General features: G+C 47.0%; 4 protein-coding genes across 11 annotated transcripts in view; 2 read left to right on the forward strand and 2 right to left on the reverse strand.

Annotated features, from left to right (window-relative positions):
* Positions 1-742, forward strand: part of LOC136108100 (rho GTPase-activating protein 39-like) — a 54,082-nt gene extending 53,340 nt beyond the window's left edge. The window contains exon 10 of the mRNA XM_065849616.2: positions 1-742. This exon is cut by the window's left edge and continues 1,927 nt beyond it. The gene's annotated coding sequence lies outside the window, so the exon portion shown is untranslated.
* Positions 743-7,623: 6,881 nt separating this feature from the next.
* On the forward strand, positions 7,624-77,751 carry PHF20 (PHD finger protein 20). Of its 5 annotated transcripts, XM_065849520.2 has the most exons (23): positions 7,624-7,744; positions 9,742-9,788; positions 11,140-11,188; positions 14,669-14,723; positions 16,371-16,485; positions 20,912-21,026; positions 26,472-26,643; positions 26,832-26,916; positions 27,650-27,729; positions 31,224-31,611; positions 32,007-32,114; positions 32,725-32,901; positions 34,422-34,595; positions 41,234-41,512; positions 50,668-50,841; positions 54,043-54,141; positions 56,774-56,935; positions 59,244-59,413; positions 64,173-64,272; positions 67,416-67,611; positions 70,663-71,062; positions 73,111-73,294; positions 75,487-77,751. In XM_065849520.2, exons 6-23 carry the CDS (start codon positions 20,944-20,946, stop codon positions 75,627-75,629), a joined length of 3,174 nt encoding a protein of 1,057 aa, XP_065705592.2. In that variant the 5' UTR covers positions 7,624-7,744; positions 9,742-9,788; positions 11,140-11,188; positions 14,669-14,723; positions 16,371-16,485; positions 20,912-20,943; the 3' UTR covers positions 75,630-77,751. The 5 variants fall into 5 exon arrangements, with proteins under 5 accessions (XP_065705592.2, XP_065705591.2, XP_071671808.1 ...); XM_065849519.2 differs by lacking the exon at positions 16,371-16,485; XM_071815707.1 differs by lacking the exons at positions 16,371-16,485; positions 50,668-50,841.
* Positions 77,752-80,633: 2,882 nt separating this feature from the next.
* On the reverse strand, positions 80,634-84,312 carry SLA2 (Src like adaptor 2). Its single transcript, XM_065849927.2, has 8 exons — positions 84,030-84,312; positions 83,397-83,487; positions 83,184-83,283; positions 82,957-83,043; positions 82,576-82,679; positions 81,819-81,968; positions 81,529-81,655; positions 80,634-81,430 (listed from the first exon to the last, which is right to left on the reverse strand). The coding sequence occupies exons 2-8, from the start codon at positions 83,473-83,475 to the stop codon at positions 81,280-81,282; spliced, it is 798 nt and encodes a 265-aa protein (XP_065705999.1). The 5' UTR covers positions 83,476-83,487; positions 84,030-84,312; the 3' UTR covers positions 80,634-81,279.
* A 3,325-nt stretch (positions 84,313-87,637) lies between these two features.
* Positions 87,638-141,796, reverse strand: part of NDRG3 (NDRG family member 3) — a 58,946-nt gene continuing 4,787 nt past the window's right edge. For 2 of the 4 annotated variants that reach the window (XM_065849698.2, XM_065849699.2), the window contains 15 exons: positions 121,755-121,860; positions 118,102-118,137; positions 100,636-100,741; positions 99,824-99,944; positions 99,198-99,260; positions 98,807-98,867; positions 97,164-97,250; positions 96,575-96,631; positions 95,357-95,460; positions 94,889-94,954; positions 93,536-93,587; positions 92,280-92,327; positions 91,610-91,645; positions 91,466-91,517; positions 87,638-89,151 (listed from right to left, as the gene is read on the reverse strand). In XM_065849698.2, coding sequence (XP_065705770.1) covers positions 88,973-89,151; positions 91,466-91,517; positions 91,610-91,645; positions 92,280-92,327; positions 93,536-93,587; positions 94,889-94,954; positions 95,357-95,460; positions 96,575-96,631; positions 97,164-97,250; positions 98,807-98,867; positions 99,198-99,260; positions 99,824-99,944; positions 100,636-100,741; positions 118,102-118,137; positions 121,755-121,811 — 1,125 coding nt within the window. In that variant the 5' untranslated portion in view covers positions 121,812-121,860 and the 3' untranslated portion in view covers positions 87,638-88,972. Of the gene's footprint in view, positions 89,152-91,465; positions 91,518-91,609; positions 91,646-92,279; positions 92,328-93,535; positions 93,588-94,888; positions 94,955-95,356; positions 95,461-96,574; positions 96,632-97,163; positions 97,251-98,806; positions 98,868-99,197; positions 99,261-99,823; positions 99,945-100,635; positions 100,742-118,101; positions 118,138-121,754; positions 121,861-124,895; positions 125,017-141,796 lie in introns of those variants that run through there. The other 2 variants (XM_065849700.2, XM_071815409.1) reach the window with 2 other exon arrangements.

The raw sequence follows: 141,796 nt of genomic DNA on the forward strand, positions 1-141,796 counted from the left end.
GCCAGGTGCAGGGAGTGCCCTGAGCCTGCTGGCTGCCTGGGTCTCGTGATCCAGGCACGTTTGCTCGGGTGGACTCCACAGCGGGAGTTCAGTTGTGCCCAGTTGAACAAAGGTCATGTTTCCTCTCCTTGTACCAGATGCTTCTGTGGTTCAGCGGGCCAGGAGATCCTGCTCCCATGTCAGGATTAGCTTTGCCAAACGTGCCCCCAAAAATGTGCCAGGATCTGTGTCACACGCCCACCCCATCCCGTGTCATCCCATCCCACCTCATCCCACCCCAGTGCTTCAAAGCCATTCAGTGCAGTTTGGCCTCCTGAAGCGCTGAACAACTTGTACTTCAGATGTGGGGCTACTGTCCCAGAAACGTAGAGCTGGGCAGGGGTGACCAGCTCTGCCCTGTTTTCTGAAATTGGAATTGTTGAACAGGCTGGGGGTGCCGTGTCCTGCGTGTGGCTCCTGCCGTCCTCTCCGGGCTGCGTGTCCCTGTGCCGGGCTTCGCCTGCAGCCGGTCACCGCGGAGCTGATCCATGTTATTCCTTGCACTTAGCTGTAGCAGTCAGTCAGACCATAGGCATTTGCTGCTATTACAATTGAATGCTTCTTGCCAGGGCTGTAAAATAGGCTAATAAATTACACTGGATATTATTTTCTTTGCCAACAGATTTGTAAATACAAATCATTAAAGCAGCCTCTCCTCTGTTATAATAATAATAATAATAATAAAAATAATAAATACAATCTCCATGGTTGCTGCTTGTCTTTTTTGTGAATTTCTGAAGCATAATGATGTCTGCCTGGAGTTGCAGATTTCAGCCTGGATGTCACTGTTCATGAATAATGTTTGGGAATCGGCATGACACAAGCACTTGGAAACGAACCCATGTGCTCTAACGCAGCCACTAAGGAACAGTCAATAAAACTTGGAAGAGAACGGGTCAAAACAGATAGAGGACAATAGTTCTTTACAGAGGATCTGCTGGACCCTTTCAGGGTCAAAAAGGGATTAGAGAAGTTTACGGGCAGCAGTTCCCCATGGAGCAGGAACACCCAGCTGAGGTTCCACAGGAAGGTGTCCAGGCGGGTTTGAATGTCTGCAGAGAAGGAGACTCCACAACCTCCCTGGGCAGCCTGGGCCAGGCTCTGCCACCCTCACCATCAAGAAGTTTCTTCTCCTATTTCAGTGGAACCTCCTCTGTTCCAGTTTGCACCCATTGCCCCTTGTCCTGTCACTGGTTGTCACCGAGAAGAGCCTGGCTCCATCGTCCTGACACTCACCCTTTCCATATTGATCCCCATGAATGAGTCCCCCCTCAGCCTCCTCTTCTCCAGCTCCAGAGCCCCAGCTCCCTCAGCCTCTCCTCACACGGGAGATGCACCACTCCATCACCTTCATGGCTCTGGTTAGACAGGCTGTTGGGCTGACCCGCCTGGGATGTTCTTGTGTTCAGACTGGAGGATTCTCTGATCTTCCCTCCACCCTCTCTCCAGGCTGTGCTGGTGCTCCGGCCTGGCGCTGCTCGCACAAGTGCGGTGACGAGTTCCTGCCCTGGGTCTGGCTGGTGCTGCTGCAGCTCAAGGGGCGGCCGCTGTCCTGGCAGCACTGGAAGAGCTGGTGTGCCGCAGGCAAAGCCGCTGAGGGCTGCTCGGTCACTCCAGCAGTTTAAAATCGCCAGCTGGCCAGGGCACTGGGTCTTCACACCCCCCTTGCTGCAGGACGGACGGGCAGGTGGGCTGTGGCCTTTGGAGCAGGGCAAGTGGGAGCAAGAGGAAGAGCAGTAGCATTGTAACTTCAGACAGCTCTTTCCTAGGTGGATGTCTGCAGCCTGATGTCTAAGTGTTCCCCAAGGCTTTGCTGTGAAATGAGCTGATTTTGGCCAAATCAAAAAAGCCCACAAACCAAGAGCTTCAGCTCAGACTCAGAGACTTGGCCTCGCTTCTGCAGTCACCTTGGCCTGATACTTGGATCGCTTAAAAAACCAACAGCCACAGTAGCAGCTGGGCTCATAAGGAGCCTGTGGGTTGTTCTCAGCTGCCACCAGCAGCGCAGTGACACCCTGTGCCAGTGGCCTGGGGTGCAGCTCGCTTGTCTTTGGCTCCCTGGGGAGAGGAGGCACTGGCAGCTTGTCCGAGACGTGCTCGCAGTCATGGAGGGATGATGTGTCCCCAAGGGTCAGCATCCCTGCGGTGCTGGGTGCTCTTGCTGGTGCTGCTGACTGTCTGGGCAGTTCAAGTCTCCTTTTCACAAAGCCTGGTGTGAACCATTTGCTGTCTCTGCGATGGTGTCCTGGGAATTCACAAACAAAACTGGTAAGCGCAATTCTCCCAGCTGCTGATTGCAACCCTGCCTTCAGGTCCGCTGTCCATGCTCCACCCCAGCTCCTGAAGAGCCTGGGCAGATGTTGAGGCATCCCAGGTGGATTTTGGACCTCTCTGTATGTTCAGCCTGAGATGGAGGCAGGTAGGGCTCAGCTTTGGCAACCACCTGATGTTTTACAGGACGTGGTCACCATGAGGCCACCCATCCTGATAGAGAAGCTTCCTCCAGTCTCTCCTCCCCTTGCAAATGTGAGTGGTCTCCCTCCTCCTGGCCCACCAAAGATACTCAAACCAGAAGTGCCCAGAGGTTGTGCCACTTCCCCAGAAATCCAGAGCAGTGGCGGGTCAGTCCCCATGTCGGTTTTTAGCCTAATCCTCACAGCAGGCTTTGCACTAAATCAGCCCTGTGGGAAGACGGAGAGCAGAGGAACTGGCAAGGCTGTGTCAGGAGCCCCGCGGCACCAAGGGAGGCAGAGACGGGAGGGTCCCTGTCCTGACGCTGCCCCAGCGCGGGTTTGATGTGGCTGCTGAAAAGCGCTGGCAGATTTGGCAGAACCGGCTCATGGAGATGGCGCTGAGCTGGAGCTCTGCAGGGCAGGGCTCAGGCTCTGGCACAGCCACAGGCTGCCTGTGGAACAAACAGCAACGATAAGATGGAGAAAGCTGATTTAGCTGCTGAGCGTTGCTGCTTTTAGAGCTCCTGTTGTCCGATAGCCTTCGTCAGTCATGGTGAATGGTGGAGAGGACTGGGTGTGGGTGCAGGCAGCTGGGAACCACCCCAGGTTCCTCCATCCCGCCTGTGCCAGGTCTGGTGCTTCATTTGACCACAAGCAACAGGGGAGACGGGGTTGGTCATGGGGGGATGTGGAGGGCGGGGGATGGAGGAGCAGGGCCCTCTCTTCCGAGCGCGGTGAGCTACTGGGTTGTTTCAGCCGCAGGGTACAACTTCACCTGAAATGACCTGCGCTTGGTGCCTGCTGGGGAAGATGAAGGTGCTGCAAACGTTCCCCAAAGACTGAGCTGGGGTGTCCCTGTGGTGCGCGCTGCCTCCCCACTCTAAGGGCAGGATAAACATTCGGAAGAGCACAGAACAGCCAGATCCTGTAGCCCCAGGGACCGCAGAAGGGGGTAGAGAGCAGGGTTTCCATCATCTGTATCAGACAGCTCCAAAGGAGACGAGAGAAGGCAGCCTCCCCCTGCCCCCAGTGGAACAGTGTGCGGGTGTCCGTGTGCATTGATGCCGAAGTGCCAGTTTGTTTCCACCCCTCCCATGCTGCTCCATGGACGGGGCTGCACCTGCCCTGGCCCAAGGCACAGGCTGTGTGTGGACATCCTTCCCTGCAGACCTGCAGCCGGTTTCAGCCTCTCTGGAGGCTCTGGCCAACAAAGAAAGGATGAGAAACTGTCCCTAGGTGAAACCACCCAGATGCAGCGTGCAGTCGTGAGGAAGGCGTGCGGATCTGCTGAGTCCGTCTCCCACCCTTATGCCGGTCAGACAGACCTGCGGTACCTGCAGCAGCGCAGGGTGGGGAGAGCCGGACACAGGAGGCTCATCCCTAGGCCGCTGCCCGCACGGAGCTGCGGGGGCAGGGACCGCGTCCGGCCGGATCCGGGTCCATGGTCCCCCCGGCGGGCGGGATCCGCGGAGCAGCCGCGCTCGGCGGTGCCGCAGTGACCCCGCCTGGGCGGCCGGGGCTGCGGGACCTTGTGCCAGTGACAGCAGCACAGAGACATCCCCGGCCACCCGGGTGAGCTCAGGGAGCGGGGAGCGGCTCCTGTGGGAGTTGCTCCAGCCCAGGGCCGAGGCTGCTCCGCACAGCTCCATGGAGCCTTTCGGGCAATGCAAGAGCCGTTTCCTGAGCGCGGTGCCGCGGGGGAGCGGGAGGCTGCCCCGGTGCGGTACCCCCACCATGGGCCTGGTGAGCTCTGCTGGGATCACCAGAAGTGAAGCTGGTAAGGGGCTGGAGCACAAGTGTGATGGGGGCGGCTGAGGGAGCTGGGGGGTTCAGCTGGAGCGCAGGAGCTGAGGGGAGACCTTCTGATCTCTGAACTGCCTGAAAGGAGCTTGGAGCCAGGGGGGGTTGGGCTCTGCTCCCCAGGAACAAGCGCCAGGAGCAGAGGAAACGGCCTCAAGTTGCACCAGGGGAGGTTGAGGTTGGATCTGGGAACAATTTCTTCCCCAAAGGGCTGTGGGGCATTGGAACAGGCTGCCCAGGGCAGTGCTGGAGTCACCATCCCTGGAGGGGTTTAAAAGGTATTTAGACAAGGTTCTCAAGGACATGGGTTAGCAGCAGACTTAAGTTATGGCTGGACTTGATGATGCTGAGGGTCTCTTCCAACCAAACTGATTCTATGATTCTGTATGTGGAGGTGGCCACAAGCTCCGGTCTCTGGCAGGCGAGTGCAGCCCAGCAGAGCAGCCGCCTGTGCTCGGGGCACAGCTGCAGTGACAGCCCCGAAGGGACAGAGCTGGAGGACGCCTGGCTGGGAGCTTCCTCCCTCATCCTCAGGAGCGGCACAGGATCGTGGACCTGCACCCTTGGTCACAGCCATTCCTGTGCTGATCTGAACCCTGACCCCAACCCATGGACCGGCCTCCCCCCTTGACCTCCCACCTGCCACATCACCGTGGGACTTGCCTCTCATCTGGTCACTGTCACTGCTCTGCTCCCGTTCCCTGTGATGGGCGGGCAGTGCCTGTCCTGCTGCCAGCTCGGCTCTGTGTCCCCTGTCCCACACAGTGTCCCGCTCCTGCTGGACACGGCCTGTGCTGAGCATAAACAAAGCAGGTGAGACCAGAACCACTTTCCAGAGCGGGCAGACAGACCCCACTTGGGCTGCAAAGCTTAATTTGTCCACAGGTGTTACCTGTTGGTTCCCTCGATGTGTGTGGAAATGCTGGATCCCAAGTGGTCCAGCTGAGCCGAGCAGAAACTCCTGGAGTGAGGTGGGATCTGAGACACGGTGAACAGGCAGGGGCAGCCCTGGGGTTTGTGGTGCTGCTCCCTGCGAAGGGCTCTGTTCTGCAGGCAGAACAGCCAGGTGTGCCTGGCATCCAGGGTGTCCGATAACGTTGACCACGGCCGCCAATATAGGGTGCTGAAGCCGAAGCCCTGGACGGAGCACAAGGAGGAACAGATCTCAACTTGGCACATTCACAGCGCTGCGCTGCCAGCAGCCGGGTGCTCTTGGCAGGAACAGCAGAACCAGGCATTATTTCCCACATCTTGAAACCCGCAGGATCTAGAAAGACCCATTTTTGTGGAGAAGGAAGCGGTTTCTGACACGTGCCTTCTCATGGCAGACGCACTAATATGGTGGTTTTTTTAAATGGTGAAAACTCCTGAATGAAATATAGTGCACTCAAAGAAAAAACCCAACATACAAACACTATGCTAATGTTTTGGTGAAAAAAGAAAATCTATTTCCCTCAAAACTTGGGAGTTATTTTTTTAGCTGCTTTCTATTTTAATTCTTTCTGCATTTTTTTCTCTTGCTTCTAGAAACCTGCAACGTTAAAACCCCATGTGAGATTTCCAGGTTAAAAAACAAATCCAAACCGATAACTACATTTTCTGCCACACTTTTTTCCCGTTGTGGTATTTTTGGCAAGCCGCTCTGCTGCCGCAGGTTCCCAGCACACAGCTCACGGCCTCTGGCAGAGAATCACTCACAATGATGGGGATGGGGATCGCTGCTCTAAACCATCCCTGTGCCCTCCGGTCCTGTGCAGCTCCTGGTGAGTGCGGGAGCAGCCAGACGTGTGGTGACAGCAGCTCCTGCGGCTGCTCGGGAGGGCGAAGACAGGACAGAACAGCAGCTGGATGTGCTGTGCCTGTGTTTGTGCCCTGACCTGCACACACCTTCGCCACAGCAGCGACTCCTCCAACCCCAGAACCGGGCAGGTGATGCTCATGCACTTGTCTGTGGCCTCTGAGCAGAAAATGATGGATTATCCCAGGAAAACTGCCCGAACCACAAGAGTTTCTCCACCCACAGTGACAAACGCTGTCATATTGTACACTAACAACTTCAGCCTGCAAAGATTTTTTATTCTTCTGTGTCAGTGCGGTTTTGGATTTAACAGAATCGCAGAATGTCAGGGGTTGGAAGGGACCTGGAAAGCTCATCCAGTGCAATCCCCCCATGGAGCAGGAACACCCAGCTGAGGTTCCACAGGAAGGTGTCCAGGCGGGTTTGAATGTCTGCAGAGAAGGAGACTCCACAACCTCCCTGGGCAGCCTGGGCCAGGCTCTGACACCCTCACCAGGAAGAAGTTTCTTCTCAAATTCAAGCGGAATCTCCTGTGTTCCAGTTTGTACCCATTGCCCCTTGTCCTGTCACTGGTTGTCACCGAGAAGAGCCTGGCTCCATCCTCCTGACACTCCACCTTTATATGTCTGTAAATATGAATCAGTCACCCCTCAGTCTCCTCTTCTCCAGCTCCAGAGCCCCAGCTCCCTCAGCCTTTCCTCACACGGCAGATGCTCCACTCCCTTCAGCATCTTGGTGGCTGCGCTGGACTCTCTCCAGCAGTTCCCTGTCCTTCTGGAACTGAGGGGCCACAACTGGACACAATATTCCAGGTGTGGTCTCCCTATGGCAGAGCAGAGGGGCAGGAGAACCTCTCTGACCTACTGACCACCCCCTTCTAATCCACCCCAGGCATGAAACTTAAAAAATAAAAGAATGGAAGATGTGTCCCGGTGCAGTTCTGTACCCCAGCAGACCCCGCAGCTCCCGGCGGGGTCGCTGAGCCTCCCGCGGGCACGGGTCCCACCGGGAGCGCTGTGCCCGGGCCGGGAACACAGCAGCGGGGCGCGGGGACGCTGCCGGGGGGCGGGAGGCGGCGCAGGGCCCGGCCAGCCGGTGCGTGACGGACGAATGTCTGGCGGCCTTTTTTCGGTCTGCATTTCAGTTTACACGGACCCCGCCACCCCGGAGCGCCCCACGCTCCTGCACGTTGTCCCGCTCGCGGCAGCCGGACCCTCCGCCCGCAGGACCGACCACCCACGGGCGGCTTTCCCTGCGCGCTGCGGCCCCGCTGCCGTTGGGGCCCGGCGGGAGGGGCGCGGCGTCTGCGGTGCGAGGCGGCGGCGCCCGGCGGGGTCCGTGGGTACCGCGGTGATCCCGCCCGGCCGCAGGGTGGCGCCTCTCGCCCCCGCTCCGCGCCCGGCCCCGCTACCACCTCGCGCCCCCAGCGCTCGCGGTCGCCACAGCCACGCGGGGAGAGCGCGCCCCAGCGGTCGCGAGTGGGCGGGACCGGAGCGCCCCGCCCCTCCGCCGGGTCCACGCCCCCTCCGTGACTGCACCGCAGCGTGGCCGCCATTTTGTGTCGCTGCGCGGTCGGTGGCGCTGGGCTCGGCGCGGAGCGGGGCCGGGGGCGCGTCGGCTCTGTTCTAACCCTTTTTCCCGTACAGATCCCTCGGTAAGAGCGCGGCGGCGCCCGGGCGGGCCGGGCCGCCTGCCCTGCTCCGCGCTGCGGGCCCGTGGGGAGGCGAGGCGGGGAGGCCGGGGGAGGGAGGCCGGGCGCGGCGCGGCTGCCGCGCGTCCCCGCGCACAAAGGGCCGGGTCGGGCGGCGCCTCCCGCGCTGAGGCCCCGGGGCGCCGAGCGGGGCCGCAGCCGCTTCGCCGCGGCCTGGCCCGCTGAGGCCAGGGGGCTCGGACCGGCTCTCGCCCGCTGCCTCCTTCCTTTCCGCCTTCCCTCGCTCCCGCCGCGCCTCCCCCGCGCCCGGCGGCCCGCGGAGCTGCGCGGGCAGGTGAGTCTGTGCGGGCCGAGCGCAGGCGCCGAGGGCCCGGCGGCGGCCGAGTGACCTTGCGGCGGGGCCGGAGCCCGCGTTGTTGCGGGGATCGCGCAGCTCGGGAGCGGCGGGAGTTGCGGTCCCGGCGGCGGCTCCTCGGCCCTTGGGCGCGGGAGGAGGCGGCGCGGGGCTGGTCCCGGCGGGCCCGTCCCGGGAGCTCGGCGGGGCGGCGGCGGCTCCTCCCGGGGGCCGGAGCGAGGAGGGACCGCGCGTGGGGCAGGTCCCTGCCCGCAGGGTGTGCCCGGCCCGTGTCCGTGGGCGGCACCGTCAGCCAGACGCCTCTGGCTGTTCTGTGCCCGGTGAAGTCTGGAGCACATCTCCGTCCTGCTGCATTTTATCGCTTCAGAATGTCTTTGAGGAACCCGAAAGCTGTTTCATGTCATAGCTGTTTAATAGATTTAATTGGGAGGCACCATGTTCTTGCGCCTGACAGGCCTGGATTCAGATATGGCTTATTGCCCCTGAAATGGATCATTGTGCCGGTTGGCTTGGCATGGATGTGCAAACTGTAGCTCTAGCAGGGCTAGGTTGATCAAGGTAGGTTGTCAGTACAGTTTTGGGAAACAGTTATATCTCTTCTACTTAGTGAAAATCATAATGGTGCCAGAGATGTTCCTGCCATCCCAGGCTGTTGTTTCTAGCCTCGCTCTTGAAAAGAGATCAGGAGGGATACTTGGAGGTTGATGAGTCCAACGTGGATGAAAGAGGTGCCTTCTTTCTGGGTGCAGAATTTGGTGTTTTGGTAATTTTTGTGTGACTTTTTAAATTGTTCTGGAATTGAAGGTGGCTTGATGAATACTCACTTGACCTGAGTCAGTTTGTGCAAGATCTCAGTTTACATTCTTCTGATAACTTTGTTGATGTTGCCAAAATGGAAATAAATTTTACTTGAGCAGCCTGAGAGTAAAACCTGCTTGCCTGTAATCCAGAGTAATTAATTAAGGTCAAATTGGGAATGAGGCTAGAATAGTAATTGCTTATAACAGTGCTGCCTTGACTGAAATGTAAGAAGCATGTAGTTAATTCTTACCTTTAATTGGATAAGTTCTCTGAAGCGCTTTCTTTTGCTCTGGTAGATCCTGGATAACCTAGGCAATGATATTGACCTAAATTCTCCCCCTTGCTCAGGGAAGGGGGGTGCAATCCTTCCCTAATTGTAGGGGATGATAAACTCTCTGTAACGGCACGTGTTGTGTGTAACTGCGTTTCTGGCAGCGGGGCGTTGTGTGTGGCTGTCATTTGTCAGGAGCGGACGCTGTTGCTGTAGGAAAGCCGCGCTGCCACTTGTCTCCGGGTCGCTGCCCATATGGCTCTGTCCTGCGCAGATGGGAGCTCTTGTGCAACAGCGTGTGAGATGAGCTGAAAAACATACACGGCGGGGATTTATTGTTCAGCCCCGCACATGATTGTCACCAGTATTTAAACTGCATTCTTGATGGTTGCCTAATTGCGTGGGTGTAGTGCTAGAAAAGTTGCCTATACTTTGAACTTTGGTGCATCATATTGAGAAGTCTTGTGAAGTGTTTGCGGCAGTTTAGTCAGGAGTTGAACAAGTCTACTCGTTTCTTTTTATTGCTTCAATTTATTCCTTATTTTCATACTTCTGTTCCTTGCTTGCTTACAGGTTTATTTTGACTTCTTGTGCTTCCTGTAGGAAAATACTTTTTTCAGGTAAGAAATAGTGATTTGTAGCTCTTGGTTTGTCCTTGCTGTCAAAGTGCCAATAGCTACATGGTCCATATATTTCAAACACCCTTGGGGAACTGATGGATTTTCATTGTTTTTGTTGGATGCAAGCACCAGACTGAAGTGATCATGTGTGTGGGTGTATAACATGTCCATGCTGACTGACTGCAGGTGTGTGGCAGAAAATAATGCATGTTGGAGTATAGTTACTTCTGTTTGAGGCTTGTTAGTTTGTTGTCATGGCTTTGAGTGGTTTTAGAAGATTGAGAACTTTCGTCCTTATGTTTTTTAAGAACTCAATTTCAGATAGGTTTATGAAATTGTTTAAAAAGAGATATAACTGTCTCCATTGGTGTGTTTAACTAGGTAGCTTATATTAAGAGAAAGAGGGGAAGCACTCCTGATTAGTGTGGGGTTTTTTTTCAGTACCGAGGTTCACACCAAAGAGCTTTCCTGATCTTGTTGCCGATGTTAAAATGCTAGTTTTGAAATGGACTTCTTGTTCTGCTACTTATGCTCGGTACTTCTTTCCCAAGGAACCAGAGAATATCCTCTTGTCCCACAGGGTTTGACAGGAGACTGTATAGAACAGCCTTAGTGCCCCAGGTGTGGAACGGAGCGTCCTTAGTCTAGACCTGTGCATTGGTGGCATGGACAGTGCCATTGTCAGGCTTTGGAGTTTCAGTTAGGCTTAAAGCTTAAAGGCTTCTGTTAGTGTAGCAGGGGTTGCAAGTATACTGGACTTGAATTGCTTCGTCACTATAGTGCAAGTTTTTAATGGCTTTTTTTGTTATGTATTTATATTGGTCCTTTGCTTAGATTGCAGCTCTGTCTTACTGGTATTGCTGTCATCAGTCTTGCAAAAAGATGCCCTGATTTTGTTGTTGTTGTTGTTTTTCCTGCTGTCCTTTCATCTCTGAACTGGGGGACGAGTCTATAAGCAATCTCCTTCTTTGTAATAAAACGGGGGAGCTGCATCCTTCTTACAGTGTGGCACATAGAGAGATGATTTATCTGTTTCATGCATTATCTGAAATGAAGACATAATTTTTCATCGAAGTGCATGGCAGTGTAGTTTTCAAGACTTGCCTTTATTCGACTCTTGTGAAATTATCCTCTTCTTTATCAATAAGTAGGGTAGATTTGATCCTGTCAGGAAGCAACTGAATAGTGAAACTGAGAATGCCACGTTTGAGTGTCAGAACCCTATATATATATATATATACTGACTGGTTGGAAACAGTGCCCTGTGGGATTTTCAGTGGCTGATATTGCAGGTGCTATAAATTATCTGTGAAAAATGTTTCTCAAATGTTTTTGATGGATGTTTTTACAGGTAGACATCTTCTCAGAGTCGGAAGCCAAAAGTCCGGTTACTGCTGCAGGTACTGTTACCAGATCATTTTTGTGCTTTCCTACTGGCTCCTTCCATTTCTGGGCATAATCTCTGATAGCTAAAATACGTGTTGATGCTCACCGGTAAGAGAAATCTTAGGTTAGCAATCTGCTGGAAGTGTATAGTGTGCTGCTGCAACACCCAGAGCAACCTCAAAGCAGGACGTCTGGTCAAAACTGAGGAATTCATTGGTCAGCTTACTGACCAGCACAGGGCCTTAGGTATTATTTCTGTCTGAAGTGTGGACTTCTACAGAATACCAAGGTATTGCTTTCAGAAGGGATGTAGGTGGTAATACTTCAGAGCCATTTAATAAGTGTTTGGACTGACTTCAAATCATTGATGTAGAGTGCAGAATGGTATTAGGCTCAGTACTAGGTGCTGTAGCCGAGCAGACAGTGTGTAGGCAAATGGAAGGTATGTTCTCACGCTCTGCCCATTTCTTAAAATTATGTTCTTTTAAGAAGAAACCTGTTGCCTTTGCAAGATCATGAACATGTCTCGTGAGTTTTGAGCCCACGTGTGATTCCTTCCCTCGCCTGTCGTGCAGGGCTCTGACAGTGAGCACATGGGCCAGGGTTGTTCCATAGGCTCAGCCTTAGGCGGCTGCAGCACCACCCTAAGCCAAATATTTAAATGTAGTCTCACTGGGAGCAAGTTTGTCCGAGGAGTTTTGTGTGGTTTTTGTTGGTTTTGCTTCTGAGGGATTATAGAATGGCAGTAAGAATCGGTCTAGTTTTTTAGTTTTCCCCAATTTCATTTTTATTTGACAAAGGCCCTGTCAACCTGGGGTGTACCATTAATCAGGGCAAAAGTGTCGTTTTGAGAATGGTTACGCTTGGTGCATTCAGCATCATGAAGTGGTTTTATACAGCTTTGGTTCAGGTGGAAAAACAGGGGACATCGCATTGGGGTGCCCAATCTGTGGGCTGAATTAGGGTTCTCAGAACAATCCCAATGGCTGTAGCTTGTTTCTGTGGCTCCTGCAGTGTGGAGAGTCCTTGCCTGCATTGCCATCAATTAGGTTTGTGGATGAAGAAGCTGCTCTGGAGAAAGTCTTCTAGTTTATTTCCTGTATGGCTGAAGGGCGGATCTCTCTGCCATGCGGTGAGGTCATTTCTCCAGCTGAACGTGTCTTTGGGAACAGGAGACGATGGCATTTGGGTGTCTTGGCTCATGTTTGTTCACATGGCTGGACACACACGGGTTGATGTGGTAAACTCTGATGATTTAGAGATTGCACTTCTGTAAGAAACAGCGCAGCTTGCCTGAGCTGTCTGCACGTCTTAGTCGTTAAATATATGAATTCTTAATTTCCTTGAGAGAATTCTTGCTGTCTGATATATTCATTTGTACCTTAAAACGTCCTTTACTCTAAATTCATTATTTCTTCACTAAGAAGATCTGAAACCATAGAGATGTTTGGAGTCTTAAGTTGCTCGGAGCCTTTTCAATGAAATAAGTGCTTCACGTAATTTTTTTCCACTGATTTGTTAGACTGCTTTTTTTGTCGCAGTTGTAATTATTTTTAAATGCAAGAAGGGTTTTTTCTTTGTCTCTCTGAACAGTTTAAAAGATGTTATTAAACATCAGAAAGCATCGGTCTTATCATGATATATGTTGAAACCCCATGCTTGTTGAGGAAGAGTGTATCTGTAATTTGAGCTTGTAGAAGGCTTTTGTCTGACCTAGGGCTTTAGTTGGCTTTTAAAAAGAACCTGTCCTGAAAGGTGACTTCACAGAATCCCAGAATCAGAATGTCAGGGGTTGGAAGGGACCTGGAAAGCTCATCCAGTGCAATCCCCCCATGGAGCAGGAACACCCAGCTGAGGTTCCACAGGAAGGTGTCCAGGCGGGTTTGAATGTCTGCAGAGAAGGAGACTCCACAACCTCCCTGGGCAGCCTGGGCCAGGCTCTGACACCCTCACCAGGAAGAAGTTTCTTCTCAAATTTAAGCAGAACCTCCTATGTTCCAGTTTGCACCCATTGCCCCTTGTCCTGTCACTGGTTGTCACTGAGAAGAACCCTGCTCCATCCTCCTGACACTCCCCCTTTCCATATTGATCCCCATGAATGAGTCCCCCCTCAGTCTCCTCTTCTCCAGCTCCAGAGCCCCAGCTCCCTCAGCCTTTCCTCACACGGGAGATGCTCCACTCCCTTTAGCATCTTGGTGGCTGCGCTGGACTCTCTCCAGCAGTTCCCTGTCCTTCTGGAACTGAGGGGCCACAACTGGACACTCACCCTTGCTGAAGTTTGTGAACTACCGTGGTGTTGTAGCAGGAATCCACCCGTGTGAGCAGGAATGGTTCGTTACATCAGGAGCGATGACTTCAGTTGTGTGAATCCCAATCTGCTGAGATTGTTTGCAAAAGAATGTTGATGTATTTCCAGATCTGGAACACTCAGGCATTTTGACCCTTTGATGCATATTTGGCAGTTTGGGTTTTGTTTATGGGCTGCTTTACATGCTTGGTATTTCAGAATTGAAGCTTTCTCTTTTTTTAGCTATGTCCTCAGAGTACAGTACTGTCTGGGTGCTAGGAGAATAATTGCTGCAGTGATATTTGTAAGGGTTCCTCAGTAGTAGTTCTTATTAAACACCTGGGAGGAAAAGAGAATGCTAGATTTGGGGTAGATTGGTTGCATTTAAGCATCTTTGAATATTTTAACTTAGACTTTCTTTAAAGTCTTATTTGCCTAGTGATTAGATAGAAAAGTGGGGAGAGCAGTTAATTTCTGCAACAAGGCAGATAAGATAAAGGAGGGGAGAACAGCCAACAGTGGGAACTCTTGTTTGCATATTTAACATTTCATTGGAAGAGACAAAGAACTCATTGTGATCATCTGTGCTGGATCTTTAGCCTGTCACTTCACCTAGAGTCTCGCATTCCCAGTGTCCAAGATAAAACTGAGTGCAGGCTGTAATTTCCTGTAAGTGCAACTTGGCCCATATAGTGGACTTAACACGTCAGTGATCTGTTCTTCAGAAGTCTGCAGACAGTACCGTAAATTTTTATTTACTTGCATATACGAGGTGGGGTAGTTACACTATCTGCTCGCTTAGTTAATGGGCTTATTCTAAAATATCTAGTGCACCGAACTAGGAGTTAGGTCACTGGTGGCTTCTGTTTGGCAAAGAATAACTAAATCAGGGGTGACAAACTCATTTTCACTGGGGGCCACATCAACCTCGCGTTTGCCTTCAAAGGGCCGAATGTCATTTTAGGACTGTATAAATGATGGAGAAATTGGATGTGGCTGTGTAGAGGGAGTGTCTATAAGGATCTCTAAGTTAATAATCTAGATCGTAGCACCCTGCTGACCCTCTGTAGTGAAAGATTACATGTTAAATTGATATTCTAGAGACGTATGATTGGGATGTCATTGGCTGTAGAGAGAATATTTTTTTTAACTTTTAATTACTTTTAGTCTCAGAATTCACGTGACTTATGTTTTTCCTTCCCTGTAGTTATACAACAGTGTTTGGAATGTTTGCAGCCATATAAGCAAAGAGTTTCTTCTTGGTGAGTATAAGCATGGATGTTTGCTTTTGTGAATTGTAGCTTTTCTTTAAGCTTTTGAAATTTTGCTTTAAAATTCAGGGTTTTCTGAATTCTTGTAGAGCTATGGTGGATAATATTTCTCTAAATTTAATCCTTGTATTCTTAATGACAGCACATTTTCAGTTAGAGGAACAAATGACACTTTCATTGAAGTAGATATTCTTGGAAGTTATTTGATTTAGCAAAATGCTGCTTTATTTTATATAACTTAAGCCGTTTTCCCAAATCTTTCTGTTTACTCACTATTTAAGAGAGTTTGTGTTTTACCTTTAGCGTGTTACAGGAGGAAACAGAGAAAACCAGGACAGCTAAATGAGATGATCAAATGATTGGAAATCATTCTTTTCAGTAATGAGTATTTATTTCTTTAATTGCACTTGGTAATTCAAATAGGTTTTATTATGGAAAAATATTTGTTCTGCTGAATTGTCAATGTTCATAATTCCTGCTTCCATGGTGCTCTGTCCCGGTCTGACCACCAGTTTGCATTGACAGCACCGTTACATGGGCTGTTGCTGAGAGAATGAACATGGCATTCCTGATGTCCTGTAATCTTAGGGAGAGCGTGAGGATCGTGGTCTGGGGGGGTCACTTATGTTTGCTGATGCCTTTTCACTTCTGCCACTGAGTACTTTGAGTCTTGGTTTCTGCCTGGGGAGGACAGCAAATGGTGATTTTTACTGGTGTTGATTTTATTAGTCTGCTTGTATAAACTAGAGGAAAAGTAGGAGTCTGAAATAAAATACTGAGTCCTACGCTTTGAGGGAATGTTTCAGTGTTGAGGAATGGACTGTACGTTATTCTTGTTATGGAAATTTTAAGTATCAGCTCAGGATGCAATTTTAGTGTCGTGTTGCTCAAAGAGTTTGCCTGTGTAGTTGTTGATTGAAGCAGGGAAACTAAAGCAAGAAGTGAGCGCTGTTAGGGCCTAGTTGAGGATTCTACATGGTGCAAAATAAGAACTGCATGAAGTCCAGTGTTGTGTTTCAAATGTCTTTTGGATAGAAAAAGGGAGGTGATTTAGTATTTGGGATTTGTTGAAGTGTCTGTTGGTATTCATGTCCAGTTCAAATCCTTCCTGTTTCTGCTTTTCTTGCATTAAAAACAAACAAACAGAACAACTGAACTGAAGAGCTGTGGCATTGTGTGTTGGAATCCCAGTGCCAAGGGCATCTTCTGAATCTTATGACTCTGTCCTAAAACTTGCTCATCTTGCTATGAAATGGAATGCATGACCAGCACATGAGGGAGGAGCGTAGGGATCCTTAGATAAACAGTACAGAAGCTGTTTCTTGGTTAGTATTTGAACGAGTGTGGGGTTTTATTTCTGATTCTGTACGTAGGGTAGGATACAGTGAGACACATTTCATGGTAGCAGTGCTGCTGCAGGCAAAACCTGGCAGACAGGCTTGCTTTTGTCTGCAGGCAACAAGAGTGTTGTAGCCAACTTCCCAGGTTGACACCAAAACAATATTTAAAAGTGATGTTTAAATGTTTGTGAGACTTGTACTTAGAAACCTTGCAGCATCTTATGAAGACTGTAATATAAAGGGTGTCTGTAAATCCTGTTTTGCAGTCTGACGCAGCCGTTGCCTTTTGTCGTTTCAGCACAGCATGGCTGTGGTCATCCACTGGCGAGGTCTTCCAGGTGTGGTGGGGACCGTGGACTTCTCTGGATTGACCATCCCTGCTGGGGGCGTGCATGTTGTAGGGGGTGAACTGGGTGAGGCTTTAATCCTTTTACCACCAGTGAAGATGTGAGGCTTGGTATCGTGTATGCAGATGGTATAAATAAAAGGTCAAAACTATTGTAGAGCAATAAAAACTTTATGTGCAAAATGTGATTGGACTTAGTCCTGGGCAGGATAAAAGTGGACACGGAGATATGCGGGCAGGTTTGGAACACTGTCTGATACTGGGGTGAATGGCAGAGTCAGTTTAGGCTTTATGGAATTGACTACAAACCTGTTTTAGTGTATGTGTGTATATATATATATAGAGAGAGAGAGAGAGACTACTACACATGAAGAAAACGAAACAGGCTTTTGTCCTGTTGCTTGTCTAGGAACTTCATTTCAGATCTTTGGGCAGCCTTTAGCATCCCGGTTCGGTTAGAGCTGCGCTGCATCTCCAGTGGACGCAGGACGATCTCTTGCTTTCCCTCCCTGGGTGTGCCAGTGTTGTTTGTTAACCCGCCCCCCGTCCTGCCCGCTCACCACTGATGCAGAAGGCCTCACAGGAACAGGACAGCAAGCCTACCATCCAGAATAAAACTTAACACTACTTTGCGTTGAAGATTTGTATTTATGCAGTCTATCAAAGTTCACCATGCTCCTTTGTCAGTCTAGAGAACTATGCTTTGTCATGGAGTTCCTGTTTTTTTTCCCCTCCATTTTGCTCCAATTGGGGGAGGGAAATCTCTGGGTTTGGCACAGATACACTGAAGGATGAAGGAGATAAGAGGCTGAATTGTGGGAGTGAATTGCATTTCTTCTGAGCTGCTTCTGAAGTACTGAATCGAGACAGTGCTGAGTTTGGAGCTGGTACTGATTTAAAAGCAGGCCTTTTGGTGTGATAGTATGTAAGGAACAGTTTAATCATACTTACCAGTGTTTTGGAAACAGTGTTTGCAAAGGTAGGTAAGGTTTTGAAAAAGGCTTCAGTGACTCTGCAGCTCCCAGAGAGAAAACAACAGAGGCTGTTATTAGTGAAAGTTTACCGTAACTGCTTGGTTTTCCTCTATAAACACAGGAAAGGTTTCTCCAGTTCCCAGAGGAGCCCTGTTCTGTTGGAATTAGTGATGTGGCAGGTTTGGGGCTCAGCACTTGAGAGAGCTTCAAACTGGAGAGAGTAAGAACAGCTCCAGGTGCAGGTGTGCAGGAGCTGCAGTGCCAGCAGAGCGTTGCCCTGGTGGAAATGTGCCTTCCTGCTGGGTACCTCGAAGTACCGGAATAGTCTTTAAAAGCTAAATTACCTCATGGGCATTTTTATGGGGAACAGAAGGCTCTTCATTTTAAACAACAAAAGTGTGTACTTTGAGTGATGTAGATTTGGAAATGTTTTCTGTTGGGAGTAGTGACTTGTTTCAGGAACAAACACTCCAGGATTTACACAGGTCTAATCCTCATGGCGGAATAAGAAGTTTGGAGAAAAGCTGTACAGCTTTGGGGGTTGGCCTCATAACCACCCCTTGTTCTAATTGTGGTCTTGAGCCCTTGAGAAAAGTGGATTCCCAGAGTAAGCAAAGTGAAAAGCCTGCTTGTGCCTTGGTTTAGGGACCAAGTTGGTACAAATTCATTTTCTATAGAAGAAAATTTCAGAAGAGATGTTCTGGTGAAGTGTTTTTCTTTCCAAGTCATAGCTATGACTTTGGTTAGTCTGTGGTTGTGTGTTAACGATGGGTTTTGATGTAGGTCACGTTTTTAAGGAGTCCTTGCAGGAGAGGACAGAGGCTGAAACGTAAAATCTCGAAGCAGCAGCAGCAGCAAGCCCCTGTGTTCAGTGCTTCCTTCTGGGAAACAAAGTTCTTCACATGGTCGAGGGTGATGCTGGTGAAGTGTGGGTGGGTTCTGCTGGTGACTTTGGCAGTGTTTGTGAAGAGCTCTGTGATGGCTTCCAGGGAAGGTTCTACCGTGTGGTTTCATTCTTGCTCTAAGGCTGTATGTTTCAGGGTAAATTGTTGAGATCTCTCAGTACTTTATCTCATGTAGTGTTCTCCCAAGTATGGATCTGCTTGAAGAAGCTGTTTGTGAAGTTGTCTGCAGGTGCAGCCGGCAGCCAGCTTGGCCAGGCGTGCGGAGCACTGAGGCTGCGTGGCGGTGAATCTGGTGTGGGATGTGAGGGAGAACCCAGAGAGCAACCCGGGTGTTGGAACTTGGGAGGGCAGAGGAAGGAAGGCAGACTCTGGAGGAGGGGGCAGTGGTAGCAGATTTTTGCCTACAGAGTTGCTCTCTCAGCTCTCTGATCTCGGTCACGTTAATGAGGCGCTGAACGTGTGTGCGCTGACAAACGCTGCTCAGCTGGCTCCAGAGTTCGCACTTGGCACAGTCTGCAGCCTCTGTAGATATGCTCACATGGCTTCTGCTGGTTTTTCAGATTTCTCTTTAGTTGTGATACTTGTGGGTTTTTTAATATTTAAGTAAAACCACAGTAAGGCCTTCCTCACCAAAACTGATGTTTATTTATAGCAGTCCTATTGTACGAGATACTGAAGTTTGAGAGATGTGTGTGTTCCTCTTCCAACCTCATGGAGATGAGCTGAAACTACTGCAGTTCTTCAGGATTGCAACTGCTACCGAGGGGAAGGGAACCACTGCAGAGAGCTGTGGGAATGTACTCCAGTAATTGTAGGAGTACATTGTGTGTCTCTACTTAGTGAGAAGGGAAAATAAGTTTACTGGGACAAGAGTCATCTTGCAGCTGTAATTTCTCCTACAAGTGTGAAGCAAAAAGTGTGTCTGTTCCACATTTGGAGGCATGACGTTTTATCACTAGTGGGAGCGAATGGTATTTTAATTCTGTAAATCTGCAGAGAAAATAGTGGATGTTTGAGGTGTGGGTAGATGAAAATGTAGCTTTGCCTTGCTGCTTGGATTTCCATATTTTTTAAAAAAATTTAATTCTTAGAGTTTATTTTTAATCAGAATGCACAACCCCAACCATCCTAACGTTTCCTTAGTTTTTCTCCTCCTCTCCTTTCCCAATGAGAAGCTATGGGGGTGGTAGGTAAACCTCCCCCTCTCAGGCTCTAGCTGTAGTAGGGGACAGTCATTCCTGGACCCATTCAGGTCCATGCTGGGCAGACTCAGCAACTTGTTGTAGGAAAGTCACTTGCAGTGTTTCTCAGTTCCTAGGTGCCTAAAGGATATTTCCTTTGGTGCGAATCACTGTGCTGTGAATTGAGCTAACAGGCAATAGCATTTTTCCCCCCGACGGCTGCAGGCTGCTCTGACAGCAGAGGAGATGAGATGATGGAGGTGGTCCTCCCCGGGTAGAGAAAGTTCTTACAGTGTGGTTGGGGTGCTGGGGGTCCCCCCATGGCCGTCCTTGGAACCGACCTGGCTCGGGGGAGCACCTTCTCCCTGCCATAGGAACTTTATGACTTTCCTAAAGATCTTAGGTTTCTGAACCACACTTTAACTTAGTAGTTCTTCAGAAAATAATGTTAGTCCATTTACAGATGCAGCTCAGTTGTCATCACTGCTGTTTATGCATTGTTTGAACCAAAATGGTGCTGCTTATTTCTCTTGTCAGTGCACATCTCCTTATTCTTGCAGTGCAAGATTAGAAGGTGTTTTTTTTGTTGGTTTTTTTTTGCCTTTAGCTTGCATCCATTTTGTACATCTTTAATTGCATCTTCAAGATACAGCCTTACTGCAAGGAGGACAATATTGAATAAGACTTAGTTGTGTTTCTGGATCTTGTGAGCTCGAAGACTACAGGAGTGGATCATAATTTGTCTTAACCGTGGGAAACAACTGACAAACATTTGGGAAAAATAACTCCTGATCAGACTTTCCACTAAATATACCTTGAGAGGAACTGCTTTGAGATTTCTCAAGCCTGTTATCTGTTGGAAACATGTCGTAAGGAGGACTATTTTCTGGTTAAAATGGTGGGGAAAAAAACAATGCAAATATGCAAGCAGTGTAGGCATAAATTTGGTTAAAGCAACTCCGTACTTCTCATGTCTTTGAACTGTTTTTAGTGATGAGGTGACATGGTGTTCGTGGATGTCTCACTAACATGGTAGCTGTTGAAAGATTGTTATTGTGTTTGGTTTTGCCCACTTCCTGTTTACTGGATTCCTTGTTTTCATCCAAATGGGGATCGTGGAGAGAACATAATGAAAATTCTGTCTCGGTTGTGAATAAACATTGGGATGCAGAGTTCTTAATTGACCTGGAACTTGGACCGATGGGCAGACATTGAGCTTTAGTCTTTCATGGTCCAATAGCTCCCATTTTGAATGCATTTTTGGAATGATTCTGCACACTTGGGAACCCTTGTTTAAGAGATAATTGCCCCCATTACTTTCTGCAAACTGAAAATAAAGAGGTCCCTTAACATGTAGCTTTTGGGGATTATGGTGCATAAGCTTATTTTGTCTATGTCTTGATTAGTGATTGATATTTAATTGCATTTTTCAGGGGAATAAAATCAGCAGTGTTGATATTACAAAATGACAAAACATCCTCCGAATAGAAGAGGGATCAACTTTGAGGTGGGAGCCCAGTTGGAAGCCCGTGACAGATTAAAAAACTGGTATTTTTTTAAAACCATTCATATTATATAAACTCTAAGTCTTTAATATCTTAAACATTTTGTATTGGTACAATATTTAGAGTCCTACTCATTGGTTTATAGGAAAGTAGTGAATTTATTGAAAGTTTATGTACCAGTGGTTGAAATGGGCGATAGATGCTGATGTGTTGTACCGGTGCTGTCTGTGTCTGGGACATAGGACTGTTCACAAATCTAGTGGGATGTCAGACTCTGGTTCTGAATAGCACTGAGCTTCAAACGTGAATACACGGATTGCAGAGCAGCTTAGGGAGAGAGAAATCCTTTGCAGTACAGAATACCTGAGGTAGTTCCTCACTACTTCCTTTCCCATTACTCTTGTGAATTCATAAGCTTTAAAGTCTGATAGAAGTTGTTACGGCCTGTGCTCATTTGAGGGTAATCAGCGTTAGAATTAAAGAATTGGGTGGGGAAACACGTTCCTCCCTCCAGAATCTGCTCTGGAACCTGTCTTGCAGAGCTGAGGTGAGGAGGAACACTTTTCCTGACCAACTGCTGCAGAAGGAAGGGGAAGAAGAACCTCAAAGTTACTTGGGCTAACTTTGAGCCTTCTAACTCCGTTCCTTTTGGGAAGCCACCTCAAAAATTAGCATTTAGTAGTGCTCAGTGAATGAGGCATACAATGAAAATTGCTGGAGTCAAAGGCTTGTTAAATACAGGAATGAATGTGGTTTTGTTAGCTCTTTAAGATATCTTCTCTTGAAATCAGCGATAGTTTAAGTGTCTTTGTGGCTTAGCCATGGTTGTAGCTCAGGCTCTGGGACCTGCCGGCAGGGTGGGTGTGCAGAAGGCAGTGTTGAAAATCCTCTGGGCATCGCAGAAGGATGGAGCGCTGCCTTAGCCACAGGGACTTGGTCCAGAACATCTTGGTTGCATGCAGAGTATTGCTCTGTCTTCCAGGTACAAGGGGATTGGAATTGTGAAAATGAGTAAACATAACCTGTTATGGAAAAGCCATGAAGTACAAACATACTTCCATGTTGTGTTGGCTTTGCAGTGTAACCAAGAATTGTGTGGGTAGGGATGGATCTGAATCTACATGCATCTTTTGTATTCTTGATCTTTGTTAATACAGCAAAATAAAGGTCACACTTACGTAGGCTTATTAAAGATGCCGTTGAGTATAGATGGTGCTTGAGGAGGGCTGATGACTCGTGTCCGTGACTCGTGGTCCTGACATGTTTGGACACCAGCGGTATCCCAAAGTACGGGTGTGCGCAGCTCTTAGGTGGGAAAACTTTGTGGGGCAGGAATTCAACACCTGCTATACTTTCCACATATCCCTTGGTTTAAATTTGAATTTTGGATATGCTGCATGTCCAGAACCAAGCAATGTTTTTTGGTTTTTAAAAACACTGGATCTTAAATGACCTGTCCTGTGCACAGTGTTTTGCAACTCTTTGATCTCACAACTTAGTTGTTAACTGCAGTTCTGAAAGCGTTCTTTTCCTTGCTAGGCTTTTCAAACCTGGGTCAGAAAGTCTATATTTTATTGGCTGATCATCTATGTATATTTCTGTTTGAGGGTTTGTGAACCAAGATTTGTAAGAACTGGGGGCTTATTTTCTCTTATCAGCATCAGTGGTGATGGGCTGGCACAGCTCCCCAGCCGTGCATTTGTAGGACATGAGACTTGTTTCCCCCCCCTGCTACTTTCACCTACCCTGTGTGAACAGGACCGCTCTATGACGTGGTTACAATGTGCTCCTTCTACATCGATATAAAGCTTTGCTGATCCTTGTTCTTCTGGTGCTAGACCCTCAGAGGTCCAAGCGTTTCTTGTGTGTTCTTCTGTTGCTGTGTTGGCACTTGGGCAGAAGCCTCTTGTTTGATCAGAGGGCTGGCTTTGATTTCTGTGCTTGGTACCAAACACACCAGTGGATTAATGGGCTGGTATTGCTTCTCAAATGGCAGCACTGCTTTGGAGTATTTAATCTCAGAGCCTCTCCTGACAGAGGCTTGTGCCTGAAATTCTAGTGCAGGACTCTGAGGGTGTTTGGATGCAATGCTGACCCACTTGAAGAATGAGCAATGCCAAAGTGCACTTTTGCCAAAGATTGCTTTGTTGTATCTGAAATCATAATGTATTGGAAGTGCACTTTATTCCTGATGCAGTTGTCTGTCACCTCCTAGACCTGAACTCCAGGGAGTACAGTGAGTGCTTGTTGTGCTTGGCTTAGTTCTTAGGGCTTGGTTGAGGCATCAAAGCTGTCAGGAAAGGCTTGTGACAGTGTCTGACCTCACGGCGCCAAGGGGGGAGCTCTGGCCTCCAGCAGTGCCTCTGTGCATGCTGGAAGGTCCACACCGTGCTGGCGTTCAGAGGCTGGAGCAGCGGGACTGCTCCAGTGGTGCAGTCCGAAATGGAGAGACCGGCTGTAACTGTGTGCGTGCACACACTGGCCTGGCTGAATTGAGTTTCTGACTCTTTTTGTGTTGGCTTGTTGAAGCTGCTGAGTGCTGACCAGCTGCAGACATCCGACATCTGACTGCCCTGCATGCCTGCAGGAGGCAAATGGTGACACTTCTTTATTACCTTATTGTAATGACAGCCCTTCCACTTTCTGTCTGTGCGAGTAGAATGGATGTGAAGAGACTTGATTCTGGTTGAGGTTCTTGAGCATTGAAAACAAGATTAGGATTGTTAGAATGTTATTCTACCCTGGTAAGGTTTAGATTGTCGGTCCCATGAGTTACTTGCTCATGCTGTCAGGATTTTGTCTCGGTACCGAAAGGGTGAAACCCCATAGCTGTTGTCCTCAGCACTGGCTCTCCTAGGTACTTCCTTTGACGGCAGTAAGCTTGTTCCTTCCTAGCTCTAAGAGAGGAGGTTTACAGCCATTCGACTTTGCTATATAGGAAAGGACAAGGGAGACAAACTAGTCCAGCACTGAGAGGCAGAAAGTCCTGCAGTCAGCACTCTCATTCTGAATTTCCACGTTTACTTCTTCAGAGAGTGAAGCTAACTTGTTTCTACAAGAACCCTGTTTTCATGTTGTGTGCTGTCCTCTGACAGCAGGAGTCTGAAGCTGCCGGTCATTGCTGACCCGTGTCTCAGAGTTCTGCTGTTTGAGCTGTTTTCTCCTGTTTGATTGTCTCTTGGGTTCTTATCAAAACTAATGCCAGCAGTTTGGACATCTTGGACGTTTTCCCTTCCCTTTAGCCAGTGCCTAAGGCCTTGAAAGGCTCATCATTCCTTTTGAATTGAGCTGGAAGGCTACTTGTTTTGGCCTCCCAATGTATTGCAAGAAGTTGTGACTGATTACAACTTGTTTTTCACAGTGCATTAAGTAAACATTCAGGATTTCTTACTGTCGAGGGTTAGATTGTGGGGTGACAATATAGCCCTGGCAGATGTATTGTTAAACTTCTCTTCCCCCCACTTCCCCCTTTTGCCACTCCCACCCCCCCTTCCCACTCAGCACAGGCGATCGGAAGGGAAAGAAGGACAGAGAGAAGAGAGCTGGAAAAATTAAAGATGTTTTACTAATGCTACTAATAAGAATAGAGAAAATAATACAAAAATATAGGAAACTCATCTTGAAATTCCCAGCAACTGCAGAGCCGGCACCTGAAGTCTTGGACTGGACTCTGCAGCCAACCAGAGCTGGATTCAGTCTCTCACTGGGCCTCAGTTCACAGGGATGACTCACAAGGGAGGGAACTGGCTACTGGTTTTTGTCATTACCTGTACTTAGTGACAGGCAGTTTCTGAGATGTTTTAAGAATAAACTATGTTTAATAGAACTGTGTTGTTATATGTGGAAACACTGAGTATTCCCCCCTCATAAACCCATGCAGGGCAGTGCTTGTGGTTACCTAAATATGAGATATAGAATCACAGAATCATTTCAGTTGGAAGAGACCCTCAGGATCATTGAGTGCAGCCATAACCGAACTCTGGCACTAACCCATGTCCCTGAGAACCTCATCTAAATGCCTTTTAAACCCCTCCAGGGATGGTGACTCCAGCACTGCCCTGGGCAGCCTGTTCCAGTGCCCCACAGCCCTTTCCATGAATAATTTTTCCCTAATATCCAGTCTAGATCGACTGTCACACAAAGGCAGTCACTTCCTTCTGAGGAAGCTGGTAACCAGTTAGAGATGTCCCTGCCATAACTATCTCCCACTTGTTTTCCTCTCCTCCCTAGCTTTTGCTGCATGTGTATATGGGGATGAACTAATGGCACAGCTTGAGGCATGTGGCATCGAGTGTTAGGCCGAGCCTTAGTCTTGGGTTGCAACCTAAGTGTCTACCGTGGTCTGTTTGTAGCTCTTTTTGACCAAGTCATGCCTGGATGTGTCTCGGATCTGCTGAAGAATTTCAGTTGTAGGTGGCTTTTTTTTCATCCGGGTAGAATTGCAGAATGCTACTGTGTTGCATTTAAATCTTAAGTCTGGATTTTGTTTTTAGCAACAGGCTTGATCCTTTTGAGATGCTATTTCTTTCTACACCTTCCATGTTTTTAAGTGTGGCTTATCAGGTAAAGAATGCTTGTGACTTTGGTTTTGGTTTTTCTTCGAGCCTTTGTTCACTAATTGAGTTGGGCCTTGTCTTTCTTCCACCAATAACTGAAAACACCAACAAGTGGAGGTTTTATTCCTGGCACTATTATTGCGGAGGGGAAAACGTCAATACCCGGGCTGTTACCTTGAGCTGGAATAGTGAAATACATTGCAATTCTGAAATACTTCCTGAAGTTACAAATTACCAATGCAATTAAAGAAATGCACAGTTGATAAGATTTTCCTGATTAGAAACAACTGGATTTCACTCTTCTCAGATTCTTCCACATTTAATATACTGAGAATTTTTTCTTTAAATTCCCAGGACTTTGCAGGTGAAATTTAACTTGGAGAATCTGAAAGTGGATTTAGATTTAGTGTTGATGCTAGACTTGCTGCTACACTGGGCAGGTGATTCCTGGTGCCTGGTGTTGGATATCTGAGAAGTGAGTGTGGTGACCTCCAGGTGTTACTGTTGATAAGAGAAAGCTGAAGCTCTCTGTTCTGTGTATGTGTGAACCCTCTAGGTGCAGGGAGGGTCTTCCTGACCTCTTGATCTCTAGTTATTTTTGCCACCTCAGCCTAAGAACTCCTTAGCTTTCTCATTTTCCTGCAGCCAGCTTTTGCTGTTGAGTTTTGGGATTTATTCTGTGCTGAGCTTTTGTTCATTTTGTAGCATCTTTATGCTTATAAAAGTATTAAATAATATTAAGACTGTAGAAACCAAAGGCTGTTAGATACAGTAACTTGGCTTCCCATCACACCTGATCAATCAGATCTACAGATAATTTGCTTTTGATGGTGTAGAAGGCCCTGTTTGTGTCATGTTTTGTACTGTAGTTAAGTGTCTGAGACGGCGTACTTTATTCTTAATTGAAATAGTTTAATTTACCTTTTGACCAGGTATCCAGCTCACATTGAAGAAATTGATTATGAAGAAGGAAAAGTGCTTATCCATTTCAAGCGCTGGAACCACAGATACGATGAATGGTTTTGTTGGGACAGTCCTTATTTGCGTCCCTTAGAGAAAATACAGTTAAGAAAAGAAGGATTACATGAGGAAGACGATTGTGCAGTAAGTAGGAAATAGAGGACATTTGAATACATAATAGTTTACTCTGCAGTTTTGTGAATTATGAAGTTTAAAATGTTTCACTTTTGCTGTGTTGCCCACTGTATAAGTTTTATTTTTAATATTGGAAAACGAATGCTTTTGTTTTACTGGAGTTGTGTGTTTCAGTAATTCTCACTTGTGTTTTGTAGGGATTCCATATAAATGATCAGGTTCTGGCTTGCTGGTCTGACTGCCGCTTCTATCCAGCCAAAGTTACTTCTGTTAACAAAGATGGTAAGGAGTCACTTCTGGTTTTGCCATGCTCATTGACAGTGCATTTTGAATTGTGTTCTAGCCTTTTTCCTTAGGTGGAGAGATAATACAGCAGACAACCGTGAAAAGTTTAGTTTCCAATTATATGTTTTAGTGTGCCATCAACTTTTTTTAACCTAACCTCTTATCCTTTTGAATGAGAGAAAAGAACTTTCTGCTGGGATATTCAGTCAGTAACTGCTTTGAGTATATGTGTGGGGAAAGTTGCTTCTTCTGAAGTTTATTCCCAAGAGATGCATGGGACTGTAGTAAAAGTGAAGTCAGAGCTGCAGACGCTTTCCCAATAGAGGAGTGGGGAAGGGAAAGGCACAGCCATGGTTATCCTGTCAGTGAGAGACCAAAGGACTTGTTCTTGTGCTGTGCTTGCTTTAAACTGAGTAGATGTTGTAAGATCAAGGAGAAAAGGTCTGTGTCATTATCTGTTGGAGTGGTCCACCAAGGATATCTTGGAGTTTTGTGAGTAAAATCTAAGGAGCAACTGTAAGCTTAGACATGCACCTTTATGTGTACCATCGTTATTTTTGGTAACTTCATTGTTTCTTCCTTACCAAGACCTCTGCTGTTGAAGTTTCTAACACCACAGATAAACCAGCTTTTATCTAGAGCTAAATATGCAGCTACAGTATCGGAGCTGATAGCAGAAGTTAACTAACTGATGATCTTTAAACTCTTATGCTTTATTTTCAAATTTTAGGTACATACACTGTGAAGTTTTATGATGGTGTAGTTCAGACTGTCAAAAACATTCATGTCAAAGCTTTTTCCAAAGATCAGGTAAGTGTTGTGGTTGTGCTACTACTGTATTCTAGAAATGACAGTCCAGGTGGCTAGAGCTGATGAATGATAAAATACAAAACATCTCTGTTGCTAACACACAATACAGCTGAAATGAAATCCGTTAAAATGAAAAGGTTATACAGCTCTTCACGGTGTGAAGCTCTCAAGTTCGTGTTCTCACGAACGCACCTTGTGGACTAAAGGAGTCATAGGCATATAGATCAAACAGTTTTCTAGAGATCATTGGGAGATTCAGAATGTACAGACTGAGGGTGGTGGTAGGTTATTGAAACACACTGTTTTTTTTCAGCTGTTGATGATCAGTTTAAATACATGGGTCTTAAAAATTACAGGAAGGGAATTATGGAGTGGACAGAAAATGTTCGTTCCCAAAGTACGTAGTTGATTGCTTTGAGAAGTTTTCATGCGCAGGCGCTTTGTAGAAAAGGCTGAGAAGTTCTAGTCCTGTTTAACTTGGTTAAAACTTTAAGTACTTGCTTCAGAACAATTTTCGTTACAGAAACGCTTTAAAGTTTGAGATCTTGCCACATGTTCCCGTGTGGTAGCTCTGGCCTGTGTTTTTAGTCATACCTTCTACTTTTAGTTTTCTGGAGTTTTAAGTTTGAACAAAGCAATCGAATCCCTCCCCGCAACATGTCTTAAATACAGATTCCAATAATGACTGTTAATGAATACAGTTAAAATCTGTGGCTGTGGTGAAGGGCCGTGCCGTTCCCGCGAAGTCTGCAGGTTTGTTTATCTACCAGGCTGGGAGGGAAGACTTTCCCATTTGCCACAAAGTGCTCTTAACAGCTTTCACATGGTAATAATTGTGCCTGGTGGAGGGTTGATTAATGCTCACAAGGAAACTACCTGTAGAATCTTCATTGCCATGAGAAGTATTTCTACCACATTTAGCCTTAAATACATAAGCAATCTTAAGAAATATTGAGTGTAAGAATGTGAGTTACTTGAGGTGTGAATTCAAGTACAGCACTGATGTAACTGTGTGCTGGCAGTGGAAGGAAAGTGTCATGTTCCTGTTCGTGGGTAGGAGAGGCTGTGACCATGAATCATGGACTCCTTGAGGTTGGAAGTGACCTCTGGAGACCATCCAGTCCAAGCCCTGCTCACACAGGGTCACAGAGGAGATCACATGGGTCGGTCCAAGCGGGTTTGAATGTCTCAGAGAAGGAGACTCCACACCCGCTCTGGGCAGCCTGGGCCAGGCTCTGGCACCTCCCAGCAAAGAAGTTTCTTCTCATGTTCAGATGGACCCTCCTGTGTTTCAGTCTGTGCCCGCTGGCCGTCACCCTGGCGTTGGGCACCACTGAACAGAGTCTGGTCCATCCTCTGACACCCACCCTGAGATACTGATCCCATTGATCATATCCCCCTCAGCTTCTCCAGCTGAACAACCCCAGCTGTCTGAGTCTCTCCTTATCAGCAAGATGCTCCAGACCCCTCAGCATCTTTGTGTCCGTCTGCTGGACTCCCTCCAGTAATTCCTTGTCCTTCTTAAACTGGGGAGCCCAGAACTGGGCACAGTAACTCCAGATGTGGCCTCCCCAGGGCAGAGCAGAGGGGGAGGATTCAGCTCCCTCGACCTGCTGCTCACACTCTTCCTCATGCACCCCACGTACCGTTGGCCTCTTGGCCACAAGGGCACATCGGTGACTCATGGTCACCCTGTCATTGGCCAGAAATCCCCAGTCCTTTGCTGCAGTGAAGACACATGCTATCTTAGCTATTCCATAAAGGAAAAAAAGAGGCCCCCAAACCACCTGATTTCTGAAGGGAGCAACATAAACTGGTTGTCTTAATGACAGTGTCACTCTATGCTGAGGGTGTAACATATTATATTGAACAGCGATGGTAAAATGCTGATGACCTGCATGGTGTGAATGTACTTCTGCAAGGACACACAGCTTTAAAAGCTCGGTAACATCGAGAGGAGATTGGGACATACTGTATTTGTGGTTCAGTTTCTTGAGAATAAGTCGATTAAGATGATTCATGTGTGTTCCAATACCACATACTTGAATCAAATCAGATTGTTCCATGAGCAGCACAGCTGATGAGACCTAATGCTTGAGGGTTGGTTTTCAGGTTTTTACTGATGTTTGGGTTTCCACTGAAACGTCTCCTATAGCTGCATCTTTTAAGGAATTTGCAGAAGACAGATTTTTATAATGTCTGGTAAAAGTGGTGCTCAGAGGCCTATGGAGGTGAAAGACTCTCTTACTGTTTGTCTGGCTGTTTTGGTGAAATATACAGCCATTTGATCTCAACTTTTAAAAGGGATATTTTTTTGATCACTTCTGTACCAAATATGGGTGAAATAATATCATGGAGGATGGAGCAGATTGGACATATTCACCATTTTCTTGCATCGAGATTGTTTCTTAGGACTGTGCTCTGAAAATGGCAATCTTAAAAGGTGTCAGTTCGTGTAAGCCACCTATAAATAGGCAGATGGAGTGGGAAGAGGCAAGATGTACCGTGATACAAAGAGATAGTAAGTCTGAAGTGTGTTCTCAGAATTTTGTGTAACTCAAATCAGCTGTTCCACTTTCTTTCCCCAAAGAGGTATCACGGTATTCAACCTTTCTCGTCCTCTGATCCGTGTGCAGAGTTTGCATTGTGCCTTGCAGAACTCTGGTTGGAAAGGAGCGCGGTTGCTCTTTAATGCTTCAGATTATTACACAGCAGGAGAAGGGAATTCAGTTCAGCTGAAGGTAGTGTTGACACGTGAACAAATACAAATTATTAATGCATGTGCAGAGTTAGGAGCGTTCGGCAGAGCAGAGAGGCTCTGGGACAGCCTGTAGCAGGATCATTGGAAGGGGGAGAAGACCCAAAGTCTGTTTTTCCCTCCTCAGGTAGTGTTAATAGGAAACCTGATGACAAAACGGAAAGGACGCTGAGTAGCGGTGATCTTTGGACAGGGCTGTTTGTCTTGGCTCGGTGGTTTTTACAGAAGAACTCTGGGGAAATGAGATGACATTTGAATATTTCTATCAGTGGCTGGTGCGCCAGGGACTGTTAAGGATTTTCATGACCTCATGTTGAACACAGGTTACAGCAAGACAAAGCTTAAAGTTTTGTTTTAAAATTTAGATGTGTCAGTTTTGACATCCCATGGTTCCCAGTGAAGTTGGTGATTGCGGTTGATTGGCGTGACTCTTTAATTAGCCCATTTCGGTAGCGATTTGAAGAGACAGTTTTGCATGTGCATGATTGAGCTATTTGGGAGTCAAGGGCACAGAAAAGGACAACGTTTCTGCTATGTCCCAAGCAGGCTTTGGGTAGTGCCAGCTAGTATGGACCTGACCTGCACGTGAGAACCAAGAAACAGTGGGTTGCAACAGAGTAAATGCTTTTATCCTTTGAAGAATTGGACAAGGATGCAAGTTTGCTAAAAACAAAGGCAGGGGAGGACTTTCAGATTGCAGTAAGTTAATTTTTGTGTGTCGCTCTCTTTATTCTAGAGTATTGAGGGTAATGCTAAGCCTAAGGAAAGAGGTAATGAAATTCCGTCATCTCCTGAAAAGCAGGAGAAATTTAAAGAACAGAGGAAAGCAGCAGGTAATGCAAAGAAAGACAAGGATGAAAAGACATTGAAGACTGAGAAAAGAGTTAAGCAACCTGATAAAGAAGGAAAATTGATAGTTATCTCAGAAAAAGGCAAGGTCTCGGAAAAGAATATATCTAAGAATGGAAAAGAAGATAAAGAGAATATATCAGAGAATGATATGGAATATTCAGTAGATACACAAATTGAAAAGAAGCCTGAGAATGACAGTGTAAAGAGTCCACAGGAAAACACAAAAGAAACGAAGCGAAAACGTGGCAGACCGCCGATAACACCTCCGACGGGTATGTAACCTAAACCTCCATCTTTAGGCCATATATATCAGAACCCACCGAAGCTTACCTAAAGGCGTGGAAAGCATCTCACTCTTTCACAGCCTGAGTCTCTAGAAACTTCATATTTGAGCTCATCTATTTCGAGGCTCAGTTGGGAGAGCTGGGGGAGCGCACTTGTTAGTCGCGTTTGGAGCTTCAGCGGGGTGGTCAGAGATTAGATGTAGGCAGGTGGTTTTCAAATATTGCAAAACATGTCTGCAGTGGGATTAAATGCTAATATGTAGACTTGGGAAAGCCAGGTGAAACCGTATTTAGGCAAGTCCAGTGTTTTAAATTGGGAGGCTTGAGAATTTGTTTTATAGAGTTTCACAGCTTCATATCCAGTACATTTTTGTTCTATGTAGAGCCAAGTTCTCAGACACTGCAGCCCATAACTTTGGAGTTAAGACGTCGGAAAATACCTAAAGGAGGTGAAGTTCCATCAAAACGTCCCAGGATTGAAAAAAATTTCTGTGAGTGTTTATTTTTAATGCAGTTTTCACAGTGTTTGTCCATAGAAGTTCTCGAATGTTGAATTAAGGAGGGGGAGAGTCTGTAGTATTAACCTCGAACTGTGATACATGAAATGGCTGAAATGCAGCACCTGTTTTTCTGAAATTGGCTGTTCATGGGTAGCATCATCGTGCTGAGATTCCCTCCGAATTCCTGGGAGCTGGGTTTGGATAAAGGAGCTGCAAACCGTGAGTCTTGGTGTTCACAGAGATTATATTGCCTCCCTATATGTAGGGGGTTATAAAAGCCTTTTTCTAGCTGTAGCTCTTCAGTTAGTAGATGCAGGATCTACCACACTGCTTAGCAAAACAAAATGAAGACCTGAAGAAGGCTGCCTGTTAGTAAATGTCGAGAGGCCTATAAGACAGGCTTTTGCTCTATTGTTATGCCTGTTTATAACTGTCAATATGATTGTAGCTTCTACAGAGAGCTCTAATTGCCTTTTGCTGTTAACCTCAGTCCGTAAACACACTTTCAGACTGTCACTGGGAGCGGAGCTCGTTAAAGTTTGCTTGTGGGCTGTTTAATAATCGTTTACCTGCCTGGTGCTGTTATATTTGTCTCTTCCAGCTCCGGAAAAGCTGAAGAACTCTTCAGATAACCCTGAAAGAGACCAGATCAGGCGACGATCTTCAAGGCTCTCATCTAGCATTGGCCATGAGATTTTAAATACAGATTGTGTCACAACTTCAACGGCAATTCAGCCTTTGAAAGATGCGGTCTCTAACCAAAAGGAATCTGAGCAGGGTAAGCAGCTCGCTGACACACTCTGTGGTTGCAGTGACAGGGCAGTCGCCCAGCTGTTGCAAGCACTCTATTTTTCACTTGCAGACCCTGCAGTCTCTGTATCTGCAATTAAAACCTGATTTCATCAGCAGTGCAGGGAAAACTCAAGGAAAGTTTCTATCTCTGCTACCCCGATTGCCTTTTGATTCCCTCTCCATCAGTAACCCGAGCGCTTCCCTTGAGTCGTGGGAGCTTTTCCAGTAGAAGGATAACTGGCCTTGCAGAAGGAGAGCGGAGAGCTCCAGAAGTTGTAAAATAACTAAAAGGAAATGGGGTGGTTTTCCTTTTTTTTTTTTTTTTCTTAGGGATGCAGGTTATGCTTGTGAAAATGAGATTGTTACAGAGTTCACAGAATCACACAGAATGTCAGGGACTGGAAGGGACCTGGAAAGCTCATCCAGTGCAATCCCCCACCAGAGCAGGAACACCCAGCTGAGGTTCCACAGGAAGGTGTCCAGGCGGGTTTGAATGTCTGCAGAGAAGGAGACTCCACAACCTTCCTGGGCAGCCTGGGCCAGGCTCTGACACCCTCACCATCAAGAAGTTTCTTCTCACATTTAAGTGGAACCTCCTGTGTTCCAGTTTGCACCCATTGCTCCTTGTCCTGTCACTGGTTGTCACCGAGAAGAGCCTGGCTCCATCCTCCTGACACTCCCCCTTTCCATATTGATCCCCATGAATGAGTCCCCCCTCAGTCTCATCTTCTCCAGCTCCAGAGCCCCAGCTCCCTCAGCCTTTCCTCACACGGGAGATGCTCCACTCCCTTCAGCATCTTGGTGGCTGCGCTGGACTCTCTCCAGCAGTTCCCTGTCCTTCTGGAACTGAGGGGCCACAACTGGATACAATATTCCAGGTGTGGTCTCCCCAGGACAGAGTAGAGGGGCAGGAGAACCTCTCTGACCTACTGACCACCCCCTTCTAACCCACCCCAGGTACCATTGGCCTTCCTGGCCACAAGGGCCCAGTGCTGGCTCATGGTCACCCTGCTGTCCCCAGGACCCCCAGGTCCCTTTCCCCTACGCTGCTCTTTAGTATGTCATTCCCCAACTTGTATTGGAACCTGGGGTTTTAATGTTGTAGATTGAGCAAGTGATCCAAATGCTGAATTTCCAGTTTAATCCTCTCATTAACCACTAAAAACACCAAACAGGATCCTTTTATTCTGAGGCTGGGTGGAGATAATGCTCCTTTTTTCTGCCCTGTGCTTCACTGCCTTTCCCTTTCAGGGTGAGCTCTGATAATGGTTTGAGGTGACATGTCTCATTTTAGGCTGTAAAGAGCAGCCTGTGTATTTCTAAGCAGCTCTAAATGTTGCTAGAAGTAGCTGTGTTGTAAAATCTTAATTTTGTGTTAATAACAGCAAAGAGTCTGACCATGAATGGTTTTTGTCTCCACGGTAACGTGGTGGACACACATACCAGTGTTCTGGGATCTACTTTTGTGTGCTTTCTACTCAATGAAAACCTTTTCCTCCATTCTAGTCCAGTTAGAAATCCCCGTTCAAGCTGACCAAAGTTTCAGTGAACAAGCGTCCCCTGCAGACACATCGCACAGCACAGCGCTCAGTGCGGATGCCAGTTTACAGGAAGAAAAAGTTGAAGACACTGAGTCCTCCTCTGCTGCCGTCAGAACTCAAGAACCTTCTGCTGCTACAGGTTCGTATTTTGATTTCATATTTCATATTGACGCGTTTCTTAAGGCAGTTGATGCCAGGTGTTTCATGCTGGTACGAGTGTCACTAACAAATATTGTGTGTTCTTGCAATGTTAACCGCAGGGAGCAATGTATCGCTTTATTCCTTACGGACTCAATTTTGATCTTATGCTTTGGAGAATAAGAGTAATCTTCCAAAAAGTGGAAATAATAATTTTTAAACGACTGGGTGTAATATTTTTAGTGTGTGAATGGTGAAAATAAGAAATGCTTGTTTTCAGGTTATAATTTAATATTTGTAATTCTGAATTAAGTTGAACTAACACCTTAAAAGATCAGATTCTTGTGTGATCTCTGTGCTGCAGGTATGTGGTAGCATTGATGTTTGGGCATCCTGATTATGCATTTCTATATCCTTATGTTTTGCCTTCTGCTATACTTAAGCCTTAGACTATTTATAAGTTTTAGCATGTATTTATGAAATAGTTGAAACATTTCAGTGTTTGACTTAATAATGTATATTTTCCATTTTCTCTTAGATAGGGAGCGTACTTAAAATTTCCTATACAGATAGCAGACTATGCCAAAACATAGTGCTGTCCTGTGATTATTTATTGTAACTTTAATACTTGGATCTACAGTTAACTGGGGAAACTTGAACTACAAATTCCCTAGTTTATGCTCTGTCAAGCTCAATTTTAAGTGGAACGGAGCTTTCAGAGGGATTTCCAGCTGCTCAGCATTGCTACAGTAACCTGGATGTTCTGGCTTTCACACTGTTTGGTTGTTCTTTGACTTTACCCTCCTGTTTGCACGTGTCCTCTTTGACCCACTCCCGTATGAAGGTACCCATGAAATGTCCCCTCCTTTTGGCACTGATGTGCACCTCCAGTGTGGGAAGGAGTTTCTCTCTTTTCCTTTGCTCAGGTTTGTGTAAACTAGCTTTTACTATTTAAACATTAGCTCTTTTGATGTTGCTCTCCTTCCTAACCACGCTGATGATAGATCTAGTTCTGTGTCCAGCTCTGGGTCCTCAGCACAGGACACACATGGACCTGCTGCAGAGGGGCCAGAGGAGCCACAGGAATGACCCGAGGCTGGAACAGCTCTGCTGGGAGGACAGGCTGAGAGAGCTGGGCTGTTCAGCTGGAGAAGAGAAGGTCTGGGGAGGCCTTAGTGTGCCTTTCAGTGCTTAAAAGGGGCCGATAGGAAAGATGGGGACAGACTTTTTAGAAGGACCTATTATGATAGGACAAGGGGGTGATGGTTTTGAAATAGAAGAGGGGAGATTCAGGCTGGACACGTGGAAGAAATTGTTGCCCTGAGGGTGGTGAGAGCCTGGCCCAGGTTGGCCAGAGAGGTGGTGGCTGAACCATCCCTGGAGACATCCCAGGCCAGGCTGGACGGGGCTCTGAGCAACCTGAGCTGGTGAAGATGTCCCTGCTCATGGCAGGGGTGGCACTGGGGGAGCGGTGAAGGTCCCTTCAATACAAACTGTTCCATGATTCTATGACATATCCACCTGTATTCTGACTACAGTCTATCCAGAGTCTTCTCAGTGTGTGTTGGGGCTGTGCCTTTCCTTCCCTGCATCCTGGCAGTGAGTTCGGAGGGTACGGAGTGGCTGCGGATTCTTTTTGCTGGTCAGGCTGCTGTGTTCTTTTCAGTCTGTAAGATAGTTTTGGGTTTAACTGGTTTTTAAATAATGGTTTGTAGCTTGTTTTGGCTCATGAAGGGAAAACCACTGTTTGGTTGTTACACCTGAACAGGCCATAAATCTCTCTGATACCAAGGAAATGCCATTCTCTTTATTAGCTCTGAGTACACGAGCTATGAACAGCTTGCCTGCAAATATCTGAAGCAGAGGAAGGATGTGAAAAGTGTCGCTCCATCTGGTGGCTCCAGATTTGTTCTTCCCCTTCTTGTAGCTGGGTAGAACCAGCTTAACGTACGCTTTAAAGCTTAAGTTGGAAACTTCCTCTGAGTAATTGCAGTGTAACATCGCTGATTGCATTGAGTTCGTGTGCTGACAACTGGTGGAGCTCCTCACAAGCACTCGTCTGATACCGCTGTGATAACGTGTCTCGGTTAGCTGAGGCGTCTGAGAAATTTACAGTACCAGCAGTGCTTGCAGCTGGCGCTGTGCTTTGTGCCCCTTTCCTTTGAAACTGGAAGCGCCTCTTATCCAGGGTGCCCTTGAAACTGAATGGGCATCATTGAATGTAATTTTAAGATGAACAGCCATGTCCTGTTTGCAAATTTTCGCCGTGGAGTAGCTTTTGTGGCTGGCAGGAGAGGCTGTCTGCTATAGCAGCGGACGAGCAGTAATAATAATATGTCCCTGGAGTTATAACAGGCTGCAGACACTTGTGTCACTGAAGCGCGCAGCGATGCTAAAAAGCAGTGGTGCCTCTTGATCCTGTTGGAGCCTTGTGCTCCGGGCCGGCAGGACCAGCGGTGGCTGTTGTGACTCCAGCTGTGGCCTGTGGGATGGGCTGTGGGGATGGGCACGGCTCCCAACACTGCGGGGAACCGAACCGCTCCGAGGCGCTGTGCGCGGGACGTGCGCCTAGACGCTGCTACATAGAGATAGAGCGGGTCGTAGCAGTGCTGAAAATTGAAATAATTTTTAGTATGTCTGAAAATACTTGCTTTTTAGCCTCAGACAGACAATAGAAGAGCAGGTATGGCAAAACTTCCCGCTGCAGCGGATACAGTCACCTTTTGGACATATTTTCTGTAGAGAAACAGTATGATCAAATGCTTTTTAACTTCAGTAATCTTGCATTTCTTAAAGCGTGCTTTTCAGTCTTTTATTTTGTGAATCCCTGCAAATCTTCAATTTGAAGTGTAATGTTTTTAAGATGGCGCTTGTATAATCTTTTGGGGGTACGCACTGAACTACGGATTGACAAACCACACCTTTGGTAAGGCCTGAGAATTAAGAGAACAGTACATCTTGGCTTTTAGAAAGAACACACTGTATTAACAGTATGGAAGACTGTGTTAATGATTACAGGTGCTCTTCCAAACAGTTAATGCAATATTGAGAACGCATCTGCTGCCATTGCCTTTGTAAATATAATCCAAAGGTAGTTATGGGATATTCTCAAAAATAGAGATGGTTTAACTTGATACCATAACATGTAATCACAAAGCTTTGGGGTTAGTACTCAAATACTATTAAAAAATGCCTCCTGTAAGGGCATCTGTTATTTAACTGAAGTCCTCATCTAGGATGCAGAGCTTTTCAGGGTGTTCCACCGTGTCTTAGTTTCAAGTAACTAAGAATTCAGAGGTGTGTTAAAAGGTTTTACTGGTGTGTGTGAACCGGGTTGTTGTTGTAGCTGTATGGACATGTTCAGAGGCTTCTTTGTTTAAAAAGAATACAAGTTTGGGGGTCTGAGTTCAGGGCTGTAATGTGGGGAGAGCTGGTATGTACTCAGCAGTACAGCAAACAACTTGCAGTGACTGTGAAAGAAAAAATAGAGCTGGTTGTGTATTAATGTTGCTTCCCTGTGTGTTTGTTGCTGATGGGGAAATCTCTTCTCCTTCCCTGAAAACTTTAGGAAGATGATTGACAGATTTAAGTTAAACTGAAATACCAGCGGATTTTTTCTTCTACTTGCATATTTCCATCCTGCTGGAGACTACGATGCCGTTTACAGTTATCAGTGTGTCACAGGTGCCTCAGGATGGCCGGCCTTCAGTCCGAGTACGGGGCTGTGCCAAGAATTGCTGTCCCAGGAGGAGTCAGTTCACACAGTTGTTTGGTCGGGGGGGGTGTGTGTGTGTGTGTGGAGTCTCTTGTGGACTCAGAAGCTTCACATGGTGACATTTTACCGTGAATTTACTGCTAAATGTGTCTTAGCTTGAACATCGGATGATGCAGCACAGTGAGATTGCTGACTTCAAGGCTGAAGGGATGTTGTTTTCTCTGCAGTGAAAGTTAAAGGAGATGCTGTTGTTTGACCTGGAGTCTCTGCGCTTAATATTGTAATGGCTAATTTAATGCCAGGTGAGGGGTGCTAGTTTTGGTCATAAACATGAAAGAAGTGCAGGGAGTAGGTCTGTCAACTGTACTCAGAGAAAACACCCACAAAGTGCCTGAAAGTTTGAAGCGAATATGGCAAACCTTTCTATCTGTGGATAGTTGTAGTATGGTGTGTTGTCAGCAAAACTTGCACCGATGTGCAAGGGTGGGAATTCCTGTGGGTTGTGGGCCCAGCGCGGCCCTGCTGGTGCCTCCGGCTGTGGCGCTGGTGAAGAAGGAAGATGCCCCCAGATGTGGTGGTGATGGTAATAACAGAAGCTTTGTTCCTAACTGTGTGGGGTTGTCTGTGTTTGTTACCCTGGACAGGGTCCTTTTGTGAGTTGCACACATTTTTTGTTGTCTTTGCTTCCCCTCACCCAGTGTCTTGTTGCCTTTGTTTCTGCGCTTCAGCTGACGTGGTCCTGTGCTCCTTTTAACCTGTAGCTGAGCAGTTAGAAGCCGTTCCCTGTGTCTTCTCCAGAATTTGTCCACTCAGTGGAGGGAAAGTGCTCTGAGCTGGATACAGGGGCTCATTGTGGTAGTTGTGTGATGGTACATTGGTTTCTTTTGTCATAGTTTTTGGCTAAATCTTTATGCCCTGTTACCCCATTCTGCTGCAGTTAAATTTTCCCTTCACGTTAGTTATTAAATAAAAAGTTCTCTTTTCATTGTCCGGAGTGCTGGTTTTTAGCTTCATAATCAAGAGAACCTTTCTGCACTTGCTTTCACTAAACCCACCAACCATTTCACTGACTGCTCCTGGAATGAGTTTTCTTCTTTATGAATGCAGCTTTTAATGGCGTGCAGCACATTTCGGTGTTGGTATTGACACACCTTGTCATTCTACCAATGCCGTCCAGCTGTCTGGCTTTGCTGCAGTTTTATTTCAATAACGGCTTGAAGCAGCATCGCTGTCAGGTTGTTCTCAATACACCTATGGCAAAACGTCTTTCTCCTTCTCATTACCTTTGTGAAAACACCCAAAAGCAATGTCTTCAATCTTAACTATTTTCTTCTGAAAATCAACTGAATATTCCGTCTTTTAACCAGTCTGTGTAGATGGCTTCTTAATCCCTCCCTGCACATCAACCTCCATAGTACCGTTACTTCAAGTTTTGTTTCTTTGTTGTAACACGGTATTAAAAACTGAGTTTGCTGCAGATCCAGCTATCTAGGATGCTTTACGTATGCAGCTCGGTGACACCATTTTTGTTGCTACATGCTAAAAACGTCTGAACAAGCTGTGCCGTGTTCTCACCACCAGGTCGCGTTGACGCTGCCTCTAACCCTCCCATTCTGCGCCTTCCTGCAGATGTGCGCTTCTGGGAAGTCTTATTCTTTCCCCACTGATGCTTATTTGTAATGTTTCTGTGTCTTTTTTGTGGTTCTTGTTTTCAGCTACTTCTAAAATAGTATCTTAATTTTCATTCACGTGCTGGGTACCTTCAGTTTGGCATCGCTGTTGCAAGGCCTGAGTCTTTGCTTTAAACACTTCTTTCTTAATCTGCCGAGTTGGAAGGTATGGAAATTATATTTTAGGATTGGCAGAACAAATTCAGGAATTGCATTTGGAAGCTGTATTGTAAAGATGACACCTCCTTTCCATTGTCATCTTTTTCATGAGGGATCTTTTTGATGCTCTGTGTGTGTTGGTGATGGAGAATTGCCTGGATGTTTTTCTATCTGTGTGTTGCCAAGATTTTACCTTTCCTCTGTTGTGTTTGGTCACAGATTTACTTGTGGTTCGAAATGCTTCCTTTGTGTAATTCTTACCAAAACCAGGAATTAAAAGTTTCTGCAATGCTGAAGAGGAAATAGGAGTTCAGCAGGTCGAGTTTAGCTACAGGCCCGGGTTGCACAGCAGCGCTCTGTGAAACAGCTGCCTTCAAACCTCCTTCTATTTGAGTCTGAAGACACCTCCTGCTTTGCTTTTTTGAGAAAGTAATTAACTGTAGCTCGTAGGGGACATTTTTAAATTGATACAAGGGATTTCCTTTTGCCTAGTTTCATCCTTTCATTGCTGTTTGAACATGGAAAGAAATGTCAGTTGTACTTGTCCGATGCAGTTGTGATGTCCTGCTTCCCTTGCACTTGGCTTTGGTGGTGGGACGAGGCATCCAGAAAGCAGGCAGCAAAATAGATATATGTGAAGAAACACAACTGTTTTCTTTGGAAAGCGCTTTCACCAAAGATGAGAATAATTATAAACAGTTAAATAAATACTTGATAGAACTTAATCTTCAGTTTGCCGACTAAAATACACGATTTCTGTGTAGTTCAGTCTCTCATCTGTTGCAGCACGTGTGCAGTGGTATTAGCTGTTGAGCAAGGAGCTCACGGAAGCAAAATGTCATTTTCTGACAGTAACTCGTTCATAAAAACACCCGCATCATGCCGACCAGTTTAAGAGCACAGTAGTGAGGAGTTTTCCCTTAATCTTCCCTTCCCTTGATCTTGAAGGCATTAACATTTTATGTTTAGCATTTCATAACATAACATGTTTGAATGCATGCCCATTCCTTAACTTTTTTGGTTGTTTTAAGTTTAGGAAACCATTTGATAAATATAGCAAATGCATGGGGGAATTTATCTGTTTTGTTCTTACAGTAACAAAACCTTGTAGGAGAACAGATTTTCTTGCATCAAAAAAAGCTGCAGCTGCTGATCAAGATCACAAGTTTAGATGCAAGTTCTTGGACTGTTTAAAATCCTTCCGCAAAGCCAAGTTATTGCATTATCACATGAAATACTTTCATGGAGTGGAGAACGCTGCAGGATCACAGCAGAACCCTCTCAAAAGAAATATTCAAACCAGAGCTTCTTTGGCTTCTGAAAAAGCTGATCAAGAAAGGTCAAAAAGAGGACGGAGCACAGCTGGGTCACTGTGTAAGTATGTTGCTGATCTCTTCCTTTATTTTAAGGGCCAGCAAGCAGGAAAGAGCTGAAGGAGCCTCTTTAGGGCTCCCTCTTAGCCTTTTTCTTTGCGGAGAAGCAGCATAGTGTGTCTAAACGGTGTTTGAAAGAAGATAAAACTGAAGAAATTCCTTCATCTAGAAATACAGATCATGTTCTGTAATGAACCGACTACACAACTTCTATTATTCCCTTGTAATAACTCGTTTGAGTATTAAAACTTTGTTCTTTTTTCAAAACTACAATTCCCTGAGTTTCTGTTTGTGTTCCTCCCATCTCACAGCTTGACAGATATCTAAATAGTATTGTTTAAAGACTTCTGTCTTTGTGTGCACCAAGGTCTTTACATTTCGTGGTCTGACTTACTAGTCCCAGTGGCTGCAGTATTTACAGTTCTCGTTGCTGGATGGGTTGTACAAAGGTCCTAGTGTTCAGCAAATGCAATTGCTACAGCTGTACGCGACTGATGGATAGTGGAAAGGGATTACAAACTTAATGGTTAGGAAAAAGTAAGTTCTGAAGTGTTAACTGCCTTGCAGTCTTCAGAATCTCGTTAACTTCTGCTTCACCATCTCATTCCCTGAAACACTTGCTTCCTTCCTGGTGTCTCATGTAGCATCAGAGCAGCAATCTGGGTGCAGCTGTGAACTGCAGTGGTGGTTTAATAAGTTATCCCAACTTTGTTCTTGTGGACCGACTTCTCGTTGCACTGCAGGTCCGTCAGAGTTGCCATCTCTTGTCTTGTGTTTTCTGAAGCCAAGCTTTCTCTTCGCTGAATTCCCTGGTGGTTTTTTTTGTCTTTGTATTTGATCTTTCATTAATATTCTCTGTAGTTAAGAATTTCAGAGTCTTGCAAGTTGTTCACTTACTACAGCAGAATACATCCAGCCTCATGTTGCTTCATGTCTGCTTTTCCTAATGTGTCCAGCGAATATCTTTTCATTTGAGCTGTGACTGCCTGTCCGTAACGAGATCAGTGTACCAACACGCTGCTACCGCATGCGGACTTCTATACCCCACATACTGCTGTAGCTTCAATGCAAAGGTGCGAGTGGTGGTTAAGCAAGATTTTTCTTTAAATGCCTCGGGATGTGCCAACTTGTGTGCGTTATGCTTCACGTGCAGCTTAAACAAGGCCGAAGTACTGCCTGGAGGAGCAGAACCGAGACGAGTGCTTTCTGAAGAGCAGCCACTACCAACTGCACAGTGTCAGCACAGGCTGCTTTTCCATAAACACACTTCTGTTCTGCTTTTTGTAACTGCATAGTTATCTTGCTTTGAGAAATTGTTTTCCTGTGATGGTCTTGAACTAACTGAGTAGTGACTCACGGTCTTGACCCTTTCATTTCTCCTTTCCCCCAATTGCACACTGTTGGTTTGATGTCATTATCTTGGCTGCACTGGCAGGTGATTCTTTATGGTGTTGAGTTGTAACAGTATTTGTGTATTTTAAGCTCCCATCCCTTTCATTCCCCATTTGTGGATGGATGCTTTTAACCTGGAGTATTTCCATGATGTGCTTCATAGCTTATCCCTGCAAATAGCCCCTGGTTGTGCTGACAGCTGCTGAACGGTGCAGCGAGGTGGAAGGTGGACTGTGAAATTCTCAAGTCACCCTCACTGTTGAAGGCTGATGTTGTGGAGCTACAGGACAGTTTTTCTCCATGAAGAAAAGCAGTGTCCTTATATCAGCTCTGTCATATGTCTGATATTAAATGCCACTTGATTTTTAACTCAATGTGTTCTTAATTCTTCTAATTTTGTTGCAGGGGTAACGCACATTCTAAAGCAGAGCTAATGTGGTTTCTGAGCATTTTGTTGCATTTTGTGGTCTGTTCTTTTTGCAAGCATCTCTTCTGTTCTTAATGGCATGGATAGAAAGGCAGCCTGCCAAGCAAGACCTTCTTCATATCTACTGAACACTTCAATGTCATATTTTTGAAAGGCTTTTCTGGATGTACTGCTTAGTGACAGTGACGGCTTTTGAATACATAATTATGGTGCATGACGGGTTTACTTTTCATCTTTGTAGTCCATTTGTGAGAAATAGTTCTTCTGTTCCAAGTGAATATATTGAAATCATTTTACCTTTTGGTACAGATGTCCTTTTCTTACACTTTGCTCTATTAGCTAGGTTTTAGTGCTTAAGAAAAGGTGACAGTTTCTGTCAGATAAGACTTCAGAAATCATGAGTCTTGTTATGCTATAAGCTTGGAGATACTCTTGCTTTAGAAGTTCTACCACACTTAAATTCTTATGTCACAAGTTTTATTTTGGTGTTCTGGGTCTCCTTACAGTTTCTGGTACGTGTTAAATTATATATAAATAACTAGATGGTGGTGGGAAATGTTGCCTAGATCTAAAGTGAAAATACTTATTGTTCCTAAAGTTCTAGGGAATTATGCACTATTCGGAACAGCAGGAAAACCGTTTCCTTGTAGCACTTGTAGTTTAGAATTCCGATACATCCACCTTCTTTTCTGTAAGTGATCTTCAATTACTATGTTGTGAGATGCAGGAAGGAACAATTTAAGTATAAATACTTCACACTGGAAACTCTGAAATATTAGCACCTGAAATGTGAATTGTGCCACTTGGCATTGGTATCGAAACGTGAGTGAGCTGGAAAGGCTGATGTGGAACTGATCTGTCCTGTCTGTCTTTTCCCTGAGAAGGATCTTGCCTTTGCAGTGGCAGATTTGACAGATCTCTAAATTCTATAGTGGTTCTTCATTGAACAGTGGAGAAGGAAGCACCATTGTCTATCTTGTATTTCAGATATGTCTTACTGCTCCGAACAGAATGACCCAGGCTTAAATGGCTGCTGAGTGAATTCAGGCAATACCTCTTCTCTTTAACTTATCAGGAAGTATTAGAAGATGATTAGGATGAAATAACTCTTCCCCCTGCTCATCTTATAACACCTCCATGAGTATTGCTCCTATTTGGATTGTAATGAAAGAACTGTCACTATAGAGAATAAGGCAGTTGATTTTGTGTCTCCGTGGAATACAGGAGATGTTTCTGCCTGCAGCTCTGGGTTGTGTTGCACCTCAGCAGCCGTTCTGTTCAAGACAATCGAGACCCGCACAAATGCGTGTGGATGCATAAGGTTAAAACAAGCTTTTTGAGCACAGGGTACAGATGACTCCTCAAAGCCTGTCTTGCAGGAAAGAGTTGCTTAAGTTTTTGACACTTGAAATTGAGATGTTCTATCAAATTTATCATTTGCAAATTGAGTGTGGTGTGGTGGTGTAGAGTGTTAAAACTTTTGGCAGCTAGTTACTTGTTGATTGCTGTGATAAGTAGAACCACATTCCATGTTCATATGCATTTACTGTAAACAGGCTTTTTCTTTGTGGTCTCTCTTTTTCTGCACCATCACTTAGTTTGCTGTTGAATTATTGTCGTGGTTTAACCCCAGTTGGCAACTAAGACCACAAACAGCCACTTGCTCACCCTCCTCAACCCCCTGAGCGGGATGGAGAGAGTCAAAAGGGACAAGAGAACCTCATGGGTTGAGATAAGAAACAGTTTAATAAGATGATAACAACATAATATATATATATAAAGACTTAATGCAATTGTTCTCACCAACCGGTGACTGTTACCAAGCGTGTCTTGTGCTGAAGAACCAGTCCCAGTGCAGAGAGTGTTCTGATCCCAAATGGGCCATCCCAGCAGGAGGTCAAAAAGGCAAAGCAGACCAAAGATTAACTGCAAAACTGCAAAAGACCAAACAAACAAGTTGGAAAAGCCAATCGGAACTTCCAGTGGAACTACTGAGGTGGGAAACCCGGCTCCAGCTATATCGGGAGCATGATACTAGTGGTAGGGAATATCTCATTGACCAGTCTGGGTGTCAATGTGGATGCTGTCCCGTTATTCTCCCTCCCAGCTGCTTTTTGTGTCTGCAGGCTGGACAGTTGAAAAAGCCCTTGATCTCCATGGCAACAGCCAAAACATCAGTGAGTTGTGATATTCTTTTAGTACCAACTTGGAAACATAGCCTAGCTGTTCAGTGTGTTCTCACATTATTCTCATACCAAATCCAATACAGAATACTGTGCTAGCTACAAGAAAAAGAAGTTTCCAACTGCATGAAGAAAATTAACACTCATTCAGTTAAATGAACACTAATATGTCATCCCACACTCTGGCTTGTGCCCTACGAACAGCTTACTCTGAAGGTGCCAGTTTCCTCTTTTCATATGTCTGTCTGTCCATGTTCTTTAATACGAAGTGCCTGCAAAAGGCTATTTTTAATAGTTTGGTTTCCTGACCTAGAGCACTCCAAGGGCATGATGTATGGGATGACTTGTTTTCATTCTTTGTGCCTGCAGTTCATAATCTGAACATCTCAAGTAACTCTTTCTGAATTAGTGGCTTTCATTTTTTAGTAAAATACTTTCATCCTGGAGGTTTAACAATATTTCTTCGTGCCCTTGTGTTGAACAGTTTTTCTGAAATCTGAAAGTGAACTCTTTCCAGACTTCGGTGCCTGCACAGCTGACGTCCCCCTCAGACCTTGGAGGGGCTCTGCACTTGGTAGGAAATTCTGGCCTCCTTAGGTACGAACAAGTAGGGGAGGCGATACCTGTGTGCAAGAAAATGCCATCAAAACGTTCATTAAGGTGGCTCTTAATGCTCTTAATAACCACGTAGTGCTGACAGATTTGTGTTGCTCTCAGCACACCTGTTATGCTGGCAGGGACAGCATCAGTCAATACCCTTGCTCTCCCAGGATGTAGTTCGGCTCCCCTGAGGAGTCTCGCTCTAATGGAGTTAAACCTGACTGTAAAAACGCTGTGCAGCGTTAGGCCGTGGTTTTGGTACGTGGGTGTAGAATGGCAGCTGAGTCTGGCAGGTTGCTGACAGTCTTGGCTCTGCTGTTCTTGCCATGGGGAAGAAAAGAAAGCAATGGACCTGTCATTTGTAGTTCAGAGACTGTAGAAAATCTGTCCCTTCTGAGGAGCACATAAAAGGAACTTCAATAAAAAACATGCGTTTTGTCCAGTAGGTGTAAATTTTTGTATGTGACCTCATTGTTAGAAAATTCTGCCTACTCAGAGTTAGTTACGATACGTCTTGTTAACGCACAAGTGTCTTAATGCCAGGAATACGTTTAAATAAAAAGGGGTCTCGTCTTTACTCGTGTTATTGGTGAGATCCTAACTGCATGCGTAGGGAGCAGGTTGGCGAACTTGCTTTGGCGGCTTGAACACATACGGCATCCGCTTGTCAACCGATGGCTGCTCACACGTGAACATGTGGCTGGGCAGTTTGCAGGGTGATCCTTCGGGGGTTCCTGGTTCCTTTGGCTGGTGAATGGCTCTGCTTGGCCGGGGGTGACTTGCAAACATGGGCTTGCTCGTTGGAACAGGTCAAGATCTACATTAACACCCTCTGTGTTCTGCAGAATTGCCAATTGGTTTTGTGGCTCATCTGGAGATCCTGAGTTTAGTTTGAGGCAAAGACTGTGTGAAATATTTTAGCTGTAAGCCAAGGTGTTGTGTGGTCTTTTGGTTCTTGAAAATATCAGTGGGTATTCTCAGCAAGTGATTTCATAGCTGTGGATGGTGAATACTGTCTAATTCCTAACACTTGGGAGCTGAGCTGCTTCACTTCCTTTGAAGGCCGAATTATCTTCTTAGCTGAGCTCTGATGTCTTTTGCGTTTCTTCGGACAGAAGAAGTTGTCACAGAGTCTTGACATGCTCACTTCTCTTAAGGTTCTGTCCTTGTGGTTTCTGCATGGTTGAGGTGGTTTTGTATTTCAGTTTGTTTCTAAGATTTTTGGCTCAGCTCTTGGTGTGGAAGAGGATGGTTCCCCGGGCTCAGAGCAGAGAGGCCTGAAGGAGCTCTGTGGAAGGAGGCTGAGGGCAGCTCATCAGCAAGCCTCTTCATCTCCTGTTCCTCATCATGGTATTTAGCATCATCTGAGCTAGAAATCAACCTGCTGGTGTTTAATTCCAACATCACTGTGAACAATATCAGCACAGCCCCGGGTATCAGGAGGGCTTTTGATCTATTTGTAGAGAATTGTTTAATTTTAATAATAATAATTAATGATATCCTGGATCATAGAGGTATTAAAGGGTACTAGTACCTATTTTGATTTTTGTTTGAGTTGGGCATCCTCAGGAATGTTTGGAAGTCGTTGTTTAGGTGCCACCTGTGTCCCATCTCAGGATGTTGTCATGGACCCTGTGTTAGGAGAAGTGCGGGGGGCTCTGAGCGCAGTCCTGCTGCTCTCTGGGTTTTTGTGTTCCTTGGCAGTCCCTTGGGTGCTTACAGGGACCAGGGACTTGCCGGAGGAGTTGGTTATAGCACTGGGAGAAGCGGGAGGTGTTGGCCATGTGAATACGGTGGATTGTGTGCTATGTTGGCCTTTCCTGAAGCTGCAGCTGGGGAGCTGCAGGGCCTGGGGGAGGCGGAGGGGCAGGATGGCTCAGGGGTCGGGCAGCGAGAGCACGCAGTGTGGGTGATTCTAGCGAGGAAAGTCTGAGTTTGGGGAACGCGCGAGTTCCAAAGGCAGATACCCAAATACAAATCATTGGTTGTGGTTGTTACGGTAAGTAACAGCCTTTGTTGTGTGGACGGTAATTTTATAAATTGACCTGTCTGAATTATACTTGAAGATGTTCTTTTGAGAGGAAATGGGACACTAAATGTGGAAGGCTTACGAATTTGGATCTTCATGGTACAAGTTTTATCATTTACTTTCCCAAAAGTTTAATCTCGTCTTCTCAAATTTAGTGTCAGTGCCTGAAATGTATTTCAGAGTGCTCCAAGATCCCATAGACCCTCTAAACTTTTCTAGCAATGGAACAAAAGGTGTTTCAAAACTTAACATGTTTGTTGATACCTGATTTTTGGTCAATTACCAAAGAAAAATACAGCTGGTGTATGCTACCTTAAACAGGCCCAGAGTGGTGTTACTGGTGGCTGAAAAATCGTACAGAATTGTATTAACCTTTCTGTGTCATAGAAGATATATGACCTGTTCCTCACAAAACTCTTAAATTTCAGTCTTGCAAGGCTAAAAAGCCTAATGGACACACACTAGGGTTTTGTTCCATCAAGAGTCTGTGTGCACAGAGCTCGGGCCACAGGAAGCCCAATGGCTTGTGCTCTTCCAAAGACTGCGGGGTCAGAGTGGCCGTGGGGTTCTGCAGATGTGGATCCATGAAATCAAGTTGGGTTGTTTGGAGAAGGGGAGTTGGGAGGCCTAAGTGATGAGGGTTGTCTGGTTTGTACAGCTTTTTCTATTGTAATTTTGGTGTTCTGTAAATATTTTTGGAACTTAATGCAGGATGGTGGACAATCAGGAAAGCTCAAGAAGGGCTTGTTAACAACTTCTTACCCTGTTGTGCTGTGAACAGTTTGCATTGCAGGTTTGTTAGAACACTGGTGTTCCCAAACAGGTTATGAAGTACCTTAATCCTATTTTCCAGCTACTGTGTACCATGGAGAAAAGTTTTGCGTGTCTGAACTGACGATGTCTTGTTCAGCCACCAGTCACGGAAGTTCTCAGATGAGCGGATTCCCTTAGCAAGAAGTCCTACAAAAACAGACCTGTATTTAAAACTCTTTGTACTTGTTCCTGCAAGAGGAGAGGTTAGTCCTGTTGAAAATGGAAAGCCAGAAACATACTACAGTATCTTATCAAGGAGTATCTTCTGGTTTTGATACTTGTGCATACTGTGGTATCTTAGCACGGAGTATCTTGCGGTTTTGATAATTCTTCGTGGAAGAAGTCTCGGAGCTCTTGAGGTGAATAAGCACCCAGGGAAAGGCAGCAGTGAGCGTGCTGACTGAACAGAAGGTGCCTTCCTGAGACAGTCTTGTGTGGAAATTTGGAGTTTGGTCTAGTTTCTGTCTTCTGTTGTGGCTGCTCTAAGGCTCTGTGGCAGGTGAGTAGAAGGTGACCATTTGCTTACAAAAATAGTTACAAATGGCTCCTCCTTTTGTCCCTCAAGTTCTAATGCAATCTCCAGAGCGAGAGGACCAGGGAAAAAGTCATCTGATGGCCTTTAGATTTCTGGATCTTGGAGTTTCTTTTGACTGAAGAGACCTACTGGATTCTGAAAGCTCTGTACTGATGTGTCTTAATGTGCCTTGTTATAGCTTCAACTTGAAGTGTTGGTCAGGGCAGAGTATTTCTTCTTCTAGATGAGCTCTCTTGTACTCTTTTCCTTCCGTTTTCAGTCCTTCTCAGGTACTGCTCACAGTTATTTAGTTAGAGGTGTCCGAGTGAGAACGCAGCTGGTATGTAAGTCTGTCATGAAGTCGCCTTTTGTATCCACTGCACTTTCGGGATGCTCATGATGGTAGAGTTGGACGTTCTTGATGAAAATCAGCAAGCTGCCCCCTTGGCAATGGGTCTCCTTGTCCGAAGCACTTGATGTTATATTCCAAAATGCCGATGTACTCGTCTCGCTCAGCCTGGCTGTCGAGCAGCGCAGCCTTTATCAGCTTCACTTCTCTTTCGCCACGTCCAGGACTCATTCAGTAGGCGCTAGCAGCAGGTAGGAAGATGAGAACTATTTGACTAAATGGAATCTTGGATGAAGCCATGTCTGTATCTCTTGATTTTTGTGGATTTTAGGTAGTGAGCCCGGATTCTTGCATCTCGCTCTCAGTTGAAACACTGTTGGTTCAGTGGTGTGTATTTAAAAATGCCCATCCTTAGACATGCAGAGCTTCTTCATGCTGCTTCTATATGTTTCATTGCAAAGCACACATAGAGAACAGGCTGTGGGTCCTCTAGCTAAATCAACAGGGCTCCTTTTCTCTTGAAGAAACTACTAATAAAAATTACCTGGCTTGTATCTTTGCCAAACTGAACTGTTTCTCATTCTGTCTTTCCTCAAAGCCGTGGTATTTCTGGAATAACAGAGCTTTGGGGAATGCATTTGCATCCACTGTTTCTTTTTGGAGAAAAACAAACCCCCAAAAGCATTAGAGTTTTAGCCTTGAAATGAGCTCCTCCGTGGTCAGGTTGCTGGGATTATGGGCGGTGTGATTGGAACCGCTCCCCCCGGGCTGCCAGAGCTGCTGCTGCTGAAGGGGTTTCACCTTTGGAAAGTATTTAAAGCTTGGACTTCATCTTTATTCTCTTTTTAGATGCTCCTCTACACATAGCCCTCAGGAGTACCCCATCTAGAGACGAAAAACTAGAAAAGAGAAGAACTTCAACTCCTGTAAGTGCATTCAATAGTCACCGACATTCTGTTAGAGACCAGACCAAGAACCACATAGCGAGATCACTGCGGAAGCCTCAAGAAAACATTGAAAATGGTACGCCTTTTTGGTTTCACATGGAAAAGTTAAGCTTGGAGAAGTTCTAAGCATTATAAGGAACTACTAATACTGACAAAGTCTTCTATATACCCTCTTTTTGGAGGGTTTAATTTTTTCTGAATGTACAGTATAAGATGTAAGTGGTATTTTTTTCCATTGTTTCTTTACAGTAGCTTGAAATGAAGACTCAGTATAGGGAATTTTAGAAGTGTTCTTGCTAAACACATTGGGGTTTGATCCTCCCAGTCAGGGTGTGATACTTTTAAGATGTGGAAAGTACTGAAGTATTTAAGGACATGAAAAAGTTCTTGCTTATTTTTTGCTCGTTTGATACACGTTGTAATTCTGCTCAACTCCTGGTTGTCCAAAGCATTAAATATTTTAAACAATCCTGAACTTGTTGAGATACTCAAACTTAATGAAGGGAAAAAAAGGGGGGTGGAGGGACGACAACCTGGTTTGTTCCCTTGTAGTTGTTTTTTAATGGAATTTGGCTACCAGTAGTCAACATTTCTGTGCTGCTGAACGTCTCCGAACAACTTGATTTCACAGCTTGGACTGTTCAGTGGTATAGGGTGACCTCTGGAATCTGCTTCAGTATCGATGGGTAACAAGCAGACGTGGGGCAGGGTGTGTGTATACATGTCGACATATATATTATTAATATATATAAATAATATATTTATATATACCTAAATAATGTATAATTTCCACCGTACTTCTGGACTTAGTACATCAACTACATCACTTACTGCTACTACTACATTTACTGCGTATTACATTTACTACATCCAGATTTACTACATCACCGCTTTCCTCCAGGTACACAGTGTGAATTTGAGTCACAATAATGAGGAAAACCCAGACAAAACAAATCTGCACTTGGACCGTTGCATCTGTACTGGGTGATCCCTATTCTGGAGATGCTCTGGAAGGTCCCTGTGCCAGTCACCGTGTTGTTCTGTAGCTCACGCTCATCGGTACTTGACATGTGTCTCTGTTTTCGAGCATCCTTTGCTGCCTCCCCTGTAGGAAGGGTCTGGGTGAGCTCGTGGTCAGTCTCTGCCCTTCAAGGAAATTGAGAGGGCTTAGGTCTTTTTACGGTTTTGCCAAAAGAAGTGCTTGCATGATGAATTTTTAGGATTACGTAAGGCAGTTTATTGTTCTCTTTGATCACGGGAATCTCTGAGGATGCTCCTAACCTGGGTAGCCACCCTAGGTGGTCTCTTTTCAGTCAGGATTCATTAGACTTCATAGTGCTTACAAGAAACAGCTTGAGACAGAAATATTCTTCAGTACAGGGTTTTTGGAAGGCCTGTTTTATAATACTCATCCTTTGTAGATTATTTTTAAGGAAAAAAGACCCTGCATTAAGTGTGGTGTGCAGTTGAGTTGGCTGTACACAGGAATTTACAAATACTTGGATTTTTTGAGATTTTTAAAGGATATACTGGCAAGCTCAAGGGGAAGAAGCCCGGAAGAAAGTGACAATTTGTTGTCCTGTTTGTTATGGATATGTTTGTTATGGATAACCAGTGATAACTCCTGGTTATCTTAAGTCAAATGAGCTGACTCTGCGAATTTTAGTTCTCAAATGAAAAGATGCCAAATTTTCCTACCTGTGTTGACCTCAGTTATTCTCTCTTTGTCCTTATGGAGGAATAAAACAGCAGAGCTTACTTGCCTGTGTGTGAGCAGGGATGGGGAAATGGTGCCAAAGGATCCTGAGCAGGGCAGGACCAGGAACTGAGGAGAAAGGAGCGTAAGAAGGAAGTTGGAAGCTCTTGTGCGGAGACTGAAATCTGAACCTCTCTTTCCTTTCTGGTTTTGGTGTTGTGGTGGTTTATTTGGTTGTTTTTTACCCTGCTCAGCCAATGGTGACGAGGGGGGGTGAAGTTTGTGTTCTGTGCTGCCAGGCACGTTTGTTCTGCAGGACACAGCGTGGGTGCGCGGGCTCCCCGCGGGTGACGCGCTTCCAGCTGCCGTCGCCACCGCCGTGCCAAAAGGGGACATGAGCGCACAAGTAGCAGGAGATGTCGAAGGACTCAGAGGATGGGGAGAACAGAGCTTGAGTCTCCCACAAGGAGGAGCTGATGAGCTGCTCCAGCGTGACTGCGATTTCCAGTTCCTCAGTGAGCTGTGTGTACCATGAACCTGTGGCCTTAGTTGTGCACTGGGGAGTTTACTGTTGGCACGTAGGAAAGAGGTTGACATGACGCACTGGTATTGCTGGTTCGCTTCATGACCAGATAGGATTCTTAAATGTTTTGTGTAGGAGATTTCTTACAGTATGAAGTGCATTTCAGTGCTTATTCTGGTATCAGTAATCGGAAATTGAACTGGGTTTCTAAATGGGGTGGTAAGTGGTTTAATCAGCCAAGCGCTCTGAGAGCAGAGCCCTTCTCAGATGCAAGGCATCCTTCTGGAAGAGATTTTATGGTTGCACCTTTATTCCCAGCTGAGTCAGAATAATTCACTTCAGGAACTGCATACACATCTAGAAATTCTGCTGCAGAGACCTAAATCTGAGAGACACGGGCTGTGAACCAGTGCTGGGATACAGAAAACAAGGGTTTGTGCGCAGTACCTTGTGGAGGGGTTACACTTCATGGCAAGCGCTCTGGAAACATGCTGTGAGGATGGACCTGATTGGAAGATATCACTCAAATTCTGGTGGTTTAGGTGTTGTTTGTTTGGGTTTTTTTATTCCTATGAAAACAGGATGGAGAACAGATGGTGAGAGAACAGCAGTTAAAGCCAACTGAGCCAGTCGTTACTCAGTTTTCAATGACAACAAAGTATTCGACTGAGGAACTGTACTAGAGGGGCTGTGGTTTTGTTCTTGTCAGACTGTCACAATGCTGCTGAGATGATCAGCCATAATAATTTAGAAAATGGATATAACAAATCCCCCAGTATTTTCTGTTTTAATAATCTCTGAGGCACATGAGCAGTAAATGGACTCTGGTGATTTCTCCGATGTGCTGTTGTGACTTCATTGTGGGACAATCGAATTAGAATGTAAACACATTGCAATAATTCCCAGCTTTCGTAATTGGAACAAATAAGTTTTCTTGTTCTTTGCAGTGAACTGGCCCTGTTTGTCTGAAGAAACCTTGGAAGTCTTTAAGAAAAGAAATTAGTAGAATAGTTGTGTATATATCTTAAAAATTAAACTGGAATGTTGTCTAATTTCAGCTGTCAAAGAACATGAGAAGAACAAAGAAAGAAAATCCAAAGACTGTGGAAGGTCCAAGTCCAAGAAGAAGAAAAAAAAGAAAAAGAGAACTAAGCCTGGTAAAGCTCTTTGTTCTTCTGTGGAGGAGAATGTCCTCATTGGTTTGTGTTGCCTCTTACCCAGATGCACACTCTTAGAGCAGACGCTGCAGATGAGACTCCTCTCTTCATTAAGCTGTTATTCTGATTTTATTAATCATTAATGCTGGATGATGTATTACAATAGCATTTGTAGTGACACAGACTAAATCTGACTCTGAAGTGGGTATGTCAGGCTTTGTCTGGCTTTTCATTAGCAAGTGGACTTGGATGCAAGTTTTATCCAGTTAAAGAGGGTGCAGATCCCCTTGATTTGTTACCACATACCCCAGGTACCAGATTGTCTGAGTTATGAGTGAGTTTTGGGGCTCCTGTGTGACTGACGAGTTTGGAAATGTTGCTGGGTCCTCTCTGTCTGCCGTCAGCCTTCCATTTTTACATCTTCACTTAGTACGGGATTTCAGAGACTGACAATGAACCCTATCAAACCTGTCACAACCTGATTTTTTTCTCTGAAAGGATAAATCTCTCCTCTCCTGGTGAGATGAGGTAAAAGCCTGATTTAAAGTCTACAGTCGTGCTGTGCATCATACTTAGGTTGTGTATCATAATGTTCCACCTGCATTAATGGGGTTGTAGCAGGAATGTGTCTTTTCTGTTGATTCCATGTAAAGAGGCTTGAGAATGCTTTCCTGGGGTCACTTCACTCTTTGAACTTTGTGTGTAGGCCCAGGTGTAACTGGTGATTGGATTCTCCACTTCTGAAAATCACAGTTTATTCAGAAAGATTTCTCTAATGCAATGTTTGCAGATCAGGCCTGGCAGCTTTCTCTGCCATTGGGTGTCTGGGGTTGGGAATGCACTGCATTCCACCTGGTGTGCATAACTTGCTAATTAGAGCGCCTTAGGGAGGAGTTTCTGAGATGGGAGAAAACAGCTTATCTGTTGGTGTGCTGCCTTGAAGAAATAGGACAAGCTGTCGTGAGAGAGGAAAAGGAAAGGGAGGCTGGCAGACTGACTCAGAGCTGTACTGAAATAGATAATTTTAGTGAGTTTCTGATTGAATGGTGCCCTCATTTGTAATGATAATATGCCAAGTATAATTTGTAAACTTCTACAGTAGTTGCACAAGTAGTACCCACATGCTGCTTGTCCATCTGCCTTTGGGTTATAAAATGTTGCTTGCCTTTTTTGATGTCGCCCTTATGGTTCTTCAGGAGCTCTGCAGGTTTCCTCCAGGTATCTGCTGCTCCTTGCTGCACCCAGCCGGGGTTACCCACAGCACAGGACAGACAGATGGGAGCTTCACTGAGCAACTGGTCAAGGTGTTTTCTCCACACGTTCCCAGTTGTGGGTTTTATTTTCCACCCATGCCTCCTGTTCTGTGCATACACCAGGGAAATACCAGGAGGGGTGTTTTCTGTCCTCTTTGTGAGGTGTGGGGACCTGGACAGGCTGGAGAGTTGGGCAGGGAAAAATTTAATGAAATATAACAAGGGCAAGTGTAGAGTCTTGAATCTGGGCAGGAACAACCCCAGGTTCCAGTGTAAGTTGGGGAATGACCTATTAGAGAGCAGCATAGGGGAAAGGGACCTGGGGGTCCTGGGGACAGCAGGGTGACCATGAGCCAGCACTGGGCCCTTGTGGCCAGGAAGGCCAATGGTACCTGGGGTGGATTAGAAGGGGGTGGTCAGTAGGTCAGAGAGGTTCTCCTGCCCCTCTGCTCTGCCCTGGGGAGACCACACCTGGAATATTGTGTCCAGTTGTGGCCCCTCAGTTCCAGAAGGACAGGGAACTGCTGGAGAGAGTCCAGTGCAGCCACCAAGATGCTGAAGGGAGTGGAGCATCTCCCGTGTGAGGAAAGGCTGAGGGAGCTGGGGCTCTGGAGCTGGAGAAGAGGAGACTGAGGGGGGACTCATTCATGGGGATCAATATGGAAAGGGGGAGTGTCAGGAGGCTGGAGCCAGGCTCTTCTCGGTGACAGCCAGTGACAGGACAAGGGGCAATGGGTTCACACTGGAACACAGGAGGTTCCACTTGAATTTGAGAAGAAACTTCTTGATGGTGAGGGTGGCAGAGCCTGGCCCAGGCTGCCCAGGGAGGTTGTGGATTCTCCTTCTCTGCAGACATTCAAACCCGCCTGGACACCTTCCTGTGGAACCTCAGCTGGGTGTTCCTGCTCCATGGGGGGATTGCACTGGATGAGCTTTCCAGGTCCCTTCCAACCCCTGACATTCTGGGATTCTGTGATTCTCTGTGTGGCCCATGTGAATAACAGCGGGATGTGAGGGAGAGGTCCCAGCTAACAGTGCTGTGTGGAGGTGCCTGGAATGCGAAAGTGGTTCTAAAAATGTGCACCCTGAAAGAATGGTTAGCTGTAAGTAACCAGTGAGTTCAGTGTTTCTTGTGTCGGCAGGGAAGGATGACTGAGCTGCGTAAGGTGTTTCTAATTCACATAATAACTTTCTTGACTCTAGAAAGCTTGTAGATCTTTGAGCAGCATAGTGAAGTCCCAGAGTCCTGGGATATTGATGTGGAAACTGTCTCAGTGAATTACACACGCCTGCTATGAGCATGCGCGGTGCTGGTTTTTCTTCTGTCAACTATTCTTGACTGCAGATTTCTAATAATAACGTTTCTCGCTGTTTTACAGAATATTCGGGCAGTGAAGAAAACACAGATGTTTTGCAGGAGCTTTCTCCTGAAAAATCAATTGTCACAAAATGTGTTTCTTCAAATAAAACATCTGCCCACCCGGGCGCGCTGCTGCACTGCTCTGACTCTGCACAGCACAGGGGAAAATCAAAACCTAACGGTAAGACGACTCCCTCTGCGGTTTGGTGCTGTCTTTTGTTACCAGTAAACACGTGAGCTGGGCTAATGCAGGCAGGAGCTGGGACTCGTGATGTAAATGTGGCTGTTTGTACGCAGGAGGATCCCAGTTCATTTGCCAGAGCTTGATGTTGCTGCTTTTTGCTTTGACTTTACCTTCACAGAAGCTTTAAGCCTGTTGTCCTTATTTTCAGAACTCATTTTGCACCTTGTTGCAGCACCTTATTAGGTCTATAATAATGTTTAAACTTCATTAATTCAGTTGTTCATATTTCCTAAGCTTTCCTTAAAGTAATAACCTAATCAGAGTTAAAAATAGATGCTGTGCAAGTTTTATACAGTATGTGTGCTCTGTTGGAGCGACTTCTGGTTGTGGTTGCATGCAGTTCTATAGACAAGAGTATGTACATGGCTGTAATGACTTTCTGAGCTTCATAATGATGAGAAACTCTGGAGTACTTCTTGGTGTTTTCATAGTGCTTCATAAACCTTTTAATTTTTAATATCTTGGTCCGTCTTGCTATTTACTCTCAAAAACCCTAAAATAAAAAAGGAAGACAAACATTTTGTTCTTTCTAGTATTCTCAAAGCTCAGATGTTTGAAGACAATGGAAAATGCGTGATAGCTTGATTATGTGCAGGAACCTTAAATTCCTTGTTGTACATAAACATTGAAAGAGGTGCAAAGTATTGGAAATGGGTTTATTTCATCCTTTCCCCAGTTGCTTTGCTGCTTTTTGCATCTGGAGAGCTTGTCCTAACACTTAAAAGCAGTGCTGTGTATAAGCTGTATATAGATAAGATGTGGTGTAAGGAATAGTAGAACTGTGTAGAATCAGTGTGCAGCACGCTTAACCTGGCGCTTCCAGAGTGCGTGAGGAAACCGGTGCATCTCAGGGCTGGAATGGAACTTTTAAACATGAAAATGAACAATGCGTTGGCTTCTCAGCCCCTTAAATTTGAGAACAGCTGTTCTCCAAAAGGTGGAGTTTATACTACGGGCTGGTTCTATTTTTACAGTCTTGTTTCAAGGACTAAGTCATTGAAATAGTTCTACCCAGTGTAGGTGAGAGGCCACAGTAACTAAAATTCTTACCTTCCAGTCTCCTCCAGCTCCTTAGTGTATTTCCCAAATAATTAAAATGAATTTAAATCCTTATCTTCTCCCTCTGCTCCTCCATTCTGTCCCAAGGAAGGTGTAGGCATTGCGTGGATGTTACTGAGGTGAGCATCTCAGTTTAGCGTGCTGTTCCGTACAGATTCTCCTGGTGGTTTTATTCAATCGCAGAGATGTGTTAATGCTTCAAGTAGCGCGGGAGCGTTCTTAAAGAACAGCTTGGGCAGTGTCCTCAACGGGAGTCTCTGGGAAAATAGTAGTTTTGTTTCAATAGTCATTTCAATTTGGTGTTGGACTCCAGGTGCTTCTGTAACAGATGTTACTTGGTGAGGTGGAACGGTTCGTAAGACAGGACCCTCTCAGCTTTTTCTTGGAGCTCTGCACTTGAAGTGCTAAGTTGCTGTTCTATACAAGTTGCAAAAGCTATTGTGAATACTGTTTGAATTTATAAATCTGGTTTTGTGCGAGGGCGAAAAATCACGGACTCTACACAATTCAATATGAATTCAAGCGAAGCCATTTATTACAGAGACAAGGCTCCTTATATATGCAGTTATTCCTGATCATGCGTCCACGCTCCAAGCGTGCATTGGCTGATTGGATATTGTCCATGGTCATGGACTGTCCACGCGCCTGAGTCTCACTGCTGATAGGTCTGTTGATTGAAGTCATGTTGAGACCTTGTTGTTGTAGAACTGCCTCTCCCACAGCAGGTCCTGTTTTCAGCTTTCCGAGGTGGCCTTGAAATTCCTTTGGGCCTGGCTAGTTCAGTAACAAATCTCCATTTAATAGAAACCCATCCACACATTAACTTCAAGAAAATCCCTCAAATCTCCCACAGTTTTGCTTATCATACTCATCTAAAGAGACTTTGTGCCTTTGGTTTGAGGCGCTGTATGTTGAGAGTACAATTGTAATGGCAGAAGCTGTTAAGGTGGAGTATTTTGAAGGAGTTATTAATGAGAATATCAAACTTCATTGTGTAGTAACCTTCAATGAACTTACTCTTTATGGAACATTACTAGATGATGTAAGTAGTGTTGTGATGTTCCTTAAATTACGCGGTGAAGCGATGCTTTTAGAAATGTGTGTCTGCGTGCTTGGGATGAAGTCTTGAGAGTTATTTGACCTCTTTGTAGTCACTCAGGATTTTGTCTGCCTGCTCTTTGTGCAGAGGACGACACCCTGAGTGAGTCATCTCTGGACAGCTTGCTCTGGAGTGACGACGACGCCAGTCAGGACGTTGATGTCACCACCAACCCCGACGAAGAAGCTGAAGAAAGTGATTTTGAGATTGTCCGGTGTATTTGTGAAGTAAAAGAAGAAAACGACTTCATGATTCAGGTATGAAGTGAAGGGCGAATGCGCATTTCAGGGAATGCGGTGGGAGGTGTCAGTGGAAAAGCTGTTGTAGAAATATGCACAGGTGTATTCTGTATATGAAATAAGTTATTGTTGTCCTCTGAAGTCATAAAATGTTTTAAGAGAACCTGTCAGGGTGAGTAGCTGGTATGACAGGTAGAAAACTTTGCTTTCTGAGACAGTTTGTCTCTTTTTTAATTGACGGAAAGTAGGACAATTCTATACGGTTGGCTTGTCACTAGTGAATTTGCATTTTTCTAAAGATTAGAACACTTCCTAGGTTTAGAAAATACATATTTAAAATCAGTGGCTTTTTCTCTGGCTCTTTTGCTTCCCACTAACCCTGAACGTGTTCGAGCGCCGCCGTGGGCTGGTGGTGCCCTTCCACAGCCCTGCCCTCGCAGGGAGCCTGACTGACACGTCTTCTGCAATCCAGAGACAGGATGAACAACACAAATCATGACTGGAGTCTTTTGCTTTGAAGCAGGGCTGCGTCCGTCCATGCTGCAGCTGCTTCTCTGGTTTCTAAATTCAGAGTTCCTAATCTGTGTAAAGCCATCTGTCCATTTTCCATATACATACGGTTTTTAAACCAACTTTACAGAAGACCGTTTCCAGCCAGATCAGTGTCTGTTATCTCTTCTGCTTAGAACTGTTGATAAAAGCCTCTTTGGAACTGCCCTGCCCGTTTACTTTTGCTTTTTGAGATGTTTGGAGATGATGGGGAAACCATTCCTCACGGAGCTGCTCTGACCTGTCCCACGCAGCTCCTCTTCATTTCAAATATGAACTTAAAAACTTCTTCAGCATTTTTAGCTCTAGTTCCTTTTGCCACTGCTGCTTATATGAGATGCACGGTTCCCTTTGGGAATCCTTAGGTCAGTCTTAGAAGGATCATATGTAGGGGCTTAAGTTTGTGATGCTCCTGAACCTGGACAATGAGCTTTTTATAGTTGAAAAGGTGCGTGGTGGGGTTTTGTGTGTTTTGGGCTTTTTGTGTGTGTGTTTTTTGGTCGTGAGATGTTTGGTTTTGGTGGTTTTTTTTGTTGTGTGGGGTGTTTCTTTAGGGGGCCCCCACCCTACCCAGATAACTTTGCTTATTGTGGGACCTCCGTTCCCAGTGACAGCAGCATGGCCGGGCCACTGTGCTCCTTGCAAGTTCTGAGGTAACGGCTGTGTTCTTCTGAGGAGCTTGTTTTATTGGTGGAAGGATACGGCGTGACATTGACTGCAGAAATGTTTCTCTGGCACATGAATCTCAACCCCATTTGCAGCTTTTCAATTCACTTTCCCCAGCATTCTGTTGCTATTTTTTGTGAGGTTCGAATCCCGCTTTTAGGACCCTTTTCTGGGGTAGTCGTTGGCATGTTCTGTGAACTGTGCTGCTTTTTTTCCATTTGGGACTCTTTTGGTGGACTTTATTGCTCAGATGGAGGCAGAAACCCGTTAAGGAGCAGAGGGCGTGCGCTGTTCAAACTGTAGGGTGAAGAATTCTTGGCTTCTGCAGGAGGACAATAGAAACACCTTTTGTGCTCTGAACATCAACAGCATCATTTTAGACGTTTTGAATACAGCTGGCTAATGTAGCTGAGCTTGATGCTTTTATTTTTCTTGTTTTTCCCATGTCCTCAACAGTCGGGCTCTAACAGCTAACTCAACAGGGTAGTGGGTTTGTTTGGGCCTTCCATACTATTTAATGCAGAGTTGCTCTGGAAGGTTATGACAGTTTTTCCTCCTAGTACTGATGGACAGTTCTGTGTGAGTGTTGGATCCTGACAATGCAGGACAAAAGGCACCTTGTGCATTATTGGGCCAGGGTGCGATGATGGGCAGTGGTCAGAATGACATGGGAGGACATGCCAAGGGGGACATGGGCTATGCAGAGCTCTCATGTAGGGGGTTGTAGGCTGCTTCTGAGATCGGTTTTCTAGGCTGAACGAATTTGGGCTGTTTGCGAGTATATTGTAAAGTTTTAAAAGTTATAAAAGAATTGTGTAGGAGAGCAGGTTATTCTCTGGGGGACAGCAGGATGAGGACCTGAGTTCATTACAGGGATTGAAGCAAGAGGAACTGGGGAGCAAGGAGCTGATAAGGATATTTTGGGGGGGTAGGTTAGACAGATGGTTTGCTTAAGGTACCAAATGCTGTGCTCGTCACACCTTTCTGTCAGCCTGTAGTTTCTGGGAAAATGTTTTGAACAGTCTGACTGTGTGTTGTTGATGTAGAAATGTCTGAGTTTGCTCTCCCGGTACTGAGCGTTAATGGAGAGCAAAGATGCCGTGTTACACAGTTATGGAATGACGACAAGGGGAACCTATTTTCAGCTTTTCAGAGGTGTAGGGCTGAGATTGGCACTTTGACTTGAAAGAGTAAGAATCCTGTGTAGTCGTTGTAACTTTATAAGAAGAAAAGATTTCTTCCCTATTTCTTACTCCAGTTTGATCCTTGGAAACTCATATTTGGAAATGTCTGCTCTCAAAGACTTGCCCTCTCTTCCTGAAGACGTGTAATTTTGCACAGTGTACGGCTGAAAGACCAGGGACCATTAAGGTTTAATGAAACTCTTACACCGTTAAACCAAGAGTTAGTTCCATTTAGATCTTCAATAATAAAATACCCAAGTAATTCAGCTTAGAGATTTTGCAAACACCTCTTACCTTATCTTGAACTTGCTTTAAATCAATTGTCTCAAGTAATTTGTACATAAAAAAATTACCATTCATTACAGTGGGATGCAGAAATATGGTTTTGCATTTAAAGTACCTGCCTCACCAGAAGTTGAAACTGGAAAAAGTATTAAAAAGAATATATCATTGGCCAGTGCTGTTTCATTCCGGTGTCTGTAACTTTGCAAGGAGGGGAGATGACTGGATTTGGGTTTGGAGCCTGTGTAAAGCCGTAGTTCAGTGTTGCCGTGTGTTAGTTGTGAGGCAGATCCTCCCTTTGGAGACTCAGGCCCAGAGAAGTCCAGCCCAAGTGTCATTGTCCCTTGCTTGTGGTTTTTATACCTAAACATGGGTGAATTTGGGTATGACACAGAGAATTCTGGGGCTGGATTTGGTCGCATTGGAGGTGATGGATGTAAAGGGACTTGGGATATTTTTGTTCTGGTAGATGAAAAGCTGCTTTAAATACATGTCCGTTGAGTCTGGTCGTTTTGCACTTGGATTTAAATATCTGCAGCAGAACCTGCAGATAAAAGGAAGAACCTGTGCCCCGATGGGCCGGACATTTAAATATCAGCAGAGTAAAAGAAAGTTGGGATGCTTCATTAGAGCTCTGGGCAAGTTTGCCGGGAAGAATCCCTGAGCGCAGCTCTGTGCCATATGGTGTGATTTACAGGACGCGAGTGGAACTATTAATAGCTCCAGGAGTTCCCGTCTTATTTTTAGCACGCAGTCTGTTTTTCTTAACCCATTTTCCTCCTTTTAGGACACCTTTCTGGCTCCTACTCACGGTCTTTGTGAAAGGAGAACGGTCTCAGCCTTTTCTAGAAACATCTCCTTGTTGCTTTAGGACTCTTTACCCATTTTGTAAGGCAAAACATTGTTAGTCCCATCTTTCAGAAACCCGTTTCTCTCTCACCTTTTACGTTCTCTGTTCCCAGTGCTTCGATTCCCTCCACACCCGGACCACTAATTCATTACAATGTTGTATTCAAGAGCTGGTGGGCCCTTTCTGGCTCTCCTGCCTTGAGGAGAGGCAGCAGATCAGAGCATCGATAAAAGCGTTTGCAGTGGTGCTGAACACAGATCAGCAAGTTGGTGTCTTTGTAGGTCAGTGAAGAGCAGCATCCGAGCTCACTGGAGTTTGTGGCTTTGTTCAGCTCGTTTTGCCAATATTGATGAGACTGCTGCAGTAAGCTTTTGGCTTGTGCTTGAGAACCAAAGGTCATGATCTGTTGTCTCACTGCTTGTGGAAACGGTAATTCTGAGCTGACACCAGTTTCAAATCAAAATTAACCTCATATTATGTAGGGCTTTGTCCCGTGTTTCAGCGGTGCTTAGGCTGAAGTTTAAGGCCTGGGCGGTGACTGAAGCAGAACACGTGGATGTAGTTTTTCCCGCTCTAAAGCTGTGTGATTTCGGGGACAGTGGTTGCGTTTTAAATAGCGTCGCTGCACTGAAAAAGTAGGGCTGAATTGTATTCAATCTGTGCCGATACGATTGCTCACACTTGGAAGGATGTCAGGAGCTTTTAAAGCCAGTACAACTGCGTCTGTGCTCCAGTTTTGTATCGGTAGAGCGACTTCAGAAATATTCATAGATGGAAAGTATAAATAAAGCATAATATTGATTAGTCCTACATGACATAAAAACCCTTTGGATTTTATACTTGAATATGATCTACTGTTTGAGGGGGAAACCTTTTTGTTCAGAAAACCTGATGTATTTTGCAAAATAAATCTTGATTGCAGACTGTTTTCTGTCCTGATTGCGTGTTCTTGAATCTTGTGAAAGATTTTCAGCTTCAAAGGGAACATTTTTGTACCTTTCAGCACCTGTTTCCACTTCATAATTGTCATTTTCCAGAAACCCACGTGAAAAATCTGCAGAAGGGGTTCAGATTTTATTGTTGTTTGATTCTTTAATGTGTTTGCTTGTAGCTCCAGGAGAGGGGTGGGTATTAATGCACCTTTTTATCTTAAAATATGTAGATGATGTGTCTCTTAATTGAGGTGATCTTATTGAGCTCCTGTAGGTGTCATTTCTGTTGATGTGCACTTCTTGACTTTGAACAGTGTGAAGAGTGTCTGTGCTGGCAGCATGGAGTCTGTATGGGTTTACTGGAAGATAATGTACCTGAGAAATATACCTGCTATATTTGCCAAGATCCTCCAGGTACAGAAATTTAAGGTTACAGAGCCTTCTTATGTATGTAGTAACTTTATTAGTTTATATATATTGCAAAGATTAAACTACTTTTTTGCTCCCCTAGCTGTGTCTGTCGTTATAGTTAATTGAGTTCAGTTGTAGATACAGAAAGTTTAATGTATGTGAATGTACATGGGTCAGTACTCTGGAATTACAGCTGGACAGGAATGGAAATGAATGTTTTTCACTGCGATCATCACCTGTCACACGTTTCCCAGTAGTAAGGATGTACTGTCTGCCTATGGAAAATGAATTCAGAAGCACTTGAGAACCTTAAGCAGAGACTCCCCATGGGCTCACCTTGAGGTTTTCTCCACCACGACCAGGCTTATAGATTCTTTAAAATCGGTCAGCAAGAGGCTTGCTGCTTCTCATGTGTTAGTCCTTATTACAGAAAGGCACTTGCAATCCCTATATATATATATATAATATATATAAAAATACAAATATAAGTTATCTTGGTTAATAATGCAGTGCATTCTCTACTCCTAACTATGTATTTCAAAGTGTCTTAGTCCATCTTATGCAGCAAGTAAAATTAAACTTGTGTGGATCTCTTCTGAGTTCCTGCTCTATGAATTCCGAAGCCTGACTGAGTGTGGAAACAGATGAGGTTCAGGCTTGAGCCTGTGTTCATAAATTGTCAGGAAATCTCGGCCTCATCACAAGATTTTTGGTTAACATGCATATTTGAATTTTGATCTCTGCTTTTTTATTTTTCACTGTATAAAACTACCCAGTCTTTGGTAGCTTAACTCATTGGTTCCTGTAGTTTTATACTAATGTTGATTGTACATACAGCAAGGAAGACAGCCTGTTCTTACATTCAGTTATCTAAGTAATAAAAGAGTTTAAAATTTAAGTTTTTTTTTTTTTTGTTGTGTGTTTGGTGGTTTTAGGTTTTTTGTTTTCAGTATCTTAACATTCTATTTTCAAGATATTTTGCTTTGATTTGTGTCAGTCTAAGTTAATTTTAAATCTAACATGCACGTGCAAATGAAGTTGTACCACCACACTTGTACTCTTTGTATTTAGTAAGAAACTTCAGCAGAGTGCTTTCTGGTAAAAACTGATTACAACTAACACTTGATTTGCTTCACTAGTTCAACCGCTTTCATTAACTACTGCTTTGAAGATCCCAAACCTTAATTTCTTTGTTTGGGCTTAATTTTTACCTGTCTTGGAGCACATATCCAGCTTTCTGACTGCAAAAGCGGCTTCTCAATCGCAGCGGCTCAGCTGTCGGCCTGCAGTGAGCTACATCGACTGTTCACCTGTAAAGAAGTTGCCTTTAAAACTGAGCATGACAGGTTTATTTAGGAGCACCATTCATATTGTTGGAAATAAAAGCAAGTTGACTGTAATTAAGCCTGAAAACCGTGCCAGCTGTCATTTCAGAGAGTTTTTTTTTCCTGAGTCAGGTGAGATTTTTAAGAGATTCGTTAACATTATCAGGATGCTTGTGATGTGACAGATTCATGCAAGCCATAGGGAGCGTTCATCGTTGGACGTTGTCTTCTCTTAGGCTTCTACACCTAGAAAAAGCATTTTTTGCCAAGGAAACAGTGGGCTTCAGCTGGGTAATCTTGGTGGTGTTAAGATGTTAAGTTCTAAAATTCACAGTTTTATTCTTGCAGACTGAACTACGCTTTGTCAGAGCTTTTCCAACACACAGATAAAGGCGCAGGGTTTAACACGGTGTGTCAGGAGCGTCTCCAAAGTGGTTCTGGCTGTGCCCAGCACATCTCTTGCTCGATACAGCACACCTGCCCCAACACTTGAGCTCTTAGAGGCTTGAAAATCTGTTCTGCCCTGCGCTGCTTTCTGTTTGAGTTTTTGGAGGTCTTGTCTCAAAACATTGAGTGCTGTTCTCCGCAGCACAGTGCCCGAGCGTGCTCACAATGCACTCGTTTGCTTTTACCCCTTGACCGAGACAGTATTAATACTGAGTTGGAGTTTAAAGTGTCCTTTGTGTCTACAGATCTTCACACAGGGCATGATAGAGAAACCGTTTTGCTGCCACTCCATAACTACCATCCAAAAACCATATGAATACCTGTGGCCAAGTTCTGCTCATTTCTCCATATGGCTTGCAAAGAGTTTTGCTTTGTACCAAAGTTAATAGCACGGGCAGTGATGCTGCTTCATCTGCATGTGCTGCAATCCCTTGTTCTTGCTCTGCTGCCTAGTAACTATTATTATTATTATTCTTTTTAGCTTTTCCTTAACTGCTGGAGCTTCTAGTCATTATTAACCTGCTTACATTGGAGATGTTTTTGTGAACATCATTCTGAGTCTGTGCTCCAACATTCTCTCTGATTTGCTGGCTTTACTGACTGGGCCGTATGTCGGCCAGTGAATGAGGTGCTGGTTCTCAGGGTGCTGAGCTGGCCTCTGAGAACATCTGTTGTACCAATGTATTTTACAGGGTGTGTGGGGACTTTTGCTGGGTTTTTGGCTTGGATTTTTTGGTGGTTTTTTTTTTGCAATTTAGCCTGCTAATAACTTTTGGTTGGCTTCTTAAGTTACCTTTACCAGTGCATTTATAACATTTCACATAATTTCATTTCAGCTGTTGTTCCTATTCCAGCCTTTTAAACTAGAACGGGCATTATTAGTAGCCTAACTTGGGCAATTTCTCCACCAGAACCTCATCACTGATTCCTTTAAAATATTCTGCTGAATGACTGTACTAATACATATATGATTCTTAAAAGCAAGACCACTGGAGGAGGGAGGTTCACTGCCTTCCACTGCATTTTTTTTTATCTGCAGAGAGCTGTATCCAAACTGTAACTTCAGTTATAGTCGTCATTGCTAGACAGTGTGATACCCAGCTGAAAATACACTTTTCCCTGTGCACCAGCGGCAGTTACCTGTTGCGGATGTGCTGTGATGGGATTTAGGGTCTGGATGCTTTTGCAGCTGGGCAGAGGTTTTTGGCTTCCCACATTCAAACTTCAGGGGTTTGTCTGCTCTTGCAGGATCTTTACTGGTGCTGTCAATACATAAACTGTTACAAGACTTTGAGATAATGCAAGTTACTACCAGTAATGTTAAGATGCCATAGTTAATGCTTCATTTTAACACACTTATTACTGTTGCTTTAGGTCAGAGGTCCAGCTTAAAGTACTGGTATGAGAAGGAGTGGTTAAGTAACGGTCACATGCATGGCTTAGCGTTCGTGGAAGACAACTATTCCCACCAGAACGCCAAGAAGATTGTGGCCACTCACCAGCTTCTGGGCGATGTGCAGAGGGTGATCGAGGTTCTGCACGGGCTGCAGCTGAAGATGAGCATATTGCAGTAAGCAGTGTTTCAGTATCGGTCGGCATGTTCTCTGTGGGAATTATGTTTCAAATAGTAGAGATAACCAGGAATTAGGTGTATTTTTGTGCTGCATTGTGGATGTATCACGATAGAGTTTGAATTGCTATCATGATCTGGGAAAAGGACTTGGCTGTCTAAAAGCTATGTAAATGTGTTGAGGAGTGTAAATTGACTGTGTATAGAAGGGTTGGCAAAGTATGAAGAGAAAACGAATAACAGCTTCTCTTAAAGCACCTAAATAGATTGAAGTAGCAAGAAGAGAATGGGCATGTAACTTCTGGCAGCATTTTTAACGCTTGTCTTCGCCACTCCCGTGGTTCTAAACCATAGCCGTTCCAGCAGAAATCACATCTTTTTGTTGGAAGTGATGTGCTGCTCTGTGGTACTGGAGAGCGGTTGCACCTTCAGCAACCTGTAGCAATTCAGTTCTATGCAAAGATTACACAAGTATGGGAGAAAAAAATAACATTCTGTAATCACTGTAGAAATCTGGTTTTCTTCATCCTTTCGCATTCAAAGTCATCCCTGGGTTCTGATGACTGAAAAGAATCCTTTTCTGACTCAAATCCAGCAGTTTTAAATTGATTGAATTCAATTACTGTAATTTCTTAATGGATAAATTGCACAGCAGCAGCTATTTGGAAAGCAAAGCTTTTAGTGTTTCTAGTGTTCTTTAGAACTTCCTCCCTTAAATTTAGTATGTGATGATGCAGTGGGGCCACTGAAATGCTTAAACAGTGGAATAATGCATAAGAGCAAAAGAGTAGCAAGACTTTGCTTTTCCATTGTGGTGTCCTTTAGTCAGATCTGTAATAATCTCTTTCCTCTTCAGAGAGGGTGGAACATAAATGTATTTTAAGACCACCCCTTAGGGCTTTTCGTAAATATCAAGACTTGAGATTGTGACGTTCCAGCTGTAGAGTAGGTTGGGATTTGTGGAGCACTGAGGTCTGGAGCACTGGGATGCCCATTAGAGACTTTGTTCCTTTTCCCTGCCATCCTGATGGTGTGATAACCTGATTTAAATAAAAGATGAGTTGTGGTCCTGATAGGACCATCTTGTTAAAAGCTATAGCCTCTGTTTTCTTTATCATAAATCAGAACGGATTTTGAAAATCACTGAATTAGAGGATTGTTGTTGATGCAGATCTACCTTCTAGGGGAGGGGAGAGGACTTCACAGCTGCCTGAAGTTGTTAGGAGGGTGTTGCTTGGTATTGCAAGGAGGTGGCCAAGCATCACAGAATCCCATGGAATCCCAGGATGTCAGGGGTCGGAAGACACCTGGAAAGCTCATCCAGTGCAATCCCCCCGTGGAGCAGGAACACCCAGCTGAGGTTCCACAGGAAGGTGTCCAGGCGGGTTTGAATGTCTGCAGAGAAGGAGACTCCACAACCTCCCTGGGCAGCCTGACAGTTTCGCTGCAGTGGCAGGGATAGCCAGCCTGCAGAGTGCAGAGTTTGAAAAGGTTCGTTCTCACTTTCATCCTTATGTGGCTGGTGCATCATCTTTCAATTTTCCATCTGCTGTGAACTCATCCTTTGCTCTTTGCTGAGCAGAGTAGTGCCTTTGGGTGTGGAATGTCCGTGGAAGTGGAACAGAAAGTTCTGGTAGATGTAACTAATAACTAGTAGTTGTATTGAAGCTGTCAGGCTGCCCAGGGAGGTTGTGGAGTCTCCTTCTCTGCAGACATTCAAACCCGCCTGGACACCTTCCTGTGGAACCTCAGCTGGGTGTTCCTGCTTCATGGGGGGATTGCACTGGATGAGCTTTCCAGGTCCCTTCCAACCTCTCACATTCTGGGGTTCTGTGATGCTTGGCCACCTTGTGGCTGTTGGTTCCCTCATTGTGCCCTCAGCGCTGCTCCCTGTGGCCTGGAGGTGCTTGAGCAGGTCCTGGGCGCCTTTCCTGCTTCTGGGTCCTCTGACAGACACCGAGCAAACCCGAGCTGGTGTAAAATGCATCAGGAGGCTGTTACTTTTAAAGTAAAATGCTCACATTTTGTTGAGTGGTTTGGCTAAGAGCTGGAAAAGCCGGATCAGCCAAACAGAGTCATTCCTTGTGCCACAGATGGTTCTGGGGCAGAGCCCCTGTGTGCAGGGCAGGGCTTCCTGGTTCCTGCAGCGGCCGAGCTGCCTGCGCCTCGCGCAGTGACACAGGCTCCTGCTTTGCTCTCCTTTTTACTGCTGTTTTATTGCCTGATACATGCAGAAGAACAGTATCACGTACAACACTCTAAATTTTTGTTTGTCAGTTATATCGGAGAATCTGATACCTGTAGTTCTTCCTGCTGCTGGAATAAAGAATGCGTTAGTCAGTTTGGAAACAAGTACAGTAAGAATTTCTGTAAGGAGCAGGTGACCATGCCAGGCAGCGGAGTTCGCTCAGCAGCTTGGGATTTAAACAGAAATTAATGTTTTAAAGGGAAGTTTTACACCCCCACGCCAAAGTCCCCAGTTACTGTTTTTAATAGAGGGTTGTAAAATGTAAAAGATGAATGGATTGAATTTTGAAGTTTCTTTTGGGTAAGGTACAGGCTAAAGTTTGATACTGAGTACTTTGAGGGGGGCTTTTTGTTTTACTGGTGTTCAAAATCTTTCAGATCTTAGTTTAGCTCCAGTGTCCTTGGCTTACCTGTTTAAAATACTACAAATGTATCCCAGTAAAAATGAGTTTGTCATTAAAAATTGCAAATGTTGAAGCAAAATGCTCCTTGAAGGAAGGAAGGAACATTGGTGAGAACTTGTATATATCTATTCGAAGCTTATTCTTCAGTTTTATTCTTCATGCCAACACGTCATAGAAATGAAATGAAAATAGTGAACCTTACAAAACACTGTAGGAAGATAGACAGTTGAGGTCAGTGAAATTATATTATTTCAGAATATTTGGGGACTTTTTACTGCTTATGATGACTAGAGCATGTAGTAGTTCAAATATTCTTACTTAATTTCTTTACCCGATAGTTTGGTCAGTCACTTTGAGGTTTACACTCGGTGGGTGTTTCACTTTTTGAATGTTCGAACAGAAATCGAGACCATCCTGACCTGAAGCTCTGGTGCCACCCCTGGAAGCACATTGCAGTGGATGAGAACGTGCACACCAAACACATCATTCACATCGAGGAAAACTGTTGCAAAGAGGAGACGACGAGTTATAGAACTTGGAATGGGACAGTTGAGAAACCCTCGACTGTTCCTTCTGTGGAGGAATCGTACATTACGAGCGAGCACTGTTACCAGAAGCCTCGCGCCTATTACCCCGCCATCGAGCAGAGGCTGGTTGTGGAAACAAGGGGTTCAGCCATGGACGATGGAGTGAACAGAATAAGGGAGAATGGGGACGATGCCCTGTCAGAGAGATTCGGCTGGAATCTGGACCGAGAAATCTGCAAGATGGAAAATGAATCCAAACACAATTACTCGAAGGTATTTGTATTGAAATCACCCTCTCTGCATAGAGGACGCGTTTGCCTGGTGAAGTGCAAAACTCAGCCCTTTTTAATAGCGTTTAGTTTTTTCCTGTACTGTTAAATTTAAGTTGCTAATATGAATTAGAATGATCGACTCCTCCATTTCAAATAATTAAAAAGTCTAGGTTGAAGAGGATTTTAGTGCCTTAGATCATCAGCAATCTGTGGAACACACATTACGGTCCACTGGCAGTTCAGTACTTGGTACTTTTGTGTGTGTTCAATGTAAAAACAAATATGAGCAGCAGGACAGAGAGAAAACAGGGCGTAGTGTGTGATACTACCAAATACACTGGTGTTCCAGCTTTGACTTATTTTCAGCTTGTTCCCATGTTTATTTTAATATTTACATTAACTAAAGTGATTCTAGGTTTTTGAGGCAGCATTTCATGGTGGGATTAAAAAAAAAGAGTTGTAGGCTGAACTGTTTTTTAAGGAAGATCACAGCTGGATAGTCCTGTATCTTCTCGCCATAGGAGCAGTCTAGTTTTATCTCTTCAACTCTAGGTTCTCATTTGCAGCTCTGTCAGGTCACACGGTATCACAGAATTGACTGGGTTGCAAAAGCCCTCAGAGATCATCAAGTCCAACCCTTGGTCCGACTCCAGTCCGTTGACCAGATCGTGGCACTAAGTGCCATGGCCAATCTCAGTTTAAAAACCTCCAGGGCCGGTGAGTCCAGCACCTCCCTGGGCAGCCATTCCAATGCTGACCACTCTCTCTGCACAGAATTGCTTTCTAATCTCCAGCCTCAGTTTCCCCTGGCAGAGTTGAAGCCCATGCCCCCTTGTCCTATTGCTGACTGCCTGGGAGAAGAACCCAATCCCCACCTGACTAGAACTGCCCTTCAGGTCGTTCTAGAGAGTGCTGAGCTCACCTCTAAGCCTCCTCTTCTCCAAACTGAACAAGCCCAGCTCCCTCAGCCTCTCCCCATAGGTCTCGTGTTCAAGTCCCTTCCCCAGTCTTGTTGCTCTTCTCTGGACCCGCTCCAGCACTTCAATCTCTTTCCTGAGCTGAGGGGCCCAGAACTGAACACAATACTCCAGGTGTGGCCTCCCCAATGCGGAGCACAGGGGAAGGATCACTGCCCTTGTCCTGCTGACCACACTGGTTTGGATACAGGACAGGATCCTGTTGACCTTCTTGGCCACCTGGGCACACTGTTGGCTCATGTTGAGCTTCCTGTCCATTAGTCCCCCCAGGTCCCTTTCTGCCTGACTCTTCTATCAGGTCTATCAGAGGCCTTTCTACACCCCAACACAAAATTTTTGCTTTGATTAGTTAGTGCCAAGTCATATGGAATGTGGCCTGACAAATGTGAAAAAGCCTCTGGGAAACACCAGCCTCCCTTTTTAAAAGCTAAACAATCTTCTAATTTTATTTCGTGCATATGTAAGCAGTAATTCTTATTCTTTTTAACTACCACATCAATTGAGATTGCTTTATGTTTCCCAGAAAGGCATATATTTCAGTTCTTCAGCCTTTTAGGAACCTCTTTTTCAATCCAGTCAGATTGCAGCAGGATGATGGAAGGAGCAGGGGGTACCAGCAACGCTGCTGACAGCGTGCTCAGGTTTCATCAGTGGTGTTCATGTGTGTTTCTAGATGCTTCGATGAAAGCTTTAGTAGAACAGAGATTAGATTCCTTCAGGAAGAATCCCTTCTCACTGCAAAATCATTTACTCTTTACTTCATTATTGTCATGTTAAAAATGGCTTTAGTGTTCCCCAGGACGCACAGATGAGAACGGGGAGCTCAGCTGTATGTGTGTTATCTTGGGAAAGTGCAGAGAAATAGGTCTCGGAAAAATACCTATAAAAGCATGTCTGTGTTTAGATTATCTTGCCCAACCTGCCTTAATATTTGTGGATGATCTCTGTGTGTCTCTGTTCTCCATTACCCTAAGATTAGTTGAGCAGTTAGCTTGGGTAACAATCAGCCAGGCAGTCTGGCTCACCAGTTCTGTTTCACGGTAACTGATATTAATGTCTGTATTTCCGGTAGGTAAAAGAGCCTGTCTCTAAGAAAGTCTCTCCAGAGGAAGCTATTGAAATGAAATTGCTGGAAAAAGACAAAGAAGGAGTTGTGAACTCGCAGCTGCAGTGGCAACTTAATCTTTTAGCTCATGTGGAATCTCTGCAGGATGAAGTCATACACAGGATGGATTTCATTGAGAAGGAGCTAGATGGTGGGTAACACTTTACTGTTGCAAAAATTAACTGTATTTAATTTAACTACCTCTTCAAAACATGTTAACTTGAATTTTACTTCTGCAGACCTACAAAAAGATGAGTGTTGCTTTGTCAGATTTACTGCATTTAGTAAAGGAAAATAGACATGCTGGTTGTGTTGGGGGGTGGATTTTAAACCAAAGATCAAGTTAAAAATGAGCAGAATTGCTTAGAAAAGGTTCTAGTTAGTTCACCTCTAAATATTTACATCAGCAGATGTAGTGGAATATCTTCCATGTCGCTGCTTTCAGGTGTTTGCAGTTGTCTAGAGCTCTGCTGTGTATCTGAGCTCCCTGCTTCTCCAGGGCATTGCTGGCTGTTCCAGCCCGTTCTGTGCTGCACAAGGCTCTTGTCTTCTCCTGTCTCCCAAATTCTTTACTTAAATATCCCTTGAAATTTGTTTTCCTAATAATGGAAAACTTCTAAACCCTGTATGTGTTACATCAAACAATCCAGGATAGTCCTTTTTCTTAACATTTTTAATTCTGACCATTAGTCAGTGGTTACAGCAGCAGCTGCTCTCACAGGGGCCCTTTGTCAAGATGAGAGTCCTTGGTAATTCTGTAAGGTACTGACAAATTGAGCAACTGAGGGAGTGAGCTAATAGACCTATTAGAGAGCAGAGTAGGGGAAAGGGACCTGGAGGTCCTGGAGACAGCAGGGTGACCATGAGCCAGCACTAGGCCCTTGTGGCCAGGAAGGCCAATGGTACCTGGGGTGGGTTAGAAGGGGGTGGTCAGTAGGTCAGAGAGGTTCTCCTGCCCCTCTGCTCTGCCCTGGGGAGACCACACCTGGAATATTGTGTCCAGTTGTGGCCCCTCAGTTCCAGAAGGACAGGGAACTGCTGGAGAGAGTCCAGCGCAGCCACCAAGATGCTGAAGGGAGTGGAGCATCTCCCGTGGGAGGAAAGGCTGAGGGAGCTGGGGCTCTGGAGCTGGAGAAGAGGAGGCTGAGGGAGGACTCGTTCCTGGGGATCAATATGGAAAGGGGGAGTGTCAGGAGGATGGAGCCAGGCTCTTCTCGGTGACAACCAGTGACAGGACAAGGGGCAATGGGTTCACACTGGAACACAGGAGGTTCCACTTGAATTTGAGAAGAAACTTCTTGATGGTGAGGGTGGCAGAGCCTGGCCCAGGCTGCCCAGGGAGGTTGTGGAGTCTCCTTCTCTGCAGACATTCAAACCCGCCTGGACACCTTCCTGTGGAACCTCAGCTGGGTGTTCCTGCTCCATGGGGGGATTGCACTGGATGAGCTTTCCAGGTCCCTTCCAACCCCTGACATTCTGGGATTCTGTGAGTGTTTGGTGTTAAGGAAATCAATCCGGCCTGTAATTGTAATGCCTGTTTCAGAAATGAAGAAGCTCTAGTTCACACAAGTCAGCCTTTTTGGAGCTGCTGGAGGGCTGCTCTGAGCAGGAATGTTCTTGTTTCAAGGCTGGTAATGCCACAGGTTCTTCAGCATATACTGCCCATAGGTTAAACTGGTCTGTTGATGTAATTAGTGGCAGTGGCCGGGGCTGTTTCTCTTGTCAGATGTGTTGTCTCAGAGGTTTCAGTCTCCCTCTGTGGTACTGTCCTGTCCCCTGAACTTGCAGTTTGCTGTCACCACCTTTCTCGTGGGTGTATTGCATTGATTTTGCTCAGTAGGATGTGTCTGGTTCTGGTTTCCTGCTGAGGAGCTTTAGAGCAGGAATTCAGTTTTTCTGTCTGCTGTTTGTGCTTTTGGGTTTCATCCCATCTCCCGTTACCCAGTTCCTTCCGTCTCGGCCAGCTGCACTCCGTATTGATGACAAACTTCTTTCCCTAGCATAGTCCTGTCCTTTTAGGATCTTCAATGGAAACGCTGTGTAGTTGCATCTGATGCTGATCTCGAAGGAATTCCGATAGTATGATCTTCCTGTACCGCAGTGTCCTTGCTCTGGAGTTGGTCCATGTTGGAGAAAGTTTAGCACACAAATATCTGGTCCTGTGCTTTCCTTCTCTGCTTGCTTCTAGGAGCAACTGCTTTTGCTCTGCAAAGATTGGTGTGGGGAGTCTGGTTGGCTGATTTCACGTTAAAAATATTGCCCACCGCTCTCTCAAGATCCACAGAAGTTTTAAAGAATTCCTCGTTTGCGACTTAAGGTGACAGTTTTGTTTGTTCTTTGCAGTTTTGGAGAGTTGGCTGGATTATACGGGAGAGCTGGAGCCACCGGAACCGCTAGCTCGGCTCCCACAACTCAAACATTGTATAAAGCAGCTCATAACGGACCTGGGCAAAGTGCAACAGATCGCGCTTTGCTGCTCAACGTGAGACTAGAACTGGTTGGAGACTGAGTCGGGGTGCGGAGTCGGAGCGTCGGATGCGAACAGCTCTGTCGGTGTAAATGGCGTTAGCATGCTGGCCGCATGTAGCGCAGAGTGACTTCAGGGATTTGGGAAGAAGTGCTGTTCAGAGCGAACAGCAAACAGGTTATTTTATCTCATCATTTCGGGTTTATTAGGCAATTTAAACAACATGGAAGAGCTCATGCTGTTGTCTTCAGAGGTTGCGTGTCGGCTGATAAATTGTTCTTAAATTTTCACTCCTTCCAGGTTACTCATTGAAACGGTAGACTTTTCCTAATTAAATTGACTAAAAATTGTGCCACTGAAGAACCGAGTTCTAAGAGCCAAAAATGTGTAGTTGACAGAGGTTGTAAATAACTTTGCATAGTTTAAGTGACTTGTGTCATGTTTTATTCCTTCTGGTTTATGCATAATAGCACACAGTATTTAATCATTAGGAAATGTTATAACAGTTTTCAGACTTAGTAAGTATGAATGTCCAGCTCTTAACTATAAACTGTTACGTGGAGGTTTGCAAAGTGACAGTGGCCTGAACCCCACTTGTGTTGCGTTGGGTGATGTAGCAGGAGGTCACAGGTGGGCTGCACTTGTTTCCAGAGCACACGACAGTTTCCGTGTTCCGCTGTGGGTACGGGGGCGATGACGGTTCTGTGCGCGGGGGCTGCCTCGCGTTCTGCCCTTCTGTTAGTAATTGCCATTCCGGTTCTCATTTGAAACGTAGACTTTTCTCGACACTCGGAACGTGTTCATTGTAAAGACTTATCGCTATGAATGTGTGGTTTTGGGAATCAGTTTATTTTCTATTTGTGTAAATAAAGCCTCGAGATCTATGCATGAGGTACTGTCCTTGCCGACAGTGAGTGGGTTATTGTATTAAACGATGTACGTTCACGAAGTCCCTTTTTATACCTTAAGTTTTACTTTTCTGGTTTGTATTACCTTGTGAAAATGCTGCTTCTGTTCAACTCCCGTTACACAGCTCCCTTTGGAAACGGCGGTGTGGTGTAAGTTATTCGAGAGGGTGAAAGTCGTTCAGCTGCAGGTCACAGCTCCGTGAATAAGGGCTGTGGCTTCACTTTTCCTTCCCAGACGTCGCTGCCTTGAGTTCCCGTGGCAGCCACTGAGCTGATGGGCAGTGAGTGAGTGTCCTTGGCTGCGTTTGTTACCGTGGTTTTATTGCGTGTGATGGTACCACCGAAGGTTCACGTTTAAGCACAGTTATAACTGAAAGGCCCGTAACTGTACAAGTTATTAATTTTGGATGTGAATCTGTAATGTTTTGTACTGCAAAGAATAATCTAAATTTGAAACAACAAGTACTACTGTAGAAGTTAACGGTGTCTACATGGCGAATATTTTCTTTCCTTCAGAAAACAAAATGATTTGGCTGCTCTAGATAGTAACTAAGGCTTTTCTGCCAACACTCATTTCAAGGATGATTTGCCTCCCAGTTCTATAGTACTAGTTGGTATGTAGTGAATACAACATACGTACAGCAGAAGAATACACAGATTTTTCTGTAGCACAAATGGAATAAAGCTGCTGTGACATTTAAGGATCACTTTGCTTTCTGAAGGTGAGAGATTGTGCCGCGTCTCATCCGTGCGGACAACCCCAGCTCCCCTTACCATTTGGAATAAAAGGTGGTTCTGATTCAAATGGCCAATCTGGGACACTTGTTTTCCTCTAACAGAGCTCGAGGAGCCCCTGCAGATGAAGACTGAAAATATTTATTTAAAATAGACTAGCATTTCTCATGGTCAGCAAAGTTTCTTTGTTGTGCTCTACCTGGTTTCATTTTTGTCCCTGTTTTTGCAAGTTATGGTTATTTCATAGGCTGGACCAGCTGTTGGGTCTGGCAGGTCACTTTTCATTTCTTTGAATCACTGGTAAGTGAATGTGACGTGGAGCCTCGATGAGATGAGCAAACATTGCACTGTGGGTACATAAGTATATTTGTCGTTGTTTATGCACTATTAGACCTGAGGGTGCTGTATATAGAATTTTGCTTTGGAGCAATATTTGCAAAACTTGAAAACTTCTGTATCTTGGTGTTTGGAATAAATAAATAGGTTTTTGTTGGTTAAGTCTTAGTAAAGTCTTTGTTTCAATTAATCATTGTTCGATAAAATATTTTTGGAATTTTTTTCTTTACATGGTATTGAAATGCAGGAACAGTAGTTTGACAGGAATATAGGTCTTGACTGCTCCTAAAGTATTTTCTAGACCTGTCTCATGTGTTTTGGTTTGTTTGGAATATTGTCTTAGCGAGGAACTCATACCTTTTATTCCCAGGATCACAGAACATCAGGGATTGGAAAGAGACCTCAAAAGGTCATCTAGTCCAGTCGACCAATATGTGTAATCTGTTAGGACCTTGTGTATGTAATCTGACACTAATTTCTGTTCCTCTTTCAACAACTAAGGTGCTGGGGCTGCTGCTGGCCCCTTGCAGTGCCGATGGGCAAGGAGCTGCTGGCGTGTCCGCTGAGCGCTGGAGCCGACGGAGCCGCGACACTGAGCTGCTCTGGGAGCACCGGAGCGTCCGGGAGCGGTGGGAACGGTGGCTGGGACAGGGCGGTCAGCAGAGAGAAATATACATAGTTTCTGTACAATTTTCAGGTGGAAATGTGTTTTGCCCGTGGAGCAGCAGTTGAATTCCAGGCGGGTTTGGGAGGGACTCACCGTGGGTGCTGCGCAGGGGCGCTCTCCCGAGAGCCAGCACGGAGATGGGCGCAGATCGGGGTGGGGGCTGCGGAAGGGAGCGCGGCTGCAGCATCCGTGCCAGGGAAGGAGCTTTCGACGTGTTTGAGCAATCCAGACAGAGGTGACATGCAGGTGCGGGACGGGGAGAAGCTGGAAGTGTTGGAAGGAAAGTGCCCGCACAGGGTGTGCCCGGGTGTGGGACAGGTGTGTCCCTGCGCTGCAGGGGTGTTGCTGGTTCCATCTCTTCCTTATTCATGGGGATCAATATGGAAAGGTGGAGTGTCAGGAGGATGGAGCCAGGCTCTTCTCGGTGACAACCAGTGACAGGACAAGGGGCAGTGGGTGCAAACTGGAACACAGGAGATTCCACTTAAAGATGAGAAGAAACTTCTTGATGGTGAGGGTGTCAGAGCCTGGCCCAGGCTGCCCAGGGAGGTTGTGGAGTCTCCTTCTCTGCAGACATTCAAACCCGCCTGGACACCTTCCTGTGGAACCTCAGCTGGGTGTTCCTGCTCCATGGGGGGATTGCACTGGATGAGCTTTCCAGGGCCCTTCAACCCCTGACATTCTGGGATTCCAGCAAACACTAGGATCTTGTCATCTCTTGTGAAAGAGACACTCAAACAGTTTGGTTTCAGGTGGGTGAGAGGGCAGAGCATGGGCTTGTATAGCAAGGTTGTGTCTGGATGTCACCAAGTGCTTGTCACTTCAGAAGCTGGTGACAAAGCTCTTGGAGGTCAGTGCTGGCCACAGCCTGGCTGGTGTGGCCCAAGCGGTCACAGCTCTGCGTGCCCTGACACAGCAGAGAAGCATCCGAGCGCCATCCTGGGGTCCCTCAGGGGTCTCCATGGCCGCCCATCCTTGTGTGGCTGAGGCAGCTGGCAGGTCCCATGCTGCCTTGGGGCTCCTCGGGGCTTGTTCTGCCCTCTCACCACATTCGACATCCTTGTTCTGTGCTGCTCAGGACAGCAGCTCCTGGCTCTGCCCTCCCTGCCTGGGGCGGGAGCTGCTGCTGGGCCAGTCGGGAGCTGCTCTGCGTCTTCCAGCTGTTCAAAACCTGGTTTGACACCTGCCTTGGTGCCTCTGGTGTCAGCTGGGGCTGCAGCGTTTGGCAGTGGGAGGTGGGGAGGGGGGGTGGCAGCACCCAGGGCTGGGTGCCCTGGGACCCCCCAGCACCTCTGTCCCCTGTTCTGGGGACCTGTCACAACCGTTCCCAGAACAAGTGGGCCAAGAAATAAGAGACTGTGGGGCTGGGAAAGAGGAGGGAGGGGGCTCAGAAGAGTAGGGGAAGGATGCAAATGGGTTTTCCAACCAGGTGTTCTGCATTTTATCAGTCACCAGGATACACGTATCAGAGGAGCAGTTTTCTGACTGACTGCTGTCTCCGGGCTCAGGTAGAACTGTCGCTGTGGTATAAGAGCATCCCCCAGCCTGGATCCAGGGTGGAGCTGGAGGGGGCCCAAGAACTGGCCGTTGTTCACACACTGTGGGTTCATGACAAAAATAAAGGAACCAAAACCCTCTGAGCTGCCCCGGGGACCTCGGGGTGACAGCTCAGCTGCTGGGGGACAAACCCGACCCGTGTCCTGTGCTGAGGACACCTGGGCTGAGGGGTGTGTAGAGCTCTGGGCCGCTGTGTGGGAGGAAATGAGAAAACGCCGGTGGGCTGGCAAGAGCGAGCTTGTCAGACATGAAAATGCAGAGGAGATCGGAGCATGTCGGGGGCAGGAAACCGGCAGCTCAGAGGGGCTGCTGCACCAGCCCTGGCACAGAGAAAGGACAGAAGGGATGTCGCTAAGCGGTGACACTTCTGCACCGGTTCTCACCACACAGAAGCTTCTGGCACTTTCCCCAGGCCGACCTTTGTTGTGAAGGGGCTGTCGAAAGCGAAGGCTCAGGTGCGTTGCTGTTCTGAGGCCTTTTTCCTGATTCTAAGGCCCCTCTAGCCCGGAGGTGTCGCTTAGGTTGGATTCAGACACAAGTGTTTGTGTTCTGCCTTCTGGATCATCCCGTCCTGGCATGGACGTGTTTCTTCCCCCCTTGCTCCTAGAACAGCAGTTGTGATGTTTAGCATTGGTTTGCCCTGGCTGCGGACCAGACCTGACCTGGGGCCGTTGTGTCACCCCAAGTTGGACAAAGCTGGTGGCGGGGCTGGGGGTGCTGTGGGTTCAAACCTGCCCTGTGTAGCAGCCGGTAGTTTATGATGTATCCACAAAGCCTTGATTGTGAATGAGATACCCTTTAATTATGATATTATAAATGGTTACTGCTGCATGTCCAACAGGATCCTGTTTTATGGACTGTAAACCCAGTACAATCCATGTGTTAAAAGCTCTCAAAATCAGCTATTTTAGGTGCTGTAAGAGGCTGTTTTTCTCCCAGCTGCTGCTCTGCGGGTCCCAACACACAGGGGGTGAGTTACGGGTGGGTGGAAGCACGAGGGCCTGTGGTTCCTGCTCACAGGCCCTGTCCTGCACGGACCCCCCACCCCATAAAACTCTGCGTGTGTAGTTGAGGGGTCTGACGGGGTCAGGCTGCTCTCACACCCGGGCTGGGTTTTGGCTCATTGGGTGTTTGCTTTCCCGCTGCTGTGGGCGTGTGGATGCAGCGCGGCCCCGTTGCAGCCCGCGGGCGGGCAGGGCTCCCTGGGCAGCCTCTGCCTTCTCCTCCCGTGGGCGCTGCGTGGTGCTTGATGTGCTCAAATGTCACATCTCAAAACACCTGCCTGAGGGCAGGATGGACCCTCTGGCAGCCCCTTCCTCCAGCATCAGTGCCTGCCCGTCTCCCCCTTGGTCTCAGCTGTCCCATGTCCAGGCCATTGCCCCCAGGCACGTGGCTCCCACCACATCGATGTGTGATGATGGCTGGAACAGGCGAACGCTGTAAAGAGGCCAAGTGGGGCTCAGCCCTCAGCTGCTCTTGGCCGCCTTCCCTGCAGGGCCCTGCTCGGGGGTGTCTGTCTCTGTCAGGAGGAGGTAGGAGCTGATGGCTTCTCGCAGGCCCAGGCTGATGGGAGAGTCCTCATCTGGTGGGGACGCGGCCTCGGAGAACAGGAGGGAGCTGTGCAAGGGCAGACAGGGGTGGGTGGGCAGTCCTGACCCCTGAGTGCTGGGCAGGGGCGGTGACCGGAGCCCCAGCCCCTTCCTGCCCATCCCCACCTGTCAATCTGGTCCCAGTTGAGTGACGGCTTCTTCACCACAGCTGGCATGGCCGGGACTGGGACTGCCCTGGGCCCTTGTGTGGAGCAGGGTTCACCGAGGGAGCAGCACAGCCCCTCTCCGAACTCTGGGCAGGGAGCAGCAGCATCAGTAGGTGCCCTCACCCGCACCCCAACCCCAGGGGCACCCAGGCAGGTGTGGGACCACCCACCACCTTTCCCTCCCCATCCCTGCAGGGCGCAGGGGATCCCCCCAGACTGGGTTTGCCCGGGGGGCTGTCGGGACGTTACCGGAGTAGTGATCCACCAGCTCGTGCAGGCCGGGGAAGGTGAGCCGGGGCGCGATGTAGAGCCAGCCGTTGTCCAGGCGGTGGATGCGGTAGTGCGCCACCGCCTCCCAGCCCGCGCGCTCACTGCGCCGCACCGACAGCGAGTAGCAGCCTGACGGGGCAGGGGCTGCCGTGGGCACCCACCCACCCAGCCCCACTGCCCTGCACTCCCACATCGGGGAGTTTGTTACCCCACGGGGTGGGGCTGGCATGGGTCTGCATCCCTGTGCCAGCCCCACACCGTGAGCACCTCCAAACCAGGGTGGGGGAGTGCTGGAACATGGGGTGACCATGGGCAGCTGCCTGCCCTGTCCCATGTGCCCAAGTCTCCACTTTCGGGTGCTGTGCAGGGATGGGACATCCCCAGCCCCTTGGTGCCCAGGCAGGCGCGGGGCCGCGCAGCACTGTGCCCGTGCATCGGCCGCGTTCACCGGGGCACCCGGCAGGATCTTCTTGCGGGGTCCCCTCAACACCTCGTCATGATGGGGGCCCTGTTTCATTTCACAGGCTGAGCCTTATCTGCTCAACCAAAAGCTGCAGGAAGCCTGCTGGTGGCTTTTCCTGTTGAGGCCCCATGGCAGAGGCTCAGCACCAAGCAGGGAGCAGCAGAGGGAGGAAACCACGGTGTGGGGCTGTTGCCACCAGGTGCAAGTGATGGAGGATCAGCCCTGTGGTGGCTCCGGACGGCTGGGAGGGGGTACAGAACACGGGGCTCTCACCTCGCCTGGTCTGGCTCTCCCGTATCAGGAAGGATCCGCTGCGGTTGCCTGGCTGGAGCAGCAGCTCCTCCGCTTTCTGCCGGCTGACGCCCTCGTACAGCCACCTGCACAGAGCGCGGCGCTGGCACCTTCCCACCCGTGCAGGGACACCCAGCGCCCCAGGGCCCATCCTGCCCTGGGGGGCAGAGGGGACAGCTCGGGGTGCAGCAGCACACGTGAGCGTGTCCTGGGACACCCCGGCAGGCCAGGCTCCATGGACAAAAACGGGGCAGGATGTCCTGGTGTGGTGGCTGGGGTTTGGCCTTGGTGTTGGCCGGGCTGTCTGCGGTGGGGCCATGTCCCCTGCGGCCCACCCTGTGATGGACCCTCCCCAGCATTTACCTGTGCCTGACCTTGGCCACACAGCTGCTGGGGATGTGGCACTCCCTGCCCGACACCTCGGACGCCACCAGCCACCAGTCCCCATCCCTGTGGGAAGGGGGATGAGCCATCCTGAGGGACTGAGGCTGCTGGGTGCAGGGAGGGGACCCCCAGGATGGGTGGGGACCCCTCCAGATATGGCCCCACAGGTCACACACTGGTCAGGAGCGCTCAGTGTGGGGACTTACTCAGAGAGGACATGGAGCTGCTCCCCCATCCTCAGGACAGCGGCTGCCCCGGCACCGGAGGGGAAGTCACAGAGGGCCACGGCCAGGAAGCCGCTGGGGGCTGTGGCGAGATGAGGGGGGTCAGGGCTCCCCCAGCACCAACAGCCCCCGCTGTACCAGAGAATGGGGCACACTGGGGGCTACTGGACAGGCTGGCAGCTGCCGGACTCCTACCTGCCTGCTGGGGCTCCATGGTGTCAGCAGCTGCCGGCAGGACACTGAGCGGCTTCTCCCGGCTGGGCAGGCTCCCCATGGCCACTGCTGCCTTGGGGGGAAGGGGAGGTTCAGGCCCTGGGCTGGGGGGCGGCATCTGTGGCAGCACCAGCCCAGCGGCACGGCTGCGTGGGGCTGCGTAGGGCTGCGGGCGTCGCGTGGCAGAGAAAGGCTGGGGAGAGCTGGTGGGCAGCCCCCAGGGGGCCCTTGGAGGAAGCCACCCCCATCCCTGCCCCTCCCAAACTTCAGAGGGCATCTGGGGACTTGTGGCCACAGCTGGGGTGAGCTGGGGGCCCTCCCCAGGATGGGGCATCCACAGCCCCATGAAAGGCAGCGCCAGGCCATGCTCACCCTCTGAGTGCTGCCAGCCCAGCCCAGTGTCCTCGGGCAGTGGGGCACCCTGTCCCAACACCCCAAGCCACCAGTCCCCATGGGGAGCTCAGGGACTATGGGGACACCCCTCTGCCTGTTTCGGTTCCTCAGCCAGGGAGAGATGCAGCACAAGATGCGTGTGACCCAGACGTGCCCTTTGCTGAGCCCATCCCTGCCCCCGGACTCCCCACTGCCCTCAGCGGGACATCGTGACCCACTCACCTGCCCCTCTCCGCTGTCACCATCGTGCAGGAACCATTAGGGCTGGGCAGACGCCGGCTGGGTGCTGCCCCTGGGTGCTGCTCCAGCGCAGGGGCTCCTCAGGGCACCCAGGTTGCAGGGGGTCTCTCTGGTGTGGTGGGTCTCCCTTGTGCAGGGCAACCCCCGTCCTCGCAACACCCGTTCGGTTCACCTTTGCTGGGTGTTTTCAGGCTGCTCCCGGCAGTGCTGGCGAGGGGTGCGAGGGGTGTGAGGTGCTGGAGCCGCGGGCTGCCACAGTTTCCTGTGACGTGTGCGCATCGGAGCAGAGTTTTCTCTTTTTCACTCAGCCAACAGGTTGCTCAGCTGGGGATCTTGTTAGGGGACACGAGTGCCCCTGAGAGTACTCAAGGATTTGGGGCGGGAGGGAGGGGGCGGTAAGAGGGAGGGATGGGCAGCACAGGAGGGTGGGAGCAGAGCTGACCCCAGGACTGGGAGGTGAGGCTGTAAGTGCCACCCTGCGCCAGGACAAACCAGGGGGGGTCCCCAGGTGCCTCCTTGGCAGGGGCTGATCCCCCACAGCACTGGTGCCAGGTGCTGCCCCGGGGCTGGTGTGCGGTGCTGGCTGTGCCGCGGCGGGTGCTGCGCTGCTGCGTGCCCTCGGCACAGCGCTGCTCCCCAGCCAGCACTGCCTGGCCAGATGTGGCCCCAGCTTCATCTCTGTCCCATCCTCACCTCCGGCCCCATCCCTACCCCCCTTTCTCATCCCAATCCCCATCCACTGCCAGCCTCCATCCAGCCACGTGCCAGCAGCAGCCACTCCAGCATGGGAACTTCTCCCCAAATGTGTCTGCAAGTTTTTCAAAGCAAACGCCCTTTGGCTCAGCCAGCACCACCCCACATGAGGTCTGATGCACTCCAGCCCCTGGCCACATCGAGGAATGTCCTTGGGATTTGCTCCGGGCAGCATCTGTGCTGCCATTGGCCACGCTGTGCCGGGGTTCAGTGCTCTGTCCCCCCTTCCTGCCCCAGCCCCGCTGCTGCGGCTGAGCATCCTGCAGCTATTCATGCTGTGCCCTTCAAGGCTTTTGGTCAATCGTAAACCACCGTGAGGTGTGAAATGCACATGGAAAAAAGCTTTTGCGAAAGTAGCCGCCCGCCGTGCAGCTGTTTGGATTCAGCCCCCCCGCCCCCAGCCTGCACTGAGCGGGGACACTGCTGCAAAACAGAGCTGATTGCTTTCGGGAGACGATTCATTTGCTTCTGGAACTGGTGGTGAATCTCCCACACCCCTGGGGACAACCCTTGCTGTGCCATGACCTGTCCCAAGCGCAGCCCAGCTCCCCTGAGCCCAGCTCTGGGCTGCCCAGCACCCTCTGGGTTAGTGCTGGGGAATAAAATAGGGCTGCCAGTCACCTCTCCAAAACCTGGACAGTGGGGCTGGACAGAGGGGCTTGATCCTCACACACGGGTGGGAAGGTGGCTCGCAGGGCTGGCAAAAGTGCAACCAAGGGTGTCTGTGGCCACAGGAGCTGCCCCCGCCCCGGGAAGCCCATCCTGAGCTCCCGCGCTGCGCCTGGGTCTGGCCGGCATTGCTCTTGCCAACCAAACAAACAGTTTGTCCTTTATTAAGATCATTTCTCAACTTGCACTTTTAGCTTCGCTATTTGGATTTTTACCAGGAAAAGCACTTGCTTATGTGAAAACAAGTTTACTTCTTCCAGTTACCCTTGGGGTAATAAAATATATTACAACCCTCAGTGCACATCTTGCCTATGAAACACCATGACAACAAAACTCTCTTCATAATGAACCCCCTTCCAAATTGCTAAAAGCCCCATGTCTTTACCCTCCTGGGTTCCTTGTCCACAGGCAGCCAGTAGCTCTGAGCTCTCCCGCTGCACATGAGCATGAGCAGCACCATCCCCTCCTGTGGGCTTCTCTCCTCTAACTCATTGCATTAGTATTTTAATATTGCAGTTGCCTTTCTTTTGGTTTGTTGCTGTATTTTCATAAGGGAACTTCTTAAGGAGGCATCATTTCTCAGCGTAGCTTGCTGGCACTAAATCACAGCTCTGCACGTACATCAACTCCTAACATGCATGTTGCTTTGTGTCCAGCACTTGCATTTAGCAGCAGTGAACTTCATGTGCTATCGGGTGCCCTGGTTTCTTTGGTTGTCTCCTGTCTTCTACAGACTCAAACTTACATTATTTTTTTTCTTTTAATCACTTTGTCACTTCACTACTTGCTCATTAATACAACTGCCCAATCGTTCCCATTTCATGCAGTTTGTGACTCATGAGAACACTTTGTCTCACTCACTTCCTGCACTCACCTCCCCAAACTCTTCAGGAAGTCAAAGCCTGAGGCTGCAGGAGTGGGCACGACAGCAAGGCCGGGACTAACCTGTGACCGACGGCCTGGCCCGGTTCAGGTCCCGCTTGTTCGCTGTGAAAGTTAAGGTGACGGGCATCTGAAACATGAGAGCAAAAGCTGCAGCTGAAAAGCAGAAGCTGAGGGAACGGCTGTGTCAAACGAGCGGCCGCTGCTCCAGCTGCAGCGCGGGGTGGACGTGACAACAGCCGCCGCCTGCCCGGCCCCACCACCGCCTTCCCACAGCGTTCGCAGCGCAGCGCTGTGTTCAGGGGCGTCGCGGGGTAACCCAGGCTGGCGCCACAGCCGCTCACTCACCCCCCAACAGGGGAGAGAACTAAAAGGGGAGAAACTCGGATTGAGATAAACAGTTTAATAAATAACAAAACACTAGTACACTACTAGTAAATATATATATATAAAATAGACATAAAAGTTACTCAAGGCAATTCCTCATGAGCTCCATCCACACCGAGCACCAGTCCCAGGCAGCAGCACCTGGTCCCAAAGAGCTGATTCCATAGAGAGAAAACAGGAAAAAAAAAGCAGAAAGGCCCCGAGGCCTCTGCAAAACGGCAAAAGGCCAAACTAAATGTCCCAAACAGAACTCCCCGGCTCCGACAGAGAGCACGAAGAACAACGTGAGAAAGAGAGCCAAAGATCCCGACTCTCCTTAAGTATGGAGCACGACGCCCAACGGGCTGGAACACTCTGATTGCTCAGTGTGGGTGTCAGTCCAGCTCTGTCCATCCATCCATCCATCCATCCCCTTCCTCGCTGCCTCACACCTGTGGGCAGAGCTCAGAGTGTCCTTGGCTCTCGGATCAGAGCAATTAAAAACATTAAGTCTGTGCTGGGTGTTATCTCTTGTTCTCAAACTAAGTGCAAATAATGAGCTATGGAGAAGAAAGGTTTCTAACTGCATGAAGAAAATTAACCCATTTTCAGTCAAACCAGCACAATGTGTAAAACACCACCGCAGAGCCCTGTTCACGGGAAGGCTGCTCCTAGTGCTCGCCTTGACTTGGAGGCAGTTCTCGGTGGCACACCCGTTTGGCAGCAAACCTGTTGTTTAGTTTCTTCTTGCGTTTTGGCAGAGCCAGCACCCCAGCGCCTTCGGCCGGCCCAGCCAGGGGACGCGGGGCCAGTGCAGCCGGCCCGGGAAGAGTTCACCTCTCACAGCCGGAGACACAAACACTGATGAAACACGCAGGTGTGCTGGGTCACGCAGAGAGAAACGCCACGAGCACACAGGGTAACAATGAAACTCAGTTATAGCTTTATTTAATAACTGGTACAAAGTCCCCCTCAGGCAGAGCCTCCCAGTCCCATTCCCTACCTGAAATGGAGCAGAACATGAGCGTGACCCTCGAGGAGCTGGCTCCCAGCGAGTCAGGACGGCTCAACAGTTAAGAAAGGATGTTTTGCTCATCTATCGAGACCTGTGGCAGCCTGACCACTCATCCCTTTTCTCCTGTTAACAGCAAGACCCTGGCGCTCAGCAGGCATCTGCCTCCCGCCCTCTGTCACCCGGCCAGATGGAGAAAGGCAGCAGAATTGTGAATTCCACAAAGGCATTAAATAGTACCTGCATGGTTCACTGCTCGCACTGCTGACCAGACTCACAATCTGCACCTGCTGGCCGCCATTGACATTCACTGGTACTGCCCGAGCCTCAGGCAGTCCCCTGCCCAGGTGGCAGCAGTGGGGAGCAGCGCTGGCAGTGCAGATTTCGGGGTGTCCACCTGGCGAGGGGCACTGCTGCCCGCTCCACAACCTGCTCCATGTCACAGACCCACCTGTGCCAGGGCAGAGCAGTGAGCAGTGTGAACTGCATCTGGCCCTTCTGCAGGAGAGGCCGAGGGCCAGGGAGGTGGGCTGGAAGCCAGGGCTGCTGAGTTTAATCCCTTGTACTTGGTTAATAGTGCATCTCGGCTACTGTAAGTTTACTTCACCCTTTCAGGAGGCTCAGCTACGAAATCTGCTCCTTAACACACATACAGAGATGAGACCAAGACAGTATTTCTGACCACTTGTTTTCCCCATGCTGCCTGGCGTGCCGAGAGTGCCGGGAACACAAAGACCTTCTGGTGGGTTCTGCGCTCCTGGCACAGCTCTGCCAAAGAGCATCGCTCGTGCCAGCACCCGGAGCTCACATCATCATGGTCTTGCTTTCCCACACCCCACAGATGCCATTCCAACTGCACCACAAGGGTCCTTTAGCAGAAGCACAACTAGAAAGAAATTCTAAACCTCACAAAGCCACAGAAACTATATTTAAATGAACTTGGGAGACAACGGCTGTCATCTGGATTGATATACAGCACAGACAGGAGATGGTATCAACATGTACAGTAACGGGACTTTCTAAGACTGCGGAATGTTAACAAGTTTTAAAGAGGTTCCGATGCCAAGGGCATACAGAAAGAACCAAAGTAATGCCAAGTACAGACTACCAAGGGGGTGGCAGCTCAGATGGGCATGCACAAGTTAGAGAGAACAGTTAATGCCATGTCAGATGAAATGCTAAATTCTGAGTGGGTTCAGTGGGGGCAAGTGGAGTTGTCTGAATCCAGAAGACGGGCTCCTGCCTAACAGGACACTTCCATGGTTTGAGGTGCATCCTGGAGGTCAATTCCTTCTGGGGTTCCAGCACTTCCATCACCATGGTTGCTGGTGTGAGAGCGGCTGCGGACGCTGTCACCAGAGCCCACGCTGGAGGAGGAGTGAGTACGGGAGCGGATCAGCCTGGTCATGCTGGCTGCTGGCACTGCGAGAGAGAACAAGTGGGGACTTAGAAATGGAGGAAGTTCCTAGGGCAGCTGTCACAGTCACTCAGGTACGTGTCGCTGGGTAAGCACAAAAAGAGCTATACCCTGAGGAAGAAAACTCACTCTTCACTCCCAAATTAAGTCTTTGCACGTCTAAAGCAAGATGCTTAAGGCCCAATTTCAAAAGGTCCAAGGTGAGCAAATGCCAGAAGTGTAACTGATCATTTGCAAGTGCAGTCACGGCGAGAGTCTGTGCAAACCAAGGCAGCTGCTGTACAGATGACCTTTTGAAAGTCAGTCTCGTCACTCTAGAAAACCACAGAGCTGAAGTCATGCAACAATCAACAAAATACAAATGAAAGGTGAGAAACCATAGCGTACGCGGCGTACAACGGATCAGCCCAGCCCGCAGCAGGCCAGCAGGACATGCCGAGACACAGCAATGCACCCGAAGAATCATTCAACTCAGAGCACGGGCTTGGGCCGAGGTGGATGCGCAGTTGAAGGTACCTGACTCAGTGCTTAGGTGGCTGAGCTGCACGTAAGGGACTGGAGACAACACGAGACAGGGGAAGGGATGAATACAGGAAAGAGCCGATTAGTCGCGGTGTGTGACCAGCAGCCGCGCTGCTCCTGGGATCCCCAGCTACCTTCCCTTCCACGCCCAGCCAACACGCTGTGCTGAAAGCTCCCAGGAGTTGTGAAAACAGCTGCTCATGAGCAGCTCAGAGATGCCAAGCTGACTCAAAAATCCATCAGGGCCAGATCTCTTCAATGCCTTTAGCTGGAAACTGCAACACACCCAGTGACCCTACCTCCCCCCTGTGCACACCACAACTGGGGTATACTCTGTACCTTCAGATACAGAACAGAACTGTGTGTCTTTCCTTGAGCTGACAGCATCAGATTTCTGCTACGGGCCTCCTGCAAAGCATTGCCTTCCACTCGTAGCGTCAGCACAGCCAGGTCCAGCTGGGTCAGCTGGTGTGCAGAAGGCCCAGAACAGCCGTGAGGAACTGGCTCGTGCGGTTCCAGAAACGGTAACCTGCTGATCTGCTTCTCCTCTGTCCTCAAGGAGGCCTCGCTAGCCAAACTCAGCAATGCCAACACAGTCTTGTCCTCCAAAGATGGGAAAACCATTCCGGGACTAGTTACTAATTCTGGAAGTAGAAAATGACCCCCAGTGCTGTGGATCCTATTTGCAAGAGATTTGAGCCCAAAAGCGCTGCTGATGTCCTTGCTCTGATGGGCAGCACTTGCTGACTCTCCAAACACCAGGAACACAGAAGACGTGAGCACTGAAATGCTCTCAGGCTGTGAGCTGAGGGAGCCATCTCGTGTGGCACCCTCCTGGGCAGGAGCTGCCCTTCTGGGCAGCCTTGGAGAACACCTACTGCGTTCACGTCAGCCACACTCAGCTCTAAGGAAAAGGACTGCTGCTTCTGAGCTGATGCCCATGAGCTGGCACAGACTTTCTGGCCATGTAGAGAGCATTGGGAGCATCAGAGCTGGCAGGGTGGCCATGCTTAGTGGTTAAGCAGCCACATGAACCAATCCCCTGCCCTGTAACTCCAGTTTTTGAAGGTGCATCATCCATGGAAGGGAACTCCAGCCCTGGTTCCTGGCAGGCAAGACAGAGCTATGCAAGGTGCCTGCAAGGGAGCTGCTACAGTGCACTTGCTGCAAAGCCCTTCTCCTGCAGCCCCCGCTCTCCCAAGGGCAGGGAGCAGAACTGCTGTCCGCCCCACACACTCAGGAGATGACGTCTTCTGCCTCCGAGCACATGGAGGAAGCCATGGGGCAGGGCACGAACTGGATCAAACATGGCTCCCTCTGGGCTCCCCACATGGCTCAGAAGTTACCCAGCTCTGTTCTGCCATTCTGAGATACTGCTTGCCCCTGGTGAGAGTCTGAAAGAAACTGGTATGTCTGAGGAGAAAGGAAAGAGCTCTCCTGTACCCATCACAGCTGTGAGGCTGAAGGTATGCACAGAACATTGCAGAAGATTTACCATTCTTGGGAGCACACTTTTCTGGACTGGCACAGACAGACTCACAAGGTTTTACCAACACCAGCAACCAAAAAGGGGTTACCACTCCAGCTGCAGTGTGGATTAAACACGTCAGGGAACGACACTGGCTTGCTAAGGCTTGTTAGCACACAGGTTCATTTTCCAGCGTGGATGGACCTCCTGCCAACCGCACTAACTCATGGGTGGGGACACAGATGCCAGTGGGCTCAGATGGACCAGACAGGCTGAGTTCCCCACACAACAACCCTGTTCCAAACCAGAAAATTCTGTCTGCCACTTACTGTAGCCCATTCCCTGCACAAAGTACTTGAAGGCTTCAGTCAGTTTGCCGGGCTGTGGAAACAGAAAGGGCGGCTTTAGTGCGAGTGGAGCATGGGGCTCTGAGCAGCCCAAGCGGCACAGGAGAGTCGGGAGGAGTTTCTCACCTGGACCACCTGGGGCAGGCCCCCGCAGTCAGCCATCTGCAACGGGAAACACGGATGGTGAGCTGTCCTTCCCACCCCAGAACAACCTCAGAGCAACCCCAGAGCCACACCAGCACTGCCCACCCCACCGGGCTGTCTCTAAAGCCAAAGCAAAGCCTGGAGAGAAGTCTTCTGGGAGCCTGTTGCTGAAGGAACCCAGCACCTTGGAGGCCACATCACCAAGCCATCTCAGGCCACGCTCTAGAAGCCCAGGAGTCACCCCCAACATCCATCCCAGCTCCTCTTGCCACTCTTCCCAAACCTGTCACATTGCACGTCTCTACAGTAGCTGTCTGATACTGTGGAGCCAGGGGTGAGGGTGGGAAGGACTGGTATAAAGCTAAAAAAAGTGATGTGGTTGCTGGCAGAGAGCAGGCCGGAGGCAGAACACCTCTGTAACTCTCAGCAGGTCTTCCCTGCCAGTTGAAGTGGCCAGAAATCAGGGATTCAGGGACCCCCTGACAAACTCTTCTCTCTCAAGTCTGGTTCCACACAGGAGAGAACACAGCCCTGAATGACTGTCCAAAAATTCTTAAAGCTAAATGTATGGAACGCAAACACCTAAGGTGAGCTGGCATTAGCAAAAATGATGTCTCTGAGCAGGCTGGAATGATTCCAGAGTGGCACTCACCTTCAGAAGTGTAGTTTTGGTTGGGTCAAGACGTGAATTGCATTCAACCTAAAATAAAAGGAGGAGAGAGGGATGTGATACACAGAAAACTTGAAGGGTCAGATGCAAAATGCAAGGCAGCTGCACCAGAGGCAGTGGCTGTCTTCAGCGATGGGAGCTTCTCTGGGGCCAAGGGCTGAGCCAGAAAGCAGAGAGCATGAAGGAAGAGAACAATGAATGAAAGATGCAGGGAGGAAAGGCAGGTGTTCCCATCCAACGGGACCGTGTTGTGACAAATGTCACTGCTTTGAGGTGAAGCTGTGACTTCAAGGGAAATCATCCCCTGGTTCTGGGGTTGCACTATGAAACCTGGGAAGCTGGGCAGCCAGACAGGCAAGCCAAGATCCAGAAGGCCCTATCCCATCCCCAGCTGTGGCTGGGAAGCAACGAGAAGCCTCAGGGATAGTATCCTAGCAAAGTCAAAACTCGGAGAATGTCTCGGACTTCCAGACCAAACAGACTGATGAAAGGCAACAGGCCATGACCAGAAAAGGCCCTGCAGCCGTTCTCCAGGCACAGCTCCTAGGTCCAGGCTACTGCTTTAGGAGACTCCTACACTCTTCCACGGTTTCTTAATGCAGCTGCTTTTGTTCACAAACTCCTGGTCTCCTCACAATCACTGGCTGAAGCGGAGGAGCAACATCCACCACAACCACACTGTGCTTTGTCATGTGCCTTTTATAACTGTGCTGTGAGGGAAGTGGGTTATAGGTGTCCGCAGAGAACAACAGGAAGGAGATGTTTCTAAGTGTTGCCTTCCCTATGATGCAGTGCTTCTGCAGAGCTGTTTGGGACTACCCAGTGCAGGAACTGGCGTCACACTGCTCGTTTTTAAACCCCAGGCAGCCTCAGTACAACAGCAAGAGAACAGTAATTCACAACTTGAACCAAACTCCAGGCAGCAGCCTGGCAGAGCTTGGGGAAAGACTCACGTTACTGAAAGGGGTCTTCTGCGTCACTTGTCAAGCAAGATGCTTGATGCATTCAGATCCTGCCATTCTCACCTCAGAGCTGCCCTGCAGGGCTCTAAAGCCTCTGGACCTCAGGTCTCTCACTGGTGGCTGACAGGTCTCAATAGCTGTGGGACTAGAAAAGAGCTTGGGACAAAAAGCCGCTTTCTGTGACCAGTTCTGGGCAAGGTGAGAGCACTGTGGGTGAGGCAGGTTTGCTATGTGACTTGCAGGGCTAATGTCATGAAAGAGTTCACGTATACGTACCACTGCTTCCACAGCAGGCGAGTTGTCACCAACCACGAGCAACACAGGGCACCTGGTCAAAAGCCAAAACAGAGATGTCACTCACAGTGCATCTGAGGGGTTTCTGGGAAGGTTGAGCTCTGTGAAGCAACAGCCTCATGAATAGTTAACAACAAAATCCCTGCCTGTCACCATACCAGGGTGTTGTTTTGCACTAAATTTTTATATGTATTGTAATTCTACAAGAACAAATAATATTCAATGTGTAAAACACACACAGCAGGTCATTGACAGAGTGGCTGTCAATTTACACTATTCATTAACAAATCAAAGTAAAAAAGGGTTGGTTAGATGCCCCACTTTTGTGTGGGGACTAGATGACAAAAATTAGACCAGAGAGGCTGTGAGCCACAGACCTCAGAACCAGTGGAGCACCACCTCTAAGGAGACAGGATCCACATGCAAGTTTACTGGTACAGAGAGCTACACTTCCACACAGAATATTTTAAGAGTCTGTGGATGCCTGTGAGTCACTTGGACAGACAGTGCTCTGTGGCTTGTAGTGCCTGCATGACAGAGAGCAGCTCCCATGGTTTCCCCTGGAGGCCAAGCAGGGAAATCCACCTCTTCGAGGTTAGCCAAGATCCCCAGTGTGTGGCTGCAGACGCCTCAGACATCCCTGGGACTGGCAGGAGCAGAAGCCCGTACAATTTCCAAGGAGCGAAGAGCAGAGCCTGGGTAGCAGTCTCTAGCCCAGCCCAGGCATCCTGCTTCAGCACTGCAATTCACAGTTTTCATGTGCTCTACACGTTGGAGATAATTTTCCCATTTTGCTTTCTTGTTTGGAATCTGAAAATTTACTCACACTTCCCCTGATCTGACTATCACTAGTTCTCTGGTGTCTGACCCTCCTCAGCTGTGCTCTGCACAGACCAGCCCCTGCCAGATGAGTCACTGCCAAGGTGGGAAAACCTCACTGCACTCTGCATTCAGAACCGCTGCTGTCTCTGGGACAACTCTGCAGGTAACTATAACTACTTTCGGCAAGGTGGGCGAAAGCAGTCAGTGACAACAAAAACCCACCTCCCTAATTCTTCATGCAAAACAACCAAACTAACAGCTCAGCAAGTACAGTGACTGCTGTGTAGATAAACGTATTCCTCTGACCCTGCCTTCTGGAGATTCTCAGTGTGCTCTTAATGCAAGGGCTTCCAGACACCTCTGCCCCATTCCAGCTGACAGCACTGCACCTGGGGCTGTCTGAACAGGCTTCCCAGCACTGGGGTTTGTGGGGTTCTTGCTGAGAAGCAGCAACAGCTTTTTTGCTGAAGGGACTGCACAGTAACAGAGACAGGCTGTTTGGGGGCAACTTACTTGAGTGTTTTTGCAGTATTTTCATTGATGCCAAGAACTGGTCTCTCAATTTCCAGGTCTCTACGACTGAAAGACAAACCAGAACAATTCTCCATCAGATCAGCAGAGGAAAGCAGCTATCGTGGGAGCATACAAAATCCAAGCAGGAGTGCTGGCTCCGGCACTCAGGTAACAGGTTATTGCTCCCAGTGTCATGCCAGGACCTGGAGCCCCAGTAGCCACCAGCAAACAGGATCCACGCTCCCATGACAAGGTTGCTGTGTGCCTGGAGAGATGGTCCGCAGGGTGTGAAAAGGTCATGCAGGCATGAGGGCTGAGCTTGGCTCAGGATAATGGCTGAAGACTAGGCTTAGGACAATGGTTTATATGATATAATATCCAACAGAATAATAATAATACAAGTGGAAACAAATCTACGGAGCAAGGAAGCTATTGGAGCAATCCAGCAAGCCAAAAGGTATCCTGTACCTGTTGTATGAGGTGAGGAACAGCTGAAGGTTATCTTGGTTAATGTCCTGTGCGATATGAAGCCTGTATGTTTGGATCAAATCTAGATTTGCCTGCAGTTCCTCCTGTAGAAAAGCAGAAGAATTGACAGACAGAGAACATTATCTTTTTCACAAGAAATGATACTCTTTACTGAGGCATCAAACCGGCTCCATACATGTAATTCCTCTGTGAATAATAACACAGAGGGCAGCAACTCCAGACTGCATTAGTACCAAGGCTACATGAAGTGTCTCTGGGACATAACCGTTATGTGCCATACTTCAGTAATGTGACTACACTTTTACAAATAGCAGTGCACATGCTGCTGCAGGAATACAAAGGTATCTCGAGATGGGGTAAGTTAGCTCCTGAGCCTCAGTAGTGCTTATACAAATCACTGTTTTAGGAAGGTCTTCCACTTATGTTAAAGAAGCAAAGGAAAATTCAATCCCAACATCCAGCTCTGCAAAGAAACTGCATTCCAATGAGAGCTAGAGACAGACAGAGAGAGAAGGGAATGCAAGGAAGCACTACATATAATGAAGGGGCCTGAAAGCGAGGAGACAACAGCATGTGTTCTGAGCAGGAAGAAGCTCCGCGACTCCTTCTAGTGCTGCTGTGGGTCAGGGACCCATCTGCTGTGTGTCAGCTGGAGCGTGCACGAGGCACAGATCCCCTCAGTTGCCCAGTGAACATGCTGGTTGTGAGCCAGCAAATCCCAAACAGAAAGCATTGCTGCATCCAGAGTTTTTAGGAGGGGCTGGTTTGCCTCTGCTGAAACTGAAGGTGAGGCGAAGGGCAGAATGCATCAGTTCAGCATATGGACACACACAATATCCCACTGTCAACTCCCAGCTGATCCCTGCTCTACCCACAGCCCAAATGCTTCCGCACTGGCTACAGAGAACCACCTGCCCCTTGTTTCTGCAGTCACCTGGGCAGCACAAAGACAGGTGCTCTAGCACTAGTGCATGGGATGTTGCTGCCCTAACATGTCTGGAGACGGGGCAAGTGCAAGGACGCGCAAGCTCCCTGCAGAGTGCAAAGCCTTGATGCAAGCTTGACACACCGAGAAGATAGGACTGACTGTGGCAACCCTTATTTGATGGAGCAGAGCTATTTCAGAGCAGGTACATACACAAGTTACAGCTCCATGTGCAGTTGCATGGGCAACATTAACACCTGCAGGGTACTTACGTGGCCAAAGTGATGCGCCAAGACAATATCCACTATGTTGGTTGTCCAACCTGAAAACTGAAGAGTGACCATGAATGAGGAGGAGGGAGAGTAACTGAAAAATGCAGTTTCATTGCAAATTTCAAAGCAGCTCCTAAGAGTAAAGAAAATTACAACCAAACTATTCAAGCGATGTCAGAAACAAATGCCTGAAGCTTCGGAAGGGTGTGCAAGGCTCCAAAGAAGCCTGTGCACACACAACACACAGCTCCACAGAAACATGGAACCCTGAATAACAGAATAATTAAAAGATCCATTCAGCCTCAGCCAAATGAAGCCTGCAAGCACAAGTACTAAATCAGAGGAAAGATGAGTGCTCAACAGCCACTCATCTCCAAGCAGGTTACCAGGATTTCTCATTTACAGGTGATCACGCACAGCCCTGCAGAGGCTGTACTACACCCAGACAGAATGCAGCAGGGACAGAAAGGAGATCTTCCAGTTTTTGCCATAAACCGACAAATTCCTGTACTCTGTCCTTTTTCTTCTCACTCTACACACTATTCATTAAGCACTGTGGAGAGGAGATGTGCAGGGGAACGAATCTCACCTTGGATGCTGCCCAGTCAATCCAGCCCTTTGCACATGGATCGACATTAATAAGAACGAGTCCTTCCACCAGGTTGGGGTGGCTGAGCTGTAGGGAGAGAGCACAGGCACACTCTGAAGGATGATTCACCCCACACACTGGTCAACAGCAGTTGCAGCAGCTGGAAAGGTTCTTGCAAAGGAAGACAGAGTAAAATGATGACTAAGTGGGGAGCTCCTTCTGTGCTGGGCAGCCAGTGGCCTTTTCAAAGCCTGGCCCAAAGCTGGTCCCAGCCAGACCTGGCTCAATTGGCACTGAGGGGCTGGCCTGCAGCTGGAGCAGCTCTCAGCAGCGTGTTCTGGAGCAGCCGCAGGTCCTACTTGGGCTCCCATGTATCACAGGGCTGTGAGCAGTGACCCTCTGCTCCAGCCTAGCACCTCCAGGAAGGACCTGGACAAAGTCTTGTGCCCGCAGAGCATCTCCGGCCACTCCTCAAGGAAAAGGACATCTCCTAGCAGCAAAAGGCAAGATTTGTCAAACAGCACCCCCTGGATCCCCCAGCCTGCAGACACCCCAGCCAGTGCTCCAGCCTGGCACCCCCAGCACCCTGCAGTTTACTCTGGGGAGCACGTGGGGAGCACAGGTACAAAATACTTTGAGGACTGCTTGCAAACACAAACCCAGCGATCTAACAGAAGCAGAGAACTCTGTGCTCTAGGCTCACTCCAAGGCTGAAATGTTACGTCAGCTCTCCTGCTCTGTTGTACAGATTAGCACTGGTGAAGCAGAAGGAAACAGCTCTGTCCTCAGCAGGAGACTGTCTCCAGTTCAGGTAGCATGGCAAGGGCTTCTGGCACTTCACTGAGCTGAGGACAAAGGCTTATTTGCACGATCTGCTCTCTAGCAAGACAGAAAACTACACAGGATACAAAAGGCAAGGAACAGAGCAAAGCCCAGTGCCTCACACTGGCCCAGACTCAGCACTGACTGGAGAAAATGGGAAGCAGAGAACTTTTTGTAGGAGGGGAAGCTGCACGCTGAAATGGCTTTAAGAAGCAACGATGGCTTAAATCATCGGCGACTCTGCACTCAACGACCTGAAGCAGACTTTACTGAGAATGTCACATTTCTGAATTATTTTTTAACACTATCTCGGAGAGACTAAGGCAAATTCCTGGGGTGCTAAACTATGTCCACTGATTTCACATTCTTATAAACATGCCACTAGGAAAAATGTAGAAGCAAGTATCAAGATAAAGTTAGCACTCTCTTGTCAAAAGGTGGAGTGAAAAATCTAGCTCCTTCCAATGAAAAATCACATTCCTCATCCACGTTGGTTTACAGCACATCACCAACACTGTCACAAACACTGGAAACAGTAATGCATCCAGTCTTTGTGAAGACACAAGGCTGGATATTCCTAGCAGCCGAGACAGGCTCTGCTGACTCAAAGACATCACACAACAATCTTTCTGCGCCTGGCATAGCTTCAGAGTAACCCGAGCTGCTCCAATTTAACCATCTGGACGTGAAGAAGCTCTCACATGGCTCCCTCCAGGCCTAACTGTAATTACTGTTACTTTGCCTGTGCCCCACAAATGGTCTGTTTGATCAGTGGAAGAGCACAGCTCCTATCAGTCACGAGGAAATGAAGAGATACTTACTGCACACTTGCTGAGGATGTAAGCGCCAGCTCCCAGTCCAATCCCAATGAAGCTTTTCAGGCTGAAATATAGGCATTCCGCAATCAGTAAGGCTAACTTAAGCTCACAGCCGAAGCATCCCTAGAGGCAAAGTCTTTCCCCTCTCTACATCCAGCTGTTCACTTATGGTTCATTTTCAAAATGATCCAGCAATGATGCAGCAGTTATAAATTGTCCCATGTGGCAGTCAATGCTCGCAGCATAAGAACCAGACAAAGTTACACAGGTTAGGAGATGCTCAGGCCTCTTGGGACAACTCAGTGAGCACATCAGATGCTGCAAGCAGAGACAGAGGCGGGTGCTGGAATGGCTATATCCCCCTGGCTCACCCCGTTTCCTTTCAGAGACTTACTTCAGGTGTGTCAGAACAGCAGGCAGCATTTCAGCCAGTTCATCCATACTGGGATACTGGTACCTGAAAACCAAGAGAGACTGAAATGAAAGCATCTCCAAATAGAGCTCAACAGAGATTACCTTCCAGTCCTACCCAAGTGTTGTGGTTTAACCCAAGCTAGCAATACAATCACGATAGCTGCTCACTCACGAGCAACAAGGAGAGACAAGGAACATGCGACCAGCACGTGCACAGGTGAATATTTTGCAATGATACTGTACATTCCAGCCAACTGCATGGATCTCATCCCTCAGAGCAAAACCAACATAGAGCTGTGGTGTTTTGGGTAGCCAGACTTGTGTAGGAGGATGGATGGACAGAGAGCAAGGAATGCCAGCTAGACTGGAGTGTGCTGGGCCCATGTTCAAGTCAGAAAGCTAGTACTAACACTCAGCACTAGTGTGGGCTTTACCCACGCCTCAGTAAGAGAAGAGTTCCCTGAATGTCCGTCAGGAAACCTCCTCTTCTTCCTGTTTCTTCCGCTCATGAAATCTGCCTCCCACTACACCCAGCATGGCTTAAACTGGGTGCTTCCCCAGTCCAGCCCACACCTGGAACGAGAAGGGTGTCTGTAGAGCTCTTACCCAGACGGGAAAGGGGGAGCTCCTTCCTGCTGGCCTGGTGCATCCACGTGGCACACAGCAAAATGCTGAGTGATCTCTTGCATGTCTTCAAAGTTGAAGAATGCATTAAAACAGGATTTGTCTACAACAACAACAAGAAGAAATCAGACATTGCCTGAAGTTTTATTGCAGTCCACCCTCCAAACACCATGAGAAACACATGCCTGAGCCTAGCCCCATGGCTAAGTCTGTGGGGCAGTGGACGCTGGGTGACACACGCTGCTGTGCCCCCAACTGCAAGGCAGTGGCAAGGCCCAGAAATGTAATCACCACACCAGGGCGCAGACAAATGACAGCCCAGCAGGCATGCCCAGGAAAACAGGGCCTTGCAGCACTCGGGTACTCACAGCGCACACTGAGGAGCATGCGTGTGAACATACCAGCACATGTTGGCTGGGAAGATGTGGGAAGAGCAACTGAGCCCACAAACATTACACTGCTTCTGCAGCCTTGCAGGAGGGACTGGCTCACCTGCCCAGCATCCAAGGAATGGATGCCTTGTGGCAGCTCTGTCACACAGCGCAACAAGTCAGCTAGAGCACTACCGGGTGGTGGCTGGACGTATTTCCACCTTTCTGCTTTGGCCCTACCTTTCAAAGGCTGTTGGAATAAACAGGGCTATGCTGCATGCTTTCTCTCCTGCAGACCTTTATCTTTTTACTCTGAATGACCTATCCCATCTCAGTTCCAAGTCAGTCCCACTGGTCCCCACACTCAAAAGCAAATACCATGAACAACCACTTTTTCAGGGTCCTGGGAGTGCAAGAGCTTACGGTTGAGGCCAATATCATGGTATGTGAGGATGACAGGTCTCTTCCCCTTGGGTGTGCCCCGCATGGTGACATGGACCACTCCAAAGGCTGTCTCAATGTCATGTTCCTGCAGAGAGAGAAGGAGCCTCAGTGTTACGTGTGCCACAGGGAACCCTAATGGAGGGCCAGCAGCAAGGGCCTCCCCCACACTCTAACATCCCTCTCCTATCCACAGCTGGTGGGTCAGTGGCTCTTGAAACCTGCGACCTGGTCAAATCTCCCTCTGCAACAACTGCCAAAAGCAGGTTGCTTTTGTACAGATGTGTGAAGGGTTTGGGGCTGAGTCTTCCTGTGACCAAGATCTCATTTCAATGGCCTTTACTGACATTGCTTCACCACAGCAGAGGCCGGGTGTCGTGTTCATGTTTCTCTAGGGGTTCACGGCACCACAAATGCAGCTCCACTCCCACAGCCAAGCCCTCGCTTCCCCGCTGCCATCCCTCCCTCCCCTCCAGCCCACGGGTCTCTTCTCAGCATTCTGGGAGCGTCCTGTCTGCGGGCCAGCTGGTGCCAGGGGACACACCATGTCCAAGAGGCTGGCAGCAGCTCTAGCCCCTGTGGATCATGGACCAGAGCATTTTGGAAACGGCACAACACAGAGCTGGCAGGTGGCTGGGACAGCAGAGACCTGTCTACTGCAGCCCCACATTGGCCATTTGGTCAAGAGCCCATCAGATCTTGACCATACTGCTGCACTGATGTCTGCTGACCCGTCACCCCAGGGACGGCTGAGCTCTGTGCCTTAACCAAACACCTTTGTTCCCTGCTGCTAGGTGTGGTGATGTGACAGTAAAACACCCATATGCTCCTCCAGCAGCTGGCACAGACACGGGAGGTTATCCTGGCTGCCAGCTGGGTATCAGTGGAGCTGCTTCATGACCTGTTTCATGATTATTTGCCTGCAAAACTATGTTCCTTTTCCCAAGCCAAATATTGAGGCCTTTTTGCACTGCACCTTGGCAAGAGGACCATGAGGCCTCCGGGAACCTCTCCAGTACCGAAACGGAAGCCACAAGCTCACAATCATGAACACAGAAGTGCCCACAAAGTTGTCTGAGTTTCACTAAAAGAGCTGCAAACACATTCAAAGACTGATCTGGGATAACTACGGACTCTGGAAAAGCTGTGGAGATGGCAGTCAGTCTATAAGTCCTTTCTCTCAGCTACAGAAAACAAAGACATGCTCTGACTTACAGTGTAAAAAGCACCAACTATTTTCTGGATATGAAAAAAAACATCTGCTTAGGGAGTACCCTCATGGTTCAGCCTGAAGACAGAACATTACAATCTCAAAGCTATTTTTTAATGGTTTACTCAAAGCATGTGTTCTTTTTTTTAAAAAACAGTAATTTCCAACAATCTGAAAGTGATTAGACCAGATTCAGGCAGGTGAGAGTACCTGGCTTGTAGCACGTCAGAAATTCACCTTGCACCTCCTTTCTGGGCACTCCCAAGGGCTCGATGTGGGCCAGACTGATTTAGTTCTTGCAGTGACAGATCCTCCTCCCCCCAGCTGTACTTCTTTTCAGGGCCCTCGAACCCTCTCGGCTTCCCCCAGAAGTGTGGCAACAGGAGCAAACTGCCACAGCCAAGTCACATGAGGTGGCCTGAAGCCTTCTCCAGCTTGGCTTTGAAGGATAAAACAGCATCTCTAACTTTGCCGTGTCCTCAGAAAGGAGCTGGGTTTTACTTGCACGCAGCTGTTGCATCGTGCACATGAGAAGCTGGAGCACCCACAAAGCAGCAGAGACCTGGGGGGCAGGCGAGAGAACATAGCACATGAGGCTCTATCACTCGATGCTCTCCTGGCTCCCTTCTCTTCAGGAGGGGCTGTGGGCCCAGGTACCCTGTGCAGGTAGGAAAGGACCAGGCTGTGTGCCAGGTGAGCCTGAGTGCGGGCAGCAGCATGGGGTGCAGGCAGCAGCACAAGGTGCGCCAGCAGCGCTGGGTGCGGGCAGCAGCACTGGGTGCACCAGCAGCACTGGGTGCAGGCAGCAGCACTGGGTGCGGGCAGCAGCACTGGGTGCGGGCAGCAGCACTGGGTGCGGGCAGCAGCACTGGGTGCGGGCAGCAGCACTGGGTGCACAGCAGCACAAGGTGCAGGCAGCAGCACAGGGCTCACAGCAGCACAGGGCTCACAGCAGCACAGGGCTCACAGCAGCAGTGCAGGGTGCGGGCAGCAGTGCAGGGTGCACAGCAGCGCAGGGTGCGGGCAGCAGCATTGGCTGCACAGCAGCACAAGGTGCGGGCAACAGCACTGGGTGCGCCAGCAGCACGGGGTGCAGGCAGCAGCGCTGCCGTCCCTGCTGCAGGGTGCACAGGACAGCCCAGGGCACAGCCTCCTTTCCTGAGCCTTTGGAAACCATGGGGCTCTGCCCCGGCTCTCTGGGCTGCTCTGATGAGCTGGGCACAGTCTTGGTTCACACCTTGTGCAGCCACGGCAGCAGGTCCCATTTCAGTGCTCTCCAAGTCTGCAGGTGCTCAAGAGTCCTTTAACAAAAGTGGTAACTTTTGGATGAGGCCGAGGTGGCAACTGGCAGCACACGGTGACACGCAGCCAACTCATGGCAGGGCCCAGCAAGCGCCAGAGCCTGCAACCCCTGGCTGTGCGTCCCTACGCGTCCGAGCAAACCGAGCAGCTGAATGGCATGAGAAGCAGGTCTCTGCCAGCTCTGGCAGTTGTTGGGTCTCTTCAATAAGCAGCTTTAATTCACTGACCTGGCAGGAAACTATCCAGCTGCCTTTTATTGTGTTGTTTGTTTTTTTTTTTAATCTTACTTGGTGAGATTTCTGCCAGGTCAGTGAGTTAAGGAGCTCACTGCGAGGTCTGGCAAATGCTGCTTCTGGCTCAGAGCCTGACGGGAGCGCACCGGGTGGAAGAAGAAATAACCCTGCCCTGAGCACAAGGCCGGTTAAACTGAGTCACGGCTCGTGAAGCTGCATCTCCAGAGGATCAGGGAAGGTTTTATAAGCAGCGGCAAAAGGTCAACTATCAGAAAAACACAAAACCCAAACTTAGCCAACAGTGGGAAAAGCACAGAAATCAATAAACGAGCTAATGATTTTTAAAAAGTGTCTCTTTTTTTTTACATTCAAATTTACTGGTAAGGTCACACATTCTTCCACTAGGCAGAATACTGGACAAGGTACTAGAAACAGCAACAGCCACCTCTCTTCAGAGCTGTTGTTCAAGCACCTCAACATGTTTCATATTGCAACACCCTGCATTTTTGTTTTCGGAAGTTGAGCTTGGGTCTTAGCTCTCTAGTAGGGAAGGAAACAAGTTTCCTTGAGCTAAAAATCAATCTTTGCTCTCCTCCTTACTTTGACTTTGCAGATTTTGTAAACTGTGAGTTGGGGAAATGAGATAGTTTGTCAGTAAGATTTTTCTTATGTCACCAGTAGGCACCAGCCCAATCTGGAGGGTACTCACCTCGCCACTCCTTCAGCCGCATTCAAACACAGGGAAGCAACTTGAGAAATCCCGTCTTTAACAAATTTCAGCAAGCAGCACTTTAAAAAATTTAAGATGCTAAATCTGCAAATTTCTTACTCTGCCCTTGTAGAGTGGCAAAGTCTTAGACTGGGAGTGCTTGAGGTTATTTCTTTGTTATTTTGCTAGTTCCCAGCAAGGTGGAAATCCTCCTCCTGGGAGGCAGCTTCTTTCCTCTGCTTCCTCTGGCTAAAGCCTTTTACTTTTTTAAGGCTTTTTTCCAAGCTCTACAAAGCAAGTATCAGACACTACACCTTAGAGATAAGTGTTTCTACATTCACTTTTTCAGTTACACATTGCAAGATGAGGCAGACCTCCTTGTCAAGATTACCTAGAGAGATGAGACTGACTTTTACCCCTAGCTTCCCTACAGATTCTAAGTCCATTTTTCCAGTGAACTTTATTTTATCTGCAACTTTGCCCTGTAGCTTTAAGACTTTTATCTTGACCTATGATTGCAAAGGACAAAAACATTTTCAGACATCACACAATTACAGCACACACGACTTCCCTGTCACCGCTTTTCTCCAGAACAGCTCCCTCCCACACTCCAAAGCCAAAGGACAGCACAAGGCGGATGCTGAAGGCAGTGCTGAGGTACCACCGGTTACTGCAGGGCGGCAATAAACTGTGGCAGATGCTCTCTGTTAACCCCCTGCCCCCCTCCCTAAGGAAAGGTAACAGGAGGAAAAGGGAGACTTACAAATTGGAAAGTTAAAAATGCTTCACTAATCCTACTAATAAATAGTGAATATACAGAATATACATCTAGAATAGTGTCCATTTGTGGCCCCTCAGTTCCAGAAGGACAGGGAACTGCTGGAGAGAGTCCAGCGCAGCCACCAAGATGCTGAAGGGAGTGGAGCATCTCCCGTGTGAGGAAAGGCTGAGGGAGCTGGGGCTCTGGAACTGGAGAAGAGGAGACTGAGGGGTGACCTCATTCGTGGGGATCAATATGGAAAGGGGGAGTGTCAGGAGGATGGAGCCAGGCTTTCGTCGGTGACAACCAATGGTAGGATCAGGGGCAGTGGGTACAAACTGGAACACCGGAGGTTCCACTTAGCTTTGAGAAGAAACTTCTTCATGGTGAGGGTGGCAGAGCCTGGTCCAGGCTGCCCAGGGAGGTTGTGGAGTCTCCTTCTCTGCAGACATTCAAACCCGCCTGGACACCTTCCTGTGGAACCTCAGCTGGGTGTTCCTGCTCCATGGGGGGATTGCACTGGATGAGCTTTCCAGGTCCCTTCCAACCTCTGACATTCTGGGATTCTGTGATTCAAAACCAATCTCCAATTTCCCGGCTTGGAGCAGCGGCTGCAGGGCAGGTACCCAGAAGTCCTGGGCTGGAGTCGGCAGCAAACTGGAATGGAATTCAGGGATGCAGGGTCTGGAACCAGGCCTGGGATTGCAGGCAGAACTGGCAGGGTCCTCTTCAGATGCCGGTCATGGTCAAAGAGAGTGAGGCCCTCGTGATCTCCCACTTTTATAGGGTGAATGACGTGTATGGGATGGAATACTCTGTCAGTTTTAGTCACCTGTTCTGTCCATCCCTCCTCGCAAATACACCCCTCTCACTTATGGGACATGCAAAATTTATCAGTAACCTTGGCTGCCATAGCAATAAGTCTAAACCTGGGGGTCTTCTGCATATCATTGCTACCAGTATCAGCTCTGGAGCCAACAATGTCTGAAAAACATGCAGCCAAATTCAGAAAACTGTAGTTACTTAGAAGAACTGAAAGGAAAATCCACTGAAAGAGAACTGGTTTGTTTTAAACAAAACCAGGACACATACTTTAAGACGGCAACAACAGTCTCTACATTTACAAGATACAACTGCTACCTCGAATAGGCAAAAAAAAAGTTAATACTTCATTACATCATCACTGGTTTATGACTTCCAAACACGAAGCAGAATAACCCATGTGCAATGGGTACTGGGGTATGCTCTGAGAGAACAGCAGCTCTGCAGGCTGCACCCTCTGCCCTTGCCAAACGTGCTTTCTTCACACCCTTCTTGCAGATATGCCTGCCCAGCCGGCCACCCAGCGAGATGTCCTGCCTGTGTCACACTGCCTCCGAAACCACTACCCGCCTGCAATTCTGCATATTCTCTCCTGGTATTTGCCCACTGCTCATGTAGAAATGTAGTGTTGGAAAGTATCAGAGACGTGCCACCCTGTCAGACACTGGCCTGCTTTGTTCCCATCTCTGCTCGGGCCAGCTCTGACATGTTGCAGCAGCGCAGCCTGAATGGAGATTTAGGGATTGTCGCCTTGCAGGCGTCCAGCCCCAGCTATGTCTGAACACTGACCTGGTCCGTAGTGCAGGGAAGCGGTGACGGGAGAAGGCAGGTGGGAAAGATTGTGGCCAGGAGACAGCCAGATTTTAAAAACTGGGCATTCTGCAAAATGAGGGAGATGAATACAAGAGAAGATGACGATCTGCAGCTGTGTTTTGAAAAGCTTGATCAACTTTAGTTTTCGCTTTGGGACTGGAAACTTTATCAGAGGTTTCTCTGAAGAGATTTTATCTTCTGCCCTTACTTGTACAGTAGGTGAAAAACAAACTGCAGCTGCAGACAATCTGCTGTAAATGGGGACTCAGGAGCAGAGGCACCCTTGCTGGTCGTGAGCACTGAGCTCATGACGCAGACATGTGCTGCTGGGGGCACAGAGCCGGGGCTGAGTCCTGTGCAGGCAGCTGCTATCGATTAGAGCAAATAAGCTGAGAACCATCACTTCAAAAAACAGCAGCTCCCTCAGGACATGGATGAGAAGAGCGGTGATGGAGGAGGAGGGATGGAGACCAGCCGTAGCTGGTCAGACCAAAGGACCAGCTTGCCTCCTAGTCTGACTCCCAAATGTGTGCTTGTGGAAAAATAACACAGAGCAAGCATGTGGTGATACTTCCTCAAACACCTGCATCTTGTAATAGTTGCCCTTCATCTTCCCAGTCTCCAGCAATCTGTAGGTCGACACAGAATTCCTGAATGGAAGGTGTGGTCTTCACTTGGACTGTTCTGAGAACTGGGCAGTCACCCCCTGCTTCCTCCTCCTTTGGCATCTGCCTCACCCTGTGACCAGAAAAGCTGAAGCTTAAAAACGTGCAGGGTGAAAAAACACTTCACTCCCCACCTTCTATCTGCTGGTTCTGCACGAGATCCCCCAGTCCTTGGTTTGGAAGATGGAGAACAACTGATCCCGCTTCCACAGCTCACAGCAGTGGTGACCTAAGAGCTTGCTGTGATTCCCCTTCACGTGCCCTTGCTGGTCCGATGTGCTCTGATCTGGCCGGTCCTGGTACAACAGCTTTTTCCCCGACCATACTGTTGTTCTCCAAAACTGCCCCGTTGTGCTCCGTCCTTTCTGAGTCGAGGGGGCTGGCAGCACGTCAAACACACGTGGGCGTGCTGTGGATTTACACTGTAGCATAATGAGGTTGCTTTGTTCTCTGTTCCTGATAAAAAAGAATTGATTTGTGTTGTTGAAAGCCATGAGCTGTGAGTTGACATTTTCCCTCATCTCCCGCAATGTTAAGGTCTTGTGCCTATGGGTTATTTATCATCAGCCCTGAGCCCGTCCTTCTATATTCCACCATAGGATGGTTTTACTCACCACAGTGCATCACACCTTATGTTCACCCAAAGGCAGATAAAGTTTGCCATTGCACTTTCCATCACTTTTTCCAGATAATTTAATAGTAAACTGAAGCAGCACAAGTCCCAACACAGATCTCCAAGGTGCTCCTCTACTGATCCCAAACAACAGTGAAAATAATGCTGCCTTTTTTCCCCCTTTTTTAACCAATAGTTCATCCATGAAAGGACCTCCTCTCCGACTCTATAGCCACCTAAGTCCCTTAAGACATACATCTTAGGACCCTTTAGGTAAGGGGTCCTGTCTTTTGGAAATCCAAGTGGGCTGTGTCAACTGAATTGACTTTTTTTATATGGTTACTGACTCCTTCAAAGAATTTGAATAGTTCTGCAGAGCAGGACTCCTTCCCTTTACAGAAAACACGTTGACTCTTTCCCAGTATTAATCCGTGTAATTCATCCACTATACTCTTGCTGGTTTTATCAGTGTCTGGTACAGCAGGTCACCGAATTCCCAGAATGCCTCGGCGATCGGTTTGTAAAATTGTCTTACAGGGGAAGCACCGCAGTCCTTGGGCACCATGGCAGCTGCAACAGAGGAGCACAACCTTTCACTTAACAACTCAACTATTCCATCCTTAAACTCCTTTAAAACTCCTGGGTTGATACATCCACTCTCAGCAACTTGCTATGAAAGTATATATTTTATCTTTTTTACAGGCACTGCAATAGGCATTGTGGTTTAAGGGAAGGTCTCTGCTGACTCCTCACAAAGAACATTCCAGCAGGGTAACCCCGTGAGCTGCTCTTTGGCAAGCCTGCGTGCAGCCAAGAACATCTTCCCTGAGCCCTCCTTTTGGAGCCTGAGCAGTCAGCAGCACTCTCCAAACTCTCTCACGTGGTTCCATTTCCGATAGGTCTGAAACATGACTGTTCATTTTTTTCCCTTTGCAAGTCATCTCTTTTGCCTGCTTTGTTCTGTTAGTATATTTAATCTGCTAGGGTTCATAACCTTTTCCATTTTCTCCAGCTTTTTGAAAAATGCTTTTTTGTTTGCAATAGCCTCCATGCCCTTCTGTTTAGTCATGCTGGCTTCCCTGCACCATTTCTCATGTCCGCTGTGATAGATGGTGGGCATTTGCTCCCTGCTTAGCTTATTTTCAATAAGCTCCATTTCTGTGCAGTCCTTATTTTGAATTCTGAGTGCAAACCCAATGAAGTTGTGGTTGGTTTTGTTTTGTTTTTTACTGAGAACGTTGATCTGGAGCAGCTCTTTGAAGACGCTGTTTTGAACACGTTTCTCTGCCCTTCTCAGAATCACACCGATGATGGTTGCTCCTCCCTGGGGCTCCCTAACCTGTTGCTCCAGAGATGTTCGTGGCTAAAACTGAGTATTGGTGGTGTGTCCCACAGCCACATCTGTCTGACACAGCGCAGCTAAGTTTCCTACCTTTGTCCTGCTGTCCAGCCTCGTGGCTTCTCCAATCACCATCTTGGGCACTCACACAATTACAGACAAAACCTGCTTTTCTTATTTAGGCCTGAGATTTCAGTCTAAGGGGAACCCAACTTATTCAGTGACATTGGTTAGAGCCAAATCAGACCAACAAGCTTCCTTTAACATCCTGCATCCTCAACCACCACCTGCATCCACCCTCTCCTTCCTGTGCACTGTATCCAGGTATTGGTGTCCGCTGTCACTGTTCTCCACGAGGGACCTCAACTCTCTTCTGTGACCTCAGACAAGAATACAGAAACCAAAGAAAACTGAAATTTTGGGTGCAACTTCTTACAGATTGGCTAAGTTGATGATGAAGTGCTATCAAAAACAGTGTTTCTCTCGTCCCTCTGCTCTGCCCATGTCCTGATGGTCTCTGGAAACCTGGCAGTGGGAGAGCAGGGCTGGGTTTGTATCCCACTACATTGGGAAACCAAAGCAAGTGACCCTGCGGCCATGGGATCTCTCATTCGGACGGAAGCTGAGCACTGCGAGTGCACACGGGGGCAGCAGCACTGACCTATCCTGTAAGATACACTGCCAGGTAGGGGTTGGGCAGAAGAACAGGCAGTAGCCAGAGAAAGGCCACTGGTGCTACCAACCAACTCTGAAAGCCCCGTGATTATTCCTAAACACTTTATGATCCCAGCTCCTGAGAATCACTGCTCTTAGTCAAAGAGCCCTACACTTCAGAAAAGGCAATGTGTGTGAACCATAAACACTCGACAGTTGAAGGTGACATGACACAACCTAACAACAGCTTTCAAACATCTGAGATTAACCTCAAGCAGGAACTGCCGGGAGGTATTCCTTGTGGGGATTGGCAGCACACAAGACCGGGGCATTATCCTATTTGGCCTTAACATCTTTGAATGATTCTTAAACTGCAGAGGGAAACACAAACACAACTAAGACTGCCAAAGTCTACATTTACCGTGGGACTGATCACGGGAAGAAGTGGGGCCAGGTGGCCAAATGTTCAAACTGGGGACTCATCCCTGACTGCCACCCTCTGCCTTTGGCCATGGAGGGAAATGAGAAGCAACGACAGAGCCACTGACAGGGGACACAGAACATTTCCCATGTGAAGAAAAAACATTTCTGAGTGAAGGAATGAGCACCCAGCAGCAGCTCCAGAGATGCTAATGCCCTGAGCTCCAGAGACTCGGAGGCAGCAAACGGGTACCTGGTGCCGGACTGCAGCATCCCAACTCCGTCCCTCAGCTCCCGCTCAGAGTGTGATCCAGCGCTTCAGTTTTAAAAGTTATTAAAGTCTGAAGTAAACCATTTGTTTCACAGTAGGAATGATTACAGATGAGAATTCATGTTACTGGTGCTTTTCATGACTAATTCATTAAGCTTCTTTTTTTGGCATGACCAGAGGAGTTTTATTCCCGATGTGAAGCTGCTCAAAGTTCAAAATTAATTCCTTAGAAAAAGTGAGAATTGATTTAATTTGGAGACCAACAATAAAGAACACATTTGCGAAATCCCTTCAACTGATTTTTAAATATTCAAAACTGGCAGAGCACATAGCAGGAAGGTGTCTGTTGCTCACATTCTGCTCAAGCCTGTTGAATGTCTGTACTAGTAGAGGGTTAGAAACATCCCAAAAAACCTTTCAGCTTAAGGACACCCAGGTCCTAGTTCACCTAAGGCACAGAAAATTGTCACCGCTGCTTTGCCGTGAGGTGATGAGACGCAGATCACTCAGGTCAGGTGTTCTCTTTTTTTCAGTGATACTGTACTTACAGCTATTATTTACTTTATGTCATCTTTGCCAGTCTTGGCAAAGGTGGAAAATAACTGCCGCATGCTCCTCAGGCACCGTATCACAGCTCCTAACCATGGAGAGATTAAAGCAGAGATTCCATTATCTCGCTCTTCGTGACAGCTGCCCTCAAATTTCTACACGTATCTAAAACGCCACCACAAACTATGCCTATAAGTTAAGAAAAAAAAAATATTGTAAGACTGTAAAACGTCACCAGCTGGTAACTCTTACCATGACAGGACCACCGACCTTAATGCAGTTGGGAGGTAAGTGCTTACCACCTCCTCTCTGTGCAAAACTATTTTGGAAACAGTAGAGCTGAAGGAGACGGCAGCGTGGGAAGCAAGACTAAATCAGGTTTAAAGCAACATCTTGAACTAAATTATTCATTCCCATGCAGAGCAGGATTTATTAATAGAAAACACAATATGATCTATGCAAGCAGGCAATGGTTTCTAGTACGTTGTGTAATTAGATTAGGTCTTAAATTAGAGAAACGCTGGGTGAGAATCAAGAGCAGCAGAAGGAGATACGTAATCTGGTTACACGAACACAAAAGCATCAGGAGACAAAGGTGCTGCTGGGCTTTCCCCAAACCATTGTTGTATGTACAAACGAGCACTTGTGTGTTCCTGTTCCAAAGGCACACGATGCTGAAGGACAGACCTTGTGTGTATCTGTAACCCTTCCTTATGCTCTGTTCCTGCCAGAGAAATGGCAAGTCACCTCCAAACACAGGTTCTGCCTGAGAACAGACACTGGCTCTGCAGCCAAACGAACTGAAGCGACCTACAACAGGAGTACGGCTGACAGCTTGGGGCTGTGCTCCCAGACCAGAGACCATGAACTCCTACAACCACATGGTACTGAGACTGAGAAGCAATTAATGACAACGCCTACACGTTGGGGATCACAGAATCACCGAATGGTTTGGGTTGGAAGGAATAGCAAAGCTCATCTAGTTCCATCGTCCTCCATGTGCAGGGATATCTTCCAGCACCCAGGTTGCTCAGAGCCCGTCCAGCCCGGCCCTGGACACTCAGGGCTGGGGATCCAGAGCTGCTCTGGGCAGCCTGTGCCAGGGCTCACACCTCACGGGGAGGAATGGAGCCAGATGCACTTCTCCATCTCCTGCCCTGCCCGTGTGTTACAAGCAGCAGCTAAGGCCACAACTTTTGTGCGCTCTGGTCAGGTATTCAACGTCATGAGCAAGGCACCCAGCACAGATTTAGGAATATGTGGTGATTCTTACTCCTGCTCTGAAGGTAAATCACATAGAATCCCAGAATGTCAGGGGTTGAAGAGACCTGGAAAGCTCATCCAGTGCAATCCCCCCATGGAGCAGGAACACCCAGCTGAGGTTCCACAGGAAGGTGTCCAGGCGGGTTTGAATGTCTGCAGAGAAGGAGACTCCACAACCTCCCTGGGCAGCCTGGGCCAGGATCTGCCATCCTCACCATGAAGAAGTTTCTTCTCAAATTTAAATGGAACCTCCTGTGTTCCAGTTTATACACATTGCCCCTTGTCCTATCATATCATTATCCCCCCCTTCCCCAGCTAATACAGGAAACTAGACCTGCCTGGATTCATAACAGTCCGGGTGAATTAAACCACTTGCAGACCAACTCTCATCTGCCCCAGTCTGGCAGTGGGTTGTGATTTTCCAGTGCTCTGCACCACGGTTTTGAGTCAGCGGAGTATCAAGGTTGCGGCCTTCCCCAGGGGCTGCAAACAGAGCAGGTTGATCCCTCCAGTGCTGTTCCATCCCCCGGGCAGTGTGCTCAAGGCACCACAGCCTGTAGACACACAGCCTTGGAAACCTGGATCCCACACAAGGAACACTTGGATGTGCCAATACACTGGCAAGACTAAAAACATTTGTGTGACTGTTAGACCCCGAATTGTCTTAACTCCTAAAGGCAACCTGTAAAGGGGCCACATTTCCAGCCATGCCAGTCCACCTGCTGACAGATCTGCTCAACTACATTTTGGTATCTTGCTGAAGATGAACATAGTAAAATCTCCTGAAGAAGAGAAAGCAAGGTCATGTTCTGTGTCTCCAAACCTTCAGCATCCCTGGGAACCAGAGCGGAGTCTAACTGCATTGAGTTATAACTAGTATTGCAATTACTGATTAGCTGCCCTGAAATACCACTAATGGCTGCTGCACAACAGATGGAAACAGATCAGTCGTGGTGAGTGGAAAGGCACCATTTATTTATCTGAAGGCAGGAAGGAGGCAAATCCCCTTCTCAACCTAAAGCGCACACATCTGCTCTGCTGTAAGAACTCACTGACAAGAGCAAAAATAGCACAGGAACTTCAAATACCACATCTGCATAACCAGCCTCGTTAGCACACTGTTGTCACAAGCATACAGAAAGCAAAAGTAATGTTTAAGTAAATCCCATGGAAGGATTGTGCGGATACATTTAAAAATGAAAACCATGTTTCAGTCCAAGTCCAGCTATCAAAAGCTTTCCTGAATTCAACACCGCAGTTTTACAGAAAACAGAGGTTTTAGATGGAAATGCAGTGATGGGAAGAATCAGCTTCCCAAGAAATATGAATAATGAAAAAAAGGTCCAAAATACAATTCCACCTTAATCATTTTTAGCTTTACAGTATTTGTTGTGATGTCAGTAGAAGTCAAAACCACTACCTTAGTGGTGACACTAGTTTTAGTAAGATTAGAGGCAGCTCCTAATTTAGCAGGCATTAGAAAAACCTGTTTACTAGATCAAACCATGTTCTGTGTTGTAGTGAATGTGACTCTAGCACTTTGAACAAGAGAACAAAAGAACTCGTACAAATCAGAAGAACAGTGGTCCTCAATATCCTAGATAAAATGTTTCAGTGCTGAGGACAACAGTTCCCTTGTTATTCACACGGAGAAAGAAAACCTTTCCTCAAAGTGCTAACATTTCATTTTATTTTATTACAATAAAGAGACGATGCTTTAAAACATCTTGTATTCAGTGCCACGGTGTAGCAATCACAAGCTTGCTTCAATGATTTCATTAAAAAATGACGTTTCGATTCAAGGTCTGTGACATCACGTGATGGGATATTTCAATAGCAGAAGAGCATCTCCCAGTGCACAGTAGGCAAAAATAAGGGTAAGAGATTGTGCAAGGATAAGAAAACTTTTAAAAATGCAGATTAAAAAGCTTCAAATTAATGTACCTGTGGAAGAACTTCTCCAAAACTGAATCAGTGTGGGGAGGCAGCAGACAGAGGTTCTGGCTACAGACGTGTGCTTATGTCAGAGCCGGATGCAGTGCAGGTGTATTTGCACAGCTTTACAAGTGTATCAGCATATTCCTTTGTTGCTATTTAAAGCAAATCACCTGGACAAAGGGGAGAAATTTAGGCTAACACACAACACCTACTTCTCAAAGCAGCTGAAGAGGGTCTGCAGATAATAACAAAAGCCTGACCACAGCTCTATTAACTGTGCAGGTCATGCCATCTGTCCATTAGCAACCCCGACCATTTAATCCACCATCTGCATGCAAACATTAGAAGAAGCCAAGCCCAGATTTCATCAGGGTCCACATAGCTTTCAAGTAAAATGTAGGCCTCAGATTTAGGTTAATACATTTTATTTCTGAGAACGACCTAGATTCATATTGGTAAAGACCCCTAAGCCAGCATGCTAGCTCTCCTCTCTATCTCCATTGCAAACAGTTATCAGATTATGTGGGGGTTGTTTTAACTGATGCCCAGGCAATCTGTTACTCACCAGGGTTAACTGCGGTTGTTTGTAGATGAACAGTTTAAGAAAACCAGAGCACCTGTATCTGGAAGTCAGCTGTATTAGAAAAGCTAAAAGCTTCTTCACACCATATTAACCCAGAGTAACAGATTTCAGAAGAGGGATGGTTAGGTTGTTAGCTTTGCCCAGATCTGATCCTGGCAGGTTATTCAAAACTAAAACCAAACACAGAGAGAACCTAAGAGAAATTCACAACAGCATCACCCGTCTTCTCCAAAGGAAAGATCTTACAGACCTTAAATATAAACCTTACCTTGAAAAGTAACACATGCCAAAACTTTACAGAAAACAGCGTGCCTAACCTGTACGTGTGGCACTGCACAACTCCCAGAGCCACTGATAGCGCTATCGACGTGCTCGGGAGCTGGGATTAAACTCAGCGTTTCTCCCAGTCACAAGCATGGATCGACCACAAAAAATGTTCGGGAACTCCAGCTTCCAGCCCGAAGGGGTGTTAGTGCTGCGGCTGTGCAAGCAGAGCTCTGCAGGGCCAGCCGTCAGCCCCGGGAGGAGCTGGGATGGAATTACAGCACATCACCCCATGGCCGAGGGCACATACGCTGAAATAATACAGGGCTCACTCCAGCATGGCAGTGTCTTGTACTGGGAGCTCAAACTGGACTGCACTGGCACCGGGGCTGCACCCCGTCCCTCCCGGCTGGCTGCAGCCTTGCAAACACAGCCAGGATGTGGTCAGCCCTGTGGAAAGCCGCAGTTTTATCTCTATTTAACACAGCTTTTCCTGGACTGTTACAAAAACAAAAAGGTCTGACATGCAGGTCTTGCATCGCTGACACCATGCCCTCACACTGCAAACTCTACACCATGTAAAATAACATAATCCATCCCACAACATCCCTAAATTTTGTCTTAAAACCCACCAGGTCCCTTGCAGATGTTACTGCTATTGGGAGTTAATCAAGAACTTCACTGCACTGTAACTGGAAACCATCTTCCAGTTTTCAGCCTCCATGAATTTGTGGTCAGTTCATGCCTGTTTTTATGAAATTGTGATCCTCCCCAAGGCTCTTCCTCCCTGGCAAACTCTGGACAAATCAAACCCTGGCTCAGCCCAAGTGCTTTCAAGTTTTGTTACACAACAGGATCTCCCTTCCTCTGAAAGCAAACTTCTTCACTTGGAATTCCCCCTTCTCAAACACCCCTAAGTCAAGTCACACCCATTTCACAGGGGCCTGAATGTGGCAGCTGAACTTGCTTTGCCAGATTGAAAAGCAGCAGTAATTTTTCACAGGACGACACAAGAGCTCAACAAGAGCTCCAAGTTTAAGTACTGTTCCTGGTATTAGCAACTGAAGCAGAAAATCCAAGGACCCAACGCACCATCTACCCATCTACAGATTTCGAGTGAAGATTTAATCCAGCCCCTTGGGGTACCTTCCAGGTAGGAGGAGGCCAAACCAGGTGTGCCCTGAAACCACAGCTTATAGGGAGAGACGCCAGAGAAAGGTGAGGCTGGGACAACATTTACAGTCTCATTAGACACTGTGTTAACTTCTTGCTAAAAAAAAATATTCTAAATGAATTACCAAGAGGGCTCCCGGAAGGAACATCTTGTCTCCTGCCCAACTGTTGCCATGGCCACCAGCTCACTGCTGATCTAAATCAAAGCACAGAGGAGCAACAAGCACGTCCAGCACTGCCCAGAGCCCCTGCCTGCCTGGCTGCTCTTCCCACAGCTTGGCCCTGGGGCGGACACGGAGCCGAGACACCAGTGGCACTGGGACATGCTGAGCGTACGCAAGTTGGTGGCTGCAGTACCGTGTTTCTTTGTGACTCACGCAGCTTCAGATTCAAGGCGATTTTAATGAAGGGCACAAAGAAGCTTTGCTTGTTGAGGGAAAGCATAGAGCGCAAAGGCGGCGGCGATGCACAGCTCTGGTACAGGGCTCCTTCACCTCCCCACACCACACTGCTCACACATGGGCAGGGCTCGGGCAACCCCAGAGTCAGGTCAGCAGAGAACTTGCAGTGAAGGCCAATGTGCTCAGACGCTCAAGCACTGTATTCATTTCCTTTCCAACCATGGCAGACAGGCCTCAGTAGGCAGAGCCTGTACTACCTAACACTCAAAACCACTGCACCTGCTTTTACCCACTACCCTTCCGACACGTGAGTAGACCGTACCTCCAGAAGAGATGGAGAAGATGCAGAAAGACAGATGGAGACAAGATAGAAAGTGTTTTAAACCCAGTACCTACCTTTATTCAAACAGAAAAATCATTGCCTAACACTGTCGCTGCTTCTAAGACCAGACACTCAAGTTATAATGTGCTAAGATTAGTAATTTTTATACTTACAGGCTTTAAGGTAACACTAAAACTCACCATGAATCAGACTAAAGCAGTACAGTGACGTGCCTACTCAGATAGGCTGTATTTTCAGTGTCTGATATCAAGAGATGGAAAAAATACAAACTATCTTCTTAGGACTGTACTTATTACATTCCTGTTCCACACAGGCTTGCAGAAGGTTTTCTGGAATCACCTACATCAACAGATGAGATGTTGACAGCTACCCCTTATCCGCACCACTGCGGTAACACAGCAGCGAGAGCCTGTCCTGCACGACACATAACGCCACAGACACAGCTACCTCCTACAGCTGAGGAGAAGCCGCTGGCTGCTTATTGACACGCTGAGTGGGAAGTCAGCAAGGTAATCTGGGCTGGGAAACAGCCTGCGCTCCAGAGAACACACCATGTAATGTCAGAATTGCACTCTGCCTAACAAAGAATGTGTCCTGTGTCCTGGATGCTCGTGGTGCATCTGCTCCTCTAAAAGGATTGTTCCTATAGCACCCAGAGCGATCAGGCTCATCTCCGCACAACCTCCCTGAAAATGACCGTGGCTTTGTCACAATCCAGGCCCAGCAAAGCTGTGGTGCTGTATCTGGGGCAGCTTGGCGACTTCCATCTCCTCTCAACATGCAAGCTCCTCCTTCCCCAGCCAGTGCACCAGATGGGATGTGACAGAGCTGCAGTTCTCCAGCATACTGCATGTTTCCAAGAAACTGCTTTTCAGGAGAGCAGCCATCCTGCAAGATGTCATGGAGCCTCGGCAGGGCAGTCCAGGTCTGCACCTCAGAGCTCAGAACACTGTGCTCTGTGTGAAAGGGTCAAGGGCCATTTCTGCCAACTGGGCACATTCAGGTTCCTATTGATTAAACCTTAACAGGAGCTAAAATTAAGATACAGAGCGCTCTCTCTCAGCATTACTGATGTGCCATGAGGAGTCTGCCCACAGATCCTTGTCTCCTGCATGTGTCTTACCTGACAGTCGAAGTCCTGGAAGTTGCGAGCTGCATTCTGTTAACAAAAACCAGAAAAAAAGAAAAAAAAAGGAGTTCAGCACAGTACCCCAGAACACCCCCAAATACATCATTAAAGTTGCCCTCAGAGACCTCTGCTTCAGCACAGTCTAGAGCCTGACCGCAGTCAGGACAGCAGGGAAATGTGAGACCCACACGAGAAAACTCCATGCAAATTCTGCCCGTTACTACAGAGCAAGGTTGCTGGGGGCTGTCCCAAGGCTGTCAGCTAAAGAGAGCATCTGTGGACACAGCACTCCCGCAGGGACAGATGCAACAGGAAGGACCCTGAGCAAAGTCAGGCTGGTTATGAGGTTGGGTTTTGTCTCATTCTGGTGTCCACTACCAATCTGAATGCAAAACTCTTGACTGCCGCTAGGATCTCATGTAAGGGGCTCAAGAAAACAAGCTATGCAGTCAGCTACTCTGCAGAACTGCCCTGTGCACGGTGTCGTTCCACGGCGAACGCAGTGACCTGCGAGCTGCTGAAAGCAGAGCGCACAGGATGGGGCTCAGCAATTCACAGCGGTGACACCACGCACACAGGTGAGGCACAGCTGGTGCAGCCGCCCTCGGCGTGCTGCAGGTTTGAAGGGCTGCAGTAACATCTGTATGAACACATGCTTTGCAAGACTCTGACCAAAGAGCAGGTTACGCTACTCAGCACTGTCAATGCTGCAAAAGGCTGAACAAATCATGTGAGACAGCGTTCCAGCTTCTGTGTTCTAGGCATAGCACCTTAGGGCTAAAATTGCAACTATGACCATATATGCACAACAGAAACACCCCAAACGTTTCTTCTGGCTGAGCACCCTAACTCCTATCCCTGTGTAAGCGAACGGCCATTTTCCTCTCTCAAAAATTTGTCACATTAGCAAGATCACAGGCTTTACCTCCGTTCTTCAGTCTCAGACATCTAAGCCAAGATATCTGCAAATCTGTTTTAGGAATCCCCTCTGTGTTAGGTACTGAACTGTGTCAATGTTTTGAATGTGATGTGGCACGAAGCACCAAACTCTCAGGATGGGGGAAAAGAAAATAAAAAGCAGCCTCCTCTTTCTTCAGCGTGAGATCCTGAAGTTAGATTGGATTTCTGACAGTGCTGTCTGTGCCTCTTCCCTTCTGTTACATGCAGGCAGTAGAGCCTTCTCATCTACCAGGTAGTAAGGAAGATCAGTTCAGTCATCCAGTGCCACAGCAATTAAGGACTATAACAAAGCCTATGGAAAAACGAGAAACTTCTGTATCCAACACTGGACTCGGATGGTGCCTGCCTAAGAAAAGACTCATCTGAATTTGTACTAAGAAAAGAGCAAGATTCCCTGAGCGGGGAGAGGGGAGGAAATGACACAGGGCAGAGGATGAAAGTCTGCGTGTTGCTTGTTGGCAGGGCGTAGCATTAGCGCTGACGTGTCCTGACTCTGGGATACTTGATTTTAACACACTGAAATCTGACTTGAAACAATCTGTTCATTGTTTTAACTTGAAAAAGTTTCAGATGAAGGCAAGTTTTTCGGTGGTTGCATCTCAAAGGCAAAGAGCTACCTGGAAAGACGCAAGGCAGCCCAGGGGCTGTGCGTCCCACCTCCTGCACTGAGCCAGTGCATTCCAGTAACTGTTCACTGGGGCTGCATTAATACAAGTCAAAGGTGCCAGAATAGGGACCAGACAGAATAATAAAGTGTCGCTGGCAGTACTCTCTTTTTCTCTCTCTTTCAAGTAAATGGAAACATTTGATTTTCTTTCCCAGCATAAAGTTACTGCATTTTAGTGAGCCTGAATGTGATGAAGATACATAGTCGAATGTAATTTACTTCCCTGCACTCCCTATTAGTCTTAAATTACACAGAAACATAAGAATGTTTGTATTCTTTAAAAGTGAGCCTTGTAATTGTTGGATGACTTGGATTTGAGACAAAACAAAGCCAGGACTCAGTAGTCCCCAGTGGCATTTCCTATAGCTCAGACAGGTAAACGAGATATGACCCATTTCCATTTCCCAGGCAACTCCACTCATTTTAGAGTATTAAGACACCAGAGCTCCTTTTATCCTTTGTATCTGAAGCGTTCATGAGCACTCACCCATTAGCACCTTAAGAGTTTTACTGTACTATTTCTGGCCGTTAATCCACGCTGGCTCAAACTGCTGCATCTAAAGTGGGTTGGTCAGTAAAAACCTCAGTGAAGTGCCAGCTCAATACTTTTTGCGCTCTGATACGCTGCACAGAACAGCTTGTTACGGCACCACACCCACATGCTCCATAAACTCTGTCTAAAAATCCCATGTGTATGATTTCAAGCCTGAAAGCATTAATAAGGGCCAGACCTCAGAGACGGCAGCTCCCTGAGGCACTTCTTTGTTAAAGTGGAAAAAGAGAGACCCAGCACATGTCTCTTCCCTAGGAGAATCACGAGCAAGAGCTGGGACACTGCATTTTGGAAGCTTGTCTTTGGATACTTTTATCTCTCATTTTCAAACCGTAACTGTTTTCAAGACCCTTCTGGTTTTTTATCTGCTGGTGTACACTGATTTTGTTCTTCCAGGATTTATCCTCCCTGGAAACATTCAAAGAAATGATGTTTAAGCTATGGTAGAAGTCTAGTAGTCAGCACTAGACTAAGAATAGGCAGCTGGACTGCAGATTTCAGCTGACGTTTTACATTTCATAGATACTAAACACGTATGTTAGCACACTAAAGCAAAAACCAAGCAGCACAGACTAAAACATCACAGAATTTCAGAGTTTTCACCCATTTTGGGTGGGAGTCTGCACAGTCTTCTGCAAGCACACAGAGAGTGGACAAACTATCATATGCCTTTGGCAGCACAAACTAGTTCTTTATGTCAGCCGTTCAACAACAAAGCCCTGGGAACTGCTGCGCAAACCATCACATGGGGCTGTGAGCTCTGGGAAGCTCATCAGCACAATCTGCAGATATCAGACTCTAGATCTTGTTGGGATGGCCCATAATGACTCAGGCACTCAGAGAAACAGTTTGTGGCAGAACCCAGTGAGGCGAGAGCTTTCCTAAAGCCCGGATGCCTCTTCTCCAGCCTACAGAAGACAACGAGATCCTTAAACAGCTGCTGCAATATAATGATCTTCCAAAGTTTCAGTATTATGTGAATCTGGACTGCCCTAGCTAGGCTCTGCAAATATTCAATAGAAATGGCTCTTCATTATTAAAACAAGGGAGACAGGGTTGTTCTGGGGGTCAAAACATGAAGGGGTAATTTAAAACAAAAAAGTAAAAGAAAAGAAAATGGGATACAATCCAAACTTCCCCTAACAAGCAGGGGCATATTAGAGGTTCTACAGCTCTGCCAGGTCAGGAATGGTATCACCTTTCCAAAATCTGTCCTGCCTCTGTAAATCCTCAGTACATGACATATAGCTTGGCCGGGACCCCAAGGATACCTGAACTGTGGCAGTCTGTCTTTCCCTGAGACTCTGGAAGAGTATGTGCTGGTGGGTTATCAGAGTGGGGAAGCATTTACTGGTTTTCAGTACTTAAGGTACTTCACGCTGTAAACAGGTTCTGGCAATCAGGGCTCCTTGCCAGACACAAAGTCAACCCAAGTACACCTGAGAGCGAAGGAGCAGCCAGCATTACCTTATCATTCAGGAGTGGTTTGATCTCCGTCAGCTGAACATCCTGCAGTTCATCCATGGTGCTGTAACTGAAGCCAATTAATCCTCAGAGCAGCAAATGGGTGATTCTGAAATAAAGACACATTGTTAGAAACAGTATTACAAGAGATGCTAGCCACAGAAAGATTTAAGATCTTCTATTAGACTTGTATATGCTCAAACTGAAGCCTGAAAATCTGAAAGCAGCTGGTTCTGGGTGGAACACAAAGCACCTGTAACTTGAGAAGGCAAAGAGCCACTTGCACTGAGTGTGTCGGTTCTGTCGCTCCTCACCCTGCACTCTGCCCTGCCCATGGAGAGCTGGTCCTGAACGCTCAGGCCTTTCTACTGAGAAAGTCTGGATCCACCTCCAGGAACTGCTGGTCCTGAAGCCACAGTGTGCTTGGAAATGAACTCGAAATGACTGGATCAGCAGAGTGAAAAACTGTTTAATGTGCGGGAACGCTGACATCTCAGTCCCTGACATGGCTCCACCGCAGCAGCCAGCCGCTAAAACCAGGCACAGCCTGGATCCCGCGAGATGTGCGGCCAGCACCGCGTTTGCACACAGATGGAGGCGCAGAGATGCAGGTACCTTGTCGGGAGAACGTGAGACAGCTCAGAACCCAAGGCAGCCCTTGTTCTATGAGGTGGGATGTAAAAAGGGCCCCCAGATAGTCCTGGTCCGGCGGAACGTGTGCAGGGCAGCACTGTCAGCTGTGCAGCACAAACAATCATTCTCCATCGGTCATCAACAGTGCGTGAGGTTGCCATCCATGTATGGGAAATCACTGCTGCCGCAGAGTCAGAGAAAAATCTTCCAGTATAGATACAGCAATAAGGATGGTGGAAAAATATGGCAGTTTACCAGGGATTTTATTTTTATTCTAGAGGCTCTACCTGTGTTTCTAGCCAGGGTAACTTCTGGAACAGGTAGATCCAGCGATATGAGGAGGGCTCTGGCAACAGGAGACGGTCATGCCTGATGGTGCAGATTTGGTTGTTCAGGAAAACTATACGTGTTACTGTAGGTGAAATACAAGAATTCAAGGGCACGCGTAGGGACAGGAATAGGCATGTGGTGGGCTCCTGGGCTGGTAAAAGACTCTCAGATACTGACACAAATCAAATTCTTTGTCCAAGATAATACATTGCTGCTAACCATGGAAAAAAACAGTGGAAAACAAATACTGCAGCTGTGCTTCTCCAGCCACCTTATTTCCACACAAACGTGCTGCCCTGGGAAGGAGGGCGACCCCTCACCCCAAATACTCTGAAAGCTGCACATTCCTGACATCCCCCTCCATGTCCAGACACACTGGTGTGCCTGATGTCTGGCACAAAACAAACCATAATGCCTTTTCCCTTCAAAAATCAGCCATAGCAATTCTTCTCCCTTAGCTCCTTTGCTTTGGGAAACTTGAAATTACTCTTTTCAGATTTTTTTTACTGTAAACCACATCAGTCGTTAGAGTTCCAAGAAACCACTTAATTTACAGGTAACGTCCCCTTTACCCCAGGATGAATTTTTATTCAGAAGAGCAGTAGGAGCTGTGATATAATGCACTGTAAGCCCCAGAGGAAGAGCTAGTTACTGCAGTTCTGATGAGGCATTATGGAGACCCAAAAATATTTTCTACTAAGGAATTACAACATCTGTATACACTGAGACTGATCAAGAGCTCAACATCTACCAGGTCCTGTCCAAAAGAGCATCCCACAAGGTCACAGACAACAAAAGAATTTCAAACAAGCCCCACAAAGCTTATCTGCAGCAGGTGGCACAGTATGAGAACCAGCACCTGCCCATCAGCAGAGCTGCTTCTCCCTGAGGCTCTTGGAGAAGCTGCTGCTGGAGCTGCCGGCGGGTGGGAACGTGATGGGGGTCACCCAGGAGACCAAGGAACTGTCCACTCTACCCAAAGGGATTAACAAACTGCACACACCAGCCACCTTTCTCAGTGGGTTTTTATACATTAAGTTACACCTGTTTTGTGGTTCATGAGTCTTAGGCTCACATTTTGCTTTTTTGCCTAAACTAGAGTCTACAGTGCAGCAGGGCATTTAATAATCCCTGTCTGCTGAGCTTTCACCAAGCAGAGACCAACTCAGAGCACCAACTGCTCTGTGTTCGACTGCTCAAAGGTGTTTTTGCAAAAGCTTTGCAGATATTCCTCCTCGTTTTCCCCGAACTATACAAAGAGCATAAACTCCCGGAGAGCCCTGGCATGTATCCTGCATGGGGACAGAAACCCCATGCACTACTGTGTTAATCATTTGTTCTATGAGAACAATAAAAAACTAAGTAGGTGTTCAGAACAAGGATTACCAAATGCTTTTATCTCACCAACCTCCATTTCGTAGTTGGTCTCTAGATGCAACTACAGTGCACAAAATCAACAAGGTCACTCTGGAATCAATCCAGTGCTTATCCTCCTGGTCCACTATTGCTCCAAATACTGTTTCAGGGAAACAGGGGTCTCTAGGGGCTAAGGGAACAAGCTGCTATGTTACACCTCTGAAGAGGGGACCGAATGCTGAGCTGAGCCAGGAGCCACTGAAAACTGCTGAACTGAGAGCAAAATCAGACAGAAAGATTAAAACTGCATAGCCACAAATGGCCAGATGGTGGATTTCGTTCACAAACCTTTTGATTCTCATCTGCTCATCCAGCCAATTTGAGTTTTTTCTGCTCTCCTAGAAACTCAAAGGTTTTTGAAGGAAAAGGTACAGGGGTCCCCATCACTACTTGCAAGTGGTTCTTTTTAGATTGCTGAATCAGCTCTTCCCAATCCATTCACTGTGAATTCTCCAGAAAACAGCTGTCACAGCCTCAGGACTTCACTTCAATCTGTTCAGATGATATTCTGCAGGCAGATGGACATGCTTTTCTCTTCCCAAGGTCCTACCAAGCTGAATGTGATTGCCTCGGACCAACTCTGGGTAAATAGTTACTACAGCACGAGATCTGACTCACTCTACGTAATTATTCACAACAGCTTTAGCAGAGCACCCTATGCTAACAGCAACATGGTTCTTAGTTTGAAACATGGCAAAGGGGCACATCTGTCCAAAAAAAGGCCCCAAAAATTGCTCAAAAGAGAATGCTTTGTAGCAGAGAGACCTGGTAAAGCACATCTCCAGATGCAGAGGCGAGTTATTGGTGAGCTGGGCTGTCCTCTGCTCCAGCCATGTTAGACTCCTTGTGAGAGATCTGCAGACATGTCTGCCCAGGAGACAAAAAATTCTCTCCCTCCACTCCTCCTGTTATTTAAAGAAACAAACATGTCATTTCATAAGCTGAAAGCAAGTTTAAAATACCACAACAAAGCAGCATAAATATTCATAGGACACAGCAAAGCTCTGCAGAAGACAGGCTACAGGCAAAGCGAAAGGTTTGCCTGGAATGATCTGTGTACAAACCATACATTTTTCTATAAATGTCCAGTACCACCTGCTTTGCAAGTATTCTTCTTGCCTCCATCTATATATGACTATAAATACACTCAAATACCCCAATGTAAATCATCCATCCCTTTCCAAAGGCTTTCCAACTATGCAAGAATCAATGAAAGACATTTGGTGAATCCTTAGACAAGAAATCATGGTAGGACACAGAAGGCTGCAAAACTCCAAGGGAGGTGAAGCTCAGAAGGAAACCACCTACCTATAAGTAAGATCTGAAATGTGCTGTCATCCTCACTCCAAGAGTGTTCTCAAATTTACACCATTTCAATATACAACAAAAGAAGTTGTGTTACTGTAAGTGCAGAGCAGGAGCGCTCCAGACCCGCACGCTCGGAGCCGGCAGCGGAATCACGGCCCAGGGGGCCCTCAGCTCCGGTTTCCAGCCAGCGAAGCTCCAGCAGAACCACTCCCCACCAGCTTACAAACTGCAAGAGCTGGATTAAAGATCCAACTCTCTGGGCACCTCCTTGAATATTCTGTTTTATTACGGAGGTGCAATCTCTCCATGCCATTTAGGAGCTCAGTGCAGCATAATCTTGTATTCAGAGGCTGAAAGTTCTTGTTCATTCACCTCAACTACAGCTTCTAATTTGCTGATTGTATAGCCCGTTATTCTCCTGCTTTGTATGTTAACCACACTGAGGCAAAATTACACATGACAGTTATCAAGCTATGCTTCGAAACATGGCACTGAATGTACCTAAATACAGGTTCCCCAGCTGCAGAAGCCTCCCGTGCGGGGGCTGACTGCCCTGACAGCCCCCACAACCTGGGGCAGGTTTCCCAGAACTGCCCTGACACAGCCATCTGCTTCCTACGAGATGGGAAGAAAAAATGCTGCTCCAGGAGTGCAAAGGAAGACAGGAGCAAACCCAGAGTTTGTGCTCAGGGCGAGAACCAAAGCAGGTATTTATTCAGCCATGTGTTGTGCAGCTTTTCACGACAGCTTTTTCCTCTCTACGTGAGGGGATCCCAGCTTCCCGTGAGTCCTTCGCGTCCCACACACACCTCAGGCTGCTTGGGCAGACTGCAGCCTTGGCATGTACATCTTAAATAAGTTTCATTTATGGCCTCTGAGACATTCCTGTTGTGTTGCTCCTCAGTCCTTCGTGTGCTTCCGAACCACCGCCATAGGCTCCTCTATTTTCGACACAAAAACACTGGCTGACATGGTGAGCTTCCAGTAAAACAAGCAAAAGGTCCAAATTCACTTGCAAAATATTTTCCTAGGTAATTCACTTTGTGTTCCAGCTCACATATTTTTGGGAAGGTGCCACACGGTGTTCCACCTTGAAGACAAACTGCGTACCTGCAGAAAGGAATTACGTTCCACTGAACCAGCAAAGTGCCAGCCCCTGAGCCAGCCACAGCAGCTCTGTAAGGGAGCGTGTTTTACCTCCTTTAAACCTGGGCTACACCCAGCACAGAAATGCCAGCTGCTAAATATACTTTCTAAGGAGTTTAAACAAGACCTACATTTAACAATGGTTTTGTAAGGAAAAGGTCTGTGCCCAGCTTTGCATTAATTCTGAAGGAGCCCAGTTCTGATGACACAGAGTGTCACACTCCATGTGTGTAACTGAGTGCAGTTGGCAGGACACCATCCTCAGTCACCATGGCAATTAACAGCCGCCAGCTATAGGGCTGATTAAGCAATAATGCAAGAAAAATGTAAATGTCTTCAAATTGTTTTGGGTTACCTGGATCAGTGCCCATGAAAACACTGAACCATGGTGAGCTGCCCTGTACAGTACAGTCCAAGAAGTTTTAGCGTAGGAGTACTCAGAATAAAAACCAGAATGAGAAATTCCTCATGTGAAAATGATGCAAATTATTGTCTCCAGAAGAGTCTTTTTTGGTCATGCTATCTCTTTCAAACAGCTTTGCAGCCATTCTTTTAATAAGCTGTGGCTCTTACTATCAGTCATGTTATTCACCTGATTTTTCCGGTTCCTTCCTGGCCTGGTGGCACCACTCAAAGGCAATACCTGCATTATCCAGCATCACCAGCTCACACAGCTCAAACCAAGACACAGACCCATTTTTACCAGCTTTCTGGTGAAGGGCACGTTCAAATGGATCTGTTCCGAGATGCCTTCCCCTCTAGTGAGCCCCCTGCTCCCACCTGCCCTGCAGTTCAGGATGTCGCACCCAGGCATGGGTGAGGGCTTTCAAAGGCTTCACTTGGGTATTTGCCCCAACAAAAACATATAGCTCTTCATCAGCACTGTCCACCAGCACTGCGTTCAGTACAGATTCGCCCCATGGCAGATGCACCTTCCTCCCTTCTCCACCAAAATGGCCAGAAACTTCTAGGCTGATGGACCAGCAGAGTCACATACGTGCCACTTGGTCAACAGGACCCTTGACAATTAAACACCTTGGTTAAGTTTCTGGAGCACTGTCATAATGACTGCAAGCTTAGATAGAACTAGGGTATAAATGGACCCCACAGGAGACCCTCTTTGAGTCGGTCTCCTGGAGCAGTGGGTCTGTAGTTCAAGACTCTCCTCCTTAGACCAGGACACCCAAGGAAACCTCCTCAAGCCCTGACACACCTCGTCGACCTGCTAAGTGATCTTCTGGATGCTCTTCAGAGCCCTCGCTTGGCATGAGTGGCAAGATGCGCATTTTGAATCATCATTCTAAGAGTTTTGGGATCCCTTAAGTCTGAATCAGCTGCATGAACTCCTAACTGGTCTCAATCTGTGTTTTACAATGTCATCAGAGTGCTGAATAATTCTGGGTAAACTGCACTTCAGGTTGGTTCTCCGCTAAACAGTTCTGGTTAGAATAAAGTCTGTTTGAAGTGTATCACCTGCCTAAATGGATTTTTGGGGTGTTTCCACGACGCTCCCCGTGCCATCTCCCCTCTCCGGCCTATGACAAGACCCTCAGGCTCTCGCCTGGGATTTTAACAATAATTTTTATTATCAGGTAGTACATTTCAATTTACTGAAATTTAACGTTGATTTTGCATTTTATTTATATTATTGCATAAGTTGCATTTTCACTGGCTACCAGACATTAAATGGCACTAATATAACCCTTATACCCAGCTGAGCCCTCTTGCTGGGTGGGAGGATTGACTATGCAAGTTATGGTGTAGCTAAAGCAATATGTAGTCAGGCCTCAGTTTTCGTATTTTGTAATGCAATTGGGATTGATCTTTTTAAACTCATTTGTGGGAAGTGCTGTTGGCCTGGAAGAGAAACCTCAGCTCAAACGCATAAGGAAAGTTTGCAGAGTCATCTTTTAAAACTAAATCCACCTTACACTTCCTGTGTTCACTCATATACATAAACTGTACAATCCAACCTGATGTAATAACATATATCCAGCAGTGAAGGAATCGCACCAAGTAGTTTTGGTGACAATCTCTTGGCATGTGCAGTGTAAGGCGTGCAGCCTGGATAAAGCCAGCTTAATGTGGGTCCAGAAACCATCGCAGCCGTGTGCAAAGCTCAGCAGCTAAGACAACACAATGGCTTCTGGTATCAGCTCATTCAGGTAACTGAAACCTTTTCATTGTGCTGTATATGGATATACATGTAAATCGCTTCTACTCATGTCTTTGTAGAGCAAAACCAAACTTTCCTTCTTACTTCATTCAAACTTGAATAAATGGATTTTGGCTATCAGAAAATAGTATACTTGCATACAAAAGTTGATCAAATGTTTCAACAGCAGCAAATCCAAGCTATCCACAAGACAGGGGAGAGACATTTTAAGTTTAATCACAGCAAATATATATTGTTTAGTATTGAATAATCATGTCTATTGAATATTAAAATACAGATGTATACAGATGACATTTAACTCTCAGGATGCAGCTTCATTATTTTAACCTGCACTAACTGCAGACTGCTTGCAAAAGATGCATTCACCTGATTGATGTAAATTTTAAGAAAATACATATATTGCTAAAATTATATTTTTATTATATGTTTTTCCTCCCTTCTTCCTCATCAATTAAATGCGTCTTTCCCTTACCCACTTAGGACTGGTCCTGGGAGCTTCCCAGAACAAGCTCTTTCAGTTTGGCTTATTGCCCATCCTGCATCATCTGAAGGACAACCTCTGCTCAAGTGTCAGTGTCCTTACCGCACAGCCATCCCAACTGCTGTTCTGCTGTCCCTGTCATCGTTTCCAGCCTGGGAACTGCCTTCCAAGCAGTAAACACCCTGGTGTGTGTCAGGCTGAGTTTCATTCCCCTCCTCAGGCAGCTGGCCAATGCAGGAGAGGCAACTCAAATTAACACAGTTAAAACAAGTAATGGATATAGAGCCACTCAGAATCAATTCAGGATGTAATTTCATTATTCATTTAATATAACTGTGGGTTGCTGCCAAAAGGGATGTTCCTGTCCTTCCTCCCTCCCTGTGCCAGCCAGAAATCCCCTCCCCTCCTGCCCTTGCCACAGGTCGATGCTTACGCAGTAACGCCGCAGGTCAGATCTGCTCACTGCCTCCTCCGTTGGTTTTTCCAGGACTGAGTTTTCACTTGGATCAGCGAACTGACTGATGAAAAGGCTCTTTCAGCTCCTCGTGTACCACCTTTTTTTCTAAATTGGTCAGGTATGAAGACCTTTCTTTGAGATGTGATTGTAAGAAATCAGGGTTATTTGGGCAGTGTTAGCTCTTCAGTTCAGTGGATACAGCACATGCTCGCGACGACGACAGATGATTTGCAGGGGCCTGCACTTGGCTTCACGATACGCTAAACCTAACTGATTGAGATAAAGTGTAAACAGAATGTAAGACAGAACCCAGTTCGCTACTCTGAGTTGCCCTGTTGTAGGGTGTTATTTCAGGATACAGAGGCACTCAGGTTTCACCTCAAAGGAACAGCAGCCCTTGCGGCTCTCTGCTCCTCCGTGGCCCTGCAGCCCTGCCCTGGGCATTGTCTGGCACGCCTGGCTGCAACGTGAGCAGATTTAATGCTGACTTTTTGCCAGACTGGCTTTCTGCTGTTCTAGTGAACCAAATGAGCCTATCAGACAATCACAAGAACATCAGGACCGGTTCACATAACGAGCTCTGGAGTCAGCTTCAAATCCTGCAGTGTAAGTTGCGGATCACATACAACATATGGCGTAGGCAAATATACAAATAAAATAGTTAACTCACTACAGTCTTCATGGTGCTCCCTGGATACAAGTAACTAGGGCTATAAATTAACATCATCATTAATGCATCAGCATGGGCATTCATGTCATAAGTTTCTGAATCAGATAGAAGCCTTTTCATAAAACAGGTAACAATGTCTTATTTCAGAGAGGGTGGAAGCAGAAATGGGATGCAGGAATGCACCATGTCTTCTTCCAGCCCTCATGAGCACCTCCCTTATGAGGTACAGGAGCAGTTTGTAAACTCCTGCATGAACGCAACAGAGAAAGGATGGAAATTGCCAGCTGCTTCAGCAGTAAATCAAGACCACTCGGACGTCAGCTCCACAGGCTGCACTGGGACACGTTTGGGTCAGACCCTGGCCCTTCCTTGGGTGACACTGGGCACACCAGGGCCCCAGGGACCTGCTTCTCAGAAGCAAACTGAAGCACAGCACATTACAGTTCCGCTTCCAGGAAGCATCATCCTGTAGAATAGGTTACACTGGAATGATTCTTCGAAGGATACTAGTTGAAGATCTGCTTTTCAATAGAAAGCACAAGACAACTAGGGTGAATGCTGTAGCGTGACAGAAAGCCACTAAATCTGGCTCATAGACACTCTATTTCAAGAAAAGGAAATATATACATATATATATATAGGCAACTCATCAAATAGAAAAAGCAACAAAAAGAAGGAATCCTGCAAGGACGTGAGAATGCTAAAAATGCTGTATGGGAAGCGCAGATGACCCGCAGGCCGCTGTGCAAGCACAGAGACAGAGTCACCTTCCATACCAGCCCTGCAGGACTTGGTCGGAAGTTGAAGGAGGCTGCCCTGGAAACGGCTGGAATTTAAAAGAAGTGGGAACTTCGTCCAGATGAGCGAAACAGGAAACCCCATAAACCATAGCAAACCCAATGCAAATAGGAAACTAACAGAAAGAAAGAATTCAAATGGTCTCTTGGCAAAGGACGATCAAACTGCTAGTTTGTGATACTTCTTTACCCGTGAACTATATTACTCAAATGTGTCACAAGCGGGACATCAGCTACAGAGTGTGCCACAGAGGCACCCCAAAGCCAGGTTTAGGCAGACAACAAGTTCCAAAACAGACTTTATTCTGGCCAGAAAAGTGCAGCCAATAAACTGACCAGAAGCAGGGTTTATACAATTAGTTAACACTCCAACAACATAAAATACAGGTTTCGATATCAGTTGAGGAGAGTCTGGATACCAGTTGAGGGTTCTCTCCACCCTTCTTCCGCTCCCTTTCCTCATTCATCCCCACACTGATTGATGTTAGAATTTGTGTGGTCAAAGTTAGAAGCTGAAGCTATGTAGTGAGCGAACTGGACTAGGTAAACAACTTCTACCAAGAAAATAACAGGTTTTACAAAGGTAGGTTGAATCTGCATGTTTTCACTGCAATCTCAGGTAACAGTCATCTTTTCCTTTTTCCCTCACCCAAACTTCTCTAAACCGAAGTCTATGATGTAGACCAACTAGGAGTTTAGTTTCCAATTCATCTTCCATTAAGAAATGGAACCTAAACAGTGTAAGTTAGGTGATTCCTATAAAGTGAAATTTGGTTTCATATACATGGGGTACAGAAGAACCTTCACAAGCGTAAGAGAGTTTCACATCACGTATTGTAGGGTGGAAATCCATGGTACCACAGACACACCGACTAGGAGGTGCAGTTATTGTAAACAAAGCCCTGAAGATGTTAAAACACAAAGATTTTACTTTCAGAAGTAGCTGAAGATCTCGACACAAGTGACTGAGTTTCAATACTCTAGTTCTGAATGAAGCTGAACCATCACACAGATGCCACATTTAAGCCCTCCACGTTTAGAAAGACTTGGTTACAGCAGATTAATTCCTGATGTCATTCCCTGGGAACCAGCACGAGATAAGGAGGACATACCACACCAAGGCGACAGTGAAGGATAAAGCTGACTACACCAAGTCTAAAATTAATTCCTCAAGTAAGAAGTACTAAGAGAAATGTTCTCAGAAGCCTGTTCACAGCCTTTTCTGAAGGTGAAGATGGCACGGCAGAGACATTCCTAGGTTTCTGCTTACAGGGCCTAAATGCAATCGCAGAACAACACAGGGAGGAACGGACCTCTGGGGGTCATTTAGCACAACCTCCCACTCCAGGCTGGATCCAGTTGCTCGGGGCCCTACGGATTTGAAGATCTCCAGGGATGCATATTCCAGCACTGCACACCATTCTCATCACAAAAAGGGTTTCCTTTTATCCAGTGAGAACTCCCCTTGCTCTAAGTGGAAGACAGATGCACAAACAATGAGATTTTTAACCTGAAAATATCACAGACCAGAATAAAAATAAAAAATTCAAAAGTAGTGATTGTTACAGCCACACATCAGCCCTATTTAAAAATTCCCTTTCTAAACCCATTTAATAATGAATAAGGAATCAAGTCAGGTACTTCACATTAAAGGTGTAGATGGAGCAGAAATTAATCTCCTGGTAGATTTTTCAGGGCAAATGTTAATATGTCAAAATAACACGTTTAATATTAAATTGAGCCCTGCCTCTGAAAAATGTCCAATACTTTCTGGAATAAGAACACATGAAGAACTGCACGGGATCTGTGTAGCGCAAGATCTGGTCTGATCCAGCTCAAGAATGAACACCAAGGAAACAGCAAAAGAACAGCACCCAGCGCTACCGCCTCTCTGCTCATACACCACACACGCTTCAGACGAGCCTCGGCCTCCCTCAGGTCGTGCAGAAGCTTCTTCCCCAGTGCACTGAAACGCTGTTGTTTTTTCCAAACACACAAGGTTATTTATCCTCAGGCTTTGTGCTGCAGAAAAGCTGGTAAGGCAGCATCACCCATGGCATCTAGTTTCGTGCCTCCTGAGGCTAAATCAAAGACTCTTTCCAACAGCTCTGTGCAGCCATAACTCCCAGAAGTCAGGGAGTGCTGTCCAGAGAAGGACATTCCCAACGCAAGGCCCTTCGCAGCCAGCGAGTGTCAGGACAGCCGCCCTGGCCCATGGCAAGGCTGATAATGCCTTCTCTGAAGCCAGCTGAGAGAAATTATCAAATGTCATTACCTGGTTTTAGTATCTCCTTCTTGCAACATTACATGCACATTTCTCCCATATTAACCTTTAAGCAGAATTTAGTTTAAAGACACTGCTGATGCAGTAATCTCAGAAACAGAATGAGTGCCCTAGTTAGTTCTGGATTGATTATTCACTCCAATATTACTTTTTCTTCCCCTCCCTCTCCAAGCTTCATTGCCTTATCCTTTTGGGAAATGGCAGATATGCTTACCTACCCCATGCAACATCACAGCCACAAATTCTAAATAAACCCTCCAAAGAGATTTAAAATGTTCTGAAGAAGGGTAGTCATACCTTAAGATGTCATTAAGACAGTATTAGTCAGGTGAATTGTAATACTAACAGGTGCCAAACCCAAGTGTAAAGAATATCATATTAGTTTAAGCCACCATCATGGAAACAAAATGTAGATTATCTTTTGAGCCTCCTCCACATCAATTTAAGCTAATGAGTTTTAGCTGACTGGTGGGGAGCTCTAAGAGCACCCACAGAGCACAACACAATTAGTTCTCTGTTAAACCCCAGTAATGCAATTACTTCGGATAATACTTTACAAGCGAAACGGTGATAACCCATGGCAGCAGCACCCTCCCTCCGGCACAGCCCCTGGGCAGCCTGGCCCCTGGGCAGCTTGGTCTCGGCACACAGACTGTGGGTCCCATGGAGCATTATCGGGCAACACCGACGGAGCCCATCGCTCCTCTCCCTACTCTTTGAACCTCCACATAGCTGGAAGACTTGCAGATTGAGTGATATCTTTTCTTGAACTAGCTGGAAATAACAACAAACTTTTGTGACCAAAAGCCCTTCTCCAGGCCAGGAACAGATGTTAAATTGAAACACAAAGCACAATTCACCTGAGCAGTCTGTGAGTTACATGATAACTCTAAGTAATGTTTAGCAAGGTGCACTGAAATGGCTTAAAATGGCAAGAAATTAATTTTAGCAATGAATATGTGAATATGTGTTTATCAATATGGAAAGGGGGAGTGTCAGGAGGATGGAGCCAGGCTCTTCTCGGTGACAACCAATGACAGGGCAAGGGGCAATGGGTACAAACTGGAACACAGGAGGTTCCACTTAAATTTGAGAAGAAACTTCTTCATGGTGAGGGTGGCAGAGCCTGGCCCAGGCTGCCCAGGGAGGTTGTGGAGTCTCCTTCTCTGCAGACATTCAAACCCGCCTGGACACCTTCCTGTGGAACCTCAGCTGGGTGTTCCTGCTCGGGGGGGGATTGCACTGGATGAGTTTTCCAGGTCCCTTCAACCCCTGACACTCTGGGATTCTGTGAACACAGCAAACCACAGGTAATAAACCACACACACAGCACTTGCACACTGGAACCGCGTCCAGTTTCCATGAATCCAAAGCCCTCTCCTTCAGTCTGTGCTTTTCTAAATCCTCTGGAGCAATCCCACAATAACACTAATGCCACTGGCTAGGATTTTATTCTATTATTTCTGTGTTGGCTGAAGCTGGACCTGACCTACCCCATCGGTAAGAACATGTCACCATCCCAACTCACTGTCAGACTGAGAGGATACATTAGCTCTTGCTGTCACAGAAGTTTTATTACTCCAATAACAACCCCAAAATACCAGCCACAAAGCTTGGCTGTATGTTGCAATATGTACCAGCTGTATTTCCCTTTCCCAGGTAATTCCACTCTGTTGAGGAGTTGCACTAATTTTGTCCAATGAATAATGACCAGAGGGGCTGTTTCAGCCTGCCAGGCTTCATGTCCTTACGCCAACATTCAGAAGGATTTCTCCTACAAGCAGAGCTCTAGAGCTAAGCTTTCAAAGCCCTGTGACAGCGTTCTGATGAAGTGTTAACTGCAGAATAAATCTGCCTAAATCCAGGGAATTGTTCCAACAGATTAAAACCTCAGTGCCAAAGAGAAAGGAGGGGGTCCCGCTCCCACTTCATAAATATCTCACTTTGTTTCGATCCTGCCACTTGCTACTTTCATTTGGTGGTCTTAGTCCTTTCATCAGAAGAGACGGTGAGTAGTGGGATCATACACACTTCATGCTGTTAAGGCCTCATATGCTCCCATCATATCCTATTCAAAGATATCTTTCTGAGACTGCAGAGTTTTGATCTGTTTAGCATTCTTTACAAGGAATTCATTTCACACCTTTGATCACTCTTGTCAACCTTTTCAGGATCTCTCCCAGTTTCGCTGGTCTGTAAGAGCCATGAGCCCAGCTCTCATGCGGCATTTGCACGCAGGTGCACAACGGATTTACACGGTATGTTTCCTGCTTTGATCACTATCATTTTTCCACAAGCATCAAACCTTCAATTTGCGTTTCCAAACACTGAGAGAATATTTCGCTAGAACTGCCCATTATAACCCCCAAGTTTTATCTCTGACTGGAAAGCCAATGCAGAGCACATCGCTATCCATACAGTGGGGGCTCTTCTCCAGCTGCATTACTTCACTACACTGAATTTAAAATGCTATTTAATCACTCAGAGCCATAGGATTTTTCCATGTTTCCTCAAAGCTAACTCTTCTGTTTACTAGCATAGATTTATTATTTTTAATCAAGAAACAAACAAACATTGTCACCTTTTGTCCATCTATTTCTGTAACTTTGACTTCTTTGTGCTTTTGGCCTCCAGATCATTCTCTGGTTAACGTTGTGAAAACACCGTATAAAAGAAATCTTACTTCTGGTTATTCTTTACTCACCATCTGTGCTAGTCATGCTTTCATAAAGCTTCATTACTTTCTTTTGACCACCAAGTGACTCCCTTCGAAGGTGCAAAGTCCCAGACTGTTTAATGCTTCCTTCTCATTCCACACCTTTGCTCTCTCTTGTCACCTTTCTCTCTGTCTCCTAGTTCGCTTATACTCAAATAATTTGCCAGAATAATTATGCTGATAATGAGCTCCAGTGTAGATTATTTCTAAGTTTTACTGCTCTATAGGGCCATCTTTCACGCTTCCTCAGGAACATATATCAGAGTTCCTTTTTAGAAACGTGCATTCGGCACTGCCACATACCTTCATAAACGTGACGGCAACCTTCTACGCAGTGCCCTGCTTCCCCCACCAATCCCACGATTTGGAATTTTGATAAAAACAATCTTTTATTACATCATTTTAAATCTAAGCTGCCCATATTCTACCCCCTTGACCTCAAGTTGACCTCACTTTTTTTTTAATTAGCCCTTTTATGTACATTTCTGTATTAGTGTATGAGCTACACTAGGTTAGTGCCGGGTAGCTGCAAACAGAGAAAAGCGTCCATCCAGCGCAGCAGTTAGTGCCTGTTCAAGAGCATCCATCACAAGAAGGATGCAGTAGGAATCATTACAGGCTCAGGCATTCCTTTCTTTTCAAAACAACGTGTTAATCTGATTTAGTTTCAGTAGTTCATCCTAGTCTTTTTAGGCTGTACTCTTGGTTTTCTTGGACCCTTCGGGTAATGCTATTTATGTTGATATTATTCAACATAGTAAAGTCAGAAAAGATGGGTTTCATTCATCTGTCTGACCCCGCTGCCTGGCACAGGATAGTGAACGTCTCTAATTCCTTCACCAAGCCATGCACGCTGCGACGGAGCAATGCCATTTCTCTTGGCACCTTCTGAATCAGCACTGAGTAACTTTCCATTTAATGAAGCAACCAACACTTTCCATTGCAGCCTGTTACGCTGGCACCTGATACACTCCTCCTGTTAAATATTTACCTCAGATCAAGTTAAAATGTTTCGGTTTTTCTTCAAATGAAGCTGCAATCAGGGCAGAAACAGGGAAAGAGGTAAGAGCTCCACAGCCACCTGCCCTGCAGTGACTTTGCAGCCAGACTGGACTGAAACAGAGAACGTCCCCTCCCCACCGCTGCCCTGCAGACAGATTGAAAGCTGTTTTCTATCTTTATCACCCAATCACCAGTAATAAAACGCGTTGCTCTTCATCCAGCCATTGCACGAGACAGCACAGCATTGCTGAGCCAAGCTCCTTCCTAGGCCAGTGGTGATGGCGATCACCAAACTGTGTTACCCCAGGCGCTCAGAGGAAGAGGCAGCAGCTGGCATTTTGGAGACGCGAGTGCTTAAAAACGAGTATACAGGTGTGTCAGTAAACCTGCTGCACAGAAATCAGTGCAGTCCTTGTCTGTTTGAGAAGAGAGAAAGAAAGAGACCGCTCCTCCTTCTGCAGCTGCACTTGGGGGCCCAGAGGCACCCAAGCCCCCACGTCCCCTGCTCCCCACAGCCCAAGTAAGGACCATTAATGAAGGAATGTTGTTTGTACAAAACTGATGACCTGATCCCAGCAGGGCGGAAGGACTGAGAGACATCGGCCTATGAATCCTTAATGTAAAACAAAATCTCTTTTTGAACTAATCCCAGAATGCAAACTGATTCCTGGATTTAAAAAAGTTAAACTAGGGGGAAGGGCAGCCAAAGAGCCAGGAATCTGTATTTTAAATAAACTGATACGGAGAAGGAGGTTGTTAGAATTAGATGAATGACACGGGTAAACTGAGGCAGCGTTGGGTGGTCTGTAAACAGTGCAGTACGAACCAACGGGGAACAGGGGAGGGGATTTGCAGCCGGGATTTGGAGGGGATATAAGCAGGGGCTTTTTGCCCTATTCAATGTGCCTACCTTTACGTAGGACACCCAGTCTTGCAAAATTGTTAATAAAATCTGCTTTGCTGAGAGATCCTGCCTGGGCCTATTCTATTGGAAAGGTGACAGTGAGAAGCAATTGGCAGCCACTGCTGCTGGGAAACCTGGGCTTCTCTTCAAAACGCAAAAGAAGATTTGAGGCGTCTAGCGATTTAGGATAGGATAAAAACACTTCAGACTTCACTGGAAGAGTTTTGAAGAAATGTTTTGAGATCAGGATTTAAACTCTGTGAGCTCTTCCTTATTGAAAGTTTTGACAACAGTAAGACTATACTCAGCTGAATCATTTTTGGGCCAACAAGGTGACTGATGATGGCACCTACATAACCAGTTCATTTCAACACAAAGACATGGTAAAAATAGCAGCAGAAGTGTCATGTTTACAATCAATCCACAGCGCAGAATGATGTTTGAAGGCACTTAGTCTGATCTGAGAAAACATTAATACATCACATCAAAGAACTCAAACTACAGAAAGCAAGATATCTGCATTACAACACTTCTCAGTTCAGGCATTAATGCCTAGGTCACAAATTAAGCTTTCTGGTGCATATGTTTTGAGCCATTTCAATCCTTTTTCCCCCAACAATTATTACCTACCAATCAGACAAAGTACAAAGATTTATATTCTGGTGACCTCCATAAAAGGCTGAATAGTATTTCTGCCTAAACAGTTCTTATTTTATAAAAATGAAGTACTGATGGTATTTCTCCTGCCTTAACGTAAGGTTTTAAATTCATATTCCTATTCTACTATTAATTTCTTCAAAGGTTACTTTAGCACACAATTAAATATATATATTCTTTTTTTAAGAGAGCACAAGCTTCTCTGGCTGTTTTGTTGTTTTCATTGTTAAGAAATTGCTGTCTTTATTGAAGAAAAATAAACAATTAATGTCAGGTGGGGTGGAAAAAGCAGTAATTATCTCGTGAAAGATGACTGAACTTCTTCATTAACTCTTTTGTACAAAGCCACAACCTCCTCTGTGCTTTTTCATTCGACCCTGCTGGAAAATTCCAGCCCTTTTTGCAATTTAGAACTTTGTGTTGAAATCTTCAAGATGATAGGCCAATCACTGAAATATTACAGTTGACAGTCCTAGATTATGCTGGCTCCTTGGTCATCATCATTCAATGATATGACACAGCAGTAGGAATGAGTATGGCACCAAACACCACAAAGTGACAAATGTGGCAGTTGTAGACAGAGAGACAAGATGAGGACCCAGCACCCGCAGACACAAGTGAGCGCAAGGTCTCAGCAATGGGACATCTTCACGGACAACATTCTGAACAACTCCTCCTCCCACTTGTCTCTTCCAACATCACACCAGCAGCTACAGCATTTAATTTAGGTAGGTATTATAGCGTGTAAAATGCTGAAGAATAACACGCGTCCCTTTGAAGTGACGTCCCTGTTGCAGCTCCCAGCAGCACAACTTTACTCACGTCGGTGGGGACAGAACTGAGAGGCCACTCGCTGCAGGAGGATCTGGCAAATTGTTTGATTGATTAGCCAAATATCAACTGGATGCAATACCTGCTGGGTGTTCCATCCGTTTACTGCTAGAAGCAACCAAAAACATTTAGGGCATATAAGCTCTCTTACTGACTTTTTTTTTTCCAATAATGGATGTTTCCAATTAACTATTTTTCTTAAAATGTGATGAAAATGTGATTTTGTTCTATGGCTGAGCTATCCATGTGCAGATTTTCACTAAGCCCTGCGCCTTTCTCTCAGCCCGTGGATAAAGCTCAACTGCACTGTGAGATGAGAAAAACAATCTTCCCTGGCTTTCCTGAGGACTGTAAGAAATATGTTGGGTAACCTTTTCATCCAAGCTGAAGAGAAAAAGAAGCTGAATTTGTAACAAGGGCTATTTCTTTGATGAAAACCACATGAGAAGGAACTACATGGGCAAAATAGCAAAGGTGGAATATCATACAATGGTTAAAAATGCTTCTTTATCAACTGATGAGCGTGTACTTGCTCAACAGTGCCAACACCGTCACGTTAATTCTCCAGCCACGGCAGAGACAATCCATGCAGGACCTGAAATGGCAGCACAGAAAAGCAGATTAAAGCACTCCCCAAGCCCCCACCTTGTACCATCTGGAAAATAAAGCACAAAGCCACACACAGGCCCTCCTTCTCCGCAAGGAAATACACGAATCCAAGTCATATAGACATATTTATGTAAATCAAGTTTTTCTTTTTGCTTATGCAAAGGTAGAAACGCCTGCACAAACTGAAAAAAACCAGACCTTATTGGCTAAGCAATACATTTCAGATCTACCACAGCCAAAAGAAACTGTTATAAGCATCAAACTTCAGCACTCCACACAAGGACAACCCAAAAAACCCTCTGCAGAAAATTTTTATTATGTATGATAACAGAACTGGTGAATCTGGATACGCATTTTCAAGAACATACCTGAAAAGCCTATCTCGTGAACAAAAATTTCATTAAAGGCCTCTATTCTTTGTATTTAGGAAATCTAAATGTACCTAAATCTCAAATAACTATAGCATTTACAAAATGCTACAGGGCATCAGTAGCAAAATTTGTGAATTTCCAGTTACATATTTTAAAAATATTTATGATGCAATTGTTTCTAATAAATTAAAGTCCACATATAGGATAAAAAGTATTATTAGATTGCTGTTAATTTACATAAATGTACTAAAAAACCCCTCCTTATTCAATTTGTTTAGGGAATTCCAGATATTAACCCACAGTCAGATTGTTCTTCTGCCTCAGTACAGTGAAAACATCCAAGAAGCAGGCACAAAATCAATCAAATTAGTACCTGGGTGCAGTTCAGACACCAAGTGATACTAACATAACTACAGGGTCAAGTTTCGATGCCGGTTTGCAATAAGAAGGGCAGGGCTGTGCACAGACACACAGCCTCTGTCTGCACTACAGCTGAGCCTGGAACGTCACAATTTCAACCAGCAGCAGCGAGCACAGAAATACAAAGTGATCTCACTGAACTGGGGCTGAGGACATCCACACATTGGTGTACCAGCAGTGCAGTGACACTACATCAGTGGTAATTGGTAATTTGTTGGGCTCGTCTGCAGGCAGGTCTGTTTGCAGCCTGCAATCCCTGCGCAGCAGCAGCACTGAAGGGGGCACAGGACAGGGCTGTGAGGACAGCGGGGACATCCATGGATACAGCGGGGACACCAGCACCAGAATGATCAGGAGCTCCTGACTGCTCTCAAGCAGCAAGTGACAGGACAAGAGAAAATGGCCTCAAGTTGCACCAGGGGAGGTTTAGATTGGATACTAGGAAAAAAATATTCCTGGAAAGGGCCGTAGGGCATTGGAACAGGCTGCCCAGGGCAGTGGTGGAGTCACCATCCCTGCAGGGGTTTAAAAAGGCATTTAGACGAGGTTCTCAGGGACATGGGTTAGTGCTAGAGTTGGGTTACGTTATGGTTGGACCTGACGATCCTGAGAGCCTCTGCCAACTAAAACGATTCTATGATTCTATGAACTTCGGCAGCTCTGCAGCTGAAGGATAAATGGGAAGGTCCTCGCCTGGACTAATAACCAGCTGAAAACAGATGACAGAGGGAGGGAGATGGCCAGGAGCCTTCTGCAGTGCTCTGCTATCCGCTGTGTTCACAAACAACCCCAGCAAACGGGCAAGGAGTGAAAGTCTTCCGAGGATATAAGCTCTTC

The sequence above is a fragment of the Patagioenas fasciata genome, chromosome 16, assembly GCF_037038585.1.
Source record: "Patagioenas fasciata isolate bPatFas1 chromosome 16, bPatFas1.hap1, whole genome shotgun sequence".
Classification (NCBI taxonomy): Eukaryota; Metazoa; Chordata; class Aves; order Columbiformes; family Columbidae; genus Patagioenas; species Patagioenas fasciata.

Coding starts and splice junctions, on each gene's coding strand:
- PHF20 (XM_065849520.2), top strand. CDS start 20,944: ATGACAAAACATCCTCCGAATAGAAGAGGGATCAACTTTGAGGTGGGA. Junction 26,917..27,649: donor TACTTCTGTTAACAAAGATG/GTAAGGAGTCAC, acceptor TTCAAATTTTAG/GTACATACACTGTGAAGTTT. Junction 50,842..54,042: donor TCAAGAAAACATTGAAAATG/GTACGCCTTTTT, acceptor GTCTAATTTCAG/CTGTCAAAGAACATGAGAAG.
- SLA2 (XM_065849927.2), bottom strand. CDS start 83,475: ATGGGGAGCCTGCCCAGCCGGGAGAAGCCGCTCAGTGTCCTGCCGGCA. Junction 81,969..82,575: donor GGAGAGCCAGACCAGGCGAG/GTGAGAGCCCCG, acceptor CTGCCCCGTCAG/GCTGCTACTCGCTGTCGGTG. Junction 81,431..81,528: donor AACTGGGACCAGATTGACAG/GTGGGGATGGGC, acceptor GCCCTTGCACAG/CTCCCTCCTGTTCTCCGAGG.